We start from the raw sequence: 135120 nt of genomic DNA, 5'->3' as shown, positions 1-135120 counted from the left end.
CCGACCAGCACTGAATAAAGTTGTGAAAAATGAAAAAGACAAACAGACAAACAATAGTACATATGACACAACATAGAAAACTAAGGAATAAACAACACGAACCCCACCAAAAACTAGGGGTGATCTCAGGTGCTCCGGAAGGGTAAGCAGATCCTGCTCCACATGTGGCACCCGTCGTGTTGCTTATGTGATAACAAATCCGGTAAATAGTCTAATTCGGTAGGTCACATTCATGAAAGGGTAGGGGATTGTAGTTACGACGTAAGAAACATATCCGATATCATTTGTGAAACGGTTATTCCATAACGGTAAACCAACTCGTGATGGCGGCCGTAAAGTTTACGAAGGGGTGATTTCAACTTCACCATTTGGAACTCTTGGTTTAATAGCTTCCTTGTGAGCAGCAACCCTCTATCAAGAAAATCATGATAGGAAATGCAAGCACGGGAATATCGTATCAATTGGGAGACATATACCCCGTATGCAGGTGCTGCTGGAATGTTGATACTTAGAAATGGAAAGTTCGCAATTGGAAAGCTGAAATCATCTCTTTTGTCGTAAAGTTTTGTTTTCAACCGACCCTCATTGTCAATTTCTAGATGTATGTCAAGATAAGAGGCTGACTTAACTGTATCTGTAGTATCCTTTATCTCTAGTTCGATGGGATAGATGCGTTCCACATAGTCACCAAATTTTGAATTATTTAGTGAAAGAACATCATCTATATAGCGGAAAGTAGAGTTAAAGGATACTGCTAACTTCTAAAACGTCTTTTAAAAGCGCCGTCAACTTTGTGCACGCATTTTATGCAGTACTATTGAATGATAATCTTTTTTAAGGAAAAGTGGTTTATGTATTAAAAATTTGAAAAAATCGTGTTTGTTTACTTTTTTTCTCTCAAAAATTTCGAAAATCAATCTGCCTTTTGTAGTTGTGTAAAACGGTGTATTTTGTTAATAAGGTTTAATATGTGGTCAGTAATTTACAATTCTATCCTGTGAATCAATGCATTTTTCACCAAATTCATATTTAAAACTGTTGTACAAGTTATAAGTGAATTTTGGTCAAATTTTGTACAAATTGTAATTTGTGCAGGCACTTTTTGTACAAATTATAATTTGTACAAAGTCAAAATACAAATTATAATTCAAACAATATTTTTGTACAAATTATAATTTTTACAAAATGATAACTTGTATACAACATATATATGTTAAATTATTTTCATACTAAAAAGTTCATATACAAATAATTACATTAGATGTATGTTTCATTATAATATTTTATTCTGATTGGCTAACTGCACATCACGTGTTATTCCGTAAGCAGTTGCATTGCTCAATACAACTTTTCACTCATGATAACACGTGCTCCAACAATAAAGTGCACAGGTGAATTAAATAATAAGATATATAAAATTCGTGTTTGCATGATCATAGCTAACAAATGTAATTATAAGTATTGAACGCTTCTTTTTGTAACTTTATAGGGTTGTAAAAGCGTTAACCGTGCGTACATTTTTAGAATGAAGCGCTTCCGCGCTTCATACAAAATGAACTTCGGTCAACGCTTTTACACCCCAATAAATTTACAAAAAGAAGCATTCAATTCTTAAAAACATAATAATTTGAAAAAAATAATACAAATTTCTTTAAATTATTTAAGTTTGAATGCAGCTGTTGAGGCATAAAGTTGCACCTAAATTTTCACTGTCCCACTTGCAGTAAAACCTTCATGGTACAGACTTTCAAAATAAATTCAGCGATAAGAAAAACAAGCGAGACATTTGAGCGTGTGCACTCTCCCCCCCCCCCCCCCCCCCCCCCCTCATATTTGACCATTGTTTGTAAACAGCTTAAATGTCAAGAGTTATTGCCCGTAATACGTGATGAATTTTTTACACCTCTTCATTTGGCTTTTACCAAGTTATCGATATAAAGGTCTGGATGGTCGTCTTTCATTTCTGTTTTCTTCATCTTTTAGGCCTTTTTCCTTTTTTCCTTATATTTTAGCACCCAATTATTCTCTTTTCTTTATTTTTGGTGTTATTCTTTATTTTTGGTGTCAACTTTTTGTTTTGTTTTTTTGTTGTTTTTTTTTTTTTTTGGGGGGGGGGGGGGGTCATTTTATTACATGTATATTCTGCAAACTCCACATAAATAAAATGAAGTCTTTCGGAAATGTAATTTGTAGATTTTCTAAGTTCTAAGTGATAACTTGAAGAGAACTAAAGTTTTTACATATACAATTGTCAGTGGACAAATGAGTTTACATGCGTTGACGGCGTTACCACTTTAAGAACGGTGGCACTTCCTGCCAACAATCTATGACGTAGCGTCGGTTTTGTTAACAACGTATAAAAATGGAAGTAGAAACAAACGGTCAGAATGTTGTCAACAACATTACCGAAAAAGTTGACTGGACGTTCGCTATAAACACAGTAGAAGATAATGAAATTGTTGGTTCAACTGTGCAAATTAACACAAAACGAAGCATACAGGACAAACATTTCAAGATATGTTATATTACGATTCTATTGGCAATGAAAGAAGACAAAGAAGTTTGTGCGACAATGAAGATTACCAACATCGACGTATTGAGAAAAGGAAAGAAGAAAAAAGTGGAAAAATATTGCAGAGTTATACGACGGACCTACGACGAATGTCCATTTAAAGATACCAATGAAAATGCTGTAAAAAATAACTGGGCATTCGATAATACAGAATATCTGATAGATCTTCTATCTGAACTTTACGGAGAAGGTCAATTGGCTGACTATCTACGTAGCCCTCAGTGGGCAAATCTAAATTTGGAAAAGGGCACTTCAAGAGATTCCAAAAAAGAAGGAAAGAAGAAAAAGAAAGGCATTTTGAAAAGAATTCAACGTATTCTTTCCGGAATGAAAGGACAACTTTCAAAGATAGTTCCTTGTATTAACTGTTGTGTTGAATAAAAATGTAAGAACATGGATTCTTAATGCTTTGTGTCATTGTTACTTTATAACTAATATTGTTTTAGTATTGTTTTATTTGGTTTCTTTGTTTTGAAATTTGTATTTTAATTTTAGGATGTCGTTTATGATTTTTTTTTTGCTTGATTGCTGTCTCCTTGGTGTTAACTCCGCATCTCCTTTTTTCAAAGACGTTCATTAAATGGCCACGGATAAAAGCAATTAGAATTACCACTGATTAGAAATACAACAATATTAACGTTCAATTCTCTTGCTTATAAACTTTTCGAAACAACAAACTGCCTGTAATAGCTTACACACAATACTATAAAGCTTCTGTTTAAGCTTGGTATCCACTTGTTTTTTCCCCTCACCATTAGTATATATTACGAGTACAACTTCACCACCTTAATTGGAACATCTTGCTTCTTTTTCTTATTCTGCCTTACTTTCATTTACTTCTCTGTTTTCTGTTTAGTTTACTTTTTTGTTAACTATCTTAAAACATGCCGTGTTTGTATCAATAGGACAGCAACACAATGACACAAAATATTCAAGCACTAGAGGTCAAGATACGATACAAGTTACAAATTGACAATTTTACAAATTAAGAAGTTTGAAATGACAAAGATACAAGTTACAAAATAACAATTTACGACTAATAATCTTAAAATTACACAGTTACAAGTTACAATTGACAATTTACACATTGACATCTTACACAATGACACTGAATTAAAACGCATTAAGAATTTTGACCTCGTTGGCTTTCCATAATATATACCTTCAAACAAGTGTCTAAACAATATAAAATGGAAAATAGGAACTAGTAAGGTGCCAAAGAGACAAAAGCTCGACCAAGAAGTAAAATTCGCCTAAGGCCATGCACCAAAGGGTCTTCAACATGGATAAAAAGTCCCATGCACAAACATGGTCCCTTAACAAAAATATGTACTAGTTCAGCGAAAATCGACGCCCCAATAAACTCCGAAACATATAAATGAACCAAAATTTAAGGAAAATACATGACAGACGGAGGCATGCATGAGTCTCCTGACTTGGGACAGGCGCATAAATGCGTCTGGGTTAAACATGTTTTGTGATATCTCAACCCTCCCCGATGATAAACCTCTGGCAAATGTATAGAGTAAACAAACACACTAGTATGCATAGCCCAAACTTAATTGTCACAAGTGTTGTTTGGTTTCTGTTCTTATATTCTGATATCAATGTGGTTGCATTGGTACTAGTATAGTATTGCATTGCATTGCCTTATAATGCAAGCTCATTAGCCGTTTGGTCAAGTTCTTGCCTCTAGCTATAGTCAAGACAGTTGTGAATTGTTGTTTTTGGTCTTGTCAAAAACGTACTTTTTAACTCTAGCGTTTGTTGCTTATCTACTGAATGTAAATAAAATGCCAATGAGACGGGTGTCCAAAAGATGTCCGGCTGGGTTATAGCAGGAACATATATATTGTATATTGGATATATTGTTCACAGGTTATAGTCACAATATTGTATACTCTGGCCTTTATTAGTCTTGTCTGTTTTTTTTTTAATTTTAGTTCTTTTATGGTGTGGAGTTTACTATGACGTCCATTGTTACTGAACTAGTACACATTTTTGTATAGGGGCCATCTGAAGTACGCCTGATGCGGGATTTTCTCGCTGTGTTGAAGACCCATTGGTGGCCTTCGGCTGTTATGTGCTCTCTGTTCGGGTAGTTGTCTCTTTGGCGCATTCTTCATTTTCATTCACAATTTTGTTTAACCAACCCATCGAGAATGGTAACCCGTTAATGTGTCGTTTTTTTACTAAACAGACTTTGAGTCCTATTAACACGGTATCTGTACATTGGTAATGATCTTTTTAGTCAAATGGGTGAGGCCTTTTTGCAACTGATTTTTATAGTTGTGTTTTTATGTTGTACCAGAACATCTGTGCGTTCGATCAACAACATTTTCTGCATAATTTTTTATGTGTCTGTCCTAAATAGGGCAGAATAATTAGAAATGATGAAGGCCACAAAACGACAAGAGCAGGGAGCCATATAATTCAGTGGTTCAACAACGTTGCTGTTTTTTTATATATTGCTTTGTTGTTTTCCTTATTTTTTTTCGTTTTATCTTAACTCAGGCTGTTGGTTTTCTCTTGTAAATTGTGTCACACTGGGGCCATTTTATAGCTTACTCCTAGATTGAGGAATGCCATCAAATGCTGTTTCAAACGAAAGTGCTTCCGAAGGGTAGATAGCTAGTTCATGCTCAACTAGTAACTTTCTATTCCAATTCAAAATAATCTATATTGAGCAGTTTCACATGTTCACCCCATATAAATTATTATTTTAGACAGTAATTTTGTCAGACAAATCTGTTTTAGTAACCATAACCTTGACCTTAGACTGGACCAAGTGACTTCAAAATAACTACTCAGACAGATCTGTTTTAGTAACTATGACCTTGACCTTAGACCAAGTGACTTCAAAATGAATAGGGATCTTCTTAATGTTTATAGTATATTTGACCACATGAAGTTTATGATTTAGCATTCGGAAACCGTTTTTGCACACATTGTGGTCTTTTTCATTTTTAATAACGTTGACCTTTGACTTAGTAATCTCAAAATGAAAAATTATCTTTTTCTCATTATATATGTAACCTTTTATATAACTAAGTAAGTTTCAATCCCATGTGTGGCATTTGATTGAGCATGCGGACACAACTTGTCTGTCGATTTTGGTATATTTTAGTGACCTTCACCTTAACATTCCATAAACATAGTGACCTCGAAATCTATATAGATAGTACTCTGATGCAATGGTCATTTAAATTCCCCGAAACCATTTTACTCCACAAATTGTGCTTATTGTGGTCTTTTCTAGTCACTATTACATTGACTCAAACAGAATAGTGATCTTCCATCCACGCAATTGACGCTTTTTCGTTAAAATGCATTGCTTTAGCATTAATGTGAAAACACTTTATTTCGTACAAATTTCGGTCTTCCCTATACATTTGACATTGTGGCATCAAAACCAACAGACATATTCCTCTCAAAATTTATATGTGACCATATATCAAAGTAAATGTGCAGTTTCAAATGTATTATCTGATGAAGCATACGGAAAACAACTTTCTTCACAAATTGTGGCCTTTTTTGTAACTGTGATCTACGTTTAATAGGGATCAAGGGAGGTTGCGATCCCATATTTTATAAAGAATGTGGAAACTACTTTCCCCCACAAATGTTGGTTTATTCTTAGTAACTATGACCTTGACCTTTCGCCTCATTACCATAATGAACATTCCTTACATTTAATGTGACCGTATAACCAAGTAAGATTGAAATTCCATAGAAGTAAAATCACGAAATTCCTGTATTCCAATGAAAATTCAAAAAGAAAAGTCCCTGATCACTGAAATAGCAAAACCAACAGCTCAACTGTGACACATCAAGGATTTGTATAGCAAGATCTTAGTATACAAATCCTTGAACACATCAAACGAATGAATACCAACTATATCATATTCCCGACTTGTTACAGGCATTTTCTTATGTAGAAAATAGTGGATAAAATCGGGTTTTAAAGCTAGCTAAACCTCTCACTTGTATGACAGTAGAAATGATTTGCATAAGCATCCAGAAAAGAAAATTTCTGATCTGTTAAAAAGCTATATAACATACCTGCTATAAGGTATCCTGGAGTAAATGATACAAGAAGTATAATTCTTTTATGTTATGATAAAGACAATAAAATTGCCCAATCATATACATATAAAATGAGACAACTGTCCACAAGAGACCAAAATGACACAGACATAAACAACTATAGGTCACCGTACGGCCCTCAACAATGAGCAAAGCCCATACCGCATAGTCAGCTATAAAAGGCAAATATCACTGAAATGGCAAAACCAACAGCTCAACTGTGATCTTAGTATACAAATGTACATTTTAAGACCAAATAACTGTACCGGTAATTTCTTCAGAAATTTCCTGTTATTATATGTGACCATTTCTTCAAGTGAGGTTACGCTGGCATCTACAGTTCTTAAATATTCATGCTGTAACCACGTTTCGTTACCAATTTTTTTCTATTTTAGACTTAGACCTTGACTTCCAATTGAATGGCAGGGACAGATCCAGCCATTTTAAAGGGGGGTCCTAACCCAGGACAAAAAAGGGGGGTCCAAGCCCCGGAAGACGCCACCCCCGGATCCACCACTGTTAAGGTCTTCCTGCTCATTACATATGACCACATATCCAAAACAAATTGTAAATACAGAACTTGGCCTTGACATTTGACCTAGTGACCTCAAGATAAATGTAGATTTTCCTTTCATTATATACAACTATACTGCTGGAATGTATTTGAGTTAGCATCTGGAAAGGAAATCACTGAAAGACAAAGACTATATCTGCTTTGTAGCATGGGGTACAATGCACAGGTACAATGGTAAAAGCAACATTTTTGCAGCATTTTTGTTTTTTTTTCAAAAAAATAACCTTGATTATCTATCCTTGAAATTAAAAGGCAAATATACACTTTTGTAATCCAAATACAAAAAAAAAAGAAGAAATATTGTAATGTTGTTGAATTTAATCCAAAATACAAAGTTCTGCTTTTATTTAAGAATTGAATGCTTCTTTTTGTAATTTTATTGGGGTGTAAAAGCGTTGACCGAAGTACATTTTGTATGAAGCGCGGAAGCGCTTCATTCTAAAAATGTACGCACGGTCAACGCTTTTACAACCCTATAAAGTTACAAAAAGAAGCATTCAATACTTATAATTACATTTTTTAGCTATGATTATGAAAACACGAATTTTATATATTTTATTATTTAATTCACCTGTGCACTTTATTGTTGGAGCACATGTTATCATGAATGAAAAGTTGTATTGAGCAATGCAACTGCTTACGGAATAACACGTGATGTGCAGTTAGCCAATCAGAATAAAATATTATAATGAAACATACATCTAATGTAATTATTATTTTTTAAGCCATTTTTTCTCTGTTCCTCATAATTTTTGCCTAGTATACTGAATTTTTGGAAATTATATGCTGCAACAATATTTACTTTTATAAGAATAAAAAACACATAATTTCTTGCATACCAATTTATTTCGTTTCCAGAATTTCTGAACAGACAATACTACAAAAGAATACTGAACAAAAAGAAAAGTTTGTAAAAATATCTGAGATTGAAACATTTTGCAGATAAGAGTAACTAAACATACATTTTTTTTTAAAATCACAAATAAAGTTTAAAATAATAACAAAGCATAAAAGGCAGATATCAACCTTTTCTACAAGGAACAAAATGTGAATATTATAATTTCTTAACAGAGGCTAACTTGTAGAAATTAATTAAGATTTTTTGCTTGAAAAAATAATGCAGTACTAATTAGTAGCAGATTAAAAAAAAATCATTGTATAAATTTTACACCTAATCTACACTTGAGGTGGGGGTTCCAAAGCTTTTCTTAACATGTCAAGAAATGCGAAAAGCAAGAGTTTTTATAAACTGCATCACTGCTTGAAGATGTTTTCCTATTAAATTTTCAATTTTTTTTTCAACAGCTTAAATAACACGAAACGAGATCAAGTGTAAGGAAATTAATTCATTTAACCTGATTAGGCTCGTCTGCTGTTTTACAGTGATAACCTAAAAGTTTTAAAATTGCTAAAGCAACATCAGCATCAAAAGCCGTTTTGATATAAATATTCACATTTAAATCTCCTTTTATTCATACACATATAACACATATACAAGATTTGAATTCAAAAATGTTTTTTTTTTGCAAAATTAAATATCACTGTTAAAAAGTTGCAGTTTCTGGAATATATCCTCCTTAATTATAACAAAAAAATATCATGGAAACGGTACAAATATAAACAAACAAATCTAATCACAGTTTTCACAGATTGTCCTGGTTTTCTTAAGGCTTTGATGATGTGTAACAAGCCTGTATGCTTCTTCCTGCAACAGTTTTGCATGTGAGCCCCACTTAATATATAAAAAAATCTGTGCAAAAATATCATCAATTTGAAAAGATATGATCTATGCGTTTAAAAAGGGGCTGTTTTTTGTTAGCTGAGACTTATATCATAAATATTTTTAATTGGTAAAATTTATACATTCAAAAATCCCACTTTTGTATTGAACTGGTACAATTTCACAATCTTTTAATCGTAACATACTTCTAGTAGTAGAGCCATTTAGTCTATTTCATAAAAAAAATCCACTCGAAAATATCCTGATATAGACCTTAGGGCATGGCATTACCTTTTAATTCATTTTGAGCAAAACTGATTTCCTATAAAATGTTAAGCAATGTTACTTCATTCTAAGCAAGAGCTAATCTTAGGAATTAATGTCCATGCTTCAAAGCAAGCTATTAATAGATTAAATATTAAATATATCTCTTTACTGGTTACTGAATAAATTAACATCATCACGCTCCTTCAACAAGGAAGTAAAATCTTCAAAATTTGTAAAATATCACATTTTAAGGATAAATTGATATTGGGTTAGGTTTTGAACATCAATAATATGTCAATGTATTCAAATTGCACAGAATAAAGTTGAAACAAAATAATAATAACTAAAAATAAGGACGGATTATTTCTAAATATAGTCTATATCACAATTAATAAAAATAACTTGTTAACTATCCCCTAAAATTATTATTTATCTACTTTTAATTTCTATAGGTTATACCTAGTATTTATAACTAAACAGGACGGACATTCTGTATACTCTTATAGGTAAAGTGGGTATGAAAGAAAATAAAAATAAAACAGAAAAAAAAACTATATATCTATATACATATCACAGATAACAGGGGAAATGTGTATTCAATATATTTTTTTTATATATATGTAAATATAATATTTATAATATGAAAACATTTATATATAAACAATGGCCGATTCACATCAAGGTAGTTAATCTCATTGAAATCTTGTTTCTATGGCAACTGAGGGTTACACCACAATGCAGTTGCAAGTTGGTATAAAAAATCAAGCTACTTTAAGTTTGGCTTTTAAAAAACCAATGTTGTATGGCCAAAATAAAATGAATTTGTAAATAAAATCCACAAGGATGCCATGGTTACTTGATTTAGATCATTTCAATCCAGATTAATTAACCTCTAATGTGAAGAAGTCAAAAAGGGGAATGTATTAAATAACAGAAAAATATAACAATGATTGTTTAGTGCTCTGTGTCCTAACTACAATAAAACACTAATGGCCATGAAATACCTAATGAATAAGGCGATTCTAAAACTGAATCTTTAAGGCAGCTTATATACATTTATGGAATATTTTTTTACACAATGCTGTTTTCTGGTCTATAAATAGATTACACAGTAAACCACTTCAATTTCTTCAAATTTGATGTTTTTGATAATTATTTGAACCTAAATTTTTTTTTTAAATATTTTTCATAACGGAATCATAAATTTAATTAAAATCAAAATTGATTTTTTTTTAGTTGAAATTTTTCTAAGGAAAGACATCAATATGTTTCTGGCCTATTTTTATCTAACTGAGCACATTCATGACAGAGTTTTAACAAAATAACAAAATTTATTATTGTCCCATGTACATTATAAATTATGATATGATAGCTATATACAAAATAATAGTCTGGGATTAGTACCTCCTCCTTCTTCAACACACAGTGATGAGTGAAACATGGAGTCCTGTTCCAAAGCCCAAATTGCGCTGTCCTTCTCAATTCGCTTCCTAGAGAAAAACAGAAAATAAAAATGCGTCAACACACACCAACACAGCAAACACAAGCAGTAGCCATAGTAACAGGTCAGTGCTTCACTTCAAACATACCCTTTACCCTGACTGTTACCATATCAACTGTTACCATGGCAATAGCTATTTATAAATAAATTAGACATTTGTACAGCAGCATATAATTTAGCATTATCAGTCATGCACTCTTTGCATACACATTATGGTTAAGATCAAAACATTATTTTTATTTGATGTGTTAAGTGTTAGCGTTATTATCAGGCCCAGAATCTGGACCAGCTGTGGGCTTATTATCAGTAGGCTGTTTGTTAGGGTCAGCAGGGAGCTTGTTATCCCCAGTAGGGGGCTTGTTATCTCCAGCAGGGGGCTTGTTATCCCCAGCAGGGGGCTTGTTATCCCCAACAGGGGGTTTGTTATCTCCTACAGGGGGTTTGTTATCCCCAACAGGGGGCTTGCTGTCCCCAGGAGGTGGCTTTTTATCTCCAGCTGGGGGTTTATTATCCCCTGTTGCTGGATTGCTGTCACCAACAGGAGGCTTTTTACTATCACTAGCTGGAGGTTTACTGTCTGGACCAGAAGGTTTTGCATCTGGACCCGCCAACGGTTTAGCATTAGGGTCTGCTGGTTTGGTGTCTGGTCCAGAAGTTTTCACAGCACCCCCTGCCATCACATCAGTCTTTTTATTGGGATCAGATTCTTTAGAGTCTTTTACATTTGGTGTATTTTTGGCATCAGTGCCTGGGGTGGGTTTGGTATCAGGTTTAGAATCTGTTGACCCTGGCTTTGCTCCATTAGGTGCAGGACGTGCATTGTGCATAGGTGGGGGAACAGTTCCAGAATTGTTCTGTCCACTGGCATCTGAGTCCTGTGATTATAAAAAGGTGTAAAATTACTATATAATATTTAAATAAATAGAATGAAACATCATCAATTCACTAAACCAAGTAATATAGGGGAGATAATTCATAAGTTATCTCCCTTGGTTCTTTGATATTTATTATCTTAATTTTCAGAAAATAAATTTCTCCAACTATTAGCCAGTACAAACACAAAGAAATGGAGACTAAATGTAAATGTATTTGTGATCGCTAATAATTGGAGAAATTAGTTTTGTTAAATTTAAGAGATAATTAATCTTACAGAATCAAATGGAGATAAATGATGGATTATCTCCCCTATGTTACTTGATGAAATGAATGTATTTTTTGAAAACGTGAATGCATCTAAATAAATGACTGCTCATGAAATTAGTATGCTGTGTACGGAAAAGAGAATTGCATTTCATTTAACTTCTAAAATTATTAAATTATTTTTTTTTAAAGAATTTTTAATGCAAATATACATATGTTTTTATGGAAACTTAATTCTTCAATTTTTTTTTCTCGATATATAACATATTTTATCATTTTAAACATTTAGATTATATTTTATCTCTCTGATAATCCTATTGAAATTGTATAACTTCATCAAATACTGAAAAACCGAATTCTGAAAAAGAAAAATGCATGAAAAACAAGACAACATCTACATTTTGACTGCACACATGTGAACATAAATTCTCATATTAAAGATTGCCATTGTTTTGCACCTTTTTAAAGTCCAGCCTAGAATGCGTTTTAACTAGTTCACATATATTTAACAATCAAAATGCAGATAAATGTGCAACATGCATTGTAAACAAGTAAACAAAAACATGAATACAACAATCATTCCAATGTGTGACCTATAACATTGTTGACAAACAAACACTTTTTGAGATGGAAACAGGTATACAATTCAAATTATTACAGATTATTTAAGGACACTATGAGATTGTCATCTAATTTTTTCTATAAATAATATATCTTATTTTTTTTATATTCTAGGCAACATCAGTACCTATATCGAAATGGCAACTATAATTCATTTAGGGGCCTTTTTAGCTGACTGTGACATGGGTTTTGCTCATTGTTGAAGGCCATACAATGCCCAAGAGCTGATAATATCTATGTCATTTAGTCTCTGATGGAGAGTAGTCGCATTGGCAATCATACCACAACTTCTTATTTTTATATTTATCAATTTATTGCCTCTGAAACAATTTGAGGGTTTTATTTATCTACAACTTGTAGATCAAACCTAAACATTTGAAGCACAGGATGTAGAATATGTAGAAACATTAGAAGCTATATGACCTTAACAAAGAATATCCATAATCAATCAATCAGTCAACTTTAACAAAGGGATTTGGAACCTTTGTTTCATGTAATTCATCTAAAAAAAAACACCTTTTTAAGGTGGTACCTAACACTACAGGGAGATAACTCTGTAAAGTCAGCTAAACGTTTAAATTACGTTTTAAGGGCCGTTATGTGATTCATAGGGGTTAATTTCCGTGTCATTTGGTCTCCCATAGAGATTTGTCGCCATGGCAATCATACTACATCTTTTTTATATTCTGTCTAAATAATTATGGAAATGTTATGGTCAATATAGAAACTGAAGTGTGACTTATTGTAACTGCCAATGACCCAAACCTTTACACAGTGCTGTATAACCTGTTTCCCCATTTGTGCACATTGTTAGTATACAAACAGCATCCTAGCAATATTTTCTATCAAATCATTTTTAGCATATTTTTTTTTTAAGGAAGGGAAATAACTCTGTCATAAATTTGAATTCTGAGTCAGGGAAATTATGCATTTTTCAAATACATTTTAGATATCTTGACGAAAAAAAAAGTACATAAATTTAGTTTTTTAGACAAATGAGCTGAAATTGAATATAAAATGAAACATAATTTGGTGTTTTAAAGTATTTTTCCTATTGAGATTAAATATATAAAACTTCAATTTCTTTAAACAAAAGTTTTTACAGAACATACTACTTATAGGATAATAAGACTGACCACTTATTTCTTCACAATAACAAATAGTATGATCTAATAACAATAAATACATAATACACAATATAATATACATATATACATAATTTAGCACAATATATAACAAATATTGCTACTTTTTTTACAATATGCATAATAACTCTAACAAATCCAACACTATATAAAATATATGAATGATAATTTATGCCAAGCAAAAATAAAATTTTCTGCCAAAAATTATCTGCAATACACTAAGTTTAAATTCACCATTTATATTCATACTAGAAAATCTACCAATATTACCAAACACAAAATAGTTCACTGTTCAAGTAACCCTAATTTGCAAGCAATATTGATTGGTTTTCTACAGTGAATTTCACCTCAGTGTAAAACAAGCTTTCTACGAATCGAGCAAATATGAGTTATCTCCCTCTAATTTCTCTCTAAAATCTCTAACCTAGCCATTCTAAATATTTTTCTTTGTTCAACTATTAGCTATTGGAATGTTAAGAGTGATACATAATAAAATGGCACTCTAGTGAACCCTTTCACGTCTAGAAAAAGCCTGGCCTTGTGCTAAACTACCCTTCTGTATAGATATATACACAAATATTACCTTATACAGATCACGAATTCTGTAAAATGGAATTAAAACCGCAATTTTTAAATATGGAATAACAGAATATGATCAAATTTACATTTTTCTTAAACTTTTAACTTTACACGAGTGCCAGAAAAGAAAGACATTTTATTTTTAACATGATAAAATTTGTAGACAAATTTGCAACTTGAGAACAATTCACATTTTCATAAATAAAACAACGATGCAAATAATATATATAATTCCGCAAATATAAATAGTTAAATATTTCAATATTTCAAATTTTCCTTCAACATCAAATTAGAGTAAATAATCAAATAATCAACAAGGCTGTACTTACCCCTTAAAATAAATACAAATAAAATAGGCCAAAGAAAAAAAAAATGTGTGTTTCCTGTTGCCTTTCTGACCCTTTTTTTTAAGACAGCCTAAACATTTTAGGCTGTCTTAAAAGTTTTAACTTTTGTGAAATTTTTATTTAAAAAACTGTGACCCTACATTTTATTCGTCTGCAACAGAAAACACACATAGTTATATATATCGGCCATTATATTATACAAAAAGGCTAATTCATATTACATAACAGGATACTTTGATATACAAGTAACCATTCATTATTTTCTATCTACATTATAATAACAAATTCTCACTAGATAGTGTACAGTTTACAATCATATAATCATGCTATTTTCATATGAAATTCAATAATATAAAAAAACACAATAGATATACATATATATACATGCATACAATGACACAATTTCAAGTAACACCAAAAGATCAATAAATCTATAAATCTATAGCAATTTCTTGAATCAAAAAAATATAAAAAAAGTTTTAGATTTCTTGCCTCATTGATTTTTTTTTTAGTAGCAGCGTAGCATGAAAAACATCATCTGATGCACATATAATGTTTCTTCTGCCAAAATGTATTCTCTTTTGAAATTTCAGTATACTTTTTACACTACACTACATCAAAATATACCCTTGAAATTGCAAGTCATGATGAACTTGAATCAGATGATGTTTCAATGGTATATTTTGATGCAGTGTAATGATAAGGGAATAATGAAACATAAAATGTTTCATACACAAATCTATACATCTGACTGGAATTATTTTTTTTTACATTTGGGTAAATGATATAACAATTGTTTGGTGATTACATCTAAATACTGTAGGCTACTTGATATTCACCAATTCTGAACATAATCAACTCATGCAAATAAGGACTGATGACCTTTTGACCCTTATTGAAGAAAAGGTAATTTCTTTAATTGGATGAAATGACCATCATTTAACCTGGCCAAATTATTTCATTTTCATTGGTATTTCAAAATTGATGCATCTAAGTGCCTATGTCTAAATTTGACACAACATAAACAATATGTATATTTAGATGCTAACATGACTGTACACGTTTACATGTGTTCATGAACGTGTGATATTGACATGCTCTTGTACTTACTATATGAGCAATCCCGTTAGGTTTTCCGTTAGCTATTACTGATGACTAAAAAGCATAATAAAAAATGTATTATAACTATTTTCAAGTATTGTTTTATATATATATATATGTCAATATACAATTATTTCACCAAACACTATAACAAGCTATAAAATATGCATTTCTATTGAAAAAAGGCAACTGCAAGGTACTTTACTAGCTATCACTGCTGCCATTATCTCAAAAGTGACTGAAGTCTATCAAAATGAGGTCAACATCATATAAAAACTATTTACAATTCACCTTTTCAGAACCTAAAGGACTATGGGTAATCTCATAGTTCGTACACCGAAATGAAAATAACGTCATATCATTGGTTGAATTTCCTTTGTTTAGGACGTTTTTAACCAACCACAACGTACACTTTTGAAAATCTTATCCAGAATGCATTAGATTCTGAAACAGGTAATTATAAATTGCTCTGGTAGAACTTAAAGGGTTGTTCAAACGTTTTAAACAACCACTTGCTTAATTTGAATACAAGTTTTACCATGACACTGATGTAGGCCTAACAGATAGCACATTTAGTCATTTTTGAGACAACAGCAGCCATTTTGGCAAGCATATGTAAAAGGTTCTTGATAAAATATACAATTCAAAAATCTTCAAAGCTAATTTACATGCGATTCAAATCTATAACACGTTCCATGCAATGATTTCTATTTACATTGTATAGGGTAAAGGATGTTCTCCTAGAAAGACACAAGGTACATGCTTTGATTCTATGCTGCTGCAGGTGGCACAGTGGTTGAGATTCAAGAAATATTTACAGGCATTTAAAATTTCAGTGCATATATCTCAAGTTTTAAGGTGACAAAAAGATCAAATATGTACAATGACAAAGTAATGAATTTCATTTAGAAATTCTGTACATATATCTCACATTTTATAGTGCAAAATTATTTTTTTACAATTAAAAAGTTTTGAATCTCAACCACTGAAAGCCACCATTTTACAATGCAATAAAATGAAGTTTTTCCAACTAATATACACAAATAACATACACATTCATGTTTCTATGGCACATATATAAATAATACACAAAATTAATATTCTTTGGTATGATAGAAACACATCTATTTTTAAAAATTAACACACATATATTGTTAACAATGTGGGGTAAACGGGTAAATTAGTGTGCCACAGAATTGTATTGTGAAACTGGTTCAATTACTATTTACAAAAATTCATGTTTATGAAACTATAATCCTGGTACCTTTGATAACTATTTGACCTTGAAAAATAAAATGGTATATTTACATTGAAATCATGAAATGTGATGAATAGCAGTAATTTGTCATGAAAAGTTGAACTATGAAAAACCTATTAAAGATATAATATTTCCTTAAATAAATAGCTTTGTAAGTGATAGTTTTTCTTGAGAGAGAAATTATCTGAGTTATCTCCCCTTACAAACAAAATTCCCATCTTTTGTTAGCATAGGCAAACAAAAAGTTTTGATTTCTATTATATGCAAATGCTTTTTCACTTAAGTGTATAACATAAAATGAATTGTCTCATCAGAGCTAGAGAAACATATCAAATATTCATGTACAAAGTTAATTCTAAATGAAAAAATTAGGACTTTAAAATTGTTTTGGAATGATATATAAAATTATTGAACCAGTTTTCACTCTAAACAGAAATGTGTACAACATGTGTCTAAAATGATTAGCAATATTAGCAGTGATAGCGTGATCTTGCTGAAAACCCTGATATATAACGAACTGCAGCTTCATAATGTACAATATCCACTACCATATTAGTCTATGAACAAGCTTCTAAAGTTTTTATTTTTCTTTCCAAAGTCTTATTTTTTTGTTACCTATCATTTATTTCTTTGGTATCGTGAACTCATAAAGTGGGCATATCAAATAAGACTAAATGACTCAAACAAGTTTTAGTTGGGCATGAATTAAAAAAAGGGGGGGGATACTTATGGAAAATGAACTAAAAAAATACAAAGTTTTTTTTTTTGAAAATGGAATTTTTAGTCACCATGTCTATAGAAATGAATAAGATTTTTAATTGAAGGCAAACAAGGGGTTTGGATGTATTTGGATTATCCTTATACGTCAACTCAAGGACATATAACTAACATAATATACGTCCTTGGTCAACTGCAATGATTTAACAATTTCATTACTCTCAATATCTAACACAATATTTATGCCTTTTCAAAATTAAAATATTTTACTACTTATAACTCATTTCAAGTTGAAATAATGAATCAAATAGAGTGTTAACTTCCATTCTCAATTTTATTCCTAATATTATTCCCAAACTAAATACATTTCACATTTGTTTAAGTAATACAAAGCTGCATATGTCAACTTAATCATGTTTGATTATGGACCAATAACGGAAATAGAAATAACAGAAATCTTCCATATTTTTAAAATTTGTTTTATTTTATTCAAGTGAAAATAAATTATTTTTTCACTAAAACTATTTTGATTTGATGGAAAATTAATTGCTTGTTCATATCAGATAAGAATTGAAACCACCGTGCAGAAAATGTTTCCATAATATATAATAATGGAATGTTCCAACCACCACGTGTGAAAAGTTTGTAGAGAAAACAAGAATTTCATTTTATATTCACGATTATGATTTGTATAGAATGCATTCAAAGAATCCAGAAGCCAGGAGATATAAATGATTATATATAGGCTAATGCACTATGGCAACTTTATGCCATTATATATATACATGAGAGAAGAACTGACTATATACAAGATCTTATGATTGTGCCAGCATGACATTTGGCTACTACTGAACATAACAATGTTCATGCTACTAATGCTAATACAGATGGTTAGACTGTACAATATCAAAAGTTAGGGTTCAAAGCGGACAAATTTACTTTGATTTAAGGATAAGGGATAGTTTCCATGGAATGATATTTTTGAAAAGTAAAAAATTTTTAATTGAAAATCCCACCCAAAATACTTTTTAGAGTGAAGCAACATTTTACATTTCTGGAGGGCTTTGTACATTCCTATTCTGGGTAAGATATCCCTTGAATCCAGCTTGTAAAAAGGGTACAGCTGTTTCATCAAAAATGGTTTTGTCACCGGAATCCATCTTTGAGAGTTTTTTAAGACGACGAGAATGTGACATATTACGTAAGATGAATCCTTTGAATGCTGCTTGAAGAATGATCACAGCCTCGTCTTTTAGTAAAGCACTAGACTGAATCTCATTGACTAGTTTACGAGAAAATGTTTCTATTGATAATTCACTTTCACTAGAATTGTGTGTAATTCTGGATGGATTTCGGAATTTATCTACACTCGGCAGGTCATGAAGTGTGTCCCTCGGGCTGGTTGGGTACTCGATGTCAGGATTTACAGTGTCGCTGGGAGATGGATCTTCAAATCTGCTACGGTGTGTGATAATATCATTAGGATTCTCATAGTCTTCTGAAGTGTGAACGTCAAATTTACCAGAACTTCCAATTTCAGAGACAGGTACTTGGTTATTATCCAAAAATGGAGAAGGCTCCTCATATCTTCTATACTGACTTGCTGTATCATTTATAACTTTTTCATCTGGAAAAAATGGGGATGGTTCCTCATATCTGCTGTCATCTTTATTTGGTAATGGTGTATCAACATTTTCTTGGTCATGAACCAGTGGGGAAGGTTCTTCAAACCTGTGTAAATTTGTATTGTTGTTCGTAGGAGAAGGTTCTTCAAACCTGTGTGTATTTGTATTGTCATTCATCTGAGAAAGCTCATCATACCTCTTTTTACTTAAAACTGGGCTAGCAGAGCTTTGAATAGGAGAAGGTTCCTCAAATCTTCTCCTTTCTGAAACTACAGTGTTTACGGGTTCCTCATCATGTGACTGAACTGGGGATGGTTCTTCGTATCGATTTCGACTAGCACTTTTTCCGTATTTGGAATGAGGAGTCTGATGTTGTGTTGATTCACGACTGCGATACAGATACTGGACAGGTTTGTCGTCTTGCTTCACCGAAGAACGATGTGTGTCAGTTGCGCTTACTTTTGACCTACTTCTCATGACATACTGCACTGGTACCTCTTCCTTACTGACATCAACTGGTTCCTGTCCTCCTCCAACATCACTGTGCTGACGATGGTAAGAGGACCTGACAGGGATATCATCTTCAACAAAATTGACCATTTCTCCATTAAAATTATAAGGCATTATGGGACTTTGTACTTCCTGTTTTGGGTGTTGAAAGGAACCACTAACCCTTATTTCATCAGGATTTGTTAACATGGGAACAGGTGAGGGATGTTTTGGGGAACTAGTGACTGGGCTTCGGTCTCTGTCATACTGGCACATTCTAGATATTAACCTGCGAGTGAGAAAACCTTTAAAGCAAGCTTGCAATTGTGATAATGCTTTCAACTGTGTTCTTTCATGAAAAAGTTGCTGGGATGGTTTAGTGGATTTTCTACGTCTAGATAATAAACTACGAAAACTTTCTTGTAAGTGTGAAAAGGAATCTACATGTGCTGTGGTGGAACGTGCCATAGATCTAAACTCATAATCATCGTTAGGGGGAACAAAAGGTTCATTTTTAATATCAAAAGTTTGTTCACGACTTATATTTGACAACGATGCTTGCAGTCTGCCAGTTCGAGGCCTGGAAGAACTTATACTTCCAGTTGTTTGCAGATCAAACCTAACTGCATTTCCCTCTACAAACAGAGGGGAATTGTCACCGATATTGCTTCTTTGTGAATAAGAAGAATATAGTCTTGGTTTCCTGTGTGCTTTTTTACGACTCAGATACCCACGGAAATGAGCCTGAATTTCGGTAGCAGCATTTATCCTACGATTTTCATTTACATGATTTCTTTTCATCACATCATATCTGTGTCTTTCTGAATATCCACGGAACTTTGACTGAATTTTTACAGCAGCTTTTTGCATTTCTTCTGCTTTTATCTGCTTGATTCTATTGTGAACATCTCTACGAAGCAAGTAACCATGGAAACATGCTTGAAGTTGCTCCACAGCCAAATTTCTGGTTTTCAATTGAATGTCTTTTCTTACTTTGAAACCTCTGAAATTTGACTGAATCGTAGCAGCAGCAGAACTTCTCCTTTCTTGTGCCAGGCTTTCATATTGTTGTCTTGCTCTGTAACCACGATAACCAGACTGTATTCTTGTAACAGCCTGTTTCTGCTGTAGGTATCCTTTTCTACCAAAATAGCCTCTTACACCAGCTTGGATTTTTGAAGCCGAACTGTTTCTGCGACTCATGTTTGCAGAAATGCTTCTTCTCGTCAAATAGCTTGAGAAATTTATTTGAAGCTCAGAAGCTGCTTTATGATACCTAGCAAGGGCAGAAACCCTTCTTCGCCGTATGTGCCACCTTTCAACGTATGCTTTAAAGGCTGCCTGCACTTCAGTTGCTGAGTCATCTCTTTTCAGTATTTGATGAAGTTTAGGAAAAGCTAATTTTCTTAATAGGAATCCATGGAAACTAGCCTGCACCTTATCAACAGAATCAGAGTAACCTTGCCTATTTACAGGAGTATCAAGTTTTCGCATTTCCATTAGTAAACGTTTATTAATGTCTTTACGCGCTAAAAAAGCACGGAAATTAGCTTGAAGGAATGTCAGAGAATCGTCTTTCTTTTCATTTACCTTAATACGCTTATATTCTTTGCGGTCCTTGTAACCACGATATCGGGATTGTATCGTGGTGGCCGCTTTGTCTCGCTCATGAATAAGTCCCAAAATGTCCATGACTTCCTCTTGAGCAACAGATCTAAGAGTCAGTAACTGTCTAGTGTTTTCACGCTTCTCTATTCGTCTACGAACTAAGAAACCCCGAGCTGCAGCCTGTATGGCAGTTATAGCTTCTGTTTTTCCGTCCAATCGTTTTGTCTGAAATTCATTGAAGTATTTGTTATTTCTATCCCTATCCTTAACCTTATGAATTCTACCACCACCATTTTGAATTGAGTTAAGTTTGGAAACGAACCATATAGTTTCTTTTTGCTTAGATTTTACAGAAGGACGATAATTTAATGCCCCATAATTAACAAGACCCACCCTACTTAAATATCCTCGAACAGTTGCTTGCAAGTGACTGTGTATGTAATACTCAATTGAATCAACACTAAACATTGAATTTTTATTTTGCTGATTTTTTAAAATAATAATTGTATTGGGAATTTCTAATTTTTCCTTTTCAATATTTGCCCTATGAGCTTTATATGAAGCTTGTATGACAACTGCAGCTTCATGTGCACTTTTATTTGGTTTAACTTCATTCTGACTTACTTCACTTTGATTTTGTTTATTGATACCTGTATCAACTGTATCAGTTGAGATAGTAACATCTTGTTCAATTTTTAGCAGCTCCAAATCTAGAGAAACTGATTTTTCATTCTCATTTGTATTTTGATTTTCACATTCTTGTTTATTTTCTTTACTTATTTGCTTGTCAGTGTTTTCTGTAGACAATTTAGTTTCATTTTCAAGGTCATGTTTACTACTCTCACTCACTATTTCTCTTTTGGGAGGTGGGTTTTCTTCTTTAATTACACTTAATTTATCAATACTTCTAGTAAATGACTTAGCCACTTTATAAACAGGTTTGCTGGACATGTGATTGGACCTATCATTACTTCTAGGACTTTTTAGCTTTGATTTGGTTTCAGAACTTAAAGTCACACTTGCTGAATCAAATATTGGTAGCTTAGCAGATGACAGTTTGGAATCTGGATTATCATGTAGGTTATCAACCTCAGCCTTGTCCTCAAAGGGATATGGCACAATTTTAAAATCTGACAAACCTTCAGCCTCCTTAGATTCACTTCGACCAGTCACAAAACCAGATTCTAATGAACTTGAAACACTTACACTATTTCTACAATGTTCCCCCTTTTTATCCTCTAAATCAATTGAAATGTTACATGTATCATTCTGTTGTGATAAGACACCTTCTAGTGCTGAAATCAAATAACGAGCGCTATCTGGGTTGATCTCTCTGAATTGTTTTTTGTATTGTACGCGAGTCTGGTGTGCTGCGTACGCAGCCTGAAGTGTTGTTATTGCTGCATTTAACCTTTTTTCTGTAAGTTGTGGTTTATTTTTTGACTTTGTAAAATTAACCTTCACAGCAGAATGATGCTGGTCTTTAGAGACTTTACATGCTTTTGCTAGGAATTTTTCATCCTTACTTATTTGTTCTCTACATAGCTTTCCTCTAAATGCAGCCTGGAGGACTGTAGCAGAATTTTCAAGCTTCTTTTTTGTGACCTTGACCCTTGACCTGAACCCTCTGAATTGGGACTGAATTAAAATTGCAGCCTTCTGCTTGATTTCACATTCAACCTTTGACTGAATTACCATGGCAGCAGATTCACTTTTAATATGTTTGTAATTCACCCTTGACCTATGACCCTTATACTGTGACTGAATAACAATAGCAGCAGCTTCTCTTTTCATATGTTGATATTTGACCCTCGACCTATAACCTTTGAAATGGGACTGAATTACCACAGCAGCAGAATCTCTGACCTCAATTTCATGTTCCACTTGCCTTTCGTAACAACTGTACGAAGAACCAATAATCAAACCAACCACATCAATAGCCTCTACATTTAAATCATGTTTAATCATTTCTAAGTTGGACCTATATTTTTTAAATGCTGTTTGAATGACTTTAGCTGCCTTTTGTTCATCCATTTTTGTCCTGTGATTTAAACGTGAAATTTTACCTCTTACACTTGCAGAAAGAGCAGTAACTGCTTCAGTCTTTTTCACATGTTTCTTAAATACTAACCAAGCTTTCAAAGATTTCAGAATCAAAACTTTTGCCTTTTCTTTCTTTTCTTTTTGTTTTCTGTATTGCTTTCTTGCTATAAAACCCTTATATTTTGATTGAATCACAGTTGCTGCTTTCTCCTTTCTTTCTAGTTCTTTTTTAAGAATCAACTGTTTGAAAGCTCTCTGAATTATCCTTGAAGCCCAATCTGCCCTTTCCCTCTGTTTAACATAGCCCTTCCTGATATGAAAGCCCCTGAAGTGTTTCTGAATAATAACTGCTGCTTTGGATTTGTATAAAGACTGATCTTCTGTTTTTAGTTGCTTGCTGTGTACATTTTGTACATCAGTCACAGCTGAGTCAATAACTTCCTTTTCCCAATTTTCACTTTCTTGTTTACAAAGATGTTTTGATTTAAAGTTTTTCCTAATAATTGCTAATGTGTCATCTGATTTTTCATTTTGTTTAAGCCAATCAAATCCCTTCTTTCTACTTAAGTAGGCATGGCAAGAAGCTTGTATAATGGTACAGACTACATATTGTTGTTCAGTTTTGTTCAGTGTATACTTTCTATATGCATTTTGAATTTTGGTTGCTGCTGCATTTTCAATCAAACTTCGTTTTGGTTCAGTTGTGTTTTGTTTATGCTTTTTGTATGCATTTTGAATTTTGGTTGCTGCTTTATTTTCAGTTTTGTTCCTTTTGTGGCTTTTGTATGCTTTCTGAATCTTAGCTGCAGCTGCATTTTGATTTAAACTAAGTTCTCGTTTTGTTTGGTACTGCTTATGCTTTTTGTATGCAATTTGGATTTTCGTTGCCGCTGCATTTTCAATTAGACTTGGTTTTGGTTCAGTTTTGTTCCCTTTATGCTTTTTGTATGCATTTTGAATTTTCGTTGCTGCTGCATTTTCAATAAAACTAAGTTTTTGTTCTGTTTTTGTTTTCTTATGCTTTCTGTATGCTATTTGAATTTGTGTTGCTGTTGTATTTTCAATTGAAATTGGTGTTTGTTTTTCTTTGTCATCTGGGATTGTTTTAGTGCCTTCAAAGTCTTCATTGATTTTTTTTATCACAGAGTCTTCATCTTCAATTTCTTTTCCTATAACTGTCAGATCTCTTTTACATTCCCCATTTATTATTTCAATTCTTGAAACTGAACCAAAAGTTACCTGTTTTTTCACATGGAGCTTTTTGTCTTGAATTCTGACCTTATCCATTTTCCTAACCCTATAACCTCTAAACACGGCTTGAATTTTGACTGCAGCATCATTCTGACAAATTGCTTCAACCTCTGTGTCATCATCAAAAGTATGAAATTCAAGATGCTTACGTAAAATCATACCCCTAACTGCTGCTTGGAGAACAGTCACTTCGTCAGAATTATTCTGAAATTTCATTTTCTGAACAGCATAAGACCTAGACAAATGACCTTTGACCCCTGCCTGAAGATATGTAGTGGCCGAGTGTTTTATTTTAATCAATTCTAACTCTATACTTTCATCTTCAATTTCTCTCAATAAACTGGTATCTTTCTTTTTCCAATCAATTTCAACACTTTCATCAAAGGTACCAGTTCTGCTTGTTTTCAAGATAGATTCAGTATCTAGAGTATCAGAGTCCCCAAAACTACCCAAGTGGCCTAAGTTTGATAATTTTCCACACCGACTATCAACCTCCATTCTACCACTATTATCATATTCAAAATTGACTGTCAGACTCTCCCCATCCCCTGGGGATCGTGTATGTAAGTCAGTATCAATAAAGTCGTCCCCGTCAAGTGGTTCACTAGCCTGGCTGTCAGTGGCAGACCTTAGCCCTTCCATGTTTGAATTGTCAGATTTTCTAACTTCAAAATATGGAAAACTTTTATGACGTTTAGACCTAGCAACGAAAATAGGAAACATCTTTTCCATATCGGATTCCAACATTTCTGGAAAAGTATGATGCTTGATCATAGACCCAAGGAAAGCTGGAATTGCTTCAGCACTCTTACACCGACTTGAGTCTAAGTTGCCATTGTCTGTTTTCTCAATTGTCCCGAGCTTGTCACATTTTAAACTGTCCTCAGCAAAAGACAAAGATTTGGGTAAAATAACTATAGGCAATCTTGAATTATTCAAAACTTCTAAATTCTGTATTCTCAAGTCACTCATTTTACCAAAAGTTTTTGAACGTCTAAGAGCAAGTTTTATATCTTCTATATTTGCTGGTATTAAAGGGTCTAAATTGAATGAAGACCTTTTGATGTGCATTTTTTTATCATCAACAAACGTGACAGCTTTACATGATAGCAGTTTAGGTAGTTTTAAGTCTGGTTTGTTTTCCTTATGCGATATTACAATTTGGCTATTTTGCTTGGGTAACATCAAAGGTACACTCTCTTCCTTTGACTTTGATAAATGTTTACTATTTTCTTTTGACAATATCAGTGTTTGACTATTTTCCTTGGACAATGTTATATCTTGACTCTTTTCCTTAGATATTGTTAAAATTTTACTATTTTCTTTGGACATTGTTAAATTTTGACTATTTTCCTTGGACAATGTTAATTTTTGACTATTTTCCTTGGGCAATGTTAAATTTTGACTGTTTTCCTTGGACAATGTTAAATTTTGACTATTTTCCTTGGGCAATGTTAAATTTTGACTATTTTCCTTGGGAAATATTACATTTTGTCTTGATTCCATGGGTAATCTTAAATTTTGACTATTTTCCTGTGACAGTGTTAAATTTTCCATTGAATTCTTACCATCAAGTTTAACTTCATCACAATGAGAATCTACTGTGCTTTCAGATGATTGTAGTGAACATCCTACAATATTGCTACCTTGACTATTTTCCTTTTTTAGTGTCTTATCACAACTCTCATTTTGAGCCTCAGTTTGATTTTCTATAAGGTTAATATCATCACTAACTTTAGTCTCTTCTTTGTTTACAGTTTCCCTATCAGACTGGTACCCCTTTGGACTAAATGAATCAACACTGGTCCCAATCCCTTCACTCTCCCTTAAATCAACATGTGTTCCACCTCTACTACGTTTACTTTTCTGGGATATGTTAGACACAGTTTTTGACATACTTGAATCTAAAGGAGCTATTTGATCATTAACATTGTGACTTGAAAGATTGCTTTTTGAAAAACTTAAATGAGATTTAGTTCTTTCACTTTTTGATAGCCTTGAGGGAGATTTTGTACTTTCACTTTTATCTAAAATTGAAGGAGAATTTGTACTTTCTATTTGAGCTAATATTTTAACAGATTTTGTACTTTCACTTTGTTCATTAAATTCACCATTTTCAGCAAGATCATCTACATTAAGTAAATTGTTAGACAACTGTTTATCATGATTATCACAAAATACCTTTTTCTTTTTCACTTCTTTTCTTGCTTGGTGTCCTCTGAAACCAGCTTGTATTTTTGTTGCAGCTTTTTCTTCTTCTTCATTTTTTACTTTTTCTTTCTTTTTTAGATCTATTTCTTTCCTCGCTTGATTTCCACGGAATCCTGCTTGTATTTTAGTCGCAGCTTTCTCCTCTTCATTTTTCGTTTCTGTCCTTTGCTGTTTCTTTTGATTTATTTCCTGCCGAGCTTTGTGTCCGCGGAATCCTGCCTGGATTTTCGTAACAGCAACTTCTTCTTCTGTATTCTTCTCTGTTCTTTTTACCTTTTTATCTGCAATTTCTTTTCGAGCTTTGTGACCACGATAACTCGATTGAATTTTAATTGCAGCTGCGTCTTCTTTTGTATTTTTCACATCACGTACCTGTTTTTTCTGGTTGATTTCCTTGCGAGCCTGATGGCCGCGGAAACCTGCCTGAATCTTTGTTGCAGCTTGATTTTCCTCTTTGGCTGCTTTGGCTCTCAGCTCATCTTCTTTCTTCTTTTTTTCATCTGTTTCCTTCTTTGTCTTTAAGTCGTTGACCTCTTTTCTGGCCTGGTGACCTCTGTAGTTGGCCTGTATTTTTGTTGCAGCCTTTGGAAAAAGAATGTATATTTAACAGCAATGTCAAAAACAGACACTTACCTATACAGAGATGTAATTGATAAAATTATAGATTTAAAAAACCACTTGCAGTAAACAGTGTATGCTGAAGCAATATCTGAATGTGATTTGCAATTACTGTATATTCAAATGTGTAATCCCATATCCAAATACACATGTGGTAAATACTATATATCAGCTATTTTCTTGAGCATTTCAACTCAATAAGATTGGACAGGATTTTGATTTTAACATTTCAAAGGAAAATTAAATAAGAACTTTAGATAATTATTAATTAGATATAAGCGCAGATAACTTGCTTGTTTTATAGAGAAAAAAAAATAAAGCCTACAAGAAAATGACCTGATATACAATATCTGTCTTCAGTGAAAACCAGTTTTAACAATTTTCATAATATCATATTGCCAATGAGTGTGTGTTTTCGGTTTAAATGATATAGTGTTTTTTTTATACCTCCATTCAGTTTTTTCACCATATCTGTAAAATGATTTCCAAACTTAATATTTTAAGAGGATATTTTTATTTGATATCAGAGGCAGTGTTTCTTTTAGTTGAGGTTTGTTGTATATGTTGCTCAATCTTGTGTTTTTAGTGCTTTGTTCACTATACTTATAAAAAAAGAAGATGTGGTATGACTGTTTGTCTTTTCATGTCATGTTTTTTATCTTTTGGTCATGGCTACGTATGTCCTGTTTTTTACATGAAATTTTTAATATCTTATTTAATTTTTCATGATCCATAAATATAAAACATTGATTTAAGATAAATGAGACGTTTTGTTGATAAGTCTACTCACCCTTGTTGAAAATATATCATTATTGAATAAAATTCACTCTTTCAGAATCTAAAAGGATTATGGGTAATGTCATTGTTCAGATCAGAAAGTCATGTAATTGGTTGAATTTCCATTGTTTATGATGATTTTGACCAATCATATTGTTTTGATATACTTTTGAAAATATTACCCAGAATGCATTAGATTCTGAAAAGGTGAATCCCAGCAGAAGTCAGCATTTGTAAAGATGTCAAACAAAGATGATGAAAGCAGAAACTGGAACATTCATGCAAACAGTAATGTCATGGTTACAGGAAAAGAGATTATGATAGAAATCTGATATAATTGGAAAAGAAAGAAAGACAAAAATAGGTATTAGCTAAATTAAGAATTGAGGTGATGGCTAAGGCCAATACAAATAAATGAACAGGATGTGTAAGCTTGTGGCAAGAGTTCAAAACTGAAACAACCGCCAGGAACATTCAAATGAACAAAATAATGTGTAATGCTAGGCAAAGTTAAGCACTGGAAAGACCAAGAGTAACAAATACAGGTTAATGTAATTTTTTGGAAGTAGATGATTAGTCAATTGAGATCGAAGCCAAGCTATAGATAACCTTCTTATACCACTCGGCCAAAGAGGCCTGTAAAGAAGAGATCCAAGCCAAGCTATAGATAACCTTCTTATACCACTCGGCCAAAGAGGCCTGTAAAGAAGAGATCGAAGCCAAGCTATAGATAACCTTCTTATACCACTCGGCCAAAGAGGCCTGTAAAGAAGAGATCGAAGCCAAGCTATAGATAACCTTCTTACACCACTCGGCCAAAGAGGCCTGTAAAGAAACAAAGTGACATAGGAAAGAACCATGCATTCATTTCATTTCATAATATCCATAAATGAAGATTTTGGAAAGTTGTGTTTTGTATAATATTCATTGATGTTGTCTGTCTGATTTTTTATTTCCTATTTTGCAGTGGTATTGTTGGTTTTTGTAAAACAAGAGTTTTGGTTGTCTCTTTGGTTTCTTCTGCCAGTTACTTTCTGAATACTTGTATAATATCATGGCTAACCATACACCAGATTATCCTGGGTAAACCATCAATCACTGTTAATATTTAAGGTGGTACCCAACACTAAATTAACTAAAATTAATTTGGCTCGTTTCTTAAAATTTTGACAAAGTATTTACTTTGACCCTTTTACAAAAATATAAAAATTTCAAAAAATTTGAACCAACCGTTTTATCGGAAAAATTACACTGGTTATATAGCAGTTTGACAAAAACTTATTTGGATCACTGAGAAGCTTAATATTCCCTTAACAACACAACGTAATTAAAACGTTTATCTGATTTTACAGAGTTATCTCCCTGTAGTGTTAGGTACCACCTTAAACTAAAAAATATCAAAGTTCACCTGACACATTTTTTTTATGTAACTGACAAACCTTTTTAACATACAAAGATTAGTGTGTACACAAAACTGGTTCAACCAAACCATAATGTTGTACCTATTCCAAATCAGGCTATTTGAACTGCAAGTTATTTGTTGTTGTTGCTAGCCTATGTTTGTATACAATTGAGAATGGAAATGGGGAATGTGTCAAAGAGACAATAACCCAACCATAGAACAGACAACAGCAGAAGGTCACCATGTATGTTTACTTTTTGGTGGAGTTGGGTGTTTGTGTGTTTTGTTGTTCTGTTAAATAATTTGTATTATTCCTGATACATGTATTATAAAAATTGCCAATGAGACAACTTTCCACAAGAGACGAAATGAAACAGAAACTAACAAATATAAATCACATTACACCCTTCAACAATGAGCAAAACCCATACCACATAGTCAGCTATAAAAGACCCAGAAATGACAAACGAAAAACAATTCAAACAAGAAAATCAACAGCCTGATTTATGTACAAATAATGAACAAAAAACAATTATGTTTACTTTACCACTCAAACTTGTGGTCTACAAATGACCTAACACATATTATGTGCACTGAAATGGCTGACCAGGTTTAAACTTTAGAAGACGTGTTGCATCACTGAAATGGGTGAAATATTTATCAGAAGAAGGTAAGTTTAAAAAAGAAAGAATTCAACCTGCATGACATATGCAAAGTTGTGTCAAAGTTGACAAGAAAAGATATGGAAGACAGAAGAGAACATGAAATGATTTATTAGATGAAATGCATTAATATAAGAATGAATGTGATAAAGTAAAAAAAAAAAAATTACAATGAAGAAATTATAAAATATATAAGGAACATGTGTCAAAATTTCCTTTTTCCAATTTTGAAGGACTCTGGGTAATAAGAAATATAATTTATACACCAAATAGAAAATATAGAGTTATGCCTTTTGCCAAAATTTCAGTACCTTGGGATTTGAAACATGTTAGTGATTACATATAGACACAGATTGAATCCATAGATAAATTTTTAAAAGGCATAATAATTTACTATTAAAAAATCCCAACCAATATTAGTTAGTCCTGAAATGTTTGTTTTGTTTTTATTCTTCTCAAGTTTCCCCCTTTTTTCCCTAAATGAAAATAATCAGAACTTTATCATCCAAAGTCCCCCTAAAAAAAGACCCAATGGGTTAATGGTGGATGTATAAGAGTATTCTAGTTAAATTAACTGGGCCTTACCAAATATTTGTTAATTCAACATATTTTCTTTTTCATTAGTATATAAATTCAAAGGTAATCAAGGGTCTTGTTGATTCAGAAATAAAATAAAATATGGAAAATTGATATGGAAAAGAACATTAATGAAAAGAAATACACATAAGATAATGAAATATTGTTAACTTGACCTCTGCCATTTTCCTTATGAAAAAAATATTACTTTTCAAAGCCTTTTTCCAATTTATAGTTATTTTTTATTTACCTTAGTATGAAACAAAAAAACAACTTCTTGGTTATTACCAAAAAATAATTTCATGACATATTTTTTTCATTACTTTTATAGCTATATGCCACCATATACTTTAATTTTTGTTTTTACTTTATTCTAATTCAAACATGACTTGAGTTGTAAAACACCTATCTTTCTCTTCTACAAAAGCACCATAAACTTGATATTTTTCCATGAGAAATGATAAAACAAATAAAATAAAAAATTTCAAACAATCTGATTGGCTAAAGGTCAAGTTAAACAATATGGAACAATGACAAGGTATAGATGAAGAAAGAAGAAAGTACAGAGTTGGATGATAGCAACAAAAATTTTCAAAATAAGATGATTACAAAAAGTTTGATGTTAGCAACAAATTTTCAAAATTTGAAAATTACAAAAACTTTGATATAAGCAACATTCGTTTTAAAATTTGAAAATTACAGACTGTTTGATGTTAGCAACAAATTTTTCGAAATTTAAAAATTAAAGAAAGTTTAATGATAGCAAAATTTGTTTTAAAATTTAAAAATTACAGACGGTTTGATGTTAGCAGCAAATTTTCAAAATTTGAAAATTACAGAAAGTTTGATGTTAGCAACAAATTTTCAAAATTTGAAAATTAAAGAAAGTTTGATGTTATCAAAAAATTTTCAAATTTTGAAAATTACAGACTGTTTGATGTTAGCAACAATTGTTTTAAAATTTGAAAATTACAGAAAGTTCGATGTTAGCAACAGAATGTTTGATGTTAGCAACAAATTTTCAAAACTTGAAAATTACAGAAAGTTTGATGTTAGCAACAGTTGTTTTAAAATTTGAAAATTACACTAAGTTGGATTTTAGCAACATAATTTGTCCTTAGTAATGTCTACCTGGTGTTCCTCGTGAGGTGTTGGATCCTTCTTGTCTTTCGTTGGTGACGGTGATTTGGCTGGTGAGGCAGCCTTGTTGTTAACTGGTGACTTGGCTGGACTAACAGACCTTCTGTCTGTTGGCGATTTAGACGGAGGGGCAGCTTTGTTATCTTTTGGTGTAGATGAACGCACAGAATCATGATTACTATAATTTTTATTATCCTTAGGGGGTTCCTGTTTTTTTACATCATTCTTTGTGGTATTAGGTGGGGGTGCTTTACTGTTTGACTTGTAAGTGCTTTGTTTGGTATTTTGTTGCACTGTTTTGTTTTGAGAATTGTTGACGACTGGTTTACTCTGTTCCCCTTTAGCCTGTGACCTGTCACCGTTTTGAATTGTCCTGCTGTGCGATTGATCTGCTTGTGACCTGTCACCATTTTGAATCGTCCTGCTGTGCGAGTGATCTGCTTGCTTCGTGGGTGCCTTGTTGTTTATATCCTATCAGTGTATCATAGCAATAGTTAAAACACACACAACAAACATGTGAGCAAATCAAAATATATGTGAGACACAAAATCATGAGCAATGCATTTTTTTTTCACTTCAACACCAAGCATGTATTTAGTTAGTATGGACGATAGGGAGAATGAAAGACAAGCAAGGAAACTACTATTTGCAGCATTCAAATGGTTTTCTTGGTAGTAAATAATACAAGGCAATAGTTTTTGTAAATTCAGAATTTTTGTGCGCATTATAATTGCTATTTTTGAAAAATGGGGGAAATGTGTGATCAATTATCGAGATTTTAAAAAATGTGGTATACAAATAATTGTATCAAAATCTACAATGCCTGATATCTTTTCCATCACAATATTTGGAATAATTGAAACATTGCAATTTACAGTACATTTAATGCTTGAAGGCATATCTCTGCTTTTTCCATATATTTGTTTTTTCTATTTAGAGTTGTCTTCCCCTTTTCAGCACTGATTGTAAAATTTATATTTATCATGTTTTCATTTGGAAATAGATCATGCTTTGTTTGAAGGTTTGTCTATATTCATAATAGGTAAATTGGATAAAACACCTTCCAAATTGTTAAGACAAAAAAATAATACTGTTACCATTGGATGCCATGAAACAAGGGAAAATCAACTCTAAGAATTGGGAAAAATTCTATCCAAATGTAAGCAAGAAGAAATAAGCAGTTTTAAATGATCTGCCAAAAGGAATTCTTAGCACAAAAATATCAGGAATCACATGGTAGGATGTTCTACATACTTTATAATTATTGATGGGATATTTGTACTCATTGTAATGGATTTTCAGTTCTACATACTGTGGATGTATAATTATTGATTGGATATTTAGATTCATTGTAACGGATTTTAATGGATTTCATAAGGACAGGATGTACTGTGTTATATAATGGTTCCTGAACTGATTTTTTTTTAAAAGTTATTCTGTGATTGGTGTTGTACACAGAACACTGTAACTTCAAACCATGTGATTCCGTACATTTATACTGGTTATTGTCTAATTTTATTCATTTTAAATATCTAAATTTTAACCATAAGAATGCTGCAAATAAGTTATGAAAGAATGATATAATAACGTTGAAAAAAAAATGTCCGTTTAACAGAAACATAGTTTCAAATAACAACACTCAGTTTTGCCTTTTGGTTTTCATATTGTCATTTATATTATGCATTTCATTTTTTCATATGTACTGTTATTGGAGGAAAAAACCAAAGTAAAGGATAATTTTGTTTTTCTCCAAATATAACAAAAGCAATAAATATTTTCCCAGGAAAATTAGCCCAGAAAGTAGTGGTTAAACAAAAAACTTTGTTATAGGAAATTACTGCAATTGCCATTTTAAGATCCATTCTTAATTTCAAATTTATTGTAAATGCTATATGTGCAATGCATCTCTACAAGTTATAAAGCAAAAGGCAAAATATAATAATAAAAAAAATCTAGCAAAAATTGTCAACATGTAGGAAAATACCAATTATACAAAAAGTCAGCTTGAAAATAATACCACAGTAAATTCAGAAATAATTGCAAAAATGCAACCAGGTTAAAATAGCAATAATTAAAACTGGAATTTTGTATTTTTTTTATATGAAATAGACAGGACTTTTCTCAATATCACAAAAATTAAAATCGCATTTTAGTCCAGAATGACAAAATTGCAATAATAAATGCACGCAATAATTTCTGAATTTACAGTAGTCTGAATGAAAATCATAGAAATGAGACATATCATTGAGTTGCCTCCCTTGAGCAAGTCTTACAAAGGGAGGTTAGTATCTAGAGAAGCCATGATAAAATAATTTCATTGTTCTTATTCTAGTAAAAATCTTTAGAGTTGTGATTATCACGATGGTTCCAAAAAGATCAGAATAAGTGTGAAACTTTTTTTGATTGATGCAAGCTGAAGATATCCACTGAGAGTTTGGGAAAAAGTTACTATCAAGCTAAAATGTGAATATTGATCAATCAGAATTGAGCTGTTTCACATGATCCATTATTTTCAACCATGTTCAATTAAAATGCTGTTGTTATTATTGTATTGTTTTTATATATATATAGATATTGTCCTTTCCATGAAAAAAGAAGCTTGTCCAATGATATGTGTCATACTAAAAAACCACAGTCAAATCTCCTTTACAACAAATCTGACTCCATAAAAAAAAATATATATACTTAGCAAGGCTCTTTCCAGGATTTTTTTAAACATAAAAACTGTTAATTTTAAATTTTTTTTAGACAATTTTTTTAAAGTTAATCCAACAAATTCAATCAATCCTGAATCCATATTGACTCCCATGTGATCAAAATCAATCAATCAATCAATCAATCAATCCACGATTCTTTATGTTCTCATAGAACATGCTGATATTTTTTTCATCAACAACCTTACAAGTGAACATTTAATACTGTTGATAAGTTAGATATAAAAAACAGGTTTAATCCACCATTTTTACTTAAGGCCAAATAAGAATATATGTGTGGTTCCAGTAACCCTACCGTCCCTACTTTTTCGACTTAAAAATAGCCTACCCTAAAGATTTTATAGTCATTTTTCATTAAGCACTGTTAAAGTCAGAATGTTGCTCCAATAAACTCAATTTAAAAAAAAAACATAAAATAAAAAAAAATCCCTACCTACCTACCCTAACTTTTTTTCAGATGTAACTGGAACCACACATACTTTTTTATTTGGCCTAATATGAAAAAAGTAAAATCACAAAAATACTGAACTCTGAGGAAAATTCAAGTAAGAAAGTCCGTAATCAAATGGGAAAATCAAAAGCTTTAACACATATCAATCTAATGAATAACAACTGTCATATTCCTGATGTAGTACAGGCATTTTCTGGTGTAGAAAATGGCTGCCAAGTTTTTTGGGTTTCTCTCCTTTTTATATTTACCTAGAGTTCAGTTTATTTCTTAGTACTTTTTTATAATAACGTTTACACAATAACGCAGTAAAGAAGATTTGATTGAAGGCAACCTCTTTGTTAATCAATTCAAAATAAAATCGCAATATGCCTAGCAACAGCATAACAACAGCATAGAAATAACCAAGGATAATCTCCCTTCTTATATGCTGAATTCACAAAATCGTCAAAGTTCTAAAAAATCAGAATTATTTCATTAAAATTTAAAGTCAACTCATTTATTTAGTCATTTCAGACATAATGTTGATAGTTAAGTTATTTCAATTTTGATATGAAGAAAAAAAAACTATGAATAAATGAATCAATTAACTCAAGCAATCATGAAAATGAAAATAAATAATTTATAACCAAAATAAAACCTGTCAAATTTTTTTTTTTTTCATCAATAAAAAAATCTCATGGATGTAAAAATACAAAGGTCAAGTAAATAAACACACAAAAGCACACACTGATATATATATGGTTAAAAGTGTACAGTATTAGAATGCAGTTAGTAGTAGCAAGCTTTACATAACAGTTCAGGAAAATAATGCAAATCAGACTAAAAACAGCAAGTTTTATTTAAGGTCAATAATTGTTACCGATAATTAGCAAACGCAAAATGTACGAAAAACTGATTCAAATTTTGCATGATTGCAATAAGTTGTGGATGATAAATATTAATTTTCAAAAACTTGTCCGTCTGCCAAACACACAACAATTATGAACATGTACTACACATATTAAAGTTACAAAGGCACACAAGAAAAGAGCAGCACTAAGTTAAAACCCATGAAGAAAAAAAAAATGCTTCTATACATGTATGAAATTATATTATTCCTGAGCCACAAAGTGTAACATTTAATATTAAGATTTTTCAAATGCTTGGTGCTTACTGATTATTACCAAATATGTACTTTTCCAGGGGCGGATCCAGTCATTTTCAAAAGGGAGGGGTGCCAACCATATGTCCCGATTCAAATGATTGATCATCCAAAAAATAAAGGGAGGGGTGAGGGGGCGCCACAACTGCATTGAATGTCTTTCAGTTAGATTAATTAGTGTTATGATTCCTATTTTTCAAATCAATTTTTGTAAAAACATTCAGCTTTTTGTATTTGTTGAAAATTTACAAAAATAAACCTACATCATTGCTGTGTTGATCAACTAGGATGAAATATGAAATTACATTGAATTAGTACTTTCAGATGAAAACAGGATATGTAATAAAAGGACGTTGGTAATACATTCTGCATGCTGTTGCAAAGTGGAGTAAAGAGGTGTGGAATCAGGGTAACAACGTGCACGGTGCCGTCAAAACACTTCAAAATGGCCGACATTATAAACATGTGTTACGGTTCTTTCTTCTCGCCTCAAATTTCTGTTGATAACAACGCAGTTTTCTTTAGTGTAAAGCATTTATTGAAGATTTCATCATGCATGCTTGTACAATAGCTTTATATACACCTCTTAAAACAAAGATGACAAACTTCCAGGTCATAACAAACGACAATGAAGAAACAAAAATATAGCAACCTACCTATTACCTTTTACTACCTATTTTATCAGTTTTTGGGGTTAAAGTTAATTATAAAATCCTAAAATTTCCCATTTTTAGCAAATCTGTAATCTTTGTTTTAAGATAACAATCTGAGTAACGCTACCATGCAAAATATTCAATATAAGCATAAAACCCACATAAGTATAGAAATATATAAACACATTCAGCTCAATGTAGTCAAATATTCAAATATCTTATAAACAAGACTATCAATAAACAATTTCAACTATTTAAGCATTGAAAATATTATAAAACAAAAACAAATTTAATATAATACATGCATGCACTTATAAATAAACGTTTTTACTAAAAAAATCAAAGACATCCCAAAATGAAACATTAGCTGAATGCACCAAGTATTTACAATATTTAAAAAAAGAAGAGATAAAAACAGTTAGTAACAATATAAAGTGTATACAATATCAAAATTACTGATTTTCTCAATTAAAAAATACAGTAAAAAGTGAGAAAATGTTATTTAAAAAAAAATTTGCAGTCTTCAATATTTGCATAATTTTCCTGACTAAAGGGTAAAGGGTAAGAAAACTAACTAGAGGTTGGGAATATTAGTGGAATCTTTTGTGCTTGGTGTTGAAGACTGAATCTTTATAATGATTGTCTCCCTTGCCCCCATTTCCTGTGTAAAAATCTTATAATTCAAAACTCAAGACATATGTGCAAATACAATGGTGCAAGTTATTATTTTACTACTCTAATAAATCAAATCAAAAATTGAAAAAAAGAAGTAATCAATAATCACTTGCCAAAATCTTTTTAGAAATATATTTACACCCCATCCCAATATCTTACAAAGCTTACAAAGTCTAACTCTCTTTAAGCAGTACATTTAATGATTTTGACAAGTTAAACCCAAACGCATCATTATTTTCCTATTTTCAACCAACCCTTACTCTCTTTAAGCAGTAATGATATTGCAAGTTAAATTCTAATGGGGCATTTATTTTCACAAAGCCTAACTCTCTTTAAGCAGTAAGGATTTTGGCAAATTAAATCCAAATGGGTCATAATTTTCCACCAAGCCTAAGGTAACTCTTTCTAAGCAGTATGGATTTTTGGCAAATTAAAACCAAACGGGTCATTATTTTCCACTAAGCCTGTCTTTAAGCAGTAATGATTTGGCAATTTAAATCCAAATGGGTCATTATTTTCCACCAAGCCTATGGAACTCTTTCTAAGCAGTAATGATTTTGGCAAGTTAAATACAAATGGGTCATTATTTTCCACCAAGCCTGTCTTTAAGCAGTAATTAATGATTTTGACAAGTTTAATCCAAACAGGTCATTATTTTCCACCAAGCCTGACTTTAAGCAGTGATGATTTTGTCAAGTTAAATACAAACAGGTCATTATTTTCCACCAAGCCTGTCTTTAAGCAGTAATGATTTTGGCAAGTTTTGGGTCATTATATTCCACTTACCTTGCCCTGTTTCTCTTTCCTTATCCTTTCATCCTGTAATATTAGAATAGACAAAAAATGAAAAAAATATTCATTGGCCTACATGTCTTATCAACAATTATCATTTCAACAAAAATGAAATCAAAAACAAAAGATTTAAAAGATTAAAACAAAAAATTGAAATTTTACATTTTTTCGAAACAGTAATTCATCAGACTAAATTCATACAAAGTGAAATGATGCAGTTAAGAATTTTTCATGGTAAAACCAATTTCTGTGAAGACTTTTAATATTCTGCTGGTATAAATGTGATCAGAGCCTTCACAAATAAAAGTCCATTTTAATAACTTGATGAAATTATGAAATTGGTACCAAGGATGCATGTAATTAATCATGATAGATAAAGATATAAATAAATATAGTGTTAGTGGTGTAAAATGCTGGTTATTATGACGATAGGTACTGCCAAGCATTAGTAGGTGTAATATATATGATAAAGGGAAATAACTCATTGTGTATAAAACATAAAGGGGAATAACTTATTTTGTTTCAATGATTAAAGGGGAAATAACTCATTTTATATAAATGACAATTTTTCTTGATATAAGACATTCTTGTATTTATAAACTGAATGGTGCATTGTTATTGTTAATTCATGAAATTAAAAAAAAAATGAAAATAAGAGAAAAAAAAAATTCTCACATGCATGTGCATGCTTTATTTTCAAATGTAAAATTGAAGTACACTTTTTGCCCTTTAATATAATTATGCTTTTTCTTACAACTGTTTGATCAATCAATTTTGCACTGACAAAATTTTAGCACTTTGTTTCAAAATTGTTTTAAAGCAGGTTTCATCAAAGCTGTAGAAAGGCAGTAAGCAGACAAATACATGTACATATTGTAGCAAAATCCATGCTAGCAGAGCTTAATATAATCTCTAAGTTGAAAACAGGATTGTGTTAATGCTTTTTATTCTTATCAGCTTTTGGAGTTTTATTTTTCTTCAAAATGAGCCATTCAATTATACTCTCTAAGGATCAAGATTATAATGATATATTATATATATATATGTATAAAAAAACTCCTTTATTGCTTTAAATTAATATTTTTTACACATTTTAAGTCTTAACTGACTAGCAAATATCACATTCATTTTAGATATAGTTCAAGGGTCATCTACATGGCATTCCATCATGCATTCTAACCTGTTGCTCTGACGACTCAGAAGGCTGACGACTTAGTTCCACGCCACTTGGAACTTTAGCTTCAGTTTCATCAGTAAAGTTCTCCTCTTCCTGACAAGTTTTTAGATAAGAAGAAAAGTGTGAATGATAGTAATGTATGCATAAAAAAAAAAAAAAAACTGATTGAAGTTTGAAAATTGTTTTTGTTTAAAAGTATTTTTTCTAATTCCATACTAATTTTGAAATTGAAAAAGATTTTTTTTTCAATCTTTCTTCTGTAGGTTAAAGAAAATGTTATCTTCAATTGCACATAACAATTATAAGTATAACATTTTTTTCTTCTTAAAAATTTCAAATTGACTGAAAACCAACACTAGATTAGACTTTCAAATCTATTATTCCAAACTTCAATCAGACTATATGACAATGATTAATGACAAATGGAATGATTTTCATTTTCTAAAGAAAAAAAACCCCACTATATCACCCTTTTACAAGTACCTAAGGTTAGACAACTCTTATTTGACCCATTATCTCCCCTAGGTAGTTTGATCAAGAAAGGTTACAGTTATTGACAAACTAAATTAAGTTCCTTGCCCTTTTCGCAAATGGTAGATTTTTAGACCCCTATGTATAACTTGACAATTTCTGTAAAATTTGAAGCCAACCAATAACCTATACAAATCGGACATGAAATCCTATTGACTTTGGAAAAAAATGTTCTCCCTAAATTTAGTAATGATTATTGCGTTTTATTGTGCAGATTTGCGAGATTTCTAGATGTTCCAGCATGTTTGTTACAAATAAATATAAACAAAAATATTACACACTACAGTGCATGATATACTTTTTTGTGTTTAATATTAAATGATGGATGAAAAATGGTACAAATGTTATCTTTTACCTTCGTCAAACTATGCAGATTTGATAATAAAGTGAAATTTTTCATTCTTACTCTATTAATTGTTTGTTGTTAGATTTTTGTTATATCCCTTAGGAATAACAGTTCACCAAAGTCATAAAATATCTTGAGTTTCCATGGAAAAGAAGAAAATTTGTGTAATTTACTTCTGAAAAATGACAAAGAAACAAATCATCAATTTTCCCTCTTTAGAATACTACAGTGAAAACTGTATTTCAATTTTCAAGAGCTGTTCAAAAAATAAATTCACATTATTTGCTTATTTGTACAGTTTGACTAAAGTAGAAGCATACAAAAATCAAAAGAAATAAATTTGACATATGATGATAATGTGATCTGACACACACAGGAAAATTTCTATTAAAACAGTTACGGTGCAAGAAAGTTATAATTTTTAAAAACACTGCCATGACCGTGATTGTCATTACTCATGACAACAACCAAGAGATCTTTCAATTAACTTCCTGTTTCAAAAAATTTCCCCATTTTAATTTTCCTGTATGTACTACTAATAAATTAGTAAATTTGGCTATAAAATTTAAAACATAAACTGAAATACTAATAAATTAGTAAATTTGGCAATAAATATTAGAAGAACTGAAATTATTGAAACTATTATAAAGTAAGCTATATAGTATAATATAAATGTTTTATAAAAGGGTGGCAAATTGCTGAAAGCTATCAACCATTGAAAGAAATTTACTAATCTCTAGCTAATTCACACTTCTAGTCAAAGTTCTGTTTTTTTAAGCATTCTGTTCAGAAACACTTCATCTTCCAAATGACATTACCTCTAACTTATCAAGCAAAAGTATAAATTCATTTTTTGCAATATTTCATAATAATTGCAACAATCACTCTGGTTTGCTAGATCTTTTAAATGTCAGGGGGTGGTCTGTACAATGAGAATTAGGATTTAAACTTTGCCATTAAGGAGCTAGGTTAAATCTCTATTTTATCGTTTATGTGTAGATATTTCTAAAATTAAATATTACAATGTTTGATTGGACAATTATTTTGATTACAAATGCATAGAGACTTTTGATTGGACAATCAGCCAATGGAAAACATGGCACATAATAATCTTCTACTAAGTATCAGAATTTTTGATTTCAGGATTACATATAGGGATGCTTATTAGTAAAAAAAATACTATTTGTAGATTTTAGTAGAACAAAATTCTAGACAAAAAATTCTAGACAAGAGACAATGTCCAGACATATGCCAAAGTTTCAATTTTATATCATGAAAAAATGGCTGTTATAAGACAACATTGAAGCCAACATAAGACCGATCCCTCATCCTACTGCAGTTTGCAATTTAATTACTGCACTTCCTAAAATATAAAAGAGGAAAAAGTGATATTGACAGAAACCTTAGAAATATGAAATCAAATCTAATAATTATACAAACTGTTTACCTAATTCATTTTTGATTTCTATCTATAAATTTGAATTGCCAAAGTCATTAGCCAGAGTAAACACTATTGAAGAGATAGTTATCATTAATTAATGTCTAAGCATGTGGGATGCATCATCATGCATCATACTTATTACGATGCTGCACAATATCTAAATTTTTTCAAGCTTTTGTTTATCTTATGAAATGTTCTTAATTCATTTTAGATCATATTGTTTAAGGGCAATGGAAATTTAGATGAATTGTAACTTGACAGACTCACAGTAATGTCTGTTGAATGTATCATATCAAGGTTAAGACAAAATACTGTTGATAAATATGAAAATATGAAAGTCAGGGTTAATTTTACCAGATCGTCAGGTTTGCTAATAAAAATCAATAAACAAAAAGAATGGTCCTTTGCTAAAACACTGTCTTGTTTAATTATCCTTACAAACTATGTGCTCTGACCAATCAGAAACATCGAAAACCAATGGTGTTCCCATAATGCAACATTATTTAAAATAGATCTGACAAACCAGAATGAGTTGTTGAATTATTAGTTTTAGAAAAAAGTTTTTCTTTTTCAACAAAATGGTTGTTATTTTCAGGCCAAACTGACATTGTTCATGTCAGATGATGCCACCCATTTTGAATAAAGTTGATTTACTTTAACTTCCTCTGCACGAACTTGGTCAATTGGAAGATCTACTTTTGTGTCCCCATTATCACGCACCTCTTTTGCTCCCCTAGTGTCCCTGCTTTGACCTTTGGCCTTAAAAACACCACCATCATCTGCAATTAAACAAGTGCACATTTCACCAATAAGTGCATGACACAAATATCTATTTCACCAGTTGCTATGGAAACACATTCTATTTGAGATTTCTAATTTCAACGGTCTGTTTAGTTTTGTTTTTCGGTTTATTGAGGTCATAATTTGATATATAACAGGTAAATTCATTATTTTATTAACCACAATAATCCCCAAAACAACAATGGAAAATTAGGAGTCAATTAATGGACTAGTTAGTAGGTTAAACATCCAAATTAATGTTTTCTTAATTGAAGGATTTTTTAAAGTAGAATAGAAGTAGAAAATAAAATAGAAATCATTTTAAAATTTTAGAAATAATTCTTTCAATTGGTTTACTCCATTTTCTCTTGTAAAACAAAAATCTCAACTGCATTCATAGCATAATTTTTTTGGACGTAATTTGTATCCTCAAAATAGTTTGTCAAGGCGGTTGTAAATAAAGCAAGCAATAAAATATATCTTTAGGAATTCTCAAATCTATGGTTTATACCATTCAATTCGGACAATAAAGTTTTATTTATTAACATTTTTGTATGCAGTTTTTGCACAATTTTCTACACAAGCCCACGCAAGTAATAGAGTACAGATATGAAGATGCATTATATCAGGTGTTTCAAGCGGCAAAACACTATTCAAAAATTTGCCAGTCATTGAAATAATGACAATATATATGGTACAAAACATTGTGTACTTCTGCATTTAAATCATTCTTGTCGGGATAAATTCACCAATAAAACCTTATCAAAGGATTACATAGTTGTTTACAATTGAATTAAATATAAATTCAATTTGAAATCAATAGAACCTATTTCTCAATGACATGGAGATATTTCACCATCACTTTTTAAGCAGGTGTCAATTTCGTGCACACTCACATGTCAAACTACAAAATTTACATGAAGTTGTGAAACAAGTGATTATCTCCCCTGGACCAATGAGTTTTTAATTTTTTATATCTCATGTACTTACCTTTTCTATTATATGAAATAATATAATATTTTTTTATTTTTCAAACAAATTTTTGAAGAACATATTTAACAATATACATGGAAGAAATAATAAACTCTACCACAAATATTTTTATGAATGCTTCAAGTGTATTCAAACAGATCAGTAAAAATGTATTGTACTTAATTTCATTTTGCATAAAAGGATTTGTAGAATGTGTCATGTAGATTTCTTATTCTGTTGATAGCACGGTAGATTATACTATATATAGTTTACATTTCTCATAATCATTTTGTTATCGTGTTTGATTTGTATAGTTATCATTATTAGAATAGTGACATAGTCTACCTTTCTCATAATCAGTTTGTTTTTGTATTTGATTTGTGTGGTTTTGTTGTGTTTTGTGGTTCATTCGTGTATTTATGAGAACAATTACGTATCATACCTTTATCATAATCTGCTTGTTTTGGAGTTCGTTTCGTGTGTTTTGCTGCTTTCACTGGAACACCATTCACCTGATTTCTTTTTCTACAAAATAATTATTAAATCAATATATCATCCTGACACAAGGAAGTTATTAGAAAAATCCTTTCTAAGTTGCCGATTTGAAGATCTGTTTGAAATCAAATTTATGATTAGTCTTCAATTGTTTTTGTGATATTATCGCTTTGGCATCCACCCACATAATTTTTCAACCGAAGTACTATTGTAAAAACTCCAAATGGTGGAAAACGATGTCTCTGATGAATAACCATAAAAATAGTATGCAAAACAAATAAACCCTCATTTTTTTCTGTGTGTTACTTTTTCCGACGTAGTCGGTATAGTTTTGGTTTATGCCCTTTGAACTTAAGGACGCTTAACTATGGCAACAGAATACGCATGCTCGAAAATCCTTTCTGTGATTGGACAAAATGCTGTCATGGTGGGTGATTAGGTTGTGTTTGAAAAAACGTCTCGTTAATTATATCATGATGGAAAGCAAGTGAAAAACTATAAATATTTGAACTAGATCTTACAAAGATTTATATTTTTATTAAAATAATTGTTTCTCCAATAGCTCTTTGCATCCGTGACAGCTGTTTATTCGGGACAATTATATAATTTATAATGTAAACTTTGTTGTACGAACGTACATGACTTTTAGAACGCACCTACGCATGTGAGATTTCCGCGGGGTTTTGGTAAATGTAAACAGAAAGATATGAGGACCGAGAATACTGAACACAAACAGAGAAAACGCTAATGGTATCTTTGTGCTTCTGAAGGTTATCGAAATGATAGTTTTAAACATAATACTCAAATTTAAATACGTCGAATGTCTTTTTTAAAGATAGTTCTTGTTTCTTCTCTGATAGAATCAATATATAATCAATTGCAAACAAAAACAAGAGAACAAAAACCCAACAACAAAAACAAGAACTGTGAATCCTCATTATTAATGGAATACCATTTTTCAGGATGTCAAGGTTATACATGAACAAAAATATAAATGTTACACTAAATACAAAATATCTATAGGCTTGTATGCAGACTTTGGCTAAACCACAAAATTCAATATCGTAGAAAATAAATTTTTTATGCAATCTAACAAAATTGGTACCAACGAAAATAAACAAATCCATTGTAATACTTTAGAGGGTGTCCATGGAAAAACCAGGCAGTGGATGGCACATGACATATTTTGTTTTCAATATTTTTTTATCTATTTCATATCACAAATTCATTCTTTCTCGAAGTCAAATTTTGTTTTTTATTAACTGCAACAAATAAAGAGAAAAAAAAATACATAGAAAGCACTGAAAATTCATTGAAAAGGGGAGATAACTCTTCATTTTGTACAAAATTTAGTTGCATTGTTAGTGAACTTTAAAATCATTTTCTGAGCCATCCACTGTTGATTCAAAATATCTTTGACATATATATCCTTTGTATGATATAAACATTGCATTGGAACCAAAAATTCTGTGGGAAAAAAATCGTGTTGTGCCACCCATATCATAGGATTTGCCTGATATTTACTAGCCTCTTAAAATAACTGCTGACATGAATCTAAGCATACTAACCTAGTTTCTGGATATGAACTAACAGAATGGTCTGGTGAGTGTTTCTTTTGACTGTTTATTGGTGGCAGCGTTCTGAAATTACAAAATAATAACAAGATATAATGTATCGATCAACTATTTAGTTTTTCTAACATGCAGTGGAATAATTCAGCTGTGAATATGAAGATATCTCTTGGAATACTACAAATGTCTTGTTTTTACAAAATTAAAATGGCAGCTATTCCTTGTTTGTTTGTTTGTCATGAATGGGATATAGATAAGGACTGAGATTGGGGTTTTACATCGTTGGTAAAAAATCCTAGTGAAGGGTTATACCTAAACGATCTAAACCTTCAAATATTTACCCTGGTCCTCTTTGTACAAATTTCGCTATGGCATGAAAAAAATATATCTTTTGAAAGCATCTATTGTTAAAATAAGACTGTTTCTCTAGTTTAAACAAGCCTAAAATGGTTAAAAAAATATTTGCCTTCCTTGCAATCCTAATTTTTTAGCATGTCAGCTTACATTTTGGTATCCTTTTATTTTTTTACAGCTTTAATAATAAGGTTCCACTTTAAAAAAAAAAAAAAAAAAGTTCATTACTACTAATATATACCTCCTTTTTCAAATGAATATCAAATTGCTTTTTCAGGTTATTTCATTTCAGACAGCAAATAATTTTGGGAAGTTATCACTATCGGCCCATCAATATATCACATAATTAACTGGTGAAACTTCTTAAAATTACTGTCATTCTTCCCCAGACAATATTGACATTACTATCATAATTACTATGAACATACGGATAATCAAAATTCACTTTAAAAATACCTTTAGAAAATTGTAACAAGGAAAATGATCAAGAAACTCAACAATGAAAGTTATGATTTCCAGGGCTAGGCTATAAAATTGGGTGCTACATATATGATTATGGTGAACAGGTCTAGATCATATAAAATAGGTTGACCGTATAAAGTAATGATTACCAGGGGCTAGGCTATAAATATGGGTGCCACATATATAATTATGATAAACAGGTCTAGGCTATATAAAATGAGTGGACCGTATAAACGCAATGTTTACATACATTACAATGGTATCCTAACTTCAGATAAACTGACACCTTATACCATATTTTTACAAACTCATACCAAAGTTTTTACAATGAGAACCACTCGTCTCAACATAATTTACGACCGTTTACCATTCATGTTTCTGAATTAATCAATTTTTAACTTAAGTGATTCCTATAACAATGCATATGACCAATTTAAGGGTCCCATGCATTGATATACTACATAGAAAGATTTAAAGTTACATCTTTTGTTTGGAACATGATATACCATATACAAAGATTTAAAGTTACATTCTTTGTGAGGAACGATTATAATAGTAATACGTTAGATACTTTAACATTTCAATTCTTTCAATAATTTATAATGATCACTCGGGACAATTTAAACCAAATATTGATACAAAGATTTTCTCTTTCTTATTGTACATAGATTATTGTTAGGTTAATAGAATTGTCTTTTGAAATAAATTGAAAAAAAAAACGAAATGTATACATGTTGATTTTTGAGGTACACTGAGGAAAATGGTTGTTGACGATTTAATAATAAATATTTTTTTACTCATCATAGATACTAGGATTAAAATTTGTTTTGCCAACAAAAGACTCATCAGTGACCTTAGGCCTTCACCAATGAGCCAAACGTATACCCCAAAACCAGCTTTAAAAGGCCAACAATTGACAACGGTAAAATAATTCAAACTAACAGTCTGAATTATGTACAAAACAATAAGAAAAAATACAAATATGATATACAGCAACAAATGACATCCACAGAATTACAGGCTCCTGACTTAGGACAGGTACATACAGAATGTGGCAGGGTTAAGCATACGTTTGTGAGCACCCAAACACTTCTTCTAACCTGTGACAGTGGTGAAACAAGTTCATTTGCAAATGTTCTTGTAACTATGAATTCAAAATAAATTTTAAAGTGAAAGATTATATTTTACTGAAGATACAAATATCCTTACAGTGCCTCAACATATATATATTTATAACCCATTGTTTTTATACCATTAATTATATTTAAATGTCTTTTGTTTAATGGTGACACTAAACCACTGGTATGGAAGAAATAAACAAAGGAAATTCTTTTGAAATAAGAAATAAACTAAAGATTTTATTTCCCTTTAGATAGAAAAGTTGTGTCAAAAAGTGCCATCAAATAGTAAAATAAGAACAATTGTTTTCCGTTTGAACTATTTTCAAAGACGAAATCGAAAACAAAGTATTTCTCAATTACAAAAAAGGCTTAAAAGTTACATTTTCAATTTCAGTTTATATTTATTTCTTGAATAAAAGCTTAGACTTTATTTCTTTTTCATCAGTAGCTGCGTCATAAAGAAAATTAAAAACTTTAGTTTTCCATTTGGATTAATTCCAGACAAAACTAAAAAAAGTATTTTACAATTACGTAAAAGGATTAAAAGTGACACTTTCATTTTCAGTTTTCTTTAATCCGTAAAATAAAGCTAATTTTTAAGTTGAAGACTTTATTTCTTTTTTATCAGACCCTGCGTCATAAGGTAAAATAAAAACAAATGTTTTCCAAAAAGTATTTTGCAATTACGTAAAAGGATTAAAAGTGACACTTTCAATTGCAGTTTTACGATTTGTATCAACTGGTCCTTAGCACAAACAGTACTTTGGTTATTCCAAATCGATACATTTTCCTGTAAATATGTTTTTAAAGCAAAAAAAATAACATCCTTTTTATGACTGCAACAGTCCAATTATTGAATTAACCATGTACTGACTAAAGTTGAGATTTGTGAAAAAAATAACATCCTTTTTACGACTGCGACAGTCCAATTAACCAAGTACTGACTGAATTCCTTGGTAATTTGCGACATTATTTATTTTCTAGTTTAATGATGTGTAATAAAACAATGGTCTGTGATCAAAAAGTCAATTTATTGCATCAAGGTGTGGGTAACTCATAAAGGCACAGAAATTTTAAAAAGAAAAGCAAAAATTTAATTATTGTGTAATTAAATAATCAAATAACAACAAAGTTAGGTCCTTTCATATATTGGAATTAAACTTAGAGGGAAAAACGCCCTATTGTACCAATGAAAACTACATTTCACAATCTGACAACTTCAAAGTATTAATCATGGAAACAATATTTCAATTGTTAAGAAAATGTCAATTATAATTTTCATATTTTCCAATTTATATTTTACATTTAGTCATGTCTAAATGGTATGATTTAAAAAAAATCTTAAACTTCACATTTCCTCTCGCTGCAGACAAAACATGAAAAGATTATAATCTTCAGATAATTATCTTTACAGAGTATTTACTCTAACAATGGTTGTCAATATAATACTTTCCTATTTGGAATTGTTATTTATTCTTATAGTTACAGTTTCAAACTTCTTTGAGCTGTCAATGTAACTTAATTTCCATTTATCAACAAAGCCTATAATATGGGTGTGATGGTAACTGCTCACTTATTTAACAGTTTAAAAAGGGGAAATAATTTTCATTTATCCTAAAGCCTATAATTTGGGTGTGACGGTACCTGCTCACTTATTTAACCGTTTAAAAAGGGGAGATAAATATGACTTCATTTTCCCATCACACGTCCTTAGTAACAAGTCGGTTACTTAAACAAGGGAAGTAATTAAATTGGATTGACATTATTATATTTGAGTGTTGTAAACCATATTATATGGTCCTTTAACTACTACAGAAGTATTGAAATCAAAAGTTATCATACTCTTTAAACAGCATGGTTAATGATGCTAAAAAAATCCTAACAGATTTTTTTGTCAATCAATAGATGACAAATTCTTTTAAGTCATTTTCAATCAGATCTTTAAATTCATAATTAATTTCAATTCTTACTCAATCGATACTTAAAGCATGCAAGCAGAAACCATAGAATTGCAATGAAGAAAGAACGAAACATTATTCCTTGGAATGTCAGACTTTTTTTATGCATCCTTAATTTGTTTACAATGGAAAATTCATCATAGCAACGACCGTCATCTTCTTTATTTCATTCGTACAAAATTATAAGGATCAATGTCAAAGTTATAAACCATTTAAAGAAAACAAAAATGTTGTCGCCTAAGAATTAAAAAGACCTTGTTGGGAAAAAAGACATACAAAAAGTTTATTTATCAGTCTTTAATTTTTCTGTCAAACCTTCAAAAGTAGGTGTAATATTTTTCACTTTTCAATAGAGTTTTGTTTGTACAGTAAAATGACGATATAGTAGCCCGAAAAACTGTTTTAAGTCTTTTATGTAAATAAATTAAGAATTAACATTTATCTTTTCACAGTAATTTAAACCTGTTGTATTTTATCACAAAAAGCACAGAAATCATAATTCTAAAAAGCGAATTCAAATTTCATTTTATAACGACATGTCAATTGAATGAAAATTATTCGGTATGCTAGTTAACTTGGGAAAGGACCCTTTAACTAAATAATCTTTATATAAGAGTTGATCTTGTCTTGTATTTTACCTATTTAAATTCAATGAGATAAAACCTGCTTCAAACAAGTTGAAAAGATCAAAATTCACTTTTGTGAAAGTCAATCAGATAAAAATTACATATAATTTCAGTAACTGATAGTGAAAGCTTTCTCATATTACTGCAGTGTACCTATTACTGCATACATGTGTATATATATTTCTTCAATGACGAGTGTAGGTTAGCTTTATTCAATAAAATTCAGAGTCTCCATTAAAGACGACACCCAACTAACTGTGCTGTAAGATGTGAGATTTTATAGTTCTTTTTTTAGGACTTCTGGCTTCTTATTAAATGGTCAAAGATTATAAATCCCAGAGTTTCCATTAAAGTTGTCACCCATCCTAGCTGTGCTGTAAGATGTGGGATTTTCTAGTTCATTTTTAAGGACTTCTGGCTTCTAATTAGATGTACAAAGATTTTAAAAGCACTATTCTTTTGAACTTTTTGTTATTTTCTTGTATTTTATTAAGGAGAGGTGGGCAGGGCCCCTGGTAACCAAGTAGTCTTAGACTCTTAAGTATTTCCTCTTTAGTGATCACTATCTTTACATCTCTGATGTTGTGAGTTTCAACAATACATCTGGCACTGGTGTCTGTTGGGCTCAAATCTCAATTAATAACGGTTGGTGCTTCTCTTCAGGAACTTTAATAAACTTCCTGCATCAATAACTGGCTTTCACTGTAATTCAGTGGTTGTCGTTTGTTTATGTGTTACATATTTGTTTTTCGTTTATTTTTTTACATAAATAAGGCCGTTAGTTTTCTCGTTTGAACTGTTTTACATTGTCTTATCGGGGCCTATTATAGCTGACTATGCGGTATGGGCTTTGCTCATTGTTGAAGGCCGTACGGTGACCTATAGTTGTTAATGTCTGTGTCATTTTGGTCTTTTGTGAATAGTTGTCTCATTGGCAATCATTTCACATCTTCTTTTTTATATTTACATAGTATTGTCAAGGGAGCTGAAATTGGATAGAAACACCAACCAACAAACAAAATGTTTTTCATGAGATGTTTGTTTGTGTAATCCGTCCAATATCTTTTTTTTCTTCTTAATTTATATAATGGTACAGATAAGTTCAGATTTTTTTTTACAACAGTATCTTAGAAAACAATACTTGTCTCGGTGAGACTACCTAATTGCCCCACTTTTATGCATAAACAGTGAAATAATTCCAAACATTTTCTCAGCTTTTAAAAAAGTTTCTAAATGATAAAATTAGTATGTTATAGACCTGTGGTATTATACTATATTATGAGAAATATGCATATTATAATGCTGGAAAAAATTAACATGCTATTCACAAGAAAAACTTTTCATGCAAATGTAACTTAGTCTCCTTATATTCCATTAAACCACAAAACAATATTATTATACTAGTAAACTAGTAATGATACGGTTTTCGCTGTGCAGATTATTGAATTGTTTATGTATATTTCTATTAAGTTATACATAAATTATCTCCCTTTAAAAAAAGTCCAATAATTTTAAACAGAACACCGAAGAGAGAGCAAAAACTTTACATGTTGCCACATTTCAATTAATAAATGTAAACTCTGTTGAAAATGCAAATAATTTTTAAACAGACCTTTAATACGAGTTTTTAGTCTGATAACAAATTTAGGTAAAACAAGTTTTTGAAATTAACCAAGAATGTGTATAGGAATAATAATGAGACTATACAAATCCTTGATTAAGCAAATACACAAATATATTATATGTGAAATGATACATTTGTAAATAATGTGTGATGTGAATTAGAACCAAATAATGACTTTTCCAAACCCTGAATTAAAAAACATTAAGAAAATCCTTAAAACCTTTTTAAAGCATGCCTAATAAGGCAAAATCCACACACCAAAAAAAATAGCCCCAGAATTTATGAAGACATTATTCTTAGTAAGTGGGGAGGTGACTACTAATGCTGCCTTATGTGATCAATCAATACATCACATAGTGATCAGTGTGTATCGTTCAACCATGATAAGCCTGTGCCAAAATCAAGTAAAAAATTAGTTGTTGCTGTTACAGACATGCCAAAATCTAGTAAAAATATGCTAATCCTAGTCAAAATTCTCAATTTTTTTCTCATTTGTCTTCAAGTTTGTCTAAAACCAGTTGATGTCCACTAAATCTTTTATTTTTAAGAAAACTTTTGCCAATACTTAGAATAAACTATAGCCTTCCCAAATAAGATAAAGTTGAAATAGTGCATAAACCAATTACATTATAAAATTTAAAAATAATACATAACATAATTATTTTAATGAATTGTGAATTTTAGCTTCAGTTTTAATGATATGTGAATCTTAGCTTTAGCTTTAATGATATATGTGAACTTTAGCTTTAATGAATTATGAACTTTAGCTTAAATGAATTGTAAACTTTAGCTTTTAAATATATAATAATAAACAGAAAATAGGATATGTTTTATAATTGCAAGGTTCTAGGAAGAGATGTGATGTATCATACCTGCCTGCTGCTCTACACAACAAAATAATGTCCTTTTTAATCTTATGCTAGTTGCCATGGTTATAAATCAACACAAACAACAAAATGTGCACCATTAAAATTTCAATTTATCTGCAACAGTCACAACAGTTATAAAATATGCACTTTTGTTGAAACCCTAATTTAAAGTATAAATTAAAAATTTTAAGTTTGCAAAAATCATTTTGTTTTAGCAGATTTTTTCTTCTTCTCATTATGGAAATGTTACCATGGCAACTGTTGCAAATAAGAATGACATGCATGAATTACCTAGGTCTTCTGTAATCCGATGGTCCGCCAAAAGTAGATCTATATCACAGAAGAAAATGACGATAGAATGTGAATGAAATCTACTGATGTATGTATGGTATACCATTTTGTTGACATAAAAACTGTTAGGAATTTCAGAAAATCCTTCTCTTTGGACAAAGAATTACCTACTTTTTTGTTGAAAATCATTAAAATATCTGTGGCTTTGAGAAAAACGTTACAAATTGAGTATAAGAATAACTTTTTATTGTAAAAAGTAAGATTTGTTTAAACAGCCAATGATTTTCGTCTTTCTATTATATAAATGGATTTACTCATATTAAATGTGTATATCTAGGGGACACAATTCTGTAGCTTCTTCCTAACAACCAATTAATTATCTCCCATTTTCATACTAAGGGGAGATAATTATGACAGTTAATGTAAGCACATCCAACAAAATGGTATACAATAATTAGGCAATAGCTTTATTACAAAAAACATCATGAGTTACACAAATAGACTATTCTGTTCTGTTCTGCAATTTATACTTATTCACTACATGAAATTCAGTAAAATATTTAAAAATAAAGTATGACATATTATTCATTAGCTTTTTGTATTGAAGTTAAGGAGTTTCAAATTTGCCAACATTTGCAAAACATAAAAAAAAGTTTGATTCTTATTTCAATAGGAAATTATAATAATAAATTAAATAAATTAAATACAGCATGAAAATTTCAACATTTACCTTCTTTTCTTACTTCCAGTGTACAATTTATCAAAGACGGATATAAAAGATACATTGCAGAACAGATTATCTTTAACAATGTTATCTAGTTACAAATATGATCAATTTGCTACCAAGTATGATTTCTGAACTTTTCATCATTGTCATATCATACGTTAAAGTTAGGAGAAAATAATTATTTGTAACAAGATATCAACACAGTTCTAATGATGCATCTAAAGTCAATAATACCAACTTTTATTAAGAATTACCTTTTGAAGGATGACTAAGCAATTTATATAAAAAGAATACTTCCTTGAGAGAAGTTTGCAAAATTCTGTTGCAATCTTTTGTGTAGTATGTCATAGAAAAAGTATGAAAATCAAGTCTGCAGTAAAAGTACCACTTTGTGTAAAAAAGAACATTACCCTGGTAATAATAAATCTAGATGCATTGTATGTTAAAATTAAGTTCTAGCAACTTTAGCTGAGGTAAAAATTTAAAACAGAATTAGTCTTTCTAATTTTAGATCTACAAAACAAGTACTACTATTCCTAACGAAACATGAATCTCATTTGAGCAAACACAGACATATTTATTTGGACAGTGAGATTGTGCTTTTTAATAATGTCTAACACAAATTGTTGATAAATCAAAATACAATCTGATTCCCAAAGTTTGTTTTTTTTGAAAGATAAAATTTCATATAAAGTTGATTGGTCTGTCTGTGTTTGACAAAAATACGGCATGGCTATACATTTTAAAATTATGCAACTAATGAAAACGAATATACACAGTACATAAGATTATTGCAATGCAACGCATTTTCAAACCCACAATTTGGTACTGTGGATTCATTATTATTCGTTGGATACCAATTTTCGTGGGTTACGTGGGTACAGGTAAACAACGAATTCAAATGTTCAACGAACAACATATTTTCAAAAGGCTTTGTATACAGAGATTGGCTAAACCCCGAAATCATATATCCATGAACATGTAAGTTTTTAGCAATCCACGAAAATTGATACTCACAAAAAGAAATGAATCCACAGTATAACATAATGGTACATATATAATATAATTTGTGGCAAAACTGCAATCAGTCATGTTTGGCAATAGATGTATTGCATGAAAAAGAAAATTGGCTGAGTTTGGCAATAGGTAAAATAGTTGCACTGCAATAAAATTTCACTGTATATATGAATATGAAATATGATTTTCTTTGAAATTCTTTTTAATTGAATTTTGGAGGAAGAATGATTTTTCTTTGCTGTGATTTAGATAGATCAGGTTCAGAAATTTTTGCAATGACTTATAATTGCAGAGAATGCAAAAAGACATACAGCAATAATTCAAACTCATATTTCAATTTTATAAACCATTGTTTGGTATACAGCATTTGCAAATTATTCATTTAATGTTATAATTTCTGAGTTTACAGCAGTTAAGGTAAAACAATTTGTATATATATTTCATCCCAACTTGAAAAGAAGCAATTTAAGGTTAATTCCAAACTTCTAACAAAATTATTAATACAGAGCTGATGTTTAAAACCATGCAAATAACTGTACAGTTTAAAACCATTCAAATAACTGTACAGTTTAAACTATGCAGTTGACTAAACACCTCGTAAAATGTTAGCAAACAGCAAAATGTTGTTGTCTTGCTATGTGCTATTTATGATTGACTATTTAATGCTGAGTTCACACATAATTTGAATTGGATTTGCATTCACTAATTCGAATTAGTTTAATTCGCATTTGAAACGTTTAACGTCCAAACGTCAATTCTAATTTCGAATTGAAATGCGCGTCAAATTCGCTTTATTGTCCTAACGATGTCAACTTTTAATTCGTATTAACAAAACGTGTATTTCTAATGCGAATTAGTTAATTTAAATTAGCCAATTTGAATCATTTCGAATTAAAAAAGAAGTGTGTGAACGCGATTAGCGAATTCAATTGGCATTCGATTCAAATTCAATTCCAATTAAATGTACGTGTGAACGAGGCATAAGATTGAAACTATTGACTATTTGGATAGTATGTTTCTCAGCAGAATTAGTTAGCTATGATTATTAGAATAACAACACCACTATACCTTATCACTGAAATCAAGTTAGTTGTTTAACTATTTAAGATAAGTTTGGACAGACAAACCAGTCATAACAATATTCTTCTGCTTCAAGTTAGCTAGGCTACAGCAAAGGTTACTAGTTCTAATCCAAAAAAAAAAAAGAAGCAAGAAAAAAAATAAAGATAATATTAATCATATCTTACCTTTCTTTCCATAAGTATTTAGTTTGTCTGAAAAAGAAAGATTTAATATTTAATATCTTGTAGTATTATAATTGCCTATCTTTACTCACAAGTCAACACTGAATTTCTTCAAACTGTTAAATTTATTCTATTTTAGATTTGCTTTACATATTGGTCTCAGACCCATCTTTTAGCTTTAAGGGTTATTTTAATGTATTAGTAAATTATAATACTAAAAACAATCCATCAGTTTGATCTTCGGCTGTATTGTTAGATTCTAATTTCACAGACTTATATACTTTACAATTAGTTTAAATTTACCAGCTTTCTTGCAATATAAACAAAATAATAGACTTACTGTTTGTCTCTAGGTGATAATGGAACAATAATATTTTTACGCCCATGAGGTTCGTATCTACCCGGTTTGAATGTGTGATAGGAATTTTTGGCTACGTAAAGTCCTCCAGTTTCTAATTGGTTAACATCTGTTACAACATGTCCCTCTAAATCACAGATCCTAAAAAGAAATAGAATATAAAATGAACCATGTCCTCATCTTGCTTCACATTTCAATATAATGTGAATCAAGTCCTGGTCTTACTTTCACATTTCAATATAATGTGAACAACAAAATCTTGATGTGAACACTTGTGTGGTATATGTTTTATAAAGTAAACATTATAATGAACATGTGTTTTCAATAAGAACCTTTGTGGTCTCCATTACAAAATTGAGCAAGGAAATGACATCAAAGTTAGATTAGTTTTTGACTTTTGCTATAAAAAGATCAATATCTTGGTCCAGTTGATACAACATTTTACAGGTTGATGCATCTTTGTCCTCACCATTTTAGACTGAACTTACTCCATTTTAATCAGATGGTGTCATGTGGTTGCCTTCTCATTGACATAAAGCATCTCTATGAATGCAGGTTCTACAGAATGGTGACCAGTGTTTGCTCCAAGAGGCACCCATAGTTCTCCTTAGCATATTACAAGAAAATATGAAAGCTAAGCCCCAAAAAACACATTTGGAACCAGTTGGTAAACAAAAATATCAAATTAAGAATATAAAATATCTCCCAAAAAGAGGTGTGGTTATGAATCAGCTTAACATATGCATGAGGGGTCTGATGGGTTATTTTCGTTCTTCGTGATCGGCGCATTTTCGCTATCGTGATCCGTTTTTCTACAGATTTATTACTCTTTTTATATTTTCGTGATCCGTGATCCTGGAAATTTATTTTCTGTGAATCATGATTGACAAAAAAATCAACTTGTGAATCATGATGAGACCCCCATCAGGCCCCTCATGCATTAAAACTGCAACTTGAGGAAATTCAATGATACAACTTGCGTTCTCTGAAATCAGATGTGCACATATAATAGATAATAGTGAATTATTAAGCAATTTTGTGGATGTAGAAAAGAGAAGTATGATCCCTGCCTAATGCAGCATGGGTTGGTCAAATTTCACTCTTTAATTCTATCACAACTTACATCTAGCACTCTCTGATGTAAGAAATCTCATCTTTATAAAGTCAGCACTTCTGTAATGTCCATCTGACCTAGATTCTTTGAATATTAACTTGTGTCACCTGTTTTTTTCCTTTAAAACCTGATATTTCACACATGGAATTCTAAGAATTGGAAACTTGATGTAGAATATTTTTTTAACACACCAATAAAATTGAGAATGGAAATGGCGTATGTGTCAAAGCAACAACAACCTGACCATAGAGTAGACAACAGCCGAAGGCCACCTATGAGTCTTCTATGTAGCAAGAAATCACCAGCATCCGGAGGCGTCATAATGAATTTATCCTCACAAGCCTGTAACATTTTGATCCAACTGATTCTAAAATCCAGATGACATTTTGACCAATAAGGCTTTAATCCTAGAAAATCTCATCACATGTAAAAAAAATCTGACTATTCTTTAACCACACAGAATTTTTTTTATCTCACAATAGTATAAATTTTAACTTTTTACACCATAACTTCTGTGCAACAATATAAAATTATTCAGTGAATATTCCACATATTGATCAAAGCAGAAAAAAGGTGTACACAAGAAAAGCTCAGTAGAAAATTGAAAGTCACATCTAGATAATAAACTGTTTTCTCACCAAATATTTGATGGTTTGGTAAAAAAAATATAAAAACTAATTTTGAAGAGTCAAATTTGGTTCTGATCGGAAAACAGTTTATAAAGCCCAAAAACCTAGGGTGATATAACAACATGGAAAGCCTGTCTGTGTTCTACTTACTGATCGACCCGATACTGATGCTTCTCTCTAATGGCCTCGTGAACAACCTTTATTGCCTCAGTCATATTTTCCAACTGTCGATAAGACAATCCAACCGTAGTTGGCTTATCAATATCCTGCCCATTAACGAAAACTCTGAAATTAACAAGTTTATGAATGATAATTACTCACTCGTCACACCGGTAGTTTAAACTATCTGCAACTTTTTCCGCTATGGCTTTAGCTGTCTCATGAAAGGAATGCTGCTGGTGTGGTAAAAGGCAAACCTTAATTGCACTTTCTGTAAAGCGCCCATTTACTACGATACTGAAAGAAAAGAAATTAATCATATGTGTTAGTGGGTGAACTCAAGGACAATTAGACAGAATATTTCACAAAGGTTTTAAAATGTCAGACCCACCAAAGGAATATAAGCTTGTTTGTGTGACTAGACATAGCCCAAAATTTATAGAAAGGAGAGTTCTCTGAGAGTTCTCTGAGGCTTCACATTGTAAATGAAGAGTTCTCTGAGGCTTCACATTGTAAATGAAGAGTTCTCTGAGGCTTCACAATGTAAAAGGACACTTTTGTAAATCTATATGATATTTCAATGTTTCCAAAATCCTAAGAAAGCATGGGGTCAAACTAGATGGACAGGACCCCCAGTCACCCTCTCAACTTTTCATCAACCAATAATAGCCACTGTTTAGAAGTGTTATAATAATAAGTTCCTTTACATTTATTTTTAATTTATTCTTAAAAGTATTGTTCTATTTTTTTATAATTTGTATATATCTATATCTTTATTTGTGTATCTTTATCTTCATCAATATATCATTATTTATAAATTCAATTGCCTGATAAACTAACTATTTTTTTGTTTCAATAAATTGTTTAACAAAATTTCACTGTATATTCCTGTAATTTAATAAATAAGACATGCAAATAACATGCAATAATATTTAATAACATGCATTTAAAATAACATGCAATTAATGGCATATCTAACTATCCAAAGAAATGTTTTCATGCTACATGCAAAATGCCAAATAAAATAGATTTGAATGTTCTTGTAATGTATGAATGTTATGCAGAACTATTTATCATACCATTCGTTTTATTTAATTAGTTAATTAAAATATCAATCTATTATAAGCTTTAATTTCTACAAATCTTAGATTTCTAGAGAAAGCAATTTCAGAGCCTGACAATTGCTCTTATATTATAAATTGACATAATTTATTGCCCTTCATGAGAAATAGCAATGGCTTATTCCTTCAAAAATGAGCAATGGTAAAAGGCATATTTCCCTATTCATTTTCAAGAAAAAACAGGTGATTATATGATTTTTTTTCACTAAAGTAAATACCAGAGTATACTTCTGCTAGATTTGATTATAAATATGAAAATATTTGAATACTAATTGCAATAAATATACTTCTTGGCATTTCTCTTTATTGAAGGGAACTTAGCAGTAGTTGACATCAAGGATTTGTGTAGCAAGATACTTACTACACAAAACCTTGTTGCCATCAAGGGAAATAACTTCTATCAAGCTATAATTATTAGTCAAATTCGAGATTACTGAAACCATTTTCTGTAAATTAGTTCCTACTATATAAGAACTATTCTATTTCCTATAGCAATGATAAACACATGATATTTAGCTGAATTAATAAATGAGTTCTTGCACAACAAGCTTTTCGTTGTAACGTTTGTTATATTTGTTATTTTCCTGACCAAAAAATGTTAGAAGTTGGTAAAGTTACAATATTTTTTAAATGCTTATTGTTAACTCAGTTTAATGAATTGAATCTTATATCAAACAATTGAAAAAGTAGTATCCTTTTGGTGATTCTTAGAAGTAAAAAAGGTAAGAAGATTTTTCAAAATGATTTATTCCTTCCCCTTAAAACTTCTATTTTGTCTAAAATATATGAGTGTAATCAAATGATAAAATCATATAATTTGCTAACTAATGAAACTAATGAAATCTAATGTTATTTGTTTCCTTAAAGTGGTGATATTTCAACAGGTAATGTAAAAATAAATGAAAAATATGAAAATTCAAAAAAAGTCCATTGCTGGGTCTTATTTGACCTTTTGGATGGAAAATTATGTCTTATCGGACCTCAGATGAATTATCACGTTGTGATTGGTTAAATGCCGTCACGTGGTGACCCCCTATGAGACCGTATGGGGTTAGTAAGTTTCATATGGGGTTCATGACGCGTTAATGGCGACGTCATCTATTAATGTTGTTGTGTTTCATTGTTTATTTTTCAACAAAATGCCGCAGAAAAAGTCCAGCGTCCGATAAATTCGTTATACGGTTAACTACTGACCCCCTACGGATCCATAGAGGGTGAATAAAATTCATAGGGGACTCGGCCTCCGGCCTAACCCCCTATGGATTTTACTAACCCTCTATGGATTCGTATGGGGTCAGTAGCGAACCATATAACTTATATTATCAGTTGTTAGCATGATTCCATTCTTGGGTCTAAGGTCACTCCCAGTGGAAAAAAAGAGTTCCCGAGATATACCAGATAAGAAGGGTGTTTGAATAATCCCCCCTACCCCCACACGCACACACAGCATGAATACAAAAACACTATTTAAGACTGATTAAGCTGAGATTCAGATTGAAGTTTGAGCATTTTCTCCCCTCACAGACAATTCAATTGCTAATTGGTCTGATGCCACTGGGCATTTTCCCCCTCACTGTAAAATTCCTTCCTACGAGTCTGATGCCACTGGGCATTTCCCCCCTAACAGACAATTCCTTGCTGTAAGTTTGATGTCACTAGGCATTTCCACCACACAGTAAAATTCCTTGCTATGGGCCTGATGCCACTCCCCCCTCACAGTAAAATTCATTGCTGTAGGTCTGATGCCACTGGGCATCTATTCACACCAACATCATACAGTCTAACCATGTTCCCTTAAAGTAACATGATGTAGCTTCTTGGAAGGTCCATTGGGATTTCAGGAACAGGATTTTGGGTTCATCTTGGATATAGCCTCAGGAAAGACAAATTTTAATGTTTGTAACTGATCAACAGCAACAAGAAACATTTGACATTACAAGGTCAAACTTAGTAACCAAAATCATGACATGGAAAAATAGTTTTAAAAGAAGAAGGATTAGTAAACATGTACGTATTCATGGCCTTGAAACAATATGGTAGTAAAATTAATAATAAAATTTTAATTGAATTTTTTACTATTTATATTAAAATCCTTTGGCTTTTAAATAGTGAAAGATCTAAAATGATATAAAAACATTACTAATTAATGATACTATAACCATATGTTTTGCTGGGTATTGATCATCTATTATTAAATATTTCAAAGAGTATTTCACACTGAATATTTGTTCTACTTATGTATACATAACCCCAACTTGACTCTTTCATTAAATCTGTGCCAATTTTATAGAAAGATATTTAATAGAGGTCAAGCTTTAATTATATTACACTGAATCTAGTAAATAGTTTAATGATTGAGCTTCTTTTAATGATCTGCACTTTATTATAAATCCTCAAATTAGGTAATGCTTTGAATTCTCTACCATTATAAATATGGCTATAGATATGTTTTAGTGTATGGGTAGGTCAAAAGGGGGAAAGATTTTAAAAACACTTTTATTTTTCAAACGTTGCATACAATTTTAAATAAACAATTAAGTCCTTTACTCATTCTTTGGCAGACTTTTGAAAATATTTACCAACCTTGAACGTTATCTTTACTCATTCTAAGGCGGAATTTCAAAAACAACCACCATCCTTTACAATATCTAAATTTACTTGTTCTTCGGCAGAAAAAAAACCACCACCACGAACCCATTTACTTAATCTTAAATGCTAATTCTTTTTGAGTCTTTTTTAAAGAAAACAAAACCCTCAATAAAGTTATCATGACTCATCCTTTGGCAGAATTTCGAAAAAATCACTTCCACCCATTGAATTTTCTTTGCATATTTTTAGCATTTCAAAGAAAATCCACATCCCCTGTCCTTTTTCCAACCAATCAAACATTTGTTTTTTTAATAAATTAAAAATCACAAGTGTAATACTGATTCATGTATGTGTGTCTGTTTGATATTTCGTAATTGTTTGTTATATTTCATTGTATTTTATGAGGGCCTCAGGGAAGATTAGCTTTACAGCTAACTGTGTAACCCTCTTTAAATAAAGAATTATTATTATTATTATTATTATTATTATTATTCATTATTATTCGTTGGATACCAATTTTCGTGGGTTTCGTGGGTACAGGTGAACCACAAAATCAAATGTTCAACGAAACACATATATCAATAGGCTTTGTATGAAGAGATTGTCAAAACCACGAAATCAACTATCCACAAATATGCAAGATTTCAGCAATCCACGAAAATTGATACCCACGAAAATAAATGAATCCACAGTAATTCAGAAGATGAAAGGAACATTAAGCATCTTGTCATAAAGGACCTAGACTTAAGTGGGTGAAGTTTTAGAAGGGTCAAATTGAAATTTATGCCTCGTTCACATGTACATTAAATTCGAATTTAATTCCAATCGAATGCGAATTTAGTTAGCTATATATATAAGCGCGTTCACACACTCTTCTTTTCAATTCGAATTGATTCGAATTGGCTAATTTGAATTATTCAATTCGAATTAGAAATACGCTTTTGTAAATACGAATTAAAAGTTAATGACGTTTAGACAGTTAAACGAATTCGACGTGCATTGCAATTCGAATTAGAATTGATGTTAGGATGTAAAACATTTCGAATGTGAATTAAACTAATTCAAATTAGTAAATGCTAATCGAATTCGAATTACGTGTGAACTCAGCATAACGTAAGTAAAACATTTGGAAGGTGTTGAAAAGACAATATCCAAATGCAAGCATCATGGTGACTCAAAAGGATGAATAAAGCTCCAAAACCTCTTCAAACATTTTATTAAATTTTGCAATCTTTTGATAAATTTTTAAAATTTATGATTTAACCCAATCAGTGTGAAATATTCTTTTTGAACAAATGTTATAATGGTCCATTACGCTGCATCTAAAAATCTGTAATGATGCTTTAGCTAGCTAGCTTCTAAAATGAAAACAAATCTAAATAAATGATAAGTTAGATAAAATAAAGCATATATGTATGATAAACTAGGCAAACAAACGTATAAAATATATAGAAAGCTGAAAAATGAGGTTAAGCATTGACAAAACAACTGAATGATAGCTTATATTAAAACATAAAATATACTACAAATGAAATATGTTTAGAAAATAAAACTTGAATAAATGAAAATGTACGCGTTTTTAATATTTAAAATTTGAATATCAATTGCATTTTATTTAACTCCCTAAAAAAACAAATCAGCTATGAAATAGAGACACTTACAAGGAAATGGAGCCTGATGATTAAATGGGATAACAAAAAATATCCAAAGAGAATTTGAGGTTACAAAATTGCCTATTTTGTAAGGTAACCATGGTAACAGAATTATGATTTATCGTCATAGATTTTTAAGATTAGTTGCATTCTGTATTTTTCCGTCTTATATTAACAATATATCTACCACAATCATGAGAAAATTTAGACAAATTAAAAAAAGAAAAAAAAAGAAATGAAATTTTCTAATGGATATAAGAAAATGTGGTATGAGTGCCAATGAGACAACTCTCAATCCTAGTCACAATATGTAAAAGTGAACCATTATACGTCAAAGTGAGGTTTTTATAACGGAGCCTTGGCTCAAACCAAAAGCAATTTATAAAGGCCCAAAAAGTCTTTTTGATTAATAATTGAATTTTTCATGTCTTTACATAAGATTATACAAAAATTATTTATATCATTGGTTTACACTAACTATAGAGACAAATTGTAAAAGAGAAAAGTCGTTAGTGACATAAATATGAAAAGCATTACTTTCATAAACACTCATAAATCATTTTGTAGAGGGACACTTTCATTGAACTTTTGAGAGAGCAAACATCGCACATCAAAATACTAATAAAGAACAGCGAACTTTAAATAAATAGATGACAGGCCTTAAGAAGTTTGGATTCAAAACTTAATGAAAAACAAATGTAAAAACTTGAAATTTCCAAATACGTGTATATCTATCAATGAATAGTTTCGAAAACACTTCAAAATTCTTTTAAAAAATATAGATAAGATCATTAGAAATTTAAGTTTAATATGTTTTATGTCAACTACCCTCTTAGCTTGTGAAAGTGTATTGAAATATTAAATGTTTCAGGAATTGAAAAAATTTGAACTTTATGTTTTAAAATTGAGAACGTGTCAAAGAGACAACATCTAACCAAAGAGCAGAAAACAGCCGATGGCCACTAATCAATCTTTCATACAGCGTGAAAAATCCCTAACCCAGAGGTGTGCTTCAGCTGGCCCCTAAACTAAAATTTGTACTAGTTCAGTAATAATGGACCTCATACTAAACTTCATATATAAATATATGTTTGAATATGAACAGGAAATTCTATTTAGTGACTCAAATTTTATAATTTTTCTAACTATTGAAAACATATTCAATTACCATGGTTTACCTTTAAAATATTACTACCACAATTTCAGGTTACTTTCAGCAAAATATTGGCTATTTCATAACATTCAGTTTTTATTGGACGAGAAAGGAAAATAGAAATTTTATTATCTAAGATGTTTGGTACTGTTATATATATATAAACATAACTTTCAGTCGTATAAGGGTTAAGTTTAGACAAATATCTGCAATGCATTAACACATTTAATGACTTCAAAGTGGCATGAGTTACAAATATTTTGATCCAACTTAAAAGTTTAGTAAACTTTTAGAAAACTTTTGCCTTATCATATTTTTAAATTCTAAACATCCACTTTTGATCCGTAATCTCTCCGTCATATAACTTTAACAATTGTTTTGGACCTTGAGTCTCTCTGATTTTAGAAATATCAAACCAATACATTTTTTAATGATATAAAAATGTCATGTTCTTTTGTACAAATATGAGTGTTGTAAATACAAACTCAGTTGTCAAGACGATAACATAAATTACATGTTGAAATGCCATCATTATACCATCAGAAACAAGAGGTATAATCTAAAAATCCATACAAGTATGTATACTTAAAGATTTCTGGAGAATCTTATGTGGGACTTAAGGAATTTGTTTTTGATAAAATTAAGACCCTGCTGTGTAAATCATTAGAAAAGAATATTGGGTTAGGACAATAAACTAAGTAAGGTTTGTGACCTGCAAATATTTGGTTAAAACAGAGGCAGTTTTTTAAAATTCAGAATTATTTCTTGCATAGTTATTCATCAAAAACACATTTTGAAAGTAGGTCATTTTTAACGACCTTGACTGGCTAAACAGTCCTCCCACGGTTGGCTAGTAATTTCATAGGCAAAGTATCAGACTTATATTCTTAATACTAATAAACAAATAGTTTGGCCCTTCCCCCTTCCAAAAAAATAAAATGCCTAAGGATCATTAAAAGGAGTAGGTCCAGTAAGGGCCGATTTTGGCCTCAAATTTCAGGTTCATTTAACGAAAGATTTAAGACACTTTTTAAACACTTAAGTGTCTATTTCAATTGATTTGATTAGTTTATGTGATAGATTTTAACTGATTTAGTCATTAAATACGCTCCGATTCAAGCTTAAATATGAAAAATCTATCAAATATGCCAAAAAACGTCACTTTCCAGATGGTTTTTGTCAAAAATGAAAGTGGCCGCATTCGTGTTCATACTCAACCTTTATATATGTTATGTATTATCATCAAATACAACTAACATTTCAATTTATGAATGAACAGGAATGCAGTCACATTCATTTAAGATGGAAACTGCCTAAAATCTAACTAAACTGCTAAAATTCTGAAGATTTCAGTAATTTAGCATGACTTCATGATGCTAGTACCCGATATATGTGAACTGTATTGTCAAAAACAGTCCATATTCATGTAGCAGAAGCATTCTACTTTCCAATAAAAAGCTAAACGATTACATTTTCAAAATTTGGTAAAACTGCTATATTTTGGGGCCAAAAAGGGGTCTTACTGAACCTACTCCTTTGGATATTGCTTAATCTAAATGTCTTGTGTTCAGAATTCAACCAATAAAAATACTGGATTTGATGTTTTAAATACAAATTTTGAACTCTTGAGAAAATCTTGGCAGTGGATGGTTGCTAAGAGTATCCAAACTTCTTGCTTACATGCCATAACAAGAAACAATGATATAACATAATTTCTGAACAGAATAATTATTTATGGAGTGCTAATTATTTAATGAAGTAGAAATGGATTCTGAAGAAGTTCTGTTCTACATTAAACATTCATAGATTAATTAATTAAGAACATTTTAAATTAATTAACATTGCATGCATGTACTATTAAAATTTATTAACATGGTACATACATGTAACCAATAGACAATAACTCCTAGACAACTATACATGCTATGAAATAGAACTGAATACAAACCAGCTTTGGTTAATAATTTATCCAAAGTTAAATATACATACTCGATTGCTTTACCCTGAGTTGGAATTTGGGATATTTTGCCAGTAACATTCTCTAAATGTTTATTGTGGTGTGCTGGTATAAGCTGAAAAATAAAAAGGAAGAAAAATTAAGCCAAAGTAAGACAAACATTGTGTGCTTGTACATATAATGATCTTCAGCAAAATAGAGTAACAAAAGTTATGTCAGTTTGAATACTGTGTATTCACTGCATGAGGACGGTGACATAGGCCCCCACTCAAGCTTGTTGTTAAAATAAAATAGGACGGACAGAAAGACAGAAGGATGGTTGATCAATAGGTATAGGAAGATGTGGTTTGAGTGCCAATGAGACAACTCTCCATCCAAATAACAATTTATAAAAGTAAACCATTATAGGTCAAGGTATGGCCTTCAACACGGAGCCTTGACTCACACCAAACAGCAAGCTATAAAGGGCCCCAAAAATTACTAGTGTAAAACCATTCAAACGGGAAAACCAACGGTCTATGATCTATATATATTTTTTTTTATTTAAGTTACATTCTATTTGCATTTCTGTACAATCATATTGTCTACAGTTTTTGTTTCTCTAGAGACAGTTAGTTTGGTTCAAGAATCTTCATAGAATATACTTAAGGTGGTACCCAACACTTTCACTAAAATTAATTTGGCTTGTTTAATTTTCATGAAATTTTGACAAAGTATTTACTTTGACCCTTTAACAAAAATATAAAAATTTCAAAAAATTTGAACCAACCAATTTATCAGAAATATTACACTGGTTATATAGCAGTTTGACAAACACTAATTTTGATCATTGAGAAGCTTAATATTCCCTCAACAGCACAACGTAATTAAAACATTTAGCTGATTTTACAGAGTTATCTCCCTGTAGTGTTAGGTACCACCTTAAAAAAACATGCAAACACTTTCAAATGAGAAAGTTAAATTCATTTTCAATAATTCAAAACATTATAGATTGCTCCCTTCTCACAAACAGTAATGGATACTCCTAAATGTTTTTTGCATCAGATTAATAATTGTTTTAACAATTAATTAATACATAGTTTTAATGGACTTTAATGAAGGTAAGGTGTATTACATTAAAGACAAATTTGTAACGGCTAATCTGATTACAATACTTTGAACATGTGCCAATGTTGGAGGTAGTTTGTGACAATTCAGATGGATTAATACTTACAGGTTACAAGGTTTTAACAAACCAGTTATTGCTGGTATGGAATAAATAGTTTAAATTTTCCACATCATTCAATTATTATTTTCCGAACAAGTTTGCGCTCAATTTTTTAATATGGATTGTATACATATTTATCATTTGAGTATACATACAAGAGTGCACACGCTGAAATGTCTCGCCTTCTATACTAATCATTGATATTATGTTGATAGTCCTAAGTATAAAGCTAAGCTTTAATACAACTGTCACATAAACTTAACATTAACCAAGATACCTAAACAAAGACCAATGAACCTTGAAAATGAGGTCAAGGTCAGATGAACCATGCCAGGCAGACATGTACATCTAACAATGCTTCTATACAACATATATAGTTGACCTATTACTTATAGTTTAAGAAAAATAGACCAAAACACAAAAACTTAACACTGTGCAATGAACCGTGAAATTGAGGCCACGGTCAAATAAAACCTGCGTGACTAACATAAAGATCATATAATATTTCCATACACCAAATATAGATGACCTATGGCATATAGTACATTGTATTAGATAAAAAGACCAAAACTCAAAAACTTAACTTTGACCACTGAACCATGAAAATGAGGTCAAGGTCACATGACATCTGCCCGCTAGATAGGTACACCTTACAATCATTCCATACAACAAATATAGTAGACCTATTGCATATAGTATGAGAAAAACAGACCAAAACACAAAAATTTAACTATAACCACTGAACCATGAAAATGAGGTCAAGGTCAGATGACACCTGCCAGTTGGACATGTACACCTTACAGTCCTTCCATACACCGAATATACTAGCCCTATTGCTTGTAGTATCTGAGATATGGACTTGACCACCAAAACTTAACCTTGTTCACTGATCCATGAAATGAGGTCGAGGTCAAGTGAAAACTGTCTGACAGACATGAGGACCTTTCAAGGTACGCACATATCAAATATAGTTATCCTATTACTTATAATAAGAGAGAATTCAACATTACAAAAAATCTGAACTTTTTTTTTCAAGTGGTCACTGAACCATGAAAATGAGGTCAAGGACATTGGACAGGTGAGTGACTGAAACTTCGTAACATGAGACATCTATATACAAAGTATGAAGCATCCAGGTCTTCCACCTTCTAAAATATAAAGCTTTTAAGAAGTTAGCTAACAGAGTAACCATCTTTTGTGTCCCTTCTACTATATAAACAGAATGCTACTTCGATGCATGAAATAATTACCTACATCCTTAAAACCTAGCACAAAAGACGTTAACTTGAGTTTTTTTTCGATTGAGTATATTCAAGGTTGTATTATAGAATACACATGTTATCTAGTACATTTTTATCGTTTTTTATATCGTTTTTAGGAAATAAGATTTTTTACACAATGTAAATTGACCTATTCAATATATGAGTAAGATAATACATTGATGTCAACATTGCAGTCAAAGAATTAAGTGTATTAAGGAAGATTGATCGACGAGCCGAGTAGTTGGAATTATGAAATGATCAATACCTATAAATGTCATAACAAATTCTAATCTCAACATACACGCTGTTCTTATAATGGAAACATACACAGGATCAATGTTAAAATTGTTCTTGAGGTTTTAAATTAAATTTTTTAAAACATATATAGATTTCCACTCAAGCTGTCTTGTCTGTCTTATTGTCAAGTATTGCTATAATGGTATGATATCTGGGTTTAAGTTAGAATATTGAACAAACCATTCAGACGACTCCCAAGTTTAACTTTATATATACTTTCAAGAAACAATTTTAATTGACATCAGAATTTACAAGTTATGATTAACTCATTGGCAGTCATAGAAAAACAAAGAAAATACCATGACCACAAAAAGATGAAGGAAACACCATGAAAAAGACATTCACCTGTCCACAAAACACTAGAAAGATAACTTAAGGTGGTACCTAACACTACAGGGAGATAACTCTGTAAAATCAGCTTAACGTTTTGATTACGTTGTGTTGTTAAGGGAAAATTAAGCTTCTCAATGATCAAAATTAGTGTCTGTCAAACAGCTATGTAACCAGTGTAATTTTTTTTCATAAAATGGTTGGTTCAGATTTTTGGAAATTTTTATATTTTTGTCATAGGGTCAAAGTAAATCATTTGTCAAAATTTTATGAAAATTAAACGAGCCAAATAAATTATAGTGAATGTGTTGGGTACCACCTTAAAACTGAACAAAGCAACCATCACCAACATTTTGGCAACATTATGAATGAAAGTGAGTGTTCAAAATAATTCACCTCTGAGACAGTTATCCAAGAACAAAAACACATAGAGGTAAACTTAAAATTCCAATAACAGACAATTAAATTTCATACAATATGCCCAGCTCTAAACTAATTGAACCTGACCTCTGAGTGTTGAACAGTTTAATTTCAGCGATCTCAAACCTTCTTTTTTTATCGTCATCAATGGATGTTAATGTTTTTTTTAACATCAAATAAAACCAAATGACTGCTGTAGTACTATCTCCTGTCAATACTCATAAAAAACCCAATAAACTCTGTTTCTCTTTAAAGTTGATATGTTTCATTTCTATATCAGTTTCATCAATGAAAACAGTTAATAACCAGGTTGGAATAAAATTCCAAGAATTTCTTAATTGTGCAGAAAATAAAACTCTTACGCCTTTACAACTTCATGAAATCATAAAACTTTTCTGCACCACGAACAAATATAATAAAACGTTTAATGAAGTTTTGGAAAACAAACAGGAAGCTTAGCCAACCATTAACCGAGAAACAATACGGGTATCATGATGGTTAAACCGTGTCTTGAGGGGAAAAAATCAATAAAAACCCAGGTAACTTTACACAACCTATTAACATCGTCTGCGGGATCCTATTAATCTTGGAAGAAAATTGGCTTCAAATTAACAATCGACTTTGGCTTAACACGTTCAGCTGTAATTTGACATACCTGACAAATATTGTATAATTCGCTGATGGCCATTGATGGTAATAAACAATTAGGATAACATATAATCAATGAACATTAATCCTAATATGTCTGGACACTAATTAAATAAAGATGTGGTCATTGATTTACATAGTCAAGGACAAAATGGAGGACACCCAGGAGATTATTGACTGGATACAAAGTGAAGGACAAAATAGTAGAAACCCAGGAGATTATATTAATATATCCAAAAGTACAATCAGAATTAATTTCCTCATCTATTAAAGATGGCTTTGTCAGTTTTCAATCTATGAGTTTGAATGTCCCTTTGGTAACATTCGCTCCTCTTTTGAAGACATTTTTTCTCATTTTGAGGCCTATTTAATATCTTTTTGCTCATTGTTGAAGGTAGTATACTTGTTAACTTCTACGTCATTAATTAGGTCTTGTCTATATACAGTACCAAAACATTGACAACAATAATACCAATTTAAAATCTTTTAAAAACAGGAATGTTTCTATAGTGTCTATTACATAGTACATGGAAGCCAAACTCCCACTATCATTTTTTCAATGTTCAGTGGACCATAATTTGAGTCAAATCTCTAATTTTGCATTAAAAGTATAAGGTCATCACATAGGGAACATGTGTTCTACGTTTCTAGTTGATTGGACTTCAACTTCATTAAAACTTACTTGACCAAAAACTTGAAGTAGGACTCTGACAGATGGACAGATGAATTGATGGATGGAAGACCAAACAGATGCACAGACCAACAAAAATGAAATGCCCCAAAATGGGACATAAAAACATTTTTGTAACAGGAATGACACAACAATAATTCTTAAATACTTATTGGTCTAACGGTATCTATAAACATGTATTAGCAATACTTTAACAAATACTTCAAACAAAAGTAACAGCTAAGCCAACATTCTTTACTTTTGAAAAATCAAAATCTTTAAAATCTTTGTGTGTAAATTTCCTACTTATAAGGTCCTTAATGTATGTCCAGGGTCAGATTTAATTGAAAACTGCAATTGTATCGCATGTCAATTAGAAATAGTCCTTTCCTTTTGAAAACGATTTACTTTGACAACATTGGACTTGAATTAATTTAAATCTTGTAAGGTGAGGTTGTATTTCTAGTCAAACAATTTAATTTAATAAACAACTAGACTTGTTCAAATTTTAAAACTTTATTGAATACCATAAAAGTGTTAAATGATCAGAGACCTTGTTTTTATACTATCTAAATTCAATTTCTAAGTGTCAGTTGACAGATAAAATGAAGTTATTTAAGCATAAACTTTAATGTGAGAATACTTTATTTAATTTTTAAATCTGACATTGAAGAATAAAAATTTGGTAAAAATTAAAATTTGTAACATTGACAAATGTAATCTTTGTTGTGAAAATATCTTTTTTTCCTTTTAAATCTCACATTGTAGAATCAATCTATGGAAAAAAAACACTAAAATTAGTAAAACAATTCATGGGAAAAAAACTAAAATTAGCAAAATTTTCAAATTGCATAACCTTTTAAAGCTATCATTATAATTAAACTTGCCAGTGGAACAACATTAAAATTACTAGAAAGAGGTGTGTCACTTGTGCTTTCATGAGTTTATTAATACTTAAAACTAATTTCTTTTGATCTTGATCACTTACTCTCAGTATCACTATAACTTACACCATTTTCTAAAGATCCAAAGTTCTACTAAACAAACCAAGTTCATCAAGCCTATCATTTTGATATCCTTACCTATGGTAACTGGTTGTTGATTGCACTTTGATGCAGGTGCAATAAGTGCATAAATTAATTTCAAGAAACACCTTTTATTTCATTACATGAATGTTTTATTAGAATCTGTTATTTTAATTGGCTGGCAGACAACAATAAAGAGGCATTCCAAAATTATATTTTATTTCCCCATAAAATGCAACATTGGTTTACATTTGTAAATCATGGTTTCTATGTTGTGATGCCACACTATTGTTTCAGATAAGGGAGAAGGTTGGTACCTATTTAAACATTCAAACCAATTTGTTTAAACCTGTCAAAATTCAGGATTCAGGAACCTGATGTTCAGATGTTGTTGTTTGTTGATGTGGTTCCTAAGTGTTTCTCTAATATTTTTTTTTTATAGATTAGACTGTTGGTTTTCCTCTTTATAGCCTACTGTTCGGTGTGAGCCAATTAGGCTCTATGTTGAAGACCTTACATTGACCTATAACAGTTTACTTGGATGGAGAGTTGTCTCATTGGCACTAATAGTAATACCACATCTACGGTTATATCTAATTAAAGACTATGATAGCATCTAATGCAGATTTTAGATGTCTTTTGTGTGCTATGGTTGCTGTGTGATGGATGTAAATATTTTCACAACACCTGGCTTTTATTCATATAGATCTTGATTCTGACCTTTGATGAGATCAAGATGTAACATTCTTAAATTTTCTCTGGAAACATCTAGATTTTTTCCCCAGTTGAAAATCAAGATCAAAAGGGTTAATTAAGTTATGATATATCCCTTTTAATTTTTTTACCATTTGTTTGTCTTTTATGGTTGTTAAGACTCCAAAACCCCTCAAGTTTGTTTGTTTTGAACATGGAATGTCAAATTTACCCCACTTTTCAATATGTAAATATACTTTACACTCGAGCTAGAATTGAAAGATAATTTATTATCTTTTCCTGATATATACAGTAATAACTTAATTCGTAAGTAAAACACTTCAATTACAATAAAGAATATTGCAAGTACATGTCGACGACTGTGTACATTGTACGATTGTACTCAAACAATCTGAGACGGTGGGGGTTACAATAGGAACAAAAATAAATTGAGGAGGTCATGCCCTTTTGCATTTTACTAAGGACTTTAAAACGGTACAGGGATACCTATGTAAATATTTTGCTAGAGAATTTTTAACGCAACAACGCAACAACGATACCTATACGTAAATCAAACTTGCAAATACTGAAAACTGAACTCTTATTTGAGGACAGACAGTGGAATTTCATATCAATTTCAACTTTGAACCATGCAAACAAAAGCAAGTCCAAAGTGGTTTGGTGTTTATAGGTTTCACTGTTTGTAAAGTGGAGGTTTGACCAACTTTTGTCAATATGTGTTGAGCCAAGGTTTCAAGTTGTATTGAAAGTTAGATTTAAAGGCTTAGTCCCAAGACTTTTGTGAATCCAACAGGATTTTTATGTTAAGTTGTGATAAGTGAATCAAGACATAGAATTTATATGAAATTCCTGTGTTCTCAAGATTGGATTTTATAGTAAAAATTTAATTACTAGGTAAAACAAGCAATTGTAAATTCTTAAAATCCTGATACTGTATACAATAAGAAAGTAAAATCACAAAAATACTGAACTCAAAGGAAAGTTCAAAACAGAAAAGTCCTTTATCAATGGCAAAATCAAAAGCTCAAACACATCAAACGAATAAACCACAACTGTAAATATTGTCAAACTTTTTTCACCAGCTAGAAAACAAAAATTGTCAGATAGCCCACAACAAAATTTAGATTGAGGTAGTTTATTCAAGACATTGCCTACCTCCAATTCTACAGATCATGCAATATCATCTTTTCATCATCCAAATTTAATGTGAGTATAAAGTGACCACAATACTCAAAAAAAAAAAAAAAGAAAGTGTCCTAAGTACACGGATGCCCAATCCGCACTATTCTTTTCTATGATCAGTGGACCGTGAAATTGGGGTAAAATCTGTAATTTGGCATTACAATTAAAAGATCATATCATAGGGAACATGTGTACTAAGTTTCAAGTTGATCGGACTTCAACTTCATCAAAAACTACCTCGACCAAAAACTTTAACTTGAAGCTGTAGACGAGCGAACATATGCAGATCAGAAAACATAATGCCCATAAATGGGGCTTAAAAAAGAAAAAAAACATTGGACCATACATAACCAAGGTAGCAGCAAACAAGTCAAAAAGCAGATAACATTCTGGTCAAAAGGAAAAAGACAACAACATTCCACACAACACTACATAGAAAATTAAAAAGTTAAATTGCTATGTAAATACTGTAACATTGGTTTAAATATCCAACTTTAACATAATATGACTTAACTTTGAAGGATCACAATCCACAATAATGTGCAATTTATAAAGTTATGAGTATGCATTTTGGGAATCTCTATGGCTTTGTTTGAGATTAATATTTAGACCAAGAATTTTTACTTAAGAAAATCTCATTGTTTTACTGTTTGTCAAACAAACGATTGTCAAACATGTCTATTATATAAAATGGAAATTCTAAATGCCAAAACCCACTGACAAAATCTATGGCAGACAATATTACCTCTGGTGGCTAATACTGAATTACACATTGCAAATATAATTCAGGTTACTATATATCTTACACTGTTATACACTTTAAGGTTGTCAAGGTCTATATAGAAACGCTGCCACCTAGAGGGGGTCACCCTAATAGCACACGCTTCGTAGATATATAAATTTATTTTTATTAAAAATGTGATCAAATGATAAATTACACTTGTATTACTTTTAAAATGTCAACTGTATGCAAGGAAAATTGTCTTAACTGTCACCTTAAGGCTCTTATTATATTTAAAGTTCGGTTATTTGAAAGAGATATTCAACCATGTACGTGATGAAACGGGTTTGAAAAGTACATAAATATAAAAAAAGATTAGCTTTTATTGTGATGAAATTTCTTCTTCACTAATGGGTATATTTTTGCATTTCAATTATAAAGTGAAAATAAAGGAAACATTTCCGTAGAAAGGATATGCACTTACACGAACACTTATGTGTAAAATAAATGACACATTTCAGTAGAAAGGATATGCACTTACACGAACACTTATGTGTATCTATAGAATATACTAAGCTCTAATACGTCACAAGTCTATAAAAGTCAGGATTAAATTTAATTTATTAGAAATGATCAAAGTTCGTACTAACATTCAATCTACCATTTTCTACATAAGAAAATGCCTGTCCCAAGTCAGGAATATGACAGTTGTTATCCATTCGTTTGATGTGTTTGAACTTTTGATTTGCCATTTGATTTGCAGGACTTTACTTTTTGAATTTTTCTCAGAGTTCAGTATTTTTGTGTTTTTATTTTTTACATGTATCTATTCAATAAGCCATGCTCTAAATTGTCCCAAGTCTATAAAAGTTTGTGATCCAATTCAGTAAAATGATCTAAGATCTACAAATTTCAAACCTATTTCTCAAAATAACAAAAGAAAAAACTAAGATACTATTGACAAAGGTTCTGAATAGTGACAGGTCTATCTTTACATTGTTTTATACATTTGTAATCTCAATTTTTTTTTTTGATCAATAAATTTGAGAATTGAAAGTTAATGTGTCAAGGAGACCAACAATCCACCTAAAGAACAGAAAAAGACCAAGGCCACCAATGGGTCATTCAATACACAATAAATTCAGTCATATATCTATAAATGTCCATTTTGCCTATAATCATTTTTTTTTCATTGTCCCATTTAAAAATTGTTAATTAAGGACAGTTAGTGAAAGTGTTTACATAATTATGCATATATGAGACCAAAGTCTGATTTTTTATTATAACTATTTTTATCTTTACATCTTTTGATAACTACAAAAAAACTTAAATAACTTGAATTAAATGAATTAAAAAATTACAAATATCTTTCTTTTTAATCTTGCACTGAAGTACAACCCAAATTTTGACATTGTATCTAAAAGATTTTGATCCCACGTTGCTATTAAAATGTCTAAATAATGTCAAATATTATATTTTCTTTAGAAAAAAATGTATACATTTCAATCACTGTACAAAACTTTATAGTGACAAAATAATTACTTATCATTTTATCAAATATATACTTTTAAAGTTCTTATAATTATAATAAAAATTGATCAGCACAATGCGGTCGTAATATACACCATTGAAATATTGAAAATATAACTTGTTGACAACGAGATTTCATTTAAACTTTTAACACTTGAACAGCCGGGTGAAAGAAAACAGATATTAACATTGCATTAGAACCAACCTGAATAAACTAAAATTTCAATGAATTTCTAATTGAAACGGACACATTATTGATGCTTATTGTACGCCATGTCAACTAGTTTGAGAAGTTATTTATGATTAAATAAAGGCAACAGTAGTATACCGCTGTTCAAAACTAAAAAATCCATGGACAAAACACAAAATCAGGGTAATAATCTAAAACTGAGGGAAACGCATTAAATATTAGAGGAGAACAACGACACAACATTAAAATGTAACACATACACACAGAAACGGACTAAGCATTAGACAAAATCTGATGAGAATAACAAATATAACATCAAAGAGGGGGGATAGGACCTTTATCGGGACTCCGGGATAGGCTGTTTTTAAGCTCGGGATTTCAGGATTGACCCTTTCGGGATCCAGGAATTCTTTTTTTCGGATTTCGGGATGCCGGGATTTACTTTAATTAATTTCGGGACTTCGGGATTTAGTGTTTTTAAGCCCGGGATTTTGGGATCAGGACCCCTCCTATCCCCCCTCATCAAAACCAAATACATTAAAACTATATAAATCCATGATCTTGATATATGTCAGTTTGTAATAACTGATATTCAGCCTTTGTTTAGTAATGAACTATATTTTTATTTATAAATACATCTCTAAGCCATCAATTATCAATGTCTTTGAAATAATAGATGAAGTGTTGACCAGTGTAATGAGACAGTCATATAAGTCCAACAAAAAAATTATCATAATGCTGACATGTGCCCACAATATATATGGCAAAATAAAAAAAATGCCTTTTCCTGTTTTTTGTTAAGACTTATAGATAGTGCCAACATATGTCAAGCTCAACATGAATTTGATCTGATATAGAAAAAATTTCAGGAAAACAAACATTATTATTATAACCTAAAGACAAGATCGAACCTTTGGGTTACATGCATCTTGATCATTTACAGGAGGGCAATGTACATGTGGCAAGGTGAAATTAGTTTTTGGAACACTCTATCCCCCTTTTTTTTTACTACAAAAACATGTTTTTCAAAATGTTATTGCATGACATTATTGCAACAATTTTTTGTGCAAATTTATTATCTTGGATTAATCCCGAACATTTTTCCTTCAATATCAAATAGGGAAGTAGAATACACTATACATTTGTGTTTACTTAAACTTAAACTTGAAAATTATTTCAAATACAATTTTATATTTTTTACAACCCAAGAAATCCATCCAACCTTAAATAATAAGTATCTTACAAACTAAAATAATCCAAAATTCAATTACGTAATTTTATAGAGTGTTAAGAATAAATACCACCTTTATACATTCTTTATATTACAATCCACAATATTAAAACATTTAAAAATATTAAATAAGCTTAGACCATCATTCCGGATGGTTAATCTTCAATACTGTATAACGAATAAAAAATATAATCGAACAATTTTTTATTATACAACTGGGTTACCAATCCAAGCGAATCAGAAATGATAGAAAAGTTGGTCTAGCGAAGCGGCATTGGAATCCATTGATAATGGTATTAAAAGCCTTGTTGACAAGGTTCCTAGCGATAAGATCATTCTGAACTTCCGCTGGCTCTAATCAAGTATTGATGTCTAAGTATCTTACTTCTAGAGAATTCCAACTGGTATATAACTTTACGGTAGACAGGGTTAAATTAAATCTTCTTAATTATCGAATGATGTTAGAAACTGGGCAAAATAATGTTTGAAATTTTCAAAATTTCCTGAAAAGTGAAAATAATTGTTTGAAACACTTTTCTTTCCATGACATAACAAATAACCTTTAAATTTCAAAATATTTTCTGTTTAAAAAATAAACTTGTTATTTATAATTACTGTTAAATGAAAACAATATTTGATAATTTGTGTGCCTCTGACACGTATGCCTCCGACACGTTATTTTGGATTTAACTTCACAAGAAAAGCTTAAAAGTAACTATTTATATTTCGTTCTTATGTTGTACTGTTATACCACTGTCCCAGTTTAGGGGGAGGGTTGGGATCCCGCTAACACGTTTAACCCCATCACATTATTTACATATGTGCCTGTCCCAAGTCAGGAGCCTGTAATTCAGTGGTTGTCGTTTGCTCATGTGTTACATATTTGTTTTTCGTTCATTTTTTTATATGAATAAGGCTGTTAGTTTTCTCGTTTGAATTGTTTTACGTTGTCAGGGCCTTTTGTAGCTGACTATGCGGTATGGGCTGTCAACTGTGGACTTTTTGAGTTCATTGAATTATTCCTGTATCTGAGTCCTTATTTTACTTTAACTGAACGAATGGGAAAAAGCGGTCATAGTCCTGACTTGGTAACAAAATGAAATGTTTCTTAACCTAACATTCCTGGATTAGATATTTGAAAAAATTAACTAAAAAAAAAATATTGTCTCGTCTTCTTGCACTGAATCATTATGATGATAACCGTAATTGTGACATTGTTTTGTTTGCTCTGATGTGATAAATAATTAATTACTTAATGTAGATCAGTGGTTTCTTTTGACAAAGACAAACAAATTGTTTCATACTTCTCAAAATGTTATTGGTTTATTTTTTCTAAAGTCAACATATAACTGATTCTTAATTAACTTTTATAAATAGATGAAATCAATTTATGACCCACATTCAAAGTAAAAATCAATCTACTCTACAATGCTTGAATGAATTTTTCAGTTTTCTGTGAACCAAAGTTACTAATATGTTTCATAACACAAGATCAGTTATTGAACACAGTGTGGTATGAGTGCTAATGAGACAACTCTCTATCCAAGTTACAATTCATAAAAGTAAACCATTATAGGTCAAGGTATGTCCTTCAACAAGGATCCTTGTCTCCTTGTCTCACACCAAACAGCATAGTTGAGCTACATGTATACAGGGCCCAAAAAATGACGGGGTCTGAGGGGTCCTGATCTCGAAATCACAGGGTCCTGAATTTAAATAAATTTAAATCCCCACATCCCAAAATTCAAAAAAAAAGAATTCCCGGATCCCAAAAGGATAAATCCCAAGCTTAAAAACATCCGATACCCAAGTCCTCATAAAGGTTCTACCCCCCTCAAGGCTCAAAAATGCATGTTTGCAAAAAGTTGACCGATCTGTCATAGTTGTCCTTATATAACATGATCAAAAGACCCCACAAGTAGTAGAAACAAAATTGTTTTTAATTCTTTTAATTATACCTTCTAATAACAGTAGAATCCAAAATCAATTCCGTAAACTAAATAGTCAACACAGACTAATATATCATATCGACTACAAGCAGAAACAATTATATGACAATTATTTCACCATGTTACAACATTTTCCAAAGACTGTGGATTTATAATTTGTGGGATTCTAATTTTTGTCCGTTATATACAAGTAGACGACCATGAATTAAAGCAGCAACATAAGAAGATATGACATGATTGCTTAAGACTGAGTAAGAGACAATGATCCATTAAAGACCAAAGAACAAAACGTGCAGCAAAATAACAATTTTCTTACGACTTATAAGCAGGATTTATAAAAACCACGAAATTAAGTGTCCAATAAATCTAGAGTGCAAATGGTTTCACCTTCATTTTATCTTAACAGATACATGAAAAATACATTAAATACTGTTCTATATTCTATGACAGATAAGATCACTAGTTGACATGAGTAGTCTGAAATTGAGGACACATTAAAAAAAAGAAAAGGGTACACAAACTGAGTTGTACTTCCCCTAACCCAGGCCCTTCCTCTTTTTTTTCTGAGATAGACACATGAATGGGCATAGGTTACATCTTACAATGTATATGTAGGGTGAGGTTACTTATTGTAGCCTTCTAGGCTTGTCAAAAGTTTGTACAGTGTAATTAACCTGCCTAATCTGTCACCTGAGTATTCCAACATCCTTCATTTTTTTTTATTTTTACCAACACATTTTCATGTTCCCAAAATATGCCTATCCTTGCAGAAAATACCCGAGTATTCCAACACCCTGCTTAATGTAACATTTTTTTCTGGTCCAAGTCATTTGTAAGTGTGTTTGTTAACATAGGTTACACTGTACTGCTTTTTTTCCCTGAACTGATCCCTATTTAGTCACTGATATCCAGCAATTATGATGTCAGATTATTCAAATATGATCAATTCTTCAAGCTTTGAACAATAGTCAGATCAATAATTAATTGCATGGAAATGGATATTTTTCAAAGATAATCCTGATGATAACATATATATTCATATTTTATGAAATCCAACAATATATGAACATTGTAATCTATAAATAAAAAGTGTCAAAGAGAGGCGTGGATATATTGGCATATAAAGCTTCAGATGACAATAGTCATACAGACTGACAGAGCATTTCCAATTCAATGCCTTATCATAAATTTATAATTTCATAAATGTCAGTGTTCTCCCAAGGACTTGTTACTGAAATATTTGTTCCCTGCAATTAAACCTTGTCATTCATAGCTATAGTAGGGCTTAAATGATTAAAGCAATTAATAAGGGCCACATATAATTGCAAAATGCAGAGAACTGTATAGAGGTGGAGGAGGGTGTTCTACAGAATTTGGAATATGTGCACCTTATTTTGACGCAATTTTTGTTTTTACATTGGTGTGTGTACATGTAGGGTGCATCTTGTCTGAATATGCCAGATTCTGTTATTGAAGGGAAATATTTTTTTCACAATCTAAGATTATGCAAAAATTTGCAAAAAAATTAATCCCTCATATTGAGTTCTTTTGTATAGTAGTTTTGAAGGACTGACTACACCATACATGTACAATCATCCTTTTAAATTCAATTTTGAAAGCTTTTCTTTGTTGTTTTTTTCAAGTGCAATTTAACATACATGTATATGGATATATTGATGCCAAATAATGAAATTTAAATTACACTACTTCCATTGATTATTTATCGATAAAGATTTGCAGCACATAGGAATATCTTCTTAACATCTCTGAGACATAACTTTCTCTCCTGTTCAAGTGCATGTTAACATATATGTGGATTGATGCCCAATTAAGAAATTTAAATTACACATTTTTCATTTATAATTTGTCCAGATATCAAACAACAGCACATTGTGGGAATATCCTCTTTAAATCTCTGAAAACAATTTTTCTCCCGTGAAGACAGTGGCGAATCCAGAGGGGGGTAAACCCCCCCCCCCTTTATTTTTGACGATCAATGTATTTGAATGGGGACATATTGTTGGAACCCCCCCTTATCTTGGGTCCGGACCCCATCCCACTTTTGAAAATTGCAAAGAAATAAAAGATCACACAAAATACCTGTAAAGAGAACATGTAGGTAATTGGAATATACATGTACAATTACAGGCTAACTTACCCGTTCATCTGATCTAGTACTATGACGATTTCTCCGACGTGGACTGGGTGCTTCAATTTGTGTATAACTGAAAAAGACAAAAATAAAACACTAAAAAAAATATTCAATTAGCAGTACATTGTATAGATTTTAAGGCTTTATTGTTTCTAAACATGATACATGTACATGAATAATGTATTAACCAGTTTAATTCACAGTCAAGTTTAGATAAAAATATATTACACTTGTTGTTATGATTTTTTTCAACATACAATTTATCGACTGCAGTCGTGTAAACTCTGTGACCTTTTGCACTTTGAAGATATCAAACAAAATACTCTCTACTCAGGATCTGCTTACTAGCCAATGCTTATAATGTGATACCAATCTAATAATTGTGAAGGCATCAGAAAATCAATGACTTTTTTCAATAAGTAATTAAAAAACCTGTAACATATTTGTATATGTCATGTTTGTAACTTCAATTTAAGACGATATAGTTGTATATAATAATATATTACAACAGTGTTTTTGTATGCATTGATCGTTCCAGTTGCTTTTATATATATGGCTCTTTGAAATTGTATCAACACATATTCTATTTTAGAGAGCTATATGAGTGACCTCAATAAAACTGGAGAATTTCAATACTTTAGAATTACAGGTGATGATGGATTAATTTCAATGAGACTGCAACCCAATGACATAAATAACCAAGACATCGTATGCCAGATTTCTTCATAACTTTTTTCCCCTGGTGGTCCTTGAGGAAAATATGCTGATTTTCATGATCCTTTCCATTGGAAAATATTGAAATTGTGCTGGTCCTTTGCAACTTGTGGTGGTCAAAAGCATAGGACCACCACTTTTTCAAGAACTCTGTAGTGCTTATTCTGAACTGATTTTGCTGTCATTCAAAGCAGGTGTTAAAGTAAAGCAAATACTGCACAAGTCTGACTTCTAGTCGTACTGTATGTACTTTTTGTCTTCAAGTGAAAAACACTTGAAACAACTCTTTGAGGAATCTGCTGGTGGCCTGCTGCTAGGAAATATTTTGTCCCTATCCCATATTAAGTTGTGGTCTCGTAGAAATTAATGTTATTTTTTTATTTTTTTGTATATAATTTTTTTTATAACTTTTTTGACGACTTTAGAGGATGAAAAGGGGGTGCACACTGTGTACTATACAGGGCTTAATATGGTATTCTCATTCTTCAGACCTTCATCCAAGAAACTCCTACTACAGGACCTACTACAGGACCTACATGTTGAAATCATTCTTAATGTGTTATCATACTGAACATGCATGAAATATTTGCCACTGGACATACTTCATCCTCTCTTTTATAATTATTATAAGCGATTAATTGTTGGTTGCTTAATGTCCAATGTTGAAAATGAACGAAGATGTCGGGTAACTATGCGGAGAAGAGAATGTTCAAGACCATACCGGTACATTGACCTATAGTTATCAATTTCTGTGTCATTTGGTCTGTTGTGGAGAGTTGTCTCGTTGGCAATTATACCACATCTTCTTTTTTATATTAAAAAATTTCTTAATTAAAACTATGGTCTCTTGGACTTCCTTTATTTAATTCTTTCTTCATGGGAAGTAATGGATTCTATAATCATGTTCATTAAATCAAGTGCTTAAAGCTTAATTATTTATACTTGACAAAAGAAAATTCAGATTAAATAACTTAATACTATTAGGTTAGGTGGGATTGGTAAAAATAATCATTTGTATTTTCACAACAAAACAAGTCTGAGAGATAAATAACAACCTTGTAAATGCAGTTCCATTCTGTTAAATGAACTGTTTCCATATAAATATAAATATGTATATACATGTATGTTTGTGTGTTAAAGCTTCAGACCATAGGAATTGAAAAAATGTAAGTCAATGTAATGTGAAATTGATTTGAACACAATTTCAATTCAATTGCATGCATGTCAACTGAAGGTAATGAATTAAACGACATTTTTGTCATGTAATTATAAAAGATTTTTCAAATTCTATGAAAGGTCTAAAAAAATATTTCCTGGATTCCAATATAATGACAATTTTCATGAATTGTTGGAAAATCACATGTTTGGTGGGTTTTTTAAATTGTGCCTTTTTTGTGGCTTTATAATTTGCATATGATTCATCATTGGAAATTTGATTTTAATTTAGTAAATTAATTAATTCATGATTTTCATTAACAAGAAAATCTGACAATTGGTGTACCTTACAATCAATGTACATTTTGTACTTTCTACAAGGAAAGTATTTTGAACTTCTCTTTTTTACTATGTAAATCTAAAAAAAAATCATATTATGCTGAAGAAATTAATTGCCTAAATTACAATGTAGGATTTATTTTTCACAACAAAACAGGACTGATTGATAATTACAAACAGGTAAATGCAATTTGAACTAAAAAATAAGTACATTTGTACGTACAAATGTAGCAATTTTACAGTTTTTTTTTTTAATAACTTGTGTGTTGACATATTGACCGTCTACTGAACTTTTAATTTGGCTCAAACAATGCATATAAAATATACATGAATCTTATATATATTCTATAATTGAAATAAATACATGTAGATTAGGACCAATCAAAAGCTTTTCTCAAACATATGAAAACATATAGATTATAAGTTGAAAAACTTTACCATGTTTACATGATGAAAAATCTAGAAATTTTATTCTTTTGGTAGAGTTGTTAGTTTGCAATTGTAAATCATGCCATATCTCCTGATTTTAATTTCATGGGTTGTATGATGTATAAATGTGTATATAACCTCCAAGATTATAAAAAATAACTACATGTAACTAAAATTGTGAAAAACATATTGACCAGTCCAAATCTACCTGTATTTATCAACATTACATCATAATGTGTAAAAATATCAGATGGCTTGATATGAGTTGTCAATTAGCCAGCCAAAGGTATTTTTAATAAAATAAAGAGATGTGGTATGATTGCCAATATGACAACTATCCACCAAAAACCACATGACGTACATGTATATGTTAAGTAACTACATGTATATGTTAAGTAACTACATGTATATGTTAAGTAACTACATGTATATGTTAAGCAACTACATGTATAGTTATCTGGGCAGTTGTTGTTCAGCCTTCACCTACGACCAAATCATAAACAATAGTTGCAAGGTTGAAGCAATAAAGGTGTTCAAATTAAAAAAATGTAAAACAATTCAAATTTGAAACCAATGGCCTGATTTACATGATTTAAGCACATTGACAACAAACATTAAAATATAATTACACTGTACATACATTTGTACATGTACATGTAGTATGATATTCTATAGATCTGTCAATGAAAATCTATTTTTTGACCAATATAACCCCTCCAAATACACCTCAAAACTAAAAACAGACTTATTATTTTGACAATTTATACTCATTCCTCATTTCCCCCCTGAAATACCATTGAATACATGACATAACTTATAAGCTTATTGTGAATTGAAAATATTAACAATGTGGTTAAAAAAAAACATTGAATTGTGAGTTGACATAGATGCATGTACAAAATGTACACTAAAAACATGTTGTATATTTATTTGTACCTACAAGGACAAGTATTGATAAATGTATTGAAACCAAAATACATGTACAATGTAAGTAAACAAAGCAAGAATGAATGTATTAATTCTTGTCAATATTGAACGGTCATTAAATTTTCATAACTGTTTATCTTATTAATTTATTTCTGAACAAAGTGACGTAACGTATATATAATGTGTCGGATCCATTTAATATGCATGAAGTGTTTCAAAGGATGTCATCACCTTGCAATTGGAAATTGGAATTTTTAAGATAAATTATGAAGCCATTGTGTTCTATTGTACACAGTTAAAGAGTACATGTATGTGTTGGTAGATTACCAACATTATTGATCTTAATTGATCAATGGTGAACTTTTAATACCCTTATTCAAACTTTCGTGCGATTTCTGATTTCCTTATCTTCTTATACAAGTATATGTACATGTTTACATGTATACAGTATAACATGTAAACTAAAATGTTTAAACTTGAACTTTTCGTTTCTGAATCGCAAAACTTATTTCTTAGAAGTTGAAAGTTTGAAGAGGACCCTTTAATATGTTGACACAGAATGGAATTTGATTCATGCATCTTTAAAAAATGGTTCTTTATAAGAGAAAAGTGATTATTTCAGAAAGGATCACTATATATTTATCATACATCTACATTTGTTTGTACAAACATGTACAAATTAATGTACAATGTAGATTTTTGTACATGTATATGTGTATGTAACCCTTTCCAACTTTAAGCCATAAAACCATTAAACATGTACATGTTCAGTAGGACATTTTTGTTAAATATAGTATTAAACGATTAAAATTAAGATTAAGATTATCATTATTACAATACATGTACATTGTAAGAGCTAATCCTCAAGTAATAATGATACACAATTAACTTTAATTTAAATTCAAAATTCTTTTTAAATTTAAATGTACAGTAAAATGGAAGTTGATTCCTTAGCAAAATATTGGTGTGTCTTTATGACATTTGAAAATTATAAAAATATTTTCATTAAATATCAAAAATAAAGTATTTATTGTTAGCAGTTTAAGACAGAATACACCTCATTGCTATGGTAGAAAATAAATGTTTATATAATACATGTATCACTAGTGTCACACAATTAATAAATTTAAGGCATCCTGCTTTTGTTTGACATACATTCATGATATTGTACATGTAAAAAAAAAAAGTGAAACATGTACAAAAGTGTGTGAACTCGGAATAGACAACTTTCGAGTTCGATGCATTTCCGTCAAAAACTTTGTATTTAGTGAACGTCACTCGTGCCTTTAGGTGCGTCGTCAATCTGCACTGCTGTCATTAGGGAATTGTGATTAAGTAACTACTGAACAAACTTTATTTCTAGTTTATCCTGCACAATGAAATGAATCACGATCACTAAGACGCTTGGTGAATGTTTATAGTGCAGGGATACAGACGAGCCCCTCTATCTTGTAAATGACGTTACAAAGGCGCGTATAATTGACAAGTTTTTTCCCGGTGATGGATGAACTCGAAAGTGGTCTATTCAAACTGAGACTTGTCTGATGGAAAACAGGATACATGTAGTTTATCAAAAAAGAAATAAAATGTTGCGCAAATAGTTTCATCTGTTCATTGATAGTAATTATTTAAGGTCTGTTAATTTTATAGTCAAACTTAACATGCTGAAAGGATATATAAAACAATCATATATTGCACCGTTTAAAAAAAGGTCCATATTTGTTTTGAATTTAATTTTATTCAAATTTAAATTTATTGACAATCTACTTAAATAAACATTGTACATGATGTCAGTGCTGTTGCAAATTATTTATTAACATATTTCATTTTTTTACTAATTTCCCTTGATTTTGAATCCTAAATGCCAATACACATGATACACCTGCTTGCTATTTGTCTGCTATTACTGGACATCCCACAGGTTCCAGTAAAAAATTGACGTCATAATACAAAATATCTAACGCCACAATGGAAAAGTGATTGTTGGTTGATGTCAATAGTTCAAGCGGGACAGATTCTCGGGTCCGCCAGGAATAGCAATAAAGTGTATAGTAAACAGAAGTATCCTCCAAACAGAAATTAAATATCTAGGGTTTTATTGTTTTAAGTTAGATGAATAACAAAACTGTCTCTACATATAAAAAAAATTAACTAAGTGTATCTGTATTTTAGTGATTAGAACTATAAGAATTAGAGCAAGACAGAGGGAGCATTACAACTATCAAGGGGTGGGGGTTATGAACCACAAAATGTATGCAAAACAAAAACTAAATTGACTTTAGAAAAGGGGTTTTCAATATGAGAATTATGATGTCAACCTAAAAAAGCTTGAATATCTGATTAATCATATACTATATTACACATACAAATTGTACTTTAAGTTTGGAAATATTAAATAAATCTTACACTACTGATTTATCAAAGGTTTCTGCTCCTGCGGCAACGTAAAGTTTACCGTCCTCAATATCTGCCAAATCACGAATACGATGTCCATGTGTAGGTGTAACTAATTTCCTTACCGCACCATTTCTTAATTTTAAATCATTAGTTAATCCGTTTAAAAATGCATCGAAAGAACGTATTCTCCGACTATCTAAAGTCACAGTTTTTCCAAAGTAATGAGGATCTCCGTTTCTAAATATTTTGCATTTCTTGGCCACTTGTAATGCCCTAGTCTCAATGGGTGGAAGGGGTGATAAATGTGACATTGTTATATCCTTTGCGTTACTGTACACTTATTTAAATAAACTCTCTGTCAATCGTTTCTTGCTTAAGATTGCTTTCTTCTTCTCATGTTGTGATGTTAACCGCCAAACACCGGAAGTAGGGTTTATGGGATAGATTGTTTATAGTCAACGGCCTTTGACCTCACAGCCTTAGCAACCACGTGGCTATTGTAAACACTTATCTTTTCAGGCTCGCACTACTTAAATGTAATTAGTTTAAATTGAGATCGATTTAAAATACATTCTTGATTTGCACGGAATTTATGAAACAAATAACAATAGAATTACAGTCATAATCACACATTAATTCGTGTAATATTATGTTTTTCATACAAAAATAATCTTTCACAAAAATTTAGCTGAATTATCTTATTTTTGGTGTTATGTTTTAGAAATAAAAATGAGATAAGATGACCTGAAATAACAGTGTTAAATAAAAAAAAATTAGGATTTGTTTACAAGACCAAACTTAATAAAATGTATGTATTGGTGATTATTGAATGGGGGGTTTCACGGTAAGGACCAACCCCATCCCCTCTTTTTTTTTTTTATTGTTTCACATTTTGACACACCGGAGTCGCTAAACGCGAAATTTATTTTCATTTTCAAAATTTCAATTAAATGGGAAGTTCGGAACGTAGCTGTAATAACAGAAAAATTAAACAAAAATAAGTGTTGGCAAAATAAGTGTGAATGAAAATAAAGAAAATTAATCAGTGTCCTATGTTAAAGAACGATGTATTAGTACCCGTATGTGGGGGATATATTAATTGTCTCAGTGATTATCATAAAGTTTATCTACATAATACAAGGACCTTTTCATACACGCAAGCAATCTTCTACTCAGTATTTCCATCAGTATTGTTAAAACATGTGACACAGAAGAAGGCCATTTGTTGAGCCGAAATATTTGTGACATTTGTCAACACGATTTAATAACAACATTTTCGTATTATAACATCTTATATCAGTACCGTTGTGCAAATTTTTAGACTGATATGATTTTTTCCTTATCTGCATAGTATCGCCTTTTCTAGACGATCCGGTACGTAGTGAAATTTACTGGTTAGTCCTTTTTATAGACTTTTATACATGTGTATATATATGTTTCTAACATGGTGGTTATCCTCCTTGCTCCTAGTATTAAGATATATTAAGGATGAAAGGTACACAAGAATAATTATGTGACAATGTTAAGAGTATTTTTTTATTTTTTATTTTTCAATAAAATATAGTATAAGGATACATTTTTTTTTATATAACATTGTGTCTTAATCATATTGAATCACTTGTAATCATTTGTATGTAATTAATGTTGATTGTTCTGCTCCTTGTGGGCGCTTTGATTAGCAATAAAATATATTTGAATTTGAATTTGTATAACGTCATTGTAACAACAACCAAACGACAAACCCATAAATCCCAAAGACATCTACCGTACATCTTGGTTTAGTTGTCGAGTTCACCGGTGTTGAGTGAAATTTTTGAATTATGCTTATGGACACACGCTATACTCTGATGCCCCTGCCCCTGCCCCCCCTCCCCCCAATTAGAATGCAGACGTGTTAATAATGAAAGGGATGTAACTCTAGCTTTTAATTACTACATTCCTTTAAAATCAATCATAAAAATTATAGACTTTATATCTTTTTCAGTCCACTAAACCGTATTCTATGTTTTTCTCGCTAAATTCACGTTAGGATCTACAAATGGAGATATACTATTAAAAGGGCGTAGATAAAACAATAGCCAAACATCTGAATCTTATTATTTTATAAAAAAAAAAAATGAATTGAGAAATAAGACCTGACAATACATTCGGCTTAAAATATTTTCGGGAGAACTATCCGACGTGCTGTTAGCCCAGCAGTGGCGGGTCCAAAAGGGTGAGGGGGTGTTCCGGTGGTTGGAAACAGGCCCCTTTTTATAGACTATCAATGCATTTAAATGTGACTGACATATAGTTGGACCCCTCTTTATCCTGGGTTGGGAACCCCCTCTTTTAGAAATGACCGGATCCGCCTCTGCCAAATGATAGTCCCTCAATTATATAGGGACAGTAACATCAGATACCATACTGTCTCAGGTTATGGTTAGGTTTTAGTGCTTGGAAGCATTGCCAAACCTTACCACATCATGTTCCTTATATGCATGTCCTAAGCCTGCATTTCAATGGCTTTCTGTCATTTGTTTTTTGTTTGTTGTTTTATCCTCAATCAGGCTGTTTGTTTATTGATTGATCTCTCCAAGTTTGTTTTCACATGTTTTCATATCGGATCCTTTTATAGCTGACTATAATGATTGGTTTTGGTTATTGTTGAAGGCCATATGGTTACTTTTGAGTTGGCGATATCTACGTCATTTGGACTCTATAGAATACGACTCATATTGGCAATTATACCACCATATAGATATAAGAAGATGTGGTATGAGTGCCAATGAGAAAACTCTCCATCCAAGTCACAATTTGTTAAAGTAAATTATTATCAGTAATTGACGGTCTTTAACTCGGAAACTTGGTCTTAGTTGCATATGGAGAGGGATTTTATCTTCCACTTTAGATGGAGAGGGAGAAATATTTGATCTAGCTATGTAAGGGGTGATAGCCATACAGACCCTTTAATGAGTTGTGTTTGACTTCAAAAAAATAATGGGATTTAAAGTTTAAGAGATTATTTATTGTCAAAAGCACCTAAAGAACTTAAACTTAGTTGACTGTGGTTATGTTCATTTAGCTACAATTCGACAATAAAAGAAATCACATTAAAACGACAGATTTTAAGATATCAGTTGGGGAATTTCTCTATTATAATTTGAAGGAATTGATCTAATTATTATTGGGTGACGAAGGTTAACTCTAAAATGTGTCGCAATGTTTCAAATAGAGAAGTGTTTTTCAATAGGTTTATTTAAATGTTTGTAACTTTTCAAAGATAAAACCAAACTTAACAGATTTAAGACGGGTATAAATTCTCTTATGAAGAATAACAAACGCTTTAAGCAATAAATTAAATAAACAAACTTTGTTACAAAGCAGAAAATTAAACAAAACAAGACCAAATTGCTCTCTTATTTCTCTTTTTTAGGTTACACTGGGTTACATTATTATTGGCCTATAAAATGACTTAATCACAATAGAAACCATAGTTTGATTAGACATGCTTATTATCGGCGTAGAATCGCACTCAAAGTGAAAACAAATTTCTTATTTCATATTATAATAATTAAAAAAAAAATCAAAACCGAAAATACAGGACTATACAATAAATGTGAGAATGAAAATGGGGAATATGTCAAAGAGACAACAACCCGACCAAAGAGCAGAAAACAACCGAAAGCCACCAATTGGTCTTCAAGATAGCGAGAAAATACCATTGCATGTGTATGACGAGAACAACTTTAACATATAGGTATTTCAACATCTAGATACTTTAAAAGTAGGATGATTGAGATGATATCAGGGTACTGCACTTCTAATGGTAGGAGTTATAACAGGCCTCCTAAATATACGTTTTTTTTTTGCTCGGAAAAGAGGGAGAATGATTGTGATCGAAATTCGTGGAGATTTGTTGCCATTTATAAGAATTAACGATGATTTTTTTCTTCTATTAATTGGGGGTATTATTCTTATTGTATTGTTGAATTTAAGGGTGAACTCTTCCTTAATGGGAAAGTTTTTGTTCAATACAATTGTGTATTAGCTTGTAAATGTGTATGTTAAAGACGACCTCAGAATAAATCATTATGTGCATATATACATTTTCCTAACAAACTCTTTTTAACACCGAAGAAGGTATTATGAAAAATGGGGTGTGTGAAGATAGCTGTGATGTTCGATCTATACATTTATATAATATGTAAACAGAAGACTCCGAGTACTGCATGAAGTTTTATGACCGAGATTTACAAATACGGTTCTAGCCGAGGAGTTTTAATTTCTGAATTCTTTATTTTTAATGCCATTTTCTCTTTTCTAATTCTCTATTCTTTGTTTTAAGTACCCCCTTATTACCTCTTCTGTATATTATATCATCCCATTATTCTTTATTCTGTTTTTTTTATCAAGTTTTCTCTATTCTGTTGACCCCCTACACCTCAATCTATGTCTATCTTTTAAAACATATAAGTCCGTTAATACATAGGTATATACGTTATACTCCATAAAATCAAATTTATAAGCTAAACAAATATTGATAACGAATGAATAATTACCACAGTGAGATACAACGGTTATGACAAATAATCGAGTAGGCCCTTTGGAGGTTCCTTATGTCTGCAGTCGGGCTGTTGGCTCATTGGTGGTGTATATACCAAACATTATTTTATTGACAGTCTACACATTCTGTTATTGTCAATTATAGGAAACCAGCTTAAGGAAATGAAATATTTCAAGATCGATTTCAAAATTTGCATATATATAACGGAACCTTTTCAAACCTAAACGAAAATCTGATTGATCAAGGGGATTGAATACTAATCCACTTTAATGATGTTTGAATTTGTCAGATTTAAATCATCGTTTGTATAATAGTATAAATATACCTAAAACTGATGTAAGTACGTCATAGCATATCCTTAACAAAACTTCGATCTTGAATTAGATATCTAACAATAAGTTTACTAAGAGCTTAAACATCATCTAATGCTGGTTTATACAGACACAAAACAACTTTTATTAAAGCAACTATAAGTTCTTTATATACGAGTCCTATTGAAAGTTTTCTGATGAACTCGTTTTAAATGGATAAGTATAAAATGGTTTGGGATACAAATATACATGGAGATGGCGGTCGTTCCTCCTTAATATAATCCACAACGAATTGTTTACGAAGCATTCCAAATGTAAGTCTGCATTGGCATATCATCAACAAAACTTCGATCTCCAATTAGATATCATACAATGAGCAAACGAAGAGCTTAAACATCATAGTTATTGATGGGCTTTTTAAATAGTTACACACACACAAAACTGCTTTTATAAAAACAACTATAACATCTTTATATTGGAGTCCGATAGAATGTTTTCCGATGAACTCGTTTAAAATGGATAAGTATAAATGGATTAGAATAAAAATATATATGAAGATGTCGTTCGTCCCTCCTGAACATTGTTTACGCGAAGTATGCCAAAGAAAAAGCATGACGACTCTTTTACAAGACCAATGGAACAATTAAAGTGTTCTTATGCCTACAAAAGAACTTTGAAGAAATGAAATATGCTCGGCTGATCTTGAACCGAATAAACATTATCTATACTAGTAGTCTTAATTTCGTTTAAATATACGTCATAACTATTATAAACATCCTGTAAGTTGAGAGTATACATTTATGAAGACAGCATTATAAAAGAATCTTTGGATGAACATAGATAGTCCCCATGGACATTTTCATTGTTTTCCTGAATCAATTAGAAGAAGAAGTAGAGAAAAGATTTAAGACGTAACACGAAAACGAGGGTCTTGAAAGGGAGGGAAATTAATGCTTGTATAAAAGTCTAGAATATGACAGTTGTTGTCCATTCGTTTGATGTGTTTGAGCTATTGATTTTGCCTGTTGATTTGAGACTTTCTGTTTTGAATTTTCTCGGAGTTCAGTATTTTTATGATTTTAATTTTTTTATTTTTAGTCGAAATCAAACTGACACAGTACCATGGCAAAAAAAGGAAAACAGAATATAAGCAAACAACAGCCTGCAAAGCCCATCATATCGAAAACCAAATACTGAGCAACATGAATCCTACCAAAAATCAAGGGGATACAAAGTGATCCGGAAAGTAGTGTACACACGAGGATTTACGTCATACTTTCTTTTGTTAAGCACATAACAGAAGTCACAACGTGAAAATGTAGTTTATCCGATGCAATTAGCTCCACTGGGGGTTTACATCAATGCACGAAATACATTTGTACACAAATTTCAATGGCATTCAAGGACCATTCATTTAATCCTTTCTACACTCAGACTGCAAAACATTATCAACATACATTAAAATCCACGTTAACCATCAACAAAAGAAGTACTCTAACATTATCATACATTTGTTTAGCAAACAATCGCGACAATAAGAGGTTTTCAATTGCATGTAAACAGTTTTAGTGATATTAACTAAAGCCGTTTTCTTGTTGGATTCGGTTTCTTATGCTATTGCACCGATTTCCCTCTACAGATTTTAGAGAAAAGTTCACATTATATTCATTTTGACTGCAAATTGACTACACAATGTCCATTTTTGCTTCTTATCAATGAAAAAAAAACCGCTTGTATCATTAGGCAACGACAAATGGAAATATTTTCTAATGGGCATCTTTAACACACCATTATTTGGTGCTAAATAATTGCATAAAGACGGGAACGACATTAGACTTGTCATAAAGTTAGACACTGTCTTAACTCTTCTAGAGCATTTGACGAGCTTTAATTCACAATTTTAGGATCTTTTATTAATTGGTTACAGTCTTATAGATATCTACTACTTATATCATGATTCATTCTAAAAGAGGGGCAAAAATACCAGAGGGACATTCAAACTCATAGATCGAAAAAAAAAAAAATGACAACGTCACGTCATGGCAAAAAAAAAAAAAGAAAGAAAAAGATAAACAGACACATACTAGTACACACGACACAACATAGACAGATTCCAGTTAATCGAATGAAAATAAGTAACAGGAGGCATCCTTATAGTTAAACGTTGACCACAGAGAGCAACAGTAGATGGGAAAGTAAAAAAGGGTGAGCTAAGTTTAAAATGGGCCCTTACTATACCCGTTGCGACTTTTAGAAGCTTTGTGAAGAAATCCAAAGAGGAAGAGGATAAAAAGAAAAAAAAGAAAAGAAAAGAATAGAAAAAAAAGAAAAGAAAGAAAAGAAAAGAAAAGAAAAGAAAAGAAAATTAGAAAGGAAAGGAAAAAGAACAAGAACAAGAAGAACATCACAACCATTCCTCGTTGCCACTGAACATTATAACATGAATAGACTCTAGCTGCAACTCATGCTCTTCCCCGCTGTAATTGTCAAGTGTTATTTGCAGCTTGTTAACACTTTATTTTATCCTGTGTTAGAAATAATTTGAATTAAAGGTCAGTTTCTATTGTTAGATTTTAGATTTATTTAAATGCTATGAAAACTGTGAATTCAAACAGAGGTTTCAGCTAGCTTATTCAAATATGGAAGAAAAAACCCGGAATCTTGTTTTTCGAAGGTCGAACCAACATCTGGATGAACAATGTATATGTAGCACATATCTGTAAGGTAAACGAACTATCGCTTGCTGGTACGATTATTTGTATGGATAACACACATAGTGGATTGATTTTTTAAAAACATATATGAAAAGGTTATCTGCGACATTTATAAAGGAAAAATGACATGTTACCACTGAAGTAATATACAAATTACCAATTTCCCCTTAATTCCGAACACCACAAATGAGTCTTCAGAAGACAAAATACACGTATGTCGTATTACATTGTAAGCCTGTTACGCTCTTTATCTTTTCCATTTCTCGCAATTAAGGCATTTAAGATTTGTCTCATACCAATATTTAAATAATTTGTAACAAAATGATAATTAGTTAAATCTTTTGAATAGGTATATTGTCTCCAAAACTATGTGTATCTCTAAGTATTTAGAAACATGATATCAATCGGGTATTACAAATTAACAAAAGTCTTAAGTTGTGAGGACGTCAATATGTATGTGTAATTCGATAGGAAGTTAAAATTCCAAAAAACAATACCTAACCATAGTGTATTGGGATATTCATAGATATTGTATAATAGTCATATCGTTTTATCGTGAAATTTATATGTTAGTTTACTGTTAGTTCGTTATAACCCACTGAAAGAGAACAAAAACGAAATTTGACAAATCAAATTTACTTTTATGTCGAATGTGTCCAATAGCGACAAAAATACACATTCGAACAACTGAAATATTTTTTTTAATCTTTATGTAAATAAATCTTACACTTGTGCTTCAAGTTTCAACTGTGGTTTACATTCGATATAGATTTATGTTCCTTTTTACAAACATGCACTGCTTTATCTTTTAGCAAGTTCACAGAATTCTCATACATTTACAATCTTGAACAGCGGTATACTACTGTTGCCTTTATTGAAATATAATGAACATGACTAAAGATTTACTTTAATTACATTTCAATTTCAATTTTGTAATGCAATGACCATTAAGCAATAGATGCTAAATTATACACGCACCATAATAAACCAGTGCGAAAACAAACAGTTTTTACAAGAGCATTCGGTAAAACGCCGCTGAAATGATCATGTAGATGACATAGAAAGGTAGTAAATCTCTTATTTTGTTTTTATTCTGTTGATTACTTTAATGGGAAATAAGTAATATCGATTATCAGTGATGTGATTTTTACATTTGATAAGGTTAAACATATATACATATACATGTGTTTAGTAATGTGAATCACGACTTCATTTCAGCTTAATTATTAATAAATAAGATTTTTAAACGAAATTTTTATGCTTACTTCAATCTTTTAAATCGTTCCTTTCCCGCACATACATATACTTTTTCTGATTCTAATTGTGAGTAATCCGTAATTCGATGTCCACCACTTGGTGTATATACTCTCCGTATAGCAGTTTCAGTCGGTACATATCTTTTCAAATCGTTTAAAAAAGCGTCAAAATTAGGAACTTGACGAGGATTTAGCACATATCTTTTTCCAAAAAAATGCGGATCACCATTTCTATACACCTGAAATATTTTCCCAGCTGTTAAATCCCTAGTTTCAATGGATGGGAGACTGGATCCTCTAGTTGACATCATTTTGGCACCCTTATATTTACCAGCCCGAGGTGACAACTTTCTTTACTGACTTCGCTCCCCTTTCTATTAGCAGTACAAAGCGAAAGCAATGCATTATGGGAATATTAAAAAGACTTGTGTTTGTGTGACGAAGAACCTTAGCAACGATCCATTATTGGTTTACGTTTTCAATCTAAATTCAAAGAAAAAATTATGAAACGGAATTAAATGGCCACTAAACCTGCCTTTTATTAACTAATATAATGCTTTAAAATTAGTTTTTGCTTCATATTCTTGCCTTAATTGTTTATGTTTGTAGAGATTCAAGGGATTTTCTTTTTTGTCAGTTTATTGATATAAATATAGAGGATCTTCCTTCAAGGAAAATATTTACTATCGATAATTAATTTTCATACTTTTATGTATGAACCGGAAATACAACATACATCAGGTGTGACCATCAAAATAGGTCTTGATTTAAAAAAGATAATTTAAAAACCAAAAAATGAGATTTTAAATTGATTTTTAATAAAAATGTCCCAATCGTGTACCTCATTTAGACGCTCTCCCAAGTGCTCAATGTAAATAGTATCGTTTGATCTTCAATGTATATAGATATCTAATGATTATAAACAAATTTTATCAACCGTACTTATATATTTCCTATATGACAATGAACCCATATATTGCCAAATGATTTGTATTCTTTTTGTTGTTCAAAACTGTTCTTTCTGAAAGTTGGCTAATATTTATAAGTTAAAGCATTCATGCATATTTGATTTGTAAAATGGATTTATACTGAATGCATCTTAATATAATCTTGCTTCACATTTTGAATAAAACTTATGCATTATCATTCACTACTTCCTTTTAGTATACTGTAATCAACTTTATGTGCATGATCAGACAATGATTTAACCAAATATTCAACAGTTAAGCAATAATAGTAAGCAAGAATATGAAATCTCAGCATTTTGTCATTTTGAGTAAAATTTGTGTCATATAAGACACTTGATAATTGAAACATTTAAAACGTTTTCATACAAATGTTCATTTTCTTTTAAGCATATTTGAAATTGCAAATTAACATGCAAACATAACATTTAATTCTTCAATCGGTATTTGCCAGAAACCTGTTTTGAAATCACCTAATGCAAAATTGTTCACCAATAGTATCAATTTTTCCTAATAACTAAGTAAAAATATTTTAGTTTGTTATGTCGTAGTTAAAACTGTGTTGTGTAGCTAATATAAAACGAAGTTAGAACAAATAATAATTAATTTTATTCTTTCTATTATCGTCGTTCTGATAAGTTATTTATTTTCACATTGTCAGGTATATAATTAATAAACGTAGAAAAGACTTTTGTTTTGTATGAAAATCTTTGAATATACAAGTGAATATATAAACAGTGAAAATAACACTTTATACACTAGTGCGTTTGAAGCGCCTTTCCGGATTTATTTTCCACCAAAAATCCTCAAACCACATACAATTGAAAGCCTATGTTGTATATATATTTGAATTTTTTGGGTAGTTTTATGACCTTAAAAGAAAAACTAGATTTTAAACAAAATTAACCTGATGGGATTGAAACTTACTTTACAAATAATCGTTTAATTAAGATATAAGCAGAAAGTCATTGGATTAAATCAGCGTACACACAAATTGCCATACATTCGAAATATAAGTAGTCAACAAAGAGAAGGATATGTACTTTCTTTTTTCAGTTGTTGAGATTCTCATAGTTTTTGTTTTAACCTTAATTTGCATCTTTGGAAGGATTTAGGAGACTTGAACATCGGTAAACTGCTGATTTCTCATTATTGGTGCAAAACGTAACACTTCTCACTGCTCGATTCGATTGTTAACTATTTCAAGTTTTGGATTTCAATGCTCATCATTCTGCTTGATACATGTTGGTCTAGAACGTATACGACACAGATATTCCAAAATATCATGCTGTGTATACTTGAACTATTATATATATTCATGAAGAAAATTGCATTAAATCACGAAAATCACAATTGCTGTTCTTCTAACAACAGATGAGTTGTTAAAAAAAAAAAAAAAAAAATTCTTTATCCTTCAATTTAGCAGTTAAAAAGAAAATATGGTCAACATTATATTTGTTTCGAAATGCAGACAATTTAATTGGATGTTGGAAGATCCAAGTATTCGTATGCCTGAACTGTCTACTAGTCAAACATTTTTGAACATAAAGTATTCTTTCACTCAATGCTACGATGAAAGGGAGACAATCAGTATATAAAAAAGGAAACAAATATTTGAATTATCGTAGTAAATGAGTCGTTGGCCTTATTTCTAGATTAAACATTCAAATTAGTAAAAGGAACATCTAAATCGATTCTCCAAATTAAAATATTTCTTAAAAACATACAGAAATGTGTACCAAGTTAGGAATATGACAGTTGTTTTCCATTCGTTTGATGTGTTTGGTCATTTGATTTTGCCTTTTGATTAGGGACTTTACGATTGAATTTTCCTCCGAGTTCAGTATTTGTGTGATTTTTTGTTGTTGACAAAACGAAAAGTTTGATAATTTGTGCTGATTTTACATCGACTGCTCATAAGCACTAACCTTAAACAGTATTGATGTTTATGTGAATTAACAAATTACCAAAAAATGTTTAAGTTTTGTCATAGTAACCATTTCGTATACAATGGTATATATTTATTTTTGCAACAGATACATTTGATTACAATGCCAAAAATAATATACAATCGAAATTTTTTTGATTCAAATGAAACAACTACCCACCAAAAACATAACGACATAAATGTAAACAGCTATTAAACATTGTTCAAAACCATTAATAAAAATTATTGAAAAATATGGTTGATCGAAAGTTCACAATTACAGCGTTATTATGACATTTTTTTAACAAAAATTTTCCAAAATGGTATATGCAAACTACGTTTTCCATTAGAAAAAAAATTAGGTATAGAGTTATCTTTCTTTCGTTACATCATTAGTTTATCCAACTTGCATGATCAAATTCAATAATATTCGTAACAATACTCAACATATCAATTAAATGTCTACATGCGAGGTATAATTATGTATAAATATTACATTGGTAATAATTTGTCCGCACACCTGCTTCCATTCACTATTATAGATAGAAAAAAAAGTAGACATATAAATTGAACAAAAAAGAAATAATTAAGGTTTACCAGTAATTGAAAGTAAAGTTTCCATAGTAACGATATAATACAGAAACAAATTATGTCTGATCACCATTTACAAAGTAAAATAGGTATGCTAATTCTGTCGTAATGATGTCATTACAAAGCTTATAATCTGGACATTGACATGCTTATCTGAACGTTGAATAAGAAATGAAATGAAGTAGCTATAATTGTATTGATGTTATAAAACGTTTACCAAAATCATTTTAAACCTTATTCGGTGTTCTATTTCATGGCCTAAGTTGATGCACAGTCATTCTCAACTAGTCTATATAATTATGTTTTGAATAGTAACTTGTACATTACACAAAATACTATCAGAAATTTAACACTATCGGCACCAAAAAAATCGAATAAAATTAAAATTAAGATAAAGTATTAATTAAAATGAACTGTTATATGATTACCTACCTATGTTTTAAAGAATCAGACATAACTTGTAGAAGAAATTTAGTTAAAACCCGATTTACTAAAAAACAATGAGGATTCAAATTCATAGTTCCAATATTAAAAAAACAAGTTAGAAATAATTTGATACGCCCAACGCGCCTTTCTGGATGTACCCTCCCCAAGAACGCCCATAACCGAATATTTAAAAGCCTAGAACGGATGTATAAGAGCGGAAACATACAGTTTAAGAGCAATATGACCAATAAACACCCAAGAAATAACATAACAAGGTGACTAACTCTAACAATAACTAAACGAATTTGAAAACAAAGATGTTGACAATAGACTACAGGTTTTGTAACCTTTGTTTCATGGAAGTCGTTTTTAGTCCTTCTGTGATAATAAATACAGATAGACAGGCAATAGGAAATGTAGTGTGTTTTGCTTTCTCTACTACTTATTCATTAGTGTTTATTATCCCATTGGTATATTCGGCATCCTGGTGGGGATTTATTTCCCCGAGGGTATCACAAGCCCAGTAGCCAGCACTTCTGTGTTGACTTGAGTTATCATTGATATTTTCATAATATTAATTAACTGTTTACAAAACTTTGAATTTTTTAAATACTTTGGCTTTTCTACCTCAGGAATAAATTACCTTAGCTATATTTGGCAAAACTTTTAGTTTTTTTTTATCCTCAATGCCCTTCAACTTCGTACACTTTATTTAATATTTTTAACATTTTTTGATTCAAGCGTCACTTATGAGTCTTTTGTAGACGAACGCGCGTCTGGCGCAAATATAAAATTTCAATCCTGGTATCTTTGATCAGTTTATTTTCAAGTTAAAAAATCCGAACACTGGTTTAATTTCATTTTCACATGTATTTTTAACGTTGCAATATTAGCTTGAGTTTTAACTAGTCATATAACCAGGTTAAACACACCGCTTTTCTTAATAAGTCCTTTACTAAGTCAGAAATATGACAGTTGGTATCTACAACCCGTTTCTAAATAAGTTGGCATTTAGTTTTGTTGTAGTTCAGTGTTTCTGTTGTTCGGTTGTTTTCCTTTTATAGCTGATGTGTTTCCTTCGGTTTTATTTTGTAATCCTGATTTGGTTTTGCTTAATCATCGAATTATGACTCTTGAACAGCGGCATACTACTGTTTTATCTACTAATTTTATCTATTAGGAAGTCATTTTTAGTTTATAATTGGATTTTAAAGACCACAACAAAATAAACGTCCGTTAAATTACTTGGCTTTAATTGTCCTTGTTTACTTAGCTATGCTCACTTAGGTGACCAACTATGCTCATATAGGTTTATTATTATCAGTAATGATATATAATTTTACTGTTCAAACAATTTTATAATACACTTCCAAATATGCAGCAGTAAAATGTAAGATAAAATGATCATTAAAACCAAGGTTAACTTTAAGTATATAAAGTCAATGTGAATTTTACCATTTAATCTAAAATGTTGACAAATTGTTTGTGCTTTGTACATTGACACCTTTATGGAAATTTGAATACAGAATCCTTTTTATTGATTACAAAATAATTTCTGAGCTGTTCCCATACACTGTTATTTGAACCACATTATTTACTTAACAAAAAAACCAATAAGATCAAATCAGATTTCTACTCATCAATATACAATACAAATATTAACATAAGAAACATTTGTAACATAACATAGTAACGTTAAAGGTCCTTGGACAGAAAAGAAGGAAAATTGGTTTTGATCTGAGACGCCAGTCTAATCAAATACTAAAAAAATAGATTGAAAACAAAGGAATTTCGTTAATAGCTGTTTTTTTTCTCTCAACTTTTGCTAAAATTACATCACAAATCTGATTGGCCAATGATGTTTTGGTTTCAATATTCAGAATCACTTTATTTGTTATTCCACAAGTTCACCATCAACATTTTATTTTACTTAACACATTGTATATAGTATAAAACTTATTGTATTTTTAATGATGTTGTCAATATCTTTTCAATTCTCGTAAGATATTCATTAGCAGTGACGTTTTCAGCTGTTTCATCTATTCAATAAATAAACTTATCATCGATACCAGGATTACATTTTGTAATTATGCCAGACGCGCGTTTCGTCTACAAAAGACTTATCAGTGACGCTCGAATCTAAAAAGGTTTAAAAGGCCAAACAAAGTACGTAGTAGAAGCAATGAAGACCAAATTTCCTAAAATGTTTGCCAAATACAGCAACGGTCAGTAATGTAATTTATTCCTGAGGTAGACCGGAAGGAAAACAAAAATAACGTATGATATGTTTCCAACCTACCAGATTTACCCGCCGGAATAACAATCATATATTGTGCAGTTGTACATACATTGCTTAATGAAGTGTAACATTTACAAGCACAATATATAATTTGAATTGGCCGTTTCATAATCTAATGCATCCTGGGTAATATTTTCAAAAGCGTACACCAAAGTGTTTTGATTGGTTTAAAACGTTATAAACAATGGAAATTCAACCAATGACGTAACGTTATTTTCACTTTGGGGTACGAACAATGAAATTACCCATGATGCTTTAGATTCTGAAACGGCCAATTATACCAATAGAGACGGCCCGTCTATTACTCGGGTTACTCTCCAGTATTCATTGTCCACCAGCTGGAGGACCAGAACATTGGTATTAGAGAACATTTGATGTGATTTCCAAATAAATATTTCAATTACCTTCATCAATTACGCTCAAGAGTAACAGTGGATATTCAAACACATAAAACTTTTGAGAAACAATAACCAAAATGCCTAAAAACTCCTCAAAGATACCAAGTTTATAAAAGAGTGGCGAAAAATACCAGAGAAACATTCAAACTCATATAGATCATACAATTTGTTACGCAAGGCGCATGATTTGTCGTAAAACATAAAATTCATCAGCACCAATCGCGTCTAAAACTGAAAAGCAAAAAATACAACACCAAAGATATAGAGCAGAAAAAAATATTCATTAAATACAGTGGAGAAAAAACAATCATATAAATTTTGTGAGTAAAGAAATCAAACGGGCCTGAGCAGAATATCCTTAATTGTCGAATGTCAAATTTGAATAAGTATTAGAAATGATACGTTCGAGTAAAAATAATTGCTGTAACAGCAGTGGAACAGAAATGCATACATCTATAAGAAAACACTGTTTACTTCCGAAATTTGGCGAGGTAAGTGTTGCTCAGTATTTATTGTAATGTTTCATGGACTTTTGTTTTCCCTTATTGTAAGTCGAAGTGTTTTCCATTTCAATTTTTCGGATTTTAATTTTCTCCATGGTTTCTTTTCGATTTTGAAGATTGATCATCTACTAAAAGAAAATAAGGAAAAAAAAAAATACCGAACTCTAATGTGAAAACAAAATGGAAAGTCCTTGATCAAGTGGTAAAATCTTAAGGCCAAACACATTAAACAAATGGAAAACAACTGCCATATTCTGACATGGTACAGGAACTTGAAAACTGAAATTCTGTTTCATAACAGATTTTGGTACACAATTAACTTTATTTTAGAAAGAACATGCATGTTAATCAAAATCAAATGGTATTATGACTCACTAACAAACATAAAAAGTGACTTGTTTATTCGAACTGTTTAATGTTTGACAATCATCACAATATCCAATGTCATTTAATGCCACCTTGACCTGATAAACCAAATAACGTTTCAACTTTCTAAGCTTTCTTAACTTTTTAAAAAATCTTTACAAACAAGGTACTTGTTATTCAGACTCAGCGCTATAAAAAAACTTGTGTCATGTAAAAGCCGTCATCTCCGTTTAAGAATCTTATATTTAACACAATGAACAACAACAATGTCTGTACTTTTGAGGTTTTGTATTGACCGGTATTGTCTGTTATCCAATACTAGTATTTGTTTTGTATTCCTGTTTTTTTTTAAGGTATTAAACTTTCACAGAAATTATCATTTGAGTTACATAATCATTTTCCGTTGATCATTCCAACTTTAGTCATCCGTGGCTGTACAAAAACATATCAATAATATTTAATTGCTACTACAATAATTATATATGTTGCATTTAATTAAGATGTTTTAGACAAACATATCTTTTCTTGTATTTTAAGTACGCATACCATAACCGTAATTGGTGAAATAATTAAATGTACCTTTCACAGATATTAAATAACCTATTAAACGATTTCAAATATATAAAACAGTAACAATAAATCCATATCAAGTTATGTAACATTAAAAGGAAACCAATTTGTGACAGGAAAATATTTTACTCATAATGTGGTTTCTGCTATCATAGCATAACTATTTACGTTTTGCACGTATCGGTGAAAAAACGGAAATAACACGTCATAAAGTTCCTGCATCAGAAGCGCTTTCATGGATTCACCTCCGTCAGGAACGCCCAAAGCTGAGTATGTGAAGGCCAGGGATGATTAGGAACCGAAGAACGATATGACAAAAAAGGAATAAAATCTCTTTGTATATCAATAAAATGGAATAACACTTTAAAGTTCCCTGAAATTGTTTTGACCGAGACATAATTAAACTTTGGTGAAATGATGCAAAGGGGAACAACTCTTAAAAACGAAAATCCCAAGAAGTACTGAACTCCAAAAAAAAATTCAAAAACAGAAAGTCCCAAATCAAATTGCAAAATCAAAAGCTCCTACACTCACAAGTCTTGCCTTAATATTTATACTTTGCTTTCACAGAAAAATAATTGTAAAACTAAATGGCTTAAAAATTATGTTATTTGAACAAATTATAGAAATATATAGCCTTGTAAAATTTGTGTTAAAGATTATTGGATGAAAAACAAATGGCTGACACATCCTTATCATCACATGTAAATTTTTTCACCTCCAACGTCAAAGAATTCTCTCGAATTATTTAACCTCCAACGTTAAAGACTTCACATGTAATTATTTTACCTCCAACATCAAAGATTTCATTCATTACAAGAAAACATGTCAAGTACGTCAAAAATAAAGTCATGGCCTCAATCAAATTCTTCTCATATTTAATTAATTAAGGAGAATTTGACCCACAAGGAAGAAAATGTTTGAAGTAGCTAAATATTAATTAAATTGAAATCGGTTGTGATGGAGATCATACAGTATTTTTAAATCGAATAATGAGGGTTTGGATGGGGTTTATAGAAGAGAAGCCCAAAACAAATAAAACAAACAAAACACTAAACAGATCAAACAAAAAAAATCTATTGATATTTCAGAAGAAGATTTGAAATAGATATCTTTTGTTTAAAAACTATGCACCTCGAGGAAAAATCATCATATAATTACAAATAAACTCATCATAGATACCAGGACTAAATTTTGTATATACGCCAGACGCGCGTTTCGTCTACAAAAGACTCATCAGTGACGCTCGAATCCAAAAAAGTTAAAAAAAAAAAAAAAAAAAAAAAAAAAAAATAAAAGCCAAATAAAGTACAAAGTTGAAGAGCATTGAAATCCAAAATTCCTAAAAATGTTGCCAAATACAGCTAAGGTAATCTATGCCTGAGGTAGAAAAGCCTTATTATTTCAAAAAATTCATAATTTTGTAAACAGTTAATTGACTACAGGTTTTGTAACCTTTGTTTCATGGAAGTCGTTTTTAGTCCTTCTGTGATAATAAATACAGGTAGATTGATAATTGATAAATATAACAATATCAATGATAATTCATGTCAGCACAAAAAGTGCTGACTACTGGGCTTGTGATACCCTCGGGGAAACGAAACGTCAGTGAATAGGAATACATGTCCTACCAATACAGGAATTAAAAAATTCAAAGAATATGAATATAAGATAATCAAAATCAAGAAAGGTCATCTGGAAGAACAATGGTACTAAAATTGGTCCAAATCAAAATGGTAATGACAAAAAGATACCATTCACGGAGTCCTCTCTCCAAGAGTAACTTCAGATTCAGTTTGGAAATGTTCCATGCAAGCAATTAAGGAAATACAAGCAGTTTTTAGATCAATTCTTGTAACACTTAAACACATAACTGTATGCCGTCATGGCAGAGAAAAGTTAAATAATATCATCTTAAGTTCAGGATAAGGTAGTTTTGATTCAAATTATCAGAGAGCAGATCAAAGGGAGTGGTCTCCCCTTTGCGCTGTAATGTGTTTTTCGTACTTTTTTGTTTGTATAATTTTTACGGCCAGGTTCTGCATATTTTAGATCCTGGATCCACTACGGAAAATATCTAGAAGGTGGGAAGATATATTTAAATGATATAGTGTGCTCTTGTTATGTGTCTACCTTTCGGATGTTCATTAGCCTCGTTTAGAATCTGCTGATCAGAGAGATTCACCTTCAGCAATAATGGATTTGTTTGATACAGAATCATCTTAATTAACTAGGATGGAAATCCATGTTTTTCCTTTCTTTTGTTGCTATGGAAGCAAATTGCGTTTTATAAACGAGTCTATACGTAAGTTTTTCTCCCTGGAAAATTAATCTTGTACACTGGTGTAATTTACCTAAAGGGACAGGTGTGAGGGATTATAGTTTGTGAGATAATTACTAAATTTAACACGAGGCTCTAGACGGGGTTTACAGAATAATGAAAAATGGACAAAAGGGAGATAATAAAGGACCAACAAATATAGAAAAGACAAACTTGGATAAAAGCAAATAAGGAATTAAATATGAATACAGTTTTAAAAAAATAATTAGAACAAAACGGGAAGAAAAAATGAGATAAAGCACACTGCCTCATAATATAAGGTTACAGAAGCGAATAGTGACCCCTTTAAACCCTCAAATATTGAATCCAATATGTTATTTAACCAAGGAGAAATTTCTTGACAAGTAATTAATTTCATGTACAAATAGTAATCGAAACGTTAACTGCATGTGAGAGATGTATAAAGGGAAAATTTTACAAAATTGTACGATGCACTATAATCCTGACCATATGATAAAACCACACTTAATAGATTCTGTTTATAAAAGATTACCTACACTTTTATTTGCAGTTTCAGTGTAAATTATTTTTCCAAGAAAAAAGGGGGGATTAATTACTTCAGAATACATGTACTTTTAATAAAAATGAAATATAAAATAGGTGGTGATTTGTAACTAGTATATTGATCTAGAACTCACTTTTGATTCAATAAATTTGGCTAATTTTCAAATAAAAGGAAAGTTTTCTGTCAAACAAACAAGTTACTCACAGCAATAATCTTGAGATAATCTGACGTTTAAATAAGAAAAATCATCGGTGCGCTCGAATGGTTTGATTTACTGATATCAATTTCTGGTCTGTATACAAAGTATTGACATATTTAGAAGTATATGACAATGGAATTTAGAGAAAAAAGATAAAGGCTGATCTTTCCACTTGAACGACGGAACATATCGTACAAATAACTTAACCTTAAGCAGTGCACATGACGCAATGCAATTTATTTTTGTATTACTATTATAAATAAATACACAACATAAGTGTGTTTACAAGTCTAAATTAAAGCTTGAAGAAATAATGTGTTAGGCTAAAATTAATTGACTTTACACTGTAAGAATTGTATGCGTCGAAGGCTTATTCTGAATATGTCTTCTTAACGAACACACAAACCAAATATGTTTAAAATCCAAGGATGTATATGTATTGAAACACTTGAAGGGCTTTATGACCAAAATGGATCTAACAATAATAGCTTAATCCACATAAGGTCAACTTTGACTGAGGGACTTGAAACGATGTTGATATACAATTTTACAAGTTACAATTCATTAATTTTGCATTTTCATGAAACACGAATTGGATGTATAATCTGTTAATTTATTTGAAGCTTAAATGCTGTTTTCAAACAATTGTATACATTTAAATATATTTGAATTTGATGCAACTGTCATACAAGTGTGAGCTTTAGCTAACTATGAAACCAGGTTCAATTCACCTTTTTCTACATAAGAAAATGTCTGTACACATTCAGGAATGTGACAGTTGTTATCCATTTGTTTGATGTGTTTTAGCGTTTTGGATTTGTCATTTGATTAAGGACTTTCCGTTTTAAATTTTCCTCGGAGTTCAGTATTTTTGTAATTTTACTGTTTTCTTAATTCCTACAAATGTGTATATATATTTATAGACGTACAAACCAGAAATTTTGATTTAACAAATTTGGCACGTTTGTGTATATAGCCTTACACGAACTAAGACCAGTACTTTTTCTTATGATTTTTTAAGTCCTTTAGTTCAAAGTCTCATAAAGTGGACATTTATTTGTCCAATTTCTCATGATCCTTTTCTAATAACTATATTGTTCAATACTGAGCGGTGTTTGTATATTTATAAAAGCAATCTAAAGCAATCTCGGGCAATCTAGTTTATTTATCAACGTTGTTTTACTTATCGATTTAATTGCTGAGGTCAAAAGTTTTTTGATTAACTCCATGTCATCTATGTATTCAATTTAATTAAATGTTTCACCATTGTAATTTAAATGATAATATCAGAAATTGTGAACCTTTTGTTCAGTTACAATTAAAAGCATTATATATATATATATATTTGAAAAACACGATGTTTACTATTAAACTTCTATTTTGGTACGAGGAAATTTCAATTTGAAGGTCATTTCTTTTTAATTTAATTTATATTTCCCTTGCGTTGTATACTAAGTGGATATTGTATTGTAGTTGAGGAATATTGTCCATTGCAGTATGAAGTAAATTAACAAAATACTGAACTCCAAGGAAAATTCAAATGGAAACTCCATCATCAAATGGAAAAAAAGATCAAACGACTAGTAAACAACTGTCTCATTCCTGACTTGGTACAGGCATTTCCTTGTGTGGAAAATGGTGAATTAAAATTGGTTTTATGCTAGCTAAACCTCCCACTTCCATAACATTGACAACAATGTGTGAACAAAACAAACAGACATTATACATAAATTGTGATAAAAATGTCAAAAATAGGGGTACAGTAATCAGCATTTTGTAATAATCTCAATCACTACAAAACCCAAATAAAATGTCAACAGAGGAAGAAAAATGGCATACAGACAAAGTCATTAGCAAAACTGAAAGACAAGAACACAAAATAGACAGCGGCACACAAACACATATGCGGATAACTTTATTTACTATTCTTGTGTAGCTCAATAGGATTGATAACCTGATTTTTGATCATATACGTAGGTGTCCCAAAATGAAATAAAATGATGTTTCAAATGTAAGTTATTTTATTAATAATATAGAAAAATTCAACCATCTTTATAGATCACCCCAGATGTATAATGGCTGCATTGATGGTTACTTTGCAACTTCTAATATTTTCCTTAAAATAGATCATGTGTCAGATTCACTAATGGAAAATATAATATACATATATATATATAATTATAGAAAAGCAAATGAAATAGGGTATCTGTTATCAATATATATGTATGTAAAGGAGAGGGTATAGAACTTGCAATGAGAGGAGACTGTCCCTTATAATTTTGCTCCTATCGATCTAGGCCGGAAATATTTCATAAGTGTCTCCTGTTTTTGCGTCATCCACTGTTGGCAGCGCTAGGTACTATATACATATACAAGTAATATATTACATGCTGAAAAATAATCTAGACTTGAACTCTTCAATTCGTTAATATTAAGTTCATGCTAATTATCCAAAAATATAAGATGACTGTCACACAGTTTGATAAAGGGATCTATGAGGGAAACATGGAAAAGAAACAAACAAAAATCTGGTGGAACAAATCACTGTCAAAAATACTAACACTTATAAAACAATTACTATCCACACTGATCTGTGTCCACACTTGTATATATATATGAAATTGATAACATGCCGATTCCAAACTCGCGTTTTCCATTGATATTTAAAATCTATGTAATATGCATAGTGCATTATACATGTCAATAAAGAAATTCTTATTCACCTAGGTTTTATCAGGGAAAAAATTTCATAAATAATCCAAACTAATCGACCTGAAAGCTTTCTCATGTTTACATAAGATCTGAAATTTACACTTCATAAACACATCTGAAAGCTACACTCGTTTTCAATATTTTATTAACCAGTGCAATATGCCGTTGACATCAATAGAAATATTCAGAGCATTTAACAAGGCTAAAGAAGAATGAACATTAATTTACGTCAGCATCTTATTTAAATGACACTTCCCACAACTTAGAGTTAGAAATATTATTATTTCTGTTATGACGATAAAAGCGAAGACACAATTCCGTCGCCATTCTGTGGTTTGTTATGAAACCCAATGCAACTAATAACGAAAGTTTACATTTCGTAAGAAGCACGACAGGTGACACTTGTGGTGCAGAAATTGCTTCCATTTTCAAATTGCCAGCTACGTGGATTATTCAATTTGCACTACATTTAATATGTTATTTCTTTATAGACAGAAAAAAATTGCAGTAATTTTTTGAATATTAATGAAATCCACAAAACCCTACCGGAAATCTTAAGACAAAGCAACACAAACTCGATAAAACCGTGAATCATTTAAACTACATATGACAAGGGTTAATCTTACAAATCGCTCTCATCAAAGTTTATAATCGAGATTCTCGCATATACCACACGTAAGATAACACAGAAAAAATAAGTTAACAAGTCCTCCAAAATGAAATAAAATAGAGAATGGAAATGGGGAATGTGCCAAAGAGACACAACCCGACCATAGAGCATACAACAGCAGAAGGTCACCAACAGGTCTTCAATGCAATGAAAAATTCTCGCACCCGGAGGCGTTCTTCAGCTGGCCCCTAAACAAATATATACTAGTTCAGTGATAATGAACACCATACTAAACTCCAAATTGTACACAAGAAACTAAAGACTGACAACTCAAATCAAAATACGGCAAATAGAAATCAAACATCTACGTATATACGTTCTGTTTTAATTAACCTTTTATGTATACTCAAAGACAAAACCCCCAACACAGAAATAGAAATTTATCAATCATTTACAACTTAAGATAAGATCATCGCAAGTACTTGTCCCTTCTGGCAGTTAATCTATTGCTAAAGTGAGGCGTTCGTTTGACAGAGGGCAAAGTATAAATACGCAGCCAGGTCTTGTCAAAATGGTAGTGTTAATCTCGATTCCTCTTCTAGAGAGAATACCACACTCTCTGTTCGTTAAAGATCGTGTGGTACACCTCTTTGAGGAGTTCGTAGGTGACATGTTGCAAAAATAATAAAATGCAAAGATTTATTTGGGTTGTTTATTTCCTTTTATACATTAAGAAATATATCAATAGATATAAGAAGATGAGGTATGAATACCAATGAGACAACACTCTCCATCCAAATCACCATTTGTAAAAGACAACCATTATAGGCCTTTAACATGGAGACTTGTCTCACACTGAACAGCAAGCTATAAAGGGTCCCAAAACAATGACAAGTGTAAAACCATTCAAACAAGAAAATCAACTGTCTAACCTATATTAAAAAATGAAAAACAAGAAGCACTGATGCACAAGTTTGATATGCAATTCAACTCTCCTTAAGTTTGTTTGTTTTTTTAAGCTTCGTGACGTATTCTTGACTATAGTTCTCTATGTCAAAAGTTGACATCACAAAGCTTTGTTGTGACAAAGATAAAACGCATTTGTACCCTTGAATATTGCAAAAATTGGTACAAATATTTGCGAAACACAAAATAATATAGCAACAAATGCTCACGGGTTCAAATTACTGATCACTCAGCTTAAACAAAGATTAACTTTTATCTCATTCAATACAATTATGTAAGAGTTAACTTGATTTTTCTCTTTGATGTTATAAAGTGTAGGAAGCATCGAAACAAACGTTCCATTGTTTTTTAAAAGTTTTTTTTCTTTTTGACAGTATTAGTTACTTTAAACATCATGAACCATACTTATTCAAGACAGAATAGAAACACGTATTCATCAATATACTTTATTTCTCCAGATTCCCTTTAAGTTGCTATCAGGGGAAACAAATGATTAATTGGCCGTTTCAGAATCTGAAAAAAAAACACGGGTAATTTTATTGTTCGTACCCCAAATTAAAAATAACGTCACGTCATCGGTTGAATTTCCATTGTTTAATACATCTTTAACCAATCAGGACGTTTTGGTTTACACTATTCAGAAATAGCAAATTGCTGATAATAAAAGCATCCCTTAAGTTGACTTCCGTTAATGAACTAAAATGCTTGAAGTCAAACATTTTGGAAAATCTTCCATATGATTCTCTTTGATATTTGTCCTCAAACTTAAGTTGGTAATTGGTGTGGTATGTTGTATTGTTCATTATCTTTTTTAATTGTGCTGTTTTCCATGTATGTTTTTTAAAGTAAGTTTTGTTTAACTACTGACGGAGTTTTAACAAAATGGGAAGGTGGAAATCTACAAAAATATGCCGCAAGTATTTAGATGTCTTTTTTTTTTCTATGACGAAGGGCTCTTTGTTTGAAGTATCTATATACTCTACATTTCCCTTTTTGTAGAATGAAATATTTGCCGCTGGATGTTAAGAAAACATAGATTAACCGGCAGTCATTAACTACAGTAAAATATTAATGTGACTATATTGTATCTACTGTCAACAATAAATTAAAGTATTCCACAAGTCATTAGTCATTGCAATATGTATTTAAATAATTTATAAATTTTTAGTAAGGTAACTGAACAGAAATGAGGGACTATAGACGCGGATGGTCCGAATTTCTGTTTTCTATAATTTAGTCCATTATTCGTTATTCTTTACCTTTTATGACCGTTTTCCGTAAATATTGTTTTCTATTCTCTCTTTTTTTTATTTTTGTGATCGATTTTTCTGTACTCTTGGTCCAGTATTCCCCTGTTTTGTAAACCCCTCAAGACCCCTAATATGTTTTCCAATTTATATGAAAGTGCATAAGAAGATTGATGAGGCAAAGCAATTTTTTCTAGATGAGTAAATATTTCATTGAACGTTGAATAATAAAGTAGAACATAACATCATGTAAAAAATCTGTTCGGTATTTAATGGGGGTCCAGATGAGTGTCTTCATTTCTGTAATTGTTTAGGATAGAGAATGGAAACTCACTATGTTCAAGAGACAACAAACCGACAAATGAGCCCGAAAGGCCACCAATCGTTTACAACGTAGCGAGAAGATTACGCTCTCGGATATTTTTCACTAGTTTATATTTCTATTGTTATCTACTAGTATTCTTTATATATTGGCAACCAATCATTCTTTATTCTTCATTTTATTTACCCATTTTCGTTACTCTTTATATTTTGCCTATTTTCTCTTTCTATCTACCCTACATATATCTACATAACTACTATATTATGTTCATTATTGAGCTTTCTGAAATAGAATATTTCGTATATCATTATAAGAAAGAGCCGGACAAAACTAGTATGTAGCTATTTATGTTTAAACACGTCTGGAACACTACACAAAGAAAAAACATTAAAAATCGCTTAATGATAAAATTATTAAAAATAAACTCTCAAAAACCATTTATTTCATAAGTTCACCTAGTCGTTATAAATATACATTAACTTTAAACTTAAATGAGGTTATAATCATCAAAATAACTGTGTTAGGTTGAAGAAACTTTATGTCTTAACAAGGGCAACAGCCTTCACGATTAACGAGTCCACAAGCCCGAAACTTAACTTTTTGAAAAAATTTAGATGGATTATGTTTGTTTATAGAGAAAAAAAATTTACAAACCAGAAAGCAATTTTACAAGCCTGTGCCTTAAGACTTGATGTTCAGCGTGAGTATTGGGTCAATACTTTGGTTTAACATGTAGCACAATTAGTTTTATTATTTGACTTTCGGATGACCAGATTCTGCCGCGGATTTTCCTATGTCCTTTCGTCACAACTCTCCACCTAGTGTTATCTCCTATATACTAGTATGAATTGGAAGAATCATACTTAAGATATGAAACAACAGAAATAAAGAGGTTTTTATGGTGAAGTAAAGTAGAGTTGCACAGTCAAGATCCTGCAGCGGATTTCCCCTATGTCCTTTCGTCTCAACTCTTCACCTAGTGTTATCTCCTATGAAAAATTTGATAAATTGAATAATCATGCTATAGATATGAAACAGCAGAAATAAAGAGGTTTTTATGGTGAAGTAAAGTAGAGTTGATACCTTTTATGATTACAGTTTATCCCTATCTTAGTCTAAGCTATTCAATGATACAAGTTAAAAATCCGAAGATAACGATGTAAAATAAGGAAAATAATTGAGGTAATTTTCAATTATATCAGCAAATTCCTGTCCATTCTGACTGATAGTGTCAAGAAATGTGTATTTGTATCAGTCTTAGATGTATATTATAGTGGAAATACACTGTGTCACCGACGACGAACCTTTTCACTTGGACAGATAAAGGGGGGATTAAAAATAATAAAAGATAAGCTGGATAGGAAATAAAGGCAACAGTAGTATACCGCTGTTCAAACTCATAAATCCATGGACAAAAAACAAAATCGGGGTAACAAACTAAAACTGAGGGAAACGCATAAATATAAGAGGAGAACAACGACACAACACTACAATGTAACTAACACACACAGAAACGGTCCAAGCATCAGACAAAATCCCACGAGAATAACAAATATAACGAACTTCCCAAAACATTCGAGGGGTGATGAAAACTCAAAAAAAAAATAAAAAAAATTGACGTTCCCTAAACTCAAATTTATATGTACGAAAATATGTATCTTAGATTCTCCAAAAAAGTTAGTTGGGATTGATTATATATATAATGTCACGTACGTCAAACATATTGTTTTGCAATTTCAAGTTCGTCTTTTGTCAAGTGTATCCACAGAGGATGTGATTTGGACTGAGAGCGGCTTACATCATCATATCGAGGAAACAGGCTTCAAGAGATAAAGTTAACGAAATATAAGACGTTGCAATAAATAGGACTTACGAATTAATCAAAACCTGATAGCGACTGCATGGTTGAAACATTTTTCTGAAGAGAGGATAACATGCAGAAAAGCAATCAGTTGTAAAAGATCCAGATGAGAAGCGTAGTAGTTTGGATGGGCGAAGGGGCATGATCTCTTGTGTTTTTACGAAAATGATATTGGAAGCGATCGCAATGTGAGATTTAATGATTTTAACGTTGAGACAAATAAGAAGATGTGGTATGAGTGCCAATGAGACAACTCTCCATCTAAGTCACAAATTGTAAAAGTAAACCATTATAGGTAAAAAAAAAAAAGGTCTTATACACGGAGCCTTGACTCACACCGAACAGCAAGCTACAAAGGGCCCCCAAAAGACTATTGTAAAACCATTCACACGGGAAATCCTACGGTCTAATCTACATAAAAAACGAGAAACGAGGAATACGTATGAACAAACGACAACCACTGAATATCAAGTAAAGCATTTGATAATAATATCATTTATTAAATTTTTCATGCAAAAAACTATTAAAGATACATGTTTCAAATCATTTTCTAGTTTTTATGTGAAAAGTCGATACAAAACATTAAATTAAAGCACAAAAAAATACCTGTTTATGAAAGTGCAAAGCAAACACGAACAAATCTCTTTAACTATGCAGTTTTCAAGTAATAAAATTACAAAAACGAGTACATAAACTATAGAAAGATAACATTGGCATTGTAGAATGTGTACATTCTGGATTATAATTTAAAGATTGGACACAGATCAAACAGTCTGTAGATATTTAAGATTAAGAAATCTAATGATACTTTCTATATAAACGTGTTATTCATATTGTAAACAATGTACCCCTTTTATGTAAGGAACAAAGTGTTCTGTAAACAGCGATTTTTAGAAGAAAAAAAGAATATTGAAAAAACTACATTTTTTTGTATAGAACGTGCAGATTAAATTGTCAACTTAATAAAAAGCAAACAATTTAAAGTTGAAACAAGAGGGAATTAGTTAGAAATGAGAGGAAAAACTGATTCAGTGCTTATTTCCTTGTTACTATGTCATCAGAAAGGTTATTTTCAAAAAGCACGTGATGACCACGTACACGGCAGATTCCGTTTGTCGTAGCTACATCACGATTGTTGTGACGTCACTGAACGCAACTTGTCACAGATGTTTTACTTTCTCTAAACAACACTACAGATGTTATTGATGGAGCAGGAAACTGCTTACCTTTAGTTCACTCCTGGGTTGCTTGCTGGGATACTTATCTTTAGTTTTTAATAGACTGTGCTATGGCTTCACGTGACTTTACCTTAGTCATTGGGCTTTTGAATGGCACTTTGGTATCTCCTCTGTTCTTATCCTTTTATCGTATACTAGCTTCATGCATAATGTTTGTGCTTATTAATTATCAAACAAAATTACAAATTAATAAAACATATAAACACACAAAACCGAAATTTCGGCAAAATTTGACAATCTTGAGATTAAAGGAAAAATTCAAAGGGACTGATATATCAAATTTAACCCCAATCAGTTTATTTACACTAGGGCTTCGAACGCATACATTGTCTTTCAAATACAATTTTTAAGATTTTTATTTTTCATCTACACAAATATTTTGTTTTTAACAATTAATTAATTTGATGTTGGGCTTTTTGTACAAATAATGAAAAAAAAACTACGTTATTTTTAATTTTGACATGGTTTCATGCATACACTTTTTTTTTTGTGAGTAAAACAACGACTTTTGCTTTTCAAAACAGTAGTTTTTTTTTGGGTTTCCTTCTCAAGAAATCTTTGATTTTCTAAACTTTATACCCGGAGTATAAATGGGTGAATGGATGATTCACCGACAACAGTACCAATACAAACATATGGTTATCCTACTTTGAGGCACAAACAAGAACCCTACGCAAACATATTGTTTTGTTTTTTTGTCAAGGTTAAGTTGTTTTACATGCATGGAACATTATTGGAAATTATATTGAGATAAAAAAAAAACTTTGTGTAAGCCATCTTCAAATGAGAATATATCCATGTATCAAAACCTATATTGGTCAGTTATTAACCCTTGTGTAACCCCCTCCTCAGATGAGAATATGTCGATATATTATCCACCACATTGATTTATATAGGTATAATATTACAGTTCTTATTGTTACTGATTTGTCTTGTGTTTTAAACTTGACTTCAATATATCAATAATATATACGTATAAAGTCAATGAATGTCATAATGTGTAGAATGAATATATATATATGTGTACAATTCTAAAGAATGTATAGAGTGATAAAGGTACCATAGTATATTTTGTATTGTATCGTTCATATAAAATCTTATTGATAATGATTTTAAAGATAGGTCTACATTGACTGTCCCTTTGGTATCTTTCGTCCCTCTTTTAGATCATTCATTAGAATGACATATGTTTAGTTAAATATAGTTACTATATGAAAGTAATCATCGTGCATGAATATTACTATTATCTGGTTTTCTTTTTAAAATGTGCATTGCAGCAGAACAATTACACAAGTGGAACCCAGTTTACTGTATCGTTGCAGTGTACCGTATATTATAATAAGACTTCTGTCATGTAATTTTAATGTGGGAGACTGATATGCTTAGTACCAGTAAGCATCAAAATACATTGCAAAAGTTGTGTCTTTGGTTATATATTTTTTCTCAATGTTCATGATTATGTCCCCGACAAGCATGTTGGCAAAAGGTTTGACAGAACACGTCAGGTGTTTTAAAAAGTCTATGACAAACTTGAGTTAAATAATTAAAAAACACATTAAGATAAAACGTCAGTTTTGCATGAACTGTACCTCTTATTTTAAGAAAAAAAATAGCAATTGATTTTTTTTGTGAACCTTTGGAAGATATGTCCATCTCATTCGGTGATCTTCTTATTTTATCGTAACCATTATCAAAAAAGACAATAAGGGCATTCATTCCTTATACACGAAATCTTTGGGGGAAGTCCAATTACTGTATCAGTGTTAAATGGGTGTTTAATGAACCCCAAAAAATGGGTGAAGAAATTAGCTACAACATGAATTGTTATCACATGTCAAATTGAATAAAAAATAATCTAATGACAAAAAAATACGTACGGTCTATCTAATCTCTTATATCGTTCTCTGCCACAGGCCACATATCTGCCATCAGGTGTCATGTCTTCGAATCCTCGAATACGATGTCGTCCTTCAGGGGTATAGATATTACGTACAGCACCATATCTTGGGTTTAAGACTTTTGTAGCGTAGTCCAAAAATGCATTATATGTTCGATCTCGTTTAGGATTGACTAGAAGTTTCTTTGGTAGAAAATGTTCGTCTCCATTCACATATACATATGTATAGAGACCTCTAGTCGATCCTTGCTGATAATGAGGCTCTACTCCCCCCTCATCCGAGGATTCATAGTTTCCATTCCTCATTATTAGTCCTTAAATGCAATGAATCTGAACAAAATTAAATCACAAAACCAGACAATATCCTGAAACTAACTTCTATATTATCCTTTCCCTTTAAATTCTCAATACATTTAAATTAAGAATCCGGAATTATAACCAAATCTCTCTCCGTTGTTATGTCAGATTCACTTTCATTATCACTGATAAGCGTTCAGTTGAAGTCGACAACGTCAAGCTACGCATGTTATTTACAATACTATACTACGCACGTTTGTCCAAACAGACCCCGTATCTAAGGTATACTTCGGCGGATGTAAAATAAATTACTTATCGTCTCAAATCGATATAAGGAGCTGCCTATTTAAAAGATAAAACATCAATCAAATCAGAGGTCATCCAAAAATACTGAAAAGGTCACGAGAGCATATCATCCACCAATATCCTTCGATAGCTAGAGTTGATATGCTACAAAGACTACCTTACCTTTGTATAGTATATTGACAATACGCTGTTGTCGATTGAAAATACTATCTATTGAATTTTCATAAACGCCGCGAAATGATTTTCAATAGGGCGGTTATGATATGAGAACAATGCATACTTTATTTCTTTTAAATTGATTTTGAATATACAACAAATGCACGTTTGAATGCATTCAAAAAAGGTGTATTCAAAATAATATTAAATTTTGATCATAAACGAATATACAATATATACATTGACTAAAACTAGCTGATAATATTCAAAAGTTTTACTGATATCAAAAAGATTAAATTTCATTCGGTGTAACTGACATAAAGAAATCTGACTTATATACATGCATGTGTTGAATAGGGCGATCAATTGTTAATAAGAAGTTGCTTAAGAATCACGTCTTTGAAATCTTTCTGAACAATTGATTCGGGTATTGTACTTTTTTTTAATTAATAACAACATTTTTCAATTAGATTTTCATTGATAATAAATAAAGCCGAAAGTGAAACTATTTCAGGATATGTTTGACATTGCTCAAATATTGTAAGAACTTTGGACTTATTTCATATGAGGATTTTGTATACTTTGGTCATTTCATTGTGAAGTTGTTTTTTCGAAAGATGCCATCTTGCTCGTGTGTAGCTAAAGGTTATTAACATTTAATTCAAATTTAACTATCCAGTTTATCCATTTTTGACCAGAGATTAGGAAAAGTTTCATATCATGAAATGAAAAAATCCAACGTATTATACCTTCTTTTCATAAGCAACAAAAGTTTTCAATAAGATTTTCATTGATAATAAAGAAGAAAGTGATCTGTTTTTGGACATGTTTGAATTTACTATTTTTATAGTATTGTTAAGAACTATCGACTTGTTTGATATAAGGATACTGTACGTCTTGGTAATTTCATTGTGAAAGTTACACGTTTGTTTTCGGAAGAACATCATCTTTCCTCTGTTTATCTTAATTTTTAATAATAGACTTTACTTTGCAGTTTTTCCTTTTTTTGACCGTAGAAACTGTGGAAGTATTATAACATTAAATGAAAAAAATCCACCACAGAGATGAATGGAAATAAGTATAATTACTTTTTTTCCTTAGTGAAAACAGTTTTTTAATTAGTTTTTCTTGATAATAAAGATGAAAATGAATTTGAATAAGGACATTCTTTGAATTAACTTTAGAAAGAACTTTGGACTTGTTTTCTATGAGGATTGTGTATACTTTGGTTATTTTATTGGAGAAAATACAGGTCTTTTCGGAGGACAACATATTTCATGTGTGTGTCTTTTTTCATTTTTGACCATAGACTGGGGAAGTATAATAACATCAATTGAAAAAAATCAACACACAAGTGAATGCCCATACCTTTTTAAACACCAGTTTGTAATTAGATTATTCTTGATAATAAAGACAAAAGTGAATTTGTTGTAGGACATATGTGAATTCACTTCAGAAAGAACTTTGGACTTGTTTAATACAAAAATATTGTACATTTTGATCATTGCATGGGCAAGGTACAGGTCTTTTCGAAGGACACCATCTTTCCTGTGTGTATCTCAATTTTCAATAAAAGAGGGACGAAAGATACCAAAGGGACAGTCAAACTCATAAATCTAAAACAAACTGACAACGCCATGACTAAAAATGAAAAAGACAAACAAACAAGAGCACACATGACACAACATAAAAAACTAAAGAATAAACAACACGAACCCCACCAAAAAACTAGGGGTGATGTCAGCTGCTCCGGAAGGGTAAGCAGATCCTGCTCCACATGAGGCACCCGTCGTGTTGCTGATGTGATAACAAATCCGGTAAATAGTCTTAATTCGGTAGGTCACATTCATGAAAGGGAAGGGGATTGTAGTTATGACGTAAGGAACATATCCGATATCATTTGTGAAACGGTTATTCCATAACGGTCAACCAACTCGTGATGGCGTCCGTAAAATTTACGAAGGGATGATTTCAACTTCACCATTTGGAACTCTTGGTTTAATAGCTTCCTTGTGAGCAGCAACCCTCTATCAAGAAAATCATGATAGGAAATGCAAGCACGGGAATATCGTATCAATTGGGAGATATATACCCCGTATGCAGGTGCTGCTGGAATGTTGCTACTTAGAAATGGATAGTACACAATTGGAAAGCTGAAATCATCTCTTTTGTCGTAAAGTTTTGTTTTCCACCGACCCTCATTGTCAATTTCTAGATGTAAGTCAATATATGAGACCGACTTAACTGTATCTGTAGTATCCTTTATCTCTAGCTCGATGGGATTGATGCGTTCCACATAGTCACCAAATTTTGAATTATTTAATGAAAGAACATCATCTATATAGCGGAAAGTAGAGTTAAAGGTTATTGCTAACTTTTTATCTTTCTTCCTAAGAAGTTCCTGCATGAAGTCAGCCTCATAATAATAAAGAAACAAGTCGGCAAGTAGAGGGGCACAGTTTGTTCCCATTGGAATGCCGACGTCCTCTGAACGTAACAAATATGTTGTCAATCAAGGAATCAAGCATCTTGATAATATCAGTTTCAGAGAATTTTTTGTTTGAATCAGAGTGTTCTTTTACAAAGTAGGATTTATCCCTCCCTAAGACAAGATACTTGTATCTACGTTTGCCATTCTTTTTTATGAAGCAAAGCGATACCAACTCTTTCAATTTGTCTCTTAGTTTGGAATGTGGAATACTTGTGTAAAGAGTAGAAAAGTCAAATGTTTTAATACTGTTACAAGATGAAAGAGAGTTAGATTGTATGTACTCTAAAAGATCTTTGGAATTTTTAAGTTTCCACATCTGATTCACACCCCCTCTAGAATAGGCAGTTTCACAATAACTTTGAAGCCCGTCTTTGATTGCTGATAAAATAGATATTTTAAAATAATTTAGAAAGAGGTTTCGTGGAGCACTTGGAAGACCCAGCAATATACACCGTTGTTTGTAAGGACACTTATGTAGTTTAGGTATCCAATACAGTGATGGAAGATCCAGTTCTTCATCTTTGGTTGAAATTCCAAAGGAACACAGAACAGACCTATGATTATCCAGGATTTCCTCTTTGGTAAGTGTCGTGAGGGTATATGTTGAGTTTCCAAGTGAATTGTCAATACCTAATTCGTATCCCTTCATCATCAGAATGGTCTTTGAAATAAGGAGGTATTTTTGATTGAACTAATTTACGATGAATGATATTGCCTAAGTTGACGCCATCGATACCTTTATTGGCAAAGGAAAGATTAAGGAAAGATCTTTTCTCTTTTTCATCTTTGCCAATGCAGGCCAATAACAGTTATAATAAACTTTCCTTTCCAGTATACCCGGTTTTGACCAGAGACTTTGGAAGTAACATAACATCAAATGAAAAAATCCAACAAATAGATGAATGAAAATACGTATAGTACCTTTTGTAACAACAGTTTTTAATTAGATTTTTCTTGATAACAAAGAAGAAAGTGAATCTCTTTTAGGACATATTTGAATATACTTTGGTATTGTACAGAACTTTGGACTTGTGTGTTTGAATTTTGTATTTTTTTCCCATTGCATTTGGCAAGTTAAAAAAAAGAGGGGCGAAATATACCAGAAGAACACTAAAACTCGAATAATAGTACAACATAGATAACTAAAGACTACAAGCAACACGTACCCCACCAAAAAATGGGAGTGATATAAGGTGCTCCGGAAAGTAAGCAGATCCTGCTCCACATGTGACACTCGTCATGTTGTTCATGTTACAAGGTTCCTTTAGAATCAGGAAATCATACTTTCAGTGTGTATATGAAGTTTTAACTAGAAATAAAAAGAAAATAACTTTTCAGTCATCCGATTTTGACTAGGGACTAGGAAATACACCTGGTTACTTTATCAAATCACATACAAAGAACGTATATAAAAGTCTTGAATGCATTCACATTGTAAGATAACAAGGAGTTAAATACGCTAAACGTTTCACCTCTAATAGTCGAAGATTTGTGCTGAAAAATTAGAACAAAATTCATCAAACCTTTTCATGATAGCAAGTACACAACGTCAACATGTGTACAATCTTAGTGAAGTTTTAGAGATCTTTCATGAACTTTGCTAAAAGAATCAGAATTCCAAGGATTCTAGGGTTGGAATTATGAGGAAAAAGGTTTATAATAATGGGGAAAGATTCCTTAAACAGTTTTATAACAGCATATATCAAATCTTCGTGTGATGTTCCACGATACTTGGTTGAGAACTGAAGGCGGAGTTGATTACATAAAACTTTTGTCAAGTTTAATAAATCTTGCTGAAAAAAAGATCAAGTTCCCATGTCTGGAAAATGAGAAATATTTTTTTTTCAAACATTTTAATTAAAGCAGGTCGGCATCTTCAACATATGTCCAATCTTCAGGTGATGTTTCAGGGATTTGGGTTGATAACTGTGGAATGAGTTGATTACATAAATAAGTTCCCATACCACGTTTCGACAAAATCCGACCGTCAAAACCGCCCAAAAATATAAAAAAGAGAAAATTTTAGTCTCACTTTTATGAAGAGAGAACTAGCCTAAAATTGAAAGAATACTGAAATAAAAAGCCGACCCCCAACCCCATACAGAAGTCCAATCATTTTTTTTTATTTCAACTTCTGTAGGCTGTAACCCTCCCTCTCTTACAAAAGTAAAGTTTTGACATTTTAACTTCTCAGTTTTTCTTGTTAAAAATTTTCAGTCTTGCATTAAAAATAGATTGAAAATATTGCGTTGTCGAAAATGAATCTGATCATTAATTTTCAATTCTCAAAAGTCAACATTATCAACAAAAGTTGATGTTTTCATAGGCAGCATATTTTATGATTTGTGTCGATGCCTCTGTTGGTGAGGGTATGACTATCCAAGCACACAGGCAAAATTTGCTCACATGAATTTCTCATGAATCTCACATGAAATTCACATGAAAAATTTCACGTGAGATTCACCTCAATCGAGCTTATACATGAAACTCACGTGAAAATTTTCATGTGAATTTCACGTGAATTGAGATTCACATGAATTTGATGTGAAATTTTTCACATGAATTTCACGTGAAATTTACAACAACAAAAATTGATATTTTTCATGATTTCAATTAAATTTGAAAATTTAGATGTTATTTGAAATACTCTATTTTAGAAATTCATGTGAATTTAACATGAAAAAAATATACGTGATTTTGATGTTAAATTCACATTAGTTTCACATGAGATTCACATGAAACACACAAAAACTGATTTCACGTCAGTTTCACGTATAAGCTCGTTTGAGGTGAAATTGATGTGAATTTCACGTGAGATTCACATGAATCTATATTCACGTGAAATTGATGTGAGTGAAATTTGCCTGTGTAGCCAGTACTTCGTGAGTCACTGGCCTCAAAATACCGATTTTGTGTTATCAAAGTTAGCTATTACACAATTTTCGAAGTTATTTAAAATTAAGGAATGCATCTCTCTTATTTATTTGTCCTTTTCATAAGCTTTGGATTTTCGAATATGTTGTGGCCTCGAGTTTCACTGAAGAGATATTTATTGTCAAAATTCGCATAAGGTGCAGAAAAATTGGTACTGTTTATGCTATTTCAAAGGTGAAAGATACCGAAGTCGAAGAATAAATAAATGATTTTTGAACATCGATTAACTACATTTGCCTCTGATTGAGAAACACTGATGTCGTACTGAAAACATGGACTATTGCTTATAATGTTAACTTACAGGGATTAAAAGTTAATGATCAATGTGGGTTTTGACAAAGCTTGTATCAATTGGCGGTTTCATTTCCCATTTTCAACTGTCCGAGAAATAAAGTATAACATTGTGACTCTAATATCTATTTCTATGAATTGTAAAACAAAAGACTGTGATAAATAGACAATGGAAGTTTTAAATTCAAATCGTGAAAAGAAACACAACCTTACTTTACAGTTTTTGCCATTGCATTGTCAGTTAGTTTTTGACTAATAATTTAAAGATGCGTTTGGAGTCCTCCGCTAATTTTTTCACTAATCCTGTGGCGTTCACATATATCAGTTGACTTTCAGGATTTTTCTCATCATGGAGATTTTGAAAATAATTATTAAGTACAAAGCAACATTATAAGAAACACGACAGAAACTAATATTTATTTGTTCTTAATATTTGATTTATTGTTATAATGCTTCTGTGATATAATAAATCTATAACGGGTTTCAATTTTAATCATTTTCAATTATGTTATGTTCCTGGTATTGACTAGCCATAAATAATCAATCTTTCGACTTTGATAAATAAATAGCAGGAACTGCTATATTCTGAGATTGTACTTGAACTTGACGGGTATCTATGAATCGTATGCAAATGATGCATGAAAAACTATTTATGAAAACAACCTCTTTTAATCCTTCGTAAATTTTACGGACGCCATCACGAGTTGGTTGACCGTAATGGAATAACCGTTTCACAAATGATTTCGGATATGTATCTTACGTCGTAACTACAATCCCTTCCTTTTTCATGAATGTGACCTACCGAATTAGACTATTTACCGAATTTGTTATCACTTAGTCAACACGACGGGATCTGCTTACCATTCCGGAGCACCTGAAATCACCCCTAATTTTCGGTGGGGTTCGTGTTGCTTATTCCTTAGTTTTCTATATTGTGTCATGTGTACTATTGTTTGTCTGTTTGTCGTTTTCATTTTTAGCCATGATATTGTCAGTTTATTTTCGATTTATGAGTTTGACAGTCCCTTTGGTAACGTTCGTCCCTCTTCTATGAATCGTATGCAAATGATGCATGCAAAGCTATTTATGAAGACAACCTCTTTTAAAGCACATGGCTGTGATTACTAAAAACAAATTGAAAACAACACGTATTATAATTCCATGCGTCCGAAGCGCTTTTTATGGATTTACCTTCAGGAACGCCCAAAGCCAAACATTTGAAATCCGAGGATGTATAAGTACCGAAACCTTTGAAGAGCTACTAGTATATGACAAAAATACCTAAAATAAAAAACCCCAAGGGTGACTGGGGAATGGAAATATGGTCACTTGGTCTTCTTCCGACCGGCAGTAAAACGCTTGCCGAAGTGGGGCGTCCGTTTGGCTGTGCGGGATGTATCAAGTTCGCAGTCACGTCCAGTCAGATTGGGGACGTTAAATCCGATGCCTCATGTAAAGAGAGTGCCACGCTCTTTGCACGTTAAGAACCCTTGCAACAACTCTTTGAGGGGTCCGTAGGAGGCCTGTTGCAAGGCAAAATTTCTGTCCCTATCCAATATACCCTCATTTTTCAGTGGCAGTCCAAATTTCCCCAACCATCATCCCAGATGGCCTCTATTATGACAAGACCTACCTATTGTATTTATTGTGAACTTGTTCTCGTCCGGAATATGCATGAAATATTTGCCACTGGACGTTAAGCAACCAACAATCAATCAATCAATCAATCAATCAATCAATCATCAATCAATCAATCAACCTAAAATAAATAGCCAAAATCATCTAAAGTCAACTTTGCCTGAGGGAGTCAAACCTTATTTTCTTAATAATTTCAAAATTTGTCAACGGACAATTTAACAGGCAACTAAAAGCCACAGTAGTAAATCGCTCTTATCAAGTCAAAAATCGATGGAGAGAAAACAAATTCGGGTTACAAACTAAAACCGCAGGAAACAAACCAACCACAATGGGAGAATAAAAAACAATGAAGTGCAACAAAAATAAAAGCTAATTCAACATCAATGAGCAAGTAATCACATGTTGCATGATGCATAAATATCAGGACAATTTGCTTTTACAATCTTGTCAATGTACTTAGCCTTGACTGAATACTAGCTAGTGTGTGCTCTTCATATGCATATCTTTGTTATGATAATAAAGATCACTATTTAAAAAGTCTTCATTCTTACTTTTTTTAATGCAATCTTGGATTTCATGATTATAGTTTTAGGAACAATTTATAAACTTAAGGTGGTGCCTAACACTACAGGGAGATAATCTGTAAAGTCAGCGAAACGTTTTAATGACGTTGTGTTGTAAAAGGAATATAAGCTTCTCAATGATAAAATTTGGTGTTTGTCAAACTAATATATAACCAGTGTAATTTTTCTGACAAAACGGTTGGTTCAAAATTTTTGAAATTTTTAAATTTCTGTAAAAGGGTCAAAATAAATACTTTGACAAAATTTAATGAAATTAAACGAGCTCACTTAATTTTAGTGAAAGTGTTGGTTACCACCTTAAGCTGAATTCACAAGGACAAATGTCTTATTACAACACCATAATTTCGTTTTATGTGTGAGAATATATTTTTCTTTCTTTTTGATAACTTTTATTACTTGCCTTAGAACCTGACAACTCTACTACTTGAATATAGTCCTATGTTGCTGCGATATAAACACAGTATGTGTAAGGATGTTGTTTATTATCTAGTTTATCAAACAGCTATGTAAACAATTAACCATAAATCATATGTATTTTAAGATGCATGTTAATTTATGACCTCGACCGAATTTCTTATTTTTTTTTTAGCTTATAAGCGTAGAATCCATTTATATGTTCCCGTCTGGGAGAAAACGATACATTTATATCACAAAGGTATTTATTCATTGTGCAATTACCATTTAACAAAATTTCAAAAGGCCATGGCTATCGGTGATAGAATGAAGTATTTGACTTTTGTAGATGTAAATATTCTTCAGCCATAATAAAGTCAAAGTTGGTTTCTTAGCTGAATGTGGCATTAATTGCGGATGTCTTTCTTTCTGGTCACTAGTAATTGATTACTCCTTTGTTTCATCGATTCTTTAGTTGGTACTCATACCTTAACATTTGATAAGTGTTTACAACAACGGGGTGGATGGCACTGCTGGTGGATGTTTCGTCTCTGAAGGCAACCACACCTTAATACTGTAAACCAACTAATTTTCGCGAGCGATTTATTTTCGCGTTTTTGGCGAGTAGTAAAAATAACGCGAATATAAATCGTCGCGAATTTTTACAATTTATATCTTTCCTTATTGAACTACATAAAATAATAAAGAATATCGCGAAACTAAATCGCCGCGAAGTGGAATAGAAAGGGCTAAACGCGAAATAAAGTATCCGCGAAAATAAGTTGGTTTACAGTAGTCTGTTGTGTACTGAAACGAAATGACATTGATAGCTTAATTTTTCTGCAAATTTTCTGTGTATAAAATATTGAATTATTCGAACCACTTGATGTTCTTCTATCCGGTAATAATTGCCTTATCCCTATTTTGCATATATTTTGATTTTTGAAGGGTTTAAAGCTCTATGGCGTTGTATTCTATTTTGCATTCCAACTATTTTGAGTTAAGCTTCACTAATGAGTAGCATATGGATTCAACACGTGTTTGGCGTTCAAAATGGTATGCCTAAGATATTACTCGTGTGTTTCTCTGTCCTATATGTTCTCCCATTTATTTGTATTGTAGTCCTATCATATAATGTTGTCATTTAAATGTTATATTTAACATTGCCATAAAAGCGGAAGGTTTGGCATGCCACACAACCAGGTTCAACCCACCATATTTTTTTTTTTTATCAAAATAGCCATTGTTATATTATTGTTCGTTTCTGTGTGTGTTACATTTTAATGTTGTGTCGTAGTTCTCCTCTTATATTTCGTATGTTTCCCTCACTTTTAGTTTGTAACCCGGATTTGTTTTTTTCTTAATCAATTTATGAATTTCGAACAGCGGTATACTACTGATACCTGTATTTGTAGTATCTTCAATGCATTTATACACAACCCTGATAGTCTGCTCATTTTGATATTTTTGCTAGGATCGCAACTAATTAAAAATGAATTCACAACTTTATAATTATTGTTCAAAGCGCTTGTCTGGGTTATCCTTTATCTAGACGCTAAAAAAATGAAATTCGAAGAAATGTATAAATACCCAAGATATATGAAAAAGAACTCCCGAATTCACCTAATATAAAGTTTTTCCGAGTGAGTTTAAAATCTTGGTTTCTTAATATTTTAAAAATTCAGCATCGAAAAACTAAAAGTAGTTATATGATAAATAACCTCAGTAACGAAACACTCACTACCGAAAAGGGCGGAAAGATGTTTTGTGATGCATGTGGAGATTTTCCAAAGAGCAGGAATGGCCATTGGGAATGGATGTCATAAGGTCGGAAAGCCACACCCTACTGAAGTTCACACATACAACTGAGAGGTTAAGCTAGCTATAAATGTTATTTATTTCTCATACAAGTGAGAGGTTTAGCTAGATATAAATGCTATAGATTTCTCATACAAGTGAGAGGTTTAGTTAGCTATACAACCATGTTTAATCCACCATTTTCTACGTAAGAAAATGCCTGTACCAAGTCATGAATATTACAGTTGTTATCCATTCATTTGATGTGTTTGAGCTTTCGATTGTTCCTTTTGATTACGGACTTTCCGTTTTGAGTTTTCCTCGGAGTTCAGTATTTTTGTGATTTTCCCTTTTACACAGTTTTGAAAATATATCACTATGTGTATACAATGGAAAAAATATTTATATGAATAATTTATCAATCTGGGAACGTAAAAGATATCAGTTATTCAGTCATATATTAAGACAGGCAACGTAAATGTTATTGCGGAAATTAAGCAAGAATAACTACAGATCATAAAACATTTTAACAATGGGTTCAAGTATTGTTGACGGACAATAAAATTCCTATATGATTATAATATCTTCATTTTATAGTCTTATTTTTCTCAAACTATTTTAAAGTGAAATTTATGACTTATGTAAAATTTATTATAGGATAGTTATAAATGACAATGGTAAATGTTGAAATATAATGTATATATATAAAAATTTATAAGTTTACCAGCTTCAAACTTTACAATAACAACATTAATCGCGAAAAAAAAAACGAAGATAACAACTTGTCATAGAAAAGGGCGAAGAGAAAATTAAATGAACCCAAAACAATCAGAAGAAACCATGCCAAGTTATGTTACAAACTCATAGAAAAAGGACAAAAAGAGTAATATTGATCCACACAATGATACTCTAACGATGAAGAGAGCGCAAACTAACCAAATATTAAAGACAAGAAGATAAACAATGTTCCGAGAAATGGGACAATAACTAAAGCAAACAAGACACTGACTTCACCAATGTAAAAGAGTGAAAAGAAAAATATTAGTATTGCACAAAAACTAAATATGGAGCTACATAAAACCATTCGAGAAAAGCTTGATAGGGTAAACCAATGTGCCCTGAAAGATATTAGTGACTGCTTTTCGAGTGACATTCATGACATTTAGTAAAGAATGAAATGACAAGATAAATGGGAAAAATACAACAGAGCAGAGCAATTGTCACTTAAAATCCAGAGGAGGATACTCATTTGCGACTTGTTTTCGCATTCTGAGATCTTCAGAAACCAGAACAGTTGTCTAACCTGTAATTTAACGATTGCATTATATTCCCGATTGTGACATTTGGACTATAAGTTTCGTTGGCATGGCGGATTATATACAGTCCGCCAAAAGTTAAGCACCATCTATATATAACTGGCAATATTTTTAAACAATTGCGAGAAGAAAAAAAATGTTTGATGTTATGAATTGCCTTTACGATACACTAAGTAAATTCATTATGACCAAAAAGATTGAACTCCGATAAAACAGTCAAGCAACTCTTTATTAAAGGCCATATGCGCGTTTACAAATACACTGTTTCTACAGGCGGTCGTGTTAGTGTGCGAACACTGGTCCGTCGACTTCATAGAGGCAATCGAAGGGTAAGTCGTGTTGTCAAGAGACATGCCCTAACAGGCAGGCACTGTTTCGGCAGGTTTCAATAGGAGAATGAATATCAATGCTTGAACTTGAGAATCTGGCAATACACTCGTTGATCAAACGAGAGACGGATTATGTTTCGACCAGTAGACGCCATAATACGAATTTCGCGGGGAAATAAAACGGTCTTTGACCAAAACAATATTAGCCCAATGCTTTCAGTCGGTCCTGGTGGTTTTACGGTACGGTTTTGCTGCTTATATACCGTTGTAGGCCTGCTATGCCTATTCTGTAGAGTTACATAAACAGACAGACATACAGAGATTTGGTGCATAAAAACATTGTAGTTCCTCATTTTGATAATTCCCCACTTGCGTCAACATGGTCACGACCCTTGTTCATTGACGACAACGCTAGACTTCACAGGGCAGGGTCCAAAGAGCAAAAATCCATTGACACTGTCTTTTTGGTCTTCCATGTATCCATACATAAACCATATCGAACATGTCTGGGATGCCATTGACTGAAATCCCAATCGCAGAGAACCACCTTCACAAAATTTTGAAATGGCAATTGTTGATGAATAGCTTACATTTCCTCAACTATAATTTTGAAGGCTTGTAACGAGTATGAGACGTCGGGTTTATAACTGTACCGGAAGAGAGGTTGTTACACATGCTTATAACACAAATATTGACAATAAATTTGTCAAACATACCAAAGATTATTTGTAGAAAATTTAAATGATATTGGGTGATTAATTGTTGTAAAAAAATAAAACCACAGTGAAACTTAAATTCCGTTTCTGATTTGTGTAATTTACACTATTTCTATGCACGTAAAACCGAAATGCATAGAACCGTCATAAGTGACCGAAATTATATTTGTGGTTTGTTTATGGTTTATGCTAGCACAATTGCTACATGAATCTTTTCTTTTTTTTAGAGGATAATTGTTCCTGCGATTCCCTCAGGTTTTAGTTGATAGATACCCTGATACAACAATTCACATTTAACGCTTTCAAATATAGAGCACACCAAAGTCCTCCAAGAAAGGGATCAAAGTTGAGTATATACTGTTCAGCCTTAAAAACAATTACTCTTTGACAACGTGATAAACTTATTTTAAAAATGTCTTTACATGGAATATTATAACTTTTCACTAAAAGGAAAAGGAAACGGGAATTCTTAAAATCGTAATCTAGTCAAATATTTTAATCGTAATCTAGTAAATATTTTAACGGTACTCATTGTATTGCACCAGATGCATAAATATACATTTAGTTCGGTAAAATGAGATCTAGAAGAGCTATTGAAAAAAAAAAAGGATTAAAAAAAATATCGGAGAAAGGAATATAATTATATTTGTTTTATTGACAACGGATCTAGATTTCAATAAAAGATATCCGTGTTTTGTTCGAAAGTCAGCATTCAGACACGAGTTGGTTGACCGTTTTGGAATAACCGCTCCCAGATTATATCGGATATGTTCCTTATAGTCGTAACTACAATCCCCTTCCCTTTTAACGAATGTCATCTACCGAATTAGACTATTTACGTTTTTTTTTAATAACATGAGCAACACGACGGATGCCACACGTGGGGCAGGATTTTCTTACCCTTACACCTTAAATTAGATCACCCCCATTTTTTGGTGGGGTTCGTTTTGGTTGGTCCTTAGTTTTCTATGTTGTGTCTTGTGAACTATTATTTGATTGTCTGTTTGTCTTTTTCTCTTTTAGCCATGGCGTTGTAAGTTTTATTTTCGATATATGCGGTTCCCCCTGGTATCTTCACCTCTGTTAGCCATGGCGTTGTAAGTTTATTTTCGATATATGAGGTTCCCCCCTGGTATCTTTCACCTCTTTTAGCCATGGCGTTGTAAGTTTATTTTCGATATATGAGGTTCCCCCTGGTATCTTTCACCTCTTTTAGCCATGGCGTTGTAAGTTTATTTTCGATATATGAGGTTCCCCCCTGGTATCTTTCACCTCTTTTAGCCATGGCGTTGTAAGTTTATTTTCGATATATGAGGTTCCCCCTAGTATCTTTCACCTCTTTTAGCCATGGCGTTGTAAGTTTATTTTCGATATATGAGGTTCTCCCTGGTATCTTTCACCTCTTTTAGCCATGGCGTTGTAAGTTTATTTTCGATATATGAGGTTCCCCCTAGTATCTTTCACCTCTTTTAGCCATGGCGTTGTAAGTTTATTTTCGATATATGAGGTTCCCCCCTGGTATCTTTCACCTCTTTTAGCCATGGCGTTGTAAGTTTATTTTCGATATATGAGGTTCCCCCTGGTATTTTTCACCTCTTTTAGCCATGGCGTTGTAAGTTTATTTTCCGATATATGAGGTTCCCTCTAGTACCTTTCACCTCTCTTTGACAATTAAATCTCTTCATTGACGTTTGAGGCTACAATATTGAGAATCAAAAACCTAATACTGACGTTTATGTTCTCCTTCACTTTGCTCATCCGACCATAAAACTTTTCTGATTACTATAAAATAAAGTAACTGAAGATTAATATGAATTAAGAGACGCACCAATGCAAGATATGACTAGTACTTGCGTTGGTGTTTCTCGATAATAAAGGTCTTAAACCGAAATACAAATATGAATATTTTTATAATTAGATAAGAAATATTATGTCTTGTATGAACTAAAGAATTCGATGGAACATATGGAGTTTTGCCATTATCTGGTGTCAACCTTTAAAAAAATATATATATAAATAAGAACTTTCATACCATAAAAAATCAACTAGGATACTGAAGACTTAAAATTGTGTTTCACAGACACACTTTTCGTCTACACAAGACTCATCAGTGAAGCTCCAACCAAAACATTTTTATTGACATATTGCATATGAAGTTGAAGAGAATAAAAGAAAAAAAGCAACCTTTTGTATTTCATGATAATAGAAGGGGGAAATAAAGATAAATGTACTATATTGATATATAATTGATTGTAATGATTGATGTTTGTTCTATGTTGGTGTGTTGATGTCAATCCAGATTTTGGACTATATATAAATAATTTATTTTTGGATGTAACGCGTCTTCTGATTGGTGACGTTATTTTGTTATCAGACCATAGACATAATTTAGTCATGTGACCGTGACGTCATCAACGTTTTTCAAGGTTTTCTACGGTTTAAAATGGAATTTAGAATTAAATTATAAGAAATGACTGTAATATTTTTTCTGTCTATTCGAAATAACATAAAAAATGTGGTGCACACTGTTAAATAACCCACTACGCGCGTTATTCAGTGTGCACCAAATTTTTTATGTTATTTCTTCATAGACAGAAAAAATATTACAGTCATTCCTTAAATAAAATCTTTGACGTTGACTTTGATAATTTATTTATTAGGAAAACTTTTCCTTTGCTGCTTTTCTCATGCATTTATGAATAGGGTAGCAATTTATCTCATTAAAAGAAAGAAATAACCACCGCCCAGCGACAAGTATGACATGTGCTAGATGCAAGAAAACACTATATTTTTACAAAACGACTTCATGCGCGTAGCTA

The 135120-nt window shown here is 31.3% G+C and overlaps 2 protein-coding genes across 2 annotated transcripts; both read right to left on the bottom strand.

Moving 5' to 3' along the window:
* Positions 1-10968: 10968 nt before the first annotated feature.
* LOC139497482 (mucin-1-like) lies at positions 10969-13279 on the bottom strand. Its single transcript, XM_071285711.1, has 2 exons — positions 13247-13279; positions 10969-11595 (listed from the first exon to the last, which is right to left on the bottom strand). Exons 1-2 carry the CDS (start codon positions 13277-13279, stop codon positions 10969-10971), a joined length of 660 nt encoding a protein of 219 aa, XP_071141812.1.
* Positions 13280-18674: 5395 nt separating this feature from the next.
* Positions 18675-119804, bottom strand: LOC139497481 (titin homolog). The gene is made up of 14 exons (XM_071285710.1): positions 119034-119804; positions 82329-82395; positions 66827-66909; positions 58314-58448; positions 56403-56561; positions 56066-56092; positions 53075-53113; positions 45767-45838; positions 44146-44228; positions 42606-42730; positions 39637-39726; positions 38451-38483; positions 32022-32501; positions 18675-27437 (listed from the first exon to the last, which is right to left on the bottom strand). Exons 1-14 carry the CDS (start codon positions 119357-119359, stop codon positions 18675-18677), a joined length of 10482 nt encoding a protein of 3493 aa, XP_071141811.1. The 5' UTR covers positions 119360-119804.
* Positions 119805-135120: the final 15316 nt, after the last annotated feature.

This window comes from Mytilus edulis, chromosome 12 (genome assembly GCF_963676685.1).
Source record: "Mytilus edulis chromosome 12, xbMytEdul2.2, whole genome shotgun sequence".
Classification (NCBI taxonomy): domain Eukaryota; kingdom Metazoa; phylum Mollusca; class Bivalvia; order Mytilida; family Mytilidae; genus Mytilus; species Mytilus edulis.
This window is presented reverse-complemented; position numbering and strand designations above follow the sequence as displayed.

Coding starts and splice junctions, on each gene's coding strand:
- LOC139497482 (XM_071285711.1), bottom strand. CDS start 13,279: ATGGGGAAACAGGTTATACAGCACTGTGTAAAG. Junction 11,596..13,246: donor TTATACAGCACTGTGTAAAG/GTTTGGGTCATT, acceptor TTATAATCACAG/GACTCAGATGCCAGTGGACA.
- LOC139497481 (XM_071285710.1), bottom strand. CDS start 119,359: ATGAGGAATGGAAACTATGAATCCTCGGATGAGGGGGGAGTAGAGCCT. Junction 58,449..66,826: donor ACTCAGGGTAAAGCAATCGA/GTATGTATATTT, acceptor TGTTAATTTCAG/AGTTTTCGTTAATGGGCAGG. Junction 38,484..39,636: donor CTGAGTCGTCAGAGCAACAG/GTTAGAATGCAT, acceptor CTAATATTACAG/GATGAAAGGATAAGGAAAGA.